Source organism: Ictalurus furcatus, chromosome 12 (genome assembly GCF_023375685.1).
Source record: "Ictalurus furcatus strain D&B chromosome 12, Billie_1.0, whole genome shotgun sequence".
Lineage (NCBI taxonomy): Eukaryota > Metazoa > Chordata > Actinopteri > Siluriformes > Ictaluridae > Ictalurus > Ictalurus furcatus.
This window is the reverse complement of record NC_071266.1, coordinates 3076348-3220526: the sequence shown is the minus strand read 5'-3', so window position 1 is coordinate 3220526 and position 144179 is coordinate 3076348. Positions and strand designations below refer to the sequence as shown.

Genomic DNA, 144179 nt, shown 5'->3' with positions numbered 1-144179 from the left:
GAGGTCCAGTAGTGTGGAATGTGGCGAGGAATACTTGGTATTTGGATATATTTGACCTACTCACGATACATACCTATTGCTTATAGGCAGGGGCGCTATGAACAGTTTTAAACGGGGTATTGAAGACAGAATTGTGGACCCCCTCCTTTCAGATAATTGTGTTTTTTACTGTTGTTTTTTTTAGTAAGAAAATAAAATAATTCATACTTTTTGCGAAATTAGATTCTTTGCTATTATAAAACAGTACGCTACTTTAATGGTTTTCAAAGTGGAGGCCGCCAGGGGGCGCCCGGGGGCCCCAACAATTTGGTGTGAAAAATAAATAAAGTGAGAAATGATTCTCACTCAGACAACCACACACACACACACACACAATCAATTCCTAATGTAGTGTAATGTAAAGATGAAAGATGTAATTATTAAAAAAAAGGGTGATATATTCAGAAGTCTGTATTTTTAATGTGTTTTAAAGACATCTTGCAAAAAGGGGGCCTCGGTCAAATATTAATGCCATTTGGGGGCCCTTGCCCTGGAAAAGTCTGGGAACCCCTGGGCTACTTGATATTGTGATAATGCAAACAGCATACACTAGTCTCACTCAACTGTATAATCCGTTGCCTTTTATTCAAATGTAAACACTTCCACCATTACAAAAATTTCATATTTACCAACAACTTTTCCTATTTTCAAGAAGACAGTACATTTCAGAAGAAATACTGATCAGAAGGTCGTGAGTTCAAACCCTAGCACCACCACTGTTGGGCCCCTGAGCAAGGCCCTTAACCCTCAACTCCTCAGTTTAAATAAATGTAAGTAGCTCTGGATAAGGGCGTCTGCAAATGCCGTAAATGTAAATATACACTAACTAGCTAGACAAACCTCATTCTTTACATGGCCGGGAGGGCAAAAAAAGAACATGGTAATATATTTAGCAGGCATAAAAGATATTGCAGCTTGTCCTAAACTTTTCAGCCATAGAAAAGGTAACTCACGATTAAATTCGGACACATCTTGATTTCATGATTGCCCGTTTGTCTAAAATTTCCTCAAATGAATGGTGTAACTTTGTGCTCTATTGAATGGAATTTTTCATCCTTTTGAATTTTGAAGTGATGTGAGAGTGAGTTTACTTTCACTTATCGCAAGGGTTGTAGTAATGAGTTAACCGGTATACATTTTGTATGTATGAAAAGTGGTATGAAATTTGTATGTATGAAAATTGACAATTATCATGCCATGTACATTTGCTCAATACTACAGTATTGAGGGGGAAAAAAAGCAACTGGATGGAGAATCTCACCTGCGCATCTCCTTTACTCCTTGACTGCCTGTCAGACTTGTCATCTTGCTCCACACACACACACACACACACACACACACACACACACACACACATACATATACAGTGGAAAAAATGTCTGAGAGAAGCGAGGCTGGTATCACCAATCTCTATCCCCTGCTGAAAAAAAAAATTAAAATAAGTGTGGGATGTGTTCAAATGAACAAAACTGTCACTTCCAGGGAAACTAGCACAAAGTATCAATATAAATGGCCGTTGTTGAAAGCAGGGAAGCCACTGTGGCTCTTTTTTCCAATATAATAAATGACGTGCTTCAGAATGCGCAGACTAAACGCTATCACAAACCATGTTATTTTGGAATGGAATCATGTGAGACAGTTCTGGGAGGTAATTATATCAAATCATTTTGATGTCAGACTTTGGCTCAGGCATTTCAGAATGACAAAAACATTTGGGATGCTGTGCAATGAGCCTGGTCTGCTGGTTAGTCCAGTTATGCCGACCCACCGCACCCACAGTTCCCACAGAAAAACGCATTGCCATTGTGCTGTATAAGTTGGCCACATGTGCTGAATATCCAATCACATGATTTGTTGAGGAAAATCACATGACTTTTTTGATGCGCATTGAGGAATTAATTAGGTAAATGTGTTTACGTTGTAGTTTATGTGCACGTCTTCCTTAGGGGTGTATTTATTTTGGAGTTTGGGTGTATTTAACAGTCATGGGGGTATTCATATGTAGGGTTTGTGGCAGTTAGCACTTGGGCTATTTATTGTTGGGGTTTGTGGCCAAAAGCAGTCAGGGGTATTTGAGTTTGGGTCAGTTAGAGGTCACCGGGATTTTTATTTTTGGATTTGGGGCAATTAGCAGTCAGGTGGTATTTTAATTTGTGTTTGGGCAATTAGATATCATGGGGATATTTATATTTGGGGTTTGGGAAAATTGACAGTCAATGCTTGTGAGTGAATAGAGGATTTTCAAACATTAATTTGGATTAATTTTGCGGAGAAATTCCTGTATGTCAAAATGCAGGCCTGTGTACCTGTGCAATGTGTGGAAATTGGCCCTTTGTGACATCACTTTAAAACATTTTTAAACTTGAATAATCTAAAAACTATGAATGTCATCCAAGGCAAAAATATATATATATATATATAGCTTATCTCTTGTGACTGAGAGAAACAGGTTGGACGGAGTCTGTATGTTAAGTGGTTTGGGCTGTATTCATTGAAATTGTTGAAGACGTATGGGGAATAAAAATCTACTTTTCAAGAACTGTAATAATACTCAACAAATTGTTTATCCAATAAAAAGAGGCAATTACCATGTTGGTTGAAACATTACTCAAAAACACCTGGCCTGTCAGTCTTATACTGATGCATGCACACGCTGCTATTAGGTGTTTTCACACTTGAGTCCTCTTTAAAAAAACGGAACTCAGACCCCATGAAGTGGACCATGAGGAGAACCAAGTGAAAAAGGACCCAGCTCTCTTTACATTCACATTGTCCCAGTTCCTTAAAGAGGAATCTGATCCTTTTTTTGGTCCACTTAAGCAGTAATGGGGTCTCAGACCTCTTTGTGTTCATACTGTTGCTTTTTGGCTCCTAGTCCTCTTGCAATGCTGTGCATTGTGGGTACAGCAATATTGTGCAGCTAAATAGGTATAGCAAATTTCCAGTTATTGTACCATTATCATCCTCGCTGATGTCAACACTTCCAACCTCTACAACATCCACTGGGTTCGCACAGAGGCTTGTACCAAGAATCTCAACAGCCTATCCGCTGTTTTGGGGAGGAGTATAATCGATATTTATGGATTTTACAGGCAAATATGCCTGTATGTTGCTTGATTGTGTATATACTTGTATATACAGCATAGCTTATTTAAAAATAGAAGTTTACAGCTTATGTGTTGCACAGCCATGTTGCTTTGATGTCACTTGATGAACTAAGGATTCTTAGTTGAGGGGGTGTTTTCTTTTTACTTTTTTTTTTTTACGGAGCCACTTCATAGTTAAACTCGCATAATCACTTACATTATGTAGTCCAAATATGTCAAAAAACCCCAACAATTTCCATTGGGTGTACTTATTTTTTCACATGACTGTATGGCTGTAAGGTTTAGGTGTCCACATACCTTTCAACATATAGTGTATGTCTTACATATGATCTTATTTATGATGCCCGGCATAGACTGTCAAATAATCCAGGAAAAAAGCTCTATAGTAGAAAGCATCATTGCCAAAAGAACGCAAATAATAGTTTAAAACCCCTTTGCATATGTCTGTAAATGCAAATGTGTTTAACAAACATTTGAATGCTAAGCCCATTAATTGACCGTTTTTTAAAAATGATTTTCCACTTTTAAACATGTTAAACATAGTAAAAATTAACAGTTTAATTTCACTTATAGCTTGTAAGCACATTAATAATTAAGTAAAGCCAGAGAAACATTGAATACAGGGTAAAATAAAAATAAAGGGTAAAAGTGCAGCCAAGTCACTAGCATTTAAGATGAGGCTTTGTTATATTTATTTTCAATAAACTATATATATAAAATATATATATATATATATATATATATATAAAATATGGCTTTTATCTTTGCCTATATCCTCCTTGGTTCTAATGCCTATATGCTCTTGCTCTAATGTTCTTTTTGCTACAATCACGAAAGTCAGTAAAATGTTCAATAAAAGGCTACAACACTTCCAACACAACATTTTTCTGTTCCTTGAGTAGGCTATTGCAGTCACGTTTGGGCTTAACATTTCTAGTTTCTACTACAGAGAGAAAGCGTTCTGCAGTATTTGTACAGTGCCAAAATTGTTATGATGATACGCCCTTCAGGGCTTTAAAAAGCAAAGTTTACTGCAGAGGGCTTTACCCAGGTTTTGTATGTAAATTGTTAATTTCATATTGTAATGTACAATGTTCATTTGCTTATCTGTCCTGTGTGTCATATTCAGTGATGACAGTGTATCTCTAGCATTTAAAATTAGGTTACAATGAGTAATTTACAGTCATGTGAAAAAATAAGTAATGTTGGCTTTTTTGACATTTGGACAAGCAAACCTTGTGTTAATAGGCACTGTTTCAAAGATCAAATGTTTGCTTGTCCAAATATGTAAAAAAAAAAAAAAAAAAAGTATTGAGATACCGTCCTAAAATGTGATAAGTATGTTCATGTATGGTCTCTTTATTGTTCTATGTCTCTATCAATGGTTAAACCAGGCCTGCTTAGATGTGAACCAAATATTGACCTTGAAGCTTTATAAGTAAAAAATTCTCTGTCATTTCAAGAGATTTTGTTGTGTGACCTTTCAAGTTAGTTTCAATCAGTTTCACTGTATTTCACCAAATTAAAAACAAACAAACAAAAAAGCTTTAGACCCTTAAATAATGGTTAAGGTGGCCATGCTTTGATAATTCCCGACTGAGGCTTTAACTCGAGTAGCTTTGTATGTCCATGGTAATGGTGCTCTAGCAGCTCCTTCGCTTACTTCTGTGTGCTTGATGCCTTTTTTTTTTTCATAGACACCCGCGTGGATCTTTTTGGAATTAGTTAGTTATGTGCTTGAAAATTGCATGTCAATTGATCAGTATGTCATTTTCTGGGGAAAAAATAAGTTTCGTTGTTTCTATTTTTTGATGTCGTTTGTTTCTTTAACATATGATTATAACAAAATTTCAAAGGTAGCAAAGATCTTCAGTATTTTTTCCATGATTTAGATGTTTTGGAATTTGCTGAATATTTTGAATCTTTTGATTGAATCTTTTTTACATCACTAATAAACTGCAGGTGTTTTGTGATGGTTTTTTTTTTGCATAGTAAATGATTTGCCTAATCATGATGCTGTTTGTGTGTTTTTGATGCTGATCGATCTCTTTTGCATTGGACTCATTTGCTGTCACTTCTCCACCTGTCCCCACCTGTCTACTTTCTCTTTCTTATCTCATTGGATGGGACTCTATTGCACTCTGTCAATCAAATTAGGAGTATGATGAGGTATCGTTCCATCATTTTGCCTCTCAGTAGGAGTAATTTTGATATTGTTTAAGAAACAGTACAGTAAACTTCAGAACTAAAATTGATTGTTCAGATCACAAACTGACTCCCCTTCCCATGTCTTTTGTTAATAGCTGGTTGATGATCGAATGGCTCTGGTGTCTGGAATTAGTTTGGATCCAGAGGCTGGCATCAGTGTTACAAAAAGGCTATCACCCAAATGGATAGAGGGTGTGGATGAGGTAAAGTAGCTTTTTCTAAACAAACAAAAATGTGAAATGAGAGTATAATATTTTCTCTTTCCCAGAATTCCTTGTACATAGAATTCCATGCAAATTATAATACTCAGTAACATTTGTCCTTATTGTGCAATAATTGAAGTTCTGCCCTTCAGTATTAGCCTTGCTGTATTTTGGTGTGCATGCACAATAATTGTGCACCTGCGTCAGGACATTATTTCAAGTTCCCTGTACACAATTCCCTTTTTCGAGGACTACAGTCCTTAATATGTTGTTTATTATTGTTATGGCATGTCTTACAGAGTAGATTTAATTGAAGTAAAAATAAGAGGTAGTGTAAAATACTGTCTACTCATGTACTCAACCAAAGAATATTTCAGATGAATACAGTGGAAAGCGATTTGAAGACATGTGGTAAAATGGAGTTAATTTATGGCATTTTCTGCCCTCAGATTCAGTATGAGATCATACGTATACGGCAGAAAATGAAAGAGCTAGCAAGTCTGCATGATAGACACATGAACCGGCCGACACTGGATGACAGCACCAAGGAAGAGCATGCCATCGAGATCACTACACAGGAAATCACACAGGTTTAATCCCACTTACACAGAGGTTGCAATGGCTTTGTGTTTCCACAAATGATAGTTTGAGTGATAAGCAAATGCAGTAAATGAATTCAGCATAAATAATTTATTTGGACATTAATCAAGAAGTTCTTATATATCTCATATAGCATGATAAATGGAAGTTGTTTGGATTTGTGCACTCAGGCATTTTGTTTTCTTTATAATGATCAACCAGTTTGCTGTTTCAGATTAATCACAGAGAATGCTCTCATTATTTTGTTCATAATTTAGTTATTAGAGCATGAAGTCTCTGCCAGCTATTCGCTGCTCAGCTATTTCTAATATAACATGCTGATGGAAAACTAATATTAATATTCCATTTTACTTCAGTTTCTCTGGATTAAGAATTATAAACAGCTGATAGTAAACATTTCTTATTCACTTATGTGCGATAATGTGTTTGTGTGTTTGTTTGTGTGTGTGTGTGTAGATGTTCCATCGTTGTCAGCGTGCAATAGTGGGGCTGCAGTCTCGGTCTGGTCACTGTACAGAACAGGAGGGGAAGCTGCTCAGAAATGTCATCTCCTCATTGGCTCAGAGCCTTCAGGAGCTCTCAACCAACTTTAGACACACACAGTCCAGTTACCTGAAACGTAAGTGTGCATGCACACATTAACATAAATCTTCAATACTTAGAGAGAGTTCACCCAAAAATGAAAATCTGTCATCAATTCCTCACCCACATGTCGTTCCAAACCCGTAAGACTTTCGTTCATCTTCGGAACACAAATGAAGACATTTTTAATGAAACCTGGGAGATTTCTGTCCCTCCGCTTATAGTCCAGTAACCAAAACTTTCAAGCTCCAAAAAGTTCATAAAGGCACCATAACAGTAATCCATGTGACTCCAATGGTTTATTCCCAATTTTATGAAGCGATACGAATGGTTCATAAATGCAAACTTGTCAGTTTATGCTCTAAACTGTTTAGCTAGTGTGCAAACATAGGAAAGCTAGTGGCCTAGATGTGTTTTGGTGTGTTTTTCTTCACTTTCTATGTGTCAAGGGCGTAGGTTTGATTTTGATATTGGTGGTGACAAAAAAGCATTCCGGAAGGGGCAACAACATGTGTCTATTCAAAGCTTTCATTTCATTCACACATGGGTGAATCATACAGCACATCAGCCTAACATTTGTCACAATACTGAATCTCACTACTAACACATCACCATGTCATTGTTTGACCTCACCTGTGACCCTGCCTCTCCACCTGCCTGTCTGACATATTACCTGGCAGGACTGCTTCTGTGACCTGACCTGTCCTGACAAAATAACACATTCTGATGCATGCCACATGAACATTGAGGAAAAACATTTATGGCTTAGTTAAGTATTATTATTACAATTATTGTTGACTCTTCACATTAGAAATTGAGAAAATATTTTAAGTGATTTACACTTTGACTTGTTTTAAAGTAGCTCCTAATGTGCGTGCGTGTGTGAGTTTGGCAGTTAGGCTAATTTGGTGATATGCTGAATCAGGATGGTGGCCAAAAAAAGAAAGGTGGGCAATAGGAGCTACTTTACAAGTCAACGTATACACACACACACACACACACACACACACACACACACAAACTAACGTTTAGGCTTGCCACTCATCCCGTTAATACGGGATTGTCACGCATTGAAAAAATACACTGTCCCTGAGTCAATATGAGACGCAATTGATTTGTCCTGTATTTTCGTGCACAGAACAGAACTCTTAGTATAAGGTTGGTGTCTTCGTCACGTACCGGTAGCCTTCATGATGCGCATCTAGTTGATGGAGCTTTGGCACTTCGTACAACCAGATGTAACTACAGCCTCTCATACTGTAGCAAGAAATGGCAAAGCCAATCCTATTAGCGACATGGGTTAGGGATGTGGGACTTGTAGTAGAGAAAGAGATCTGTTAACCGTTTGTGTAACACAAATTGTGCTGTTGCCTGTCTTGGCCAGGACGCTCTTGTAAAAGAGCTTCTTAATCTCAATGAGACTTTTCCTGGTTAAAGGTTAAATAAAAACATTTAATAAAACCACAAGACACCGACGGACAACAGTGGTTATTTATAAATGTATTTTAATTGTTTGAGCAAAATTATTACTGTTCAGTAGTCGCTAGATATTCGTATGGACATGTCCCTAGCATCCCTACTAAATTCGACGCCCCTGCTTTACTTTTATTTTGGGTTAGAGCAATTCAGTCAGTGCTGCTTCAGTTTTCCTTCTACGGAGCCGTCTTTCATTTTAGGCTCTCTTATTTGTATAAGAGTCTTATATTCTCATAACACTTCTGTAAACCTGAGGGGACGACAATATCAGCATAGGCAGGAATACTTGGGGTGCATCCGAAACTACATTTTACCCTACTAAATCATACATTGGTACCCCTGTGCTGTTCCTGTATTTCAGTCACATTTTTAGTAGAAAAATAGAATGTTATTTGGAATCCAGCATTGATTTCTTATTGAAGATATTAGTTACAGACAAATTTTTTACTGAATGATCTGCATATAGCTTGCACTAGTGTTTTTATTAGCAGAGAGGGCAAAATAGCTTGATTAAAACTAAATACACTTAGACAAAATTTTATCTCTTAAAAGGTGACATTTATTTGAAAGCTTTCTTTTGTACTTTATTACAAACAAAATGTTTCTCATGAGAGATTTTAGTATGATCGTAAGTGGTAGGTTCCAAAACAGAATAATACTTTTATACTCTACTTCAAAAATGCTTTGCTATGTGCAGTCTCATAAAACCATTTTGCCATCTACTTCAGGCATGAAGAATCGTGAAGAAAGGTCTAAACACTTCTTTGACTCTGGGCCTTTAATGGAGGAAGATGAAGGCATAGCACTACATGACAGGGTAAGAAGGATAAGCAACGAATGACAATGATAAGCAACAAAAGAGATGTCATGATACCAATACTGATACAGATACTGAAACCTTGAGTATCAGCCGATATTGATACCAATCCTATATTTTTTCTTTAAAAACTACTTTAAAGCTTTAAAATGATTTTTCTTTAACTGAAGGTCATAAAAAATACAGGAAAAAATACATAGCTAAAAACATGTCTTACACAAAACAGCAGCTTTCACACAAAAAGCAAGAGTTTTCTCGCATCCTTTTTTCTCTAGCCAAGTACTAAGGTCAAAGTCATTACCTTATTACTGTGACCTCATGTATGCAGCCTATAAGTTACTCATCCTCTCACTACTTTCGTCAGACTGAGTGATCCAGGTGGCCTACTGATCCTCCACTTAAGCTGCATATGCCAGCTACCTTTCCACTTGCTTATGTTTCAGATTACCAGGTTGGTTTCCTTCTGGAACTTGTAGAGATGTTATATCAAAGTTGTCACAAGGGTTCACAACATTTCCTGAAGTACATTCCCTGGACAGTAAGCGCTTATAATAAGTGCTGCTACATTTTTATGGGGAATGATGACCACTCAGAGAATGAGAGTCACTCAGTCTATTAATACTGTGTAGGGATGTCACAATACCAAAAATCTAGTAGTCGGTACCGATACCACCAAAAGTACATGATACTCGATACCAAAGTCAATACCACGGTGTGGTTTTAAAAAAAATAAAAATAAATTAAATTGAACTATCCTGGAGGACATCCTCCTCTGGCAAAAAGAGAGAGAGAGATTTTAGTTATCAAACATTGTCTGACAATGACTAATAAAACAGTGTAAGCTACAAGTGCGAAGGTGTGCACTCCTAAACACACACACACACCTTATACTCTGAATGCAAGCATTAGTTTAAATTCACTGATATGGCGGCAGGCCAAAAAGATTTATTAAAAGCATGAACGTTTGAATAATTATTAGTGACATTAGGCTACATTTAGCTGACAGGACACGGGCTGAATGGCGATGCATGGTGGAACATTAGGAGGTAGTTTATAACATTGCAATGTGTTAGCGTTGTTAACAAATACCTGTCTATCGCTAACATTACATGGAGCATAACGTTAGCTGGTTTCACGGCAACAATGCAGCTGCCTCAAACAAACATAATATAGGACCGTCTTTCAGGGGCTTCGCCAAATTCCAGGTGTTTCCTCACTTTGTTTGAAATGAATGATAGCATGAGTTGCACACCGACTTCAGAGCATCGATTATATGTTTGAGGTCATCCGCGTCGAATACGAAGTATTTACATATTTGACTCTACCACCGTTCCTCTCTATGAGTCAGGGCGGTGCTAAACTTGTCGCCGTCTTCTGTAGTTTTTCCCGTGTGCTTGTAGGCGTTCTTCTTCTTCACCACTTGTGGACCGACTAAAACACTTACACGTATTTGCTGCCCCCTTCAGTTCCGGAAGAATTGCTACCTCAGTACCATCGTTACCAACGGTATGTATGCTACTGCAGAAAAAACAAGTACAGTCACGTTTTAAGAATGTTGATACCGACTTGGTACCGAAGTATCGGTTCTCGTGACATCCCTAATACTGTTCCCTATTGAGGATAAGAATCAGTCAAGGTTTTGTTACTGGTTTATATAAGTGCTTTTGCTGATCTTGGTTGCAGACGAGACACATGAATATTCCATTCATGTAATCTATTGAGGAATCACCTCACAGTACTGATGCTATTTCCTATGGAGGGTAAGAATTATTCTGTCATATACTGTTCCTGTTTTGAAGACAAGAGTCATATAAACTCACCACAAAAAAATGGTGAAGATGGTCTGTGCACTCCATGTTGCTGCATCACAAAAGTCTGCCAATGATACTGCTCTTAGTGCTGCCCAAGGTGGTCATAGCATGTGCAATGGTATTTAATGATGTTTTTGGACACTAGACCTTCACACCCATATGTGATTTGTGAACATCTCATTCCAGGTTAAGACCTCCCCTTCCAATATCCTTGCATATAATAGATTTCCATGTCTTTGCATACAACTGGTGCAATGACAGAGTGCACAAACTTATAAGCTGATGTCTGACTCCTCGTCAGCATCCTGTGTTTGCTTTCAGGGGTCAGATCCATAATTTCAGGGTGTGGGGTTCGAACAGTTTAAACAAGGAGGGGCATAAACTGTACTGACTGCATGGTCTGCAGGATATGGCACAGTGTCATCCATAACAGTGTTTGTGGCATAAAATCATAGTCTTGCTCTCTGGATACAGGCCGGCTGCAAGACAACACATCCTCAATCTGATAGCAATGGCCTGGTATGTAAGCAGACTTGGGACAGAAGGAGTGCATCCACTCATTTCTGTCTTCCTTTCACTTTCATATTTTTGCATCTAGTCCCTGTCTGGTGTTATTGCTTCCCTTTTCACAGGGAGAAATCATGCACAGGACCAGTGCCTCAGCGAACACACAAATGCTTGTCAAATTGTCACATGCATAATGCTCTGATATGGCTAATGAGCACTGAGCAACATTGATATGGTATTAGATGCAGTATTCCTCATTCCTCAGTTGCTGCTTCTGACATCTCTACCGGATGCAGAAAGTCTGCATATGGGCAATGTGTGGCCACATGTTCCCTGACTGCATTCAGAATCGAGGCTGAAATCAGGAACGCTGTCTTTTCACTTGCTACTGAATCTGTTAGCATAGCAGCAGCAAACATTCTAGATAATGAAGTAAACACAAGCCGTAGTGTTGTGAAGGGCTTTAGTGTGATTTGCACACACTTGAACTAGAAGTGAGGGATCCTTTATTGGCATGTCACTCCACTTATGTGGAAGCAAAGCGATCGTATGTTTCACAGCAGTTGGAATGTGGAAATGTGCATCTTTCAGATCGGTAGCCACAAAGCAGTCATGTTTGTTCACCATGTTTGCATGTGCAGCATAGGGAGAAGATATTAAAGTCTCTCAATTCTCAGAAAATAATCAGAAAATACTGTATCTTGAAAAAACTCTGAGCAGGCATGTGTACTATCTCTGTTGCTTGTTTCTTTTGCATTCTTCACCGCACTTCTGCAATCAATATGGCCAAATGCTTTGGGTCTTGCACCTCTGTGGCACAGATTCCTGTGTTCAGTGGTGGTTGACGGGAGAAACTATACCCTGTGGACAGTGGCTTCCCAGCCACTGATCTTATTTTATTGACCACAATTGCTTTAATTACAGAGGGGTCTCTGCTTGTACTACTGACAAGGACATTTGTCTCTCTACTGGTGGCATTGATTTCAGCCCTATGGTTTCTGCTTCTGCCATTGTAGTCATTTCGTATGCTCTTGTATAAGGTTATATATATAACTTTTATGAATCTGGCCACTTGGTTGGGCTGATATATAACATAAAGGGTCATAAAATTCTCTGCGTTAGGTGGAAGATTAAGCTTTATTTTTGCCATAGTGGGCTTCATGCTTGTGTTTAGTGCATCTGTCGAAGGTCTTGTACTTGCGGTTAACAGCTCTTGCATTTAGCCCATGTGTACTCATCTACTCTGCATTCCAATGCAGTAAGAGCTCTCATTCTCAACTCTCCATGGGGTTTAGCTAGGCATGTGAGATTGTGTGCAACATGCCTTCAAACTATCGGTGATTGACCATAGTATTGCCTGTGGCTCTCAGGTGAGAAAAGATCTACATGTCATGTACACTTTGTCATAACAGCGGAAATAAAATACCAGAAGCTGGTTACAAGTCTGCTGTAGCAGCTAGTTGCTAACATACTGTCATTTAGTCTATTTTTAATTTTGTTAAATTATTATTAATTACCTGTTACCAAAGTCAGGAATGCTGGCAAAACTGAAGTTGAAACTGTAAGTAAACCTAACGGGTTATTAGCTGTAATTAAGCTCATTATAAAATAAAATTATATAAACTATTCATGCATGTGCTCTGTGTTGAACATTAGTGGAGATACTAATTTAATTCTTGTATGGCAAAGTAGGCTTGATAAACAACACATTGTTTCACTTCTTTAATTTAAGCCCCTGCTCATGTTTTGTGAGTGAAAACTTTCACATTGTACTGGGGGAGGAAACCGGAGTCACCTGGCTCTAGTTTCTTAAAATACAGGATATTAAGGTTGACAAAAATTTTAACAATTCAAAGTTAGAATTTATTAACTTAAGGTGTGATATTAATTATTCTGTGTTCACAAATGCCAGGCCATTTCTGAGTAGGTGGAAAATATTGATTAATCAAAACTAAAGTTACCATCACCCATGGGGCATGTCAATGCGCTGTCCTTGATGATGATGACGATGATCTTACCACAGCAATTTAATGAAATCTTTTTTCAAGAATTATTGAGTCACTTGGTCTTGCTCCTAGGCAAGACGAGAAGGAGAAAGAGGATGAGCATGGCATAATATTTTAAATGCTACACACGTATGGTCACGATCACAAGTTGACAATTTTGCCCTTAGTAATCATCTAGGAAATGAGTACATGGGAAAAAGTCGACAGGTTACAGAAGGAAACAACCTTGGTGGTCGGGAATGTAAAAATGTATAACTATTGCTTTTTTCTCTTGTGTCCTTTGTTTTCCATGTCACACACACACCCTTGCTCTCTCTCAGGGTTTTACAGATGACCAGCTTGCTCTGGTGGAGCAAAACACAGTAATGGTGGAAGAGAGGGAGCGAGACATCCAGCAAATTGTACAGTCCATCTCTGATCTTAATGAGATTTTTCGAGACCTTGCTGGTATGGTGGTAGAACAGGTCAGTTATTTATTTATTTTTTTCTTTTGATGGAGAATGTTTTGCCTCTGAGTAAATTTAATAATGTTTTACTTTTACTGTGAAGCACCTCATGAACATGCATGTAACTCACTGTTGAAAGGCAGCTGAGTAAAAACGGACACCGACAACAAGGTTCTGATGCCTGATGGGGTTTTATTTGCTCCAAAGTGCTACACAAAATAAAAATAAAAGTTAAAAAAAAAAAAAACAGGAAAAACTAAGGAGAACAAAAACACTACTAAATTATTGCAACATGTAATCAAACAAACTCAAAATATATCAAAGCAACATGCTCTCAATTATAGCACAAAGTTACTGCTTATTCACAAGAAGATTACCATCAGGTCTTCTCTCTTAACAAGCCAAGCAACAAATGACTCAAGTCCAGCCCCTTAAATAGTGCATGAGCTCCTTGAACCAAACCATTAATTCAATTATTTAATAAATAAACTAAACCAGTCCCTGGTTTGATCTCAACTTTCAATATTATAATAAAAAAAGCTTTTAATGATTAAATGAAAAATTTTAATAACATAAAATACAAATACAAATCAGACCCCCCTTATCAAAAACACCATCTGCTCCTCCATCCCTGACACTATCGACCCACTCCAGTTTGCCTACCACCCCATTAGGTCTACTGAGGATGCCATCTCACCCACACCAACAGAAACAAAGGGAACTATGTGAGGCTGCTGTTTATAGACTATAGATCAGCGTTTAATACCATAGACCCACACAGGTTGCCCTCCAAGCTCAGGGACCTCGGACTTAATGCCCCCTCTGTGACTGGTTCCTGGACTTCCTCACAGGCAGACCCCAGGTAGTGAAAGTGGGCCAGTTTAACTCCAACACCATCACTCTGAGCTCACAAGGTTGAGTCCTGAGCCCCCTGGTCTATTCTCTCTGCACATATGTCTGTTTTTCCTCTCACAACTCCACTTCTATCGTCAAGTTTGCTGATGCCACAGTGGTTATAGGCCTCATCTCCAACAACAATGAGGCAGCCTACCTTGATGAGGTGGAGAAATTAATAGCTTGGTGCCAGGCTAACTGTCTCTCTCTGAATGTCAGCAAAACCAAGTTGCTGGTTGTGGACTTCAGGAAGAGGCAGCAGAGGCAGCAAACACCCCCCTTGAGTTTGGAAGGACTGCCGTGGAGAGAGGGAGCTTGTTCAGGTACCTTGGAGTACACATCTCTGAGGACCTGATCTGGACTAATCACATCCAAGTTCAGGTGAACAAAGCCAGACAACGGTTGTACCATCTAAGACTGTTGAGGAAACTCAGGGTCTATAGAAAGTTTAATGACGCAGTGCATCTCATTGTGGTAAGAAAACCGCTCAACCCAGGACTGCAAAGCCCTACAGAGAGTGGTGCACTTAGCTGAGCGCCATCCCTGGGTCTCCTCTTCCCTCTATGCATGACATCACCAGGCGATGCAGTACCAGAGCTGCTAAAATCATAATGGACTCCACACAGCCTGGTAACTGTCTGATCAGCCTGCTGCGATCAGGCAAGCTCTTCTGTTGTCTGATGGCTAAAACTGAGAGGCTCAGGAGGAGCTTCTTCCCTCAGGTCATCAGACTCCTTAATAAGGATATGTCCACCACTCAAACCCCTTTGGACTCCATAAAGACACTCCAGTCACTCTGCACTCTATTGACATTCCACACACTGCACTTTGCACATTGTATTGTTACTACACATAACATATGTGCGTATTTTGTACATTCCTGTACATATTTCATATTTATCTTATTTCTTATTCATTTCTGATTTTTAATTTAGTCTTTAATTGCACAGTCTAAAGAAGAGTAGACCAAGTTTTAATTTCAGTGGAAGTTATATAATGTATATAACTATGTGAGACCAATAAAAAAATCTTGAACCTTGAAAATCTTGCTCCATCACACTCAGTCAATTATCACTTGCTTAGCTCATGTTCATACATTCAGAGGGACTACCACCCTTCGAAAAAAAATAAGCTTGGCCAGTGCAGCTCTACAATACATGTGAATACGTGACAATATACAGCAAATATAAAAAGTCTACACAGACCTGTTAAAAATGTCATTTTTTTGTGATGTAAATAATTAAACCAAGATGAGTTATGCCAGATCTTTTTTCACCTTTAATGTGATGTAGCAACCAACAGAATTCAAGTGAAAAATAAATAGAAATGCTTTAGGGGGAAAACATAATAAACTTGGAATAACCTGATTTGTTCTGGAGATTCCAAAACATTAGATTTCCTAAACATTAGATTACATAGGAAACATTAGACTTGCAGTGATCAACAAGTGGAGAAAATCGGGCACCTCACTGTTGCCTCTCAAAGTGATGTAACAGAAGAACATTCACTCTGTTGATTGGATCTCGTGATTGTGAATCTCGATGATGTCACAGTCACCTATGGCTAGGAGTCCAAGCAAGCAAAATTGGTTATGCTCTCTTGGTGGGGAGGGTGCCATACTCTTTCTCCCACAATCACAGTGATACTAGTCAATCATGGGCATCTCTGACTTCATGCATGCAGAAGGGGGGCAGATAGTGCCTTCGTCCAAGTGTTTCAACACCCCATGATGCAACACGAGCAGCAGTTTGAAAAGATATGTTTGGCTGGCTTCCATCTGGCTTTTGCAGAAAGCATGTGATAACCATCACATGATTGCACACTTTTGCAACCAGTTCTTTTTTTCTTTTCTTTTTTATTGCCATTAAAATGTTTCTTTTTGGTATTTTTTACTTCAGTTTTGTTGGCTGCTATATCACATCAAAGGTGAAAAAAGGTTTAATTTATCATCTTGGTTTAATTTATTGAATTTTTTTTACATCACAAAAACCTGCAATTTTAATAGCGGTGTGTAGACTTTTTTTATATAGATCATATGCTGTTGAAATTTGTTTTTCACTGACATTATAAATAATGGTGATAGAATTACTTAATATTTCACAGTTGCTATCCTTACACTATGATATTTGATCACTTTCCCATTGCTCCTACAAGTTCATTCAGTGGTGTATGACTGTTATAAATTGGTTTCATGTGGTTAAGACAAAATGCGCAGAATCTTATCATTTGTGTCATCGGACGCATCATATTGAAAAACATTACGACCGAATGAAAGGCAGCTTATCTGTGTATTTGAAACAGGGTACAGTTCTTGACCGAATTGACTTCAATGTGGAGCAATCCTGCATCAAAACTGAGGACGGACTGAAACAGTTACAGAAGGTAATGGCCACCTTTCTCTATTAATTGCTCTTTTTATTCAGCAAAAATGACAGTCACTTAAATATCCACTGTTGCCTTTTTATCAACAGTATCATTGAAAATACATTCAGTGCTTTCAGTGCAAATATTAACAGTAGCTTTTCCTGTCCCTTTAGGCTGAACAGTACCAAAAAAAAAATCGAAAGATGCTGGTGATTTTAATCCTGTTTGTCATAGTCATCATTCTAATACTTGTTCTGTTTATGACAAAGTTTTAATCATACCATGTATGTGTACCCAATTGAAGAAGCAAGGTGTTTTGTGTGAACTTCCTGTGCGCCATCTATTCTCACATAAATGCAATATAAAGAAACAGCACCCACTAATGTTCTTCTTGTGCAGATTTTGGAGTTTAAATAAATCCAGTGACACAAGCAGGGTGCAGTTTCCCCTCCTGTTACACAGGCTTGGAAGCAATCCAGTGCTTGAGCATGAATTGTTGTCCATAATTGTTTTCAAGTGGTGTTGTTCACAGTAAGGACTGGATATGTAAGTAAAATGACAGTGTCTTCTTTAATACTGTTGCTATACAGAAAAGCAACTGTCTGATCCACCCAAAAGCTAGAAGCCTAGTTTTGTCTGTCTTTTTCTTACCCAAAAGTTTATTTTTACTTCCATTCCTTGCCCTCAATTTAATTTGTCATGAACAACAGCAGAAAACAAATGAAGATGCTAAAACAACAATTCTTTAGTTGTCGGCCCTTTTAAAATGAGTCGTAGTTTACGGTTATAACGTGCACTCCAGCATGCTTTCACAGCGTTCTTGAACTTGATTCCAGAAGTTGCTTAATGAGAAGGAAAAACAGGGAGATACCATGAAAAGTGAAACGTTTGTTCTAGTAGTTCAGAAACATGAGGGAAATTATTTCCCAAGTGACCAAATTTTCTCTTGATCATGAGAGAATTATGATCCAAATAAATGTCATTGTGAACAGTTGAGCTTAATGTGCAACTTATTGTACACCATAGCTTTATTTCAATTTGTTTTGGGTGTTGTCATTTTGCCTGTCTCAATTAAATGATGTTTTTGATAACCACACATTTGTGTATATTAAAATTTACCCAGTTCAATCCAATTCACTCCCACCCGCCATTATTTTAGCTTGGCAAGCTATTTGTAAGGGTTGAATATGTGACTGTGACTGTATTTATTGCACCTGTCTGTCTCTGATTAAAGACCCTGCCAGTTTTGTCAAGCTGACCTTTGACCAAACACAACTCAGGTCGATGTATGTGACCGTACTACTGCTGTGTTCTGTAAAATATGAAATTAGCATGCAATTTCAGTTATTTATTTTAAAAACAAATTATTCTAGATGGCCAAAACTATGTGGACACCTGACCATCGTACCCACATATGCTTGTTAACATCCCAGTCCAGATTTATTCTCCTCATTGCTATAACAGCCTCCACTCTTTTTTCAAGGCTTTCCACTAGATTTTGGAATGTGCCTGTCGGAATTTCTCCTCATTCAACCACAAGAGGATTAGGGATGTTGGGCGAGAAGGCTTGATGGCACAGTCAAGCAATTCACCTAAAGGTGTTCAGTGGGGTTGAGGTCAGGGCTCTGTGATGGCCACTGAGGATGTCACGATACCAAAAATCTAGTAGTCGGTACCGATACCACCAAAAGTACATGATACTCGATACCAAAGTTGATAGCACGGTGTGTAAAAAAAACAAAAACAAAAAAAAACCTCTCCTGACTCCTGGTGGACATCCTCCTCTGGCTGATACTGGCAAAGAAAGAAAGAGAGAGAGAGAGAGAGAGAGAGATTTTAATTATCAAACATACTGTCTGACAATGACTAATAAAACAGTGGAGGCTACAGGTGCTAAGGTGCACTCCTAAACACACACACACACACACCCACACCTTATACTCTGAATGCAAGCATTAGTTTAAATTCACTGATATGGTGACAGGCCAAAAACACGTGTTAAAAGCATGAACGTTTGAATAATTATTAGTGACATTAGGCTACATTTAGCTGACAGGATGGCGATGCATGGTGGCCCATTAGCAGGTAGTTTATAACATTGCAATGCGTTAGCCAGTTATTTGTTAACGACGCTAACGCAAACATTACACAGAGCATAACCTTAGCTGGTTTCCTGGCAACAATGCCAGCTGCCTCAAACAAACATAATATAGGGCCTGTGTTTCAGGATAAGGATTAGAAGTTTTACAGTTTGTATATGATGTTAATATGATTTGAAACTCACTCACCTGGAATTCTTTGAAGAGATCGGGGTGCCTGTCTTTCAGGTGCTTTGCCAAATTCGAGGTGTTTCCTCACTTTGAAATGAATGATAGCATCGGTTGCACACCGGCTTCAGAGCATCGATTATATGTTTGCTGTCATCCGCCTCGAAAGCAAAGTATTTCCATATTCGACTCTACCACCTTTCCTCTCAACGAGTCAGGGCGGAGCTTAACTTGTCTCCATCTTCTGTAGTTTTTCCCGTGTGCTTGTAGGCGTTCTTCTTTACCACTTGTGGACCGACTAAAACACTTACACATATTTGCTGCCCCCTTCAGTTCCGGAAGAATTGCAACCTCCGTACCTTCATTACCAATGGTACCTACACTACTGCAGAAAAACAAGTACCGTCACGTCTTAAGAATGTTGGTACCAATGTATCGGTTCTCGTGACATCCCTATTTGCCACGCGTTCTTCCACACCAGCCTTGGCAAACCTTTGTTTATGGAGCTAAATTTGTGCACAGGGGCATTATCATGCTGGAACAGGTTTGGGTTAGACCACTTGGTTCCAGTGAAGGGAAATCTTAAAGCTACTTCGTACAAAGACATTCTAGACAATTGTGTGCCTTTAACTTTGTGGCACAGGGAAGGCCCACATGCAGATGTGCTGGTCAGATGTCCACATACTTTTGGCCATATGGTATTTGTAGAGTGCGAATGTTGAAGATACAGGGTCTGTCTTCAGTGTATGCAGGGAAAAAAAGGCTTTTAAGTTTGCCTGTTCAGATTTTAGATGTTTTTTTGTTTGTTTGTTTCAAGAATTTCGTATTCTTTTATGAAGAGGTCTTCATATGTGCACACAGACTTTATGAAATTCCCACATAGGTTGAAAAGGATGGATATAAACTAGTATAAATACAGCAGATCTTTATTTTAAGAAGAGGTGGACTAATTATTAATCATGTTTGCAGCATCCTGGTAAGCGTTTGTTGATTTTTGAGGTTGTGAAGAACTGCTGCATCAGTATGGAAATATATCTGATATTTTCTAAGAACTGTATATTGGACAGTTTGTAAGGAAATTAAACATATTGAAGTAATTTTGTGTGGTTATTTCTAAGATACTTCTAATTGAGTTCTAATTATTTCGTGTACTACAGTAAAATGATTCAAATATTTTACTCTTTATTTGTTCAGGGTTAGGATAGGTGGGATTATGTGTGTGTGTTATTATAAGAATATATTATTATTTTTAGAACTAGAAGTACAGAAGGGTGATGATAGGGTCAACATAAAATAAGGATAATATGAAAGATTTTGGGGGACACGGTGGTTTAGTGGTTAGCATGTTTTCCTCGCACCCCTGGGGTTGGGGGTTTGATTCCCTCCTCTGCTCTGTGTACACAGAGCCTGCATGTTCACCCCATGCTTTGGGGGTTTCCTCCAGGTACACTGCTTTCCTCCCCCACTCCAAAAACATGCGCTGTAGGCATTTCCAAATTGTCCATAGCGTGTAGATGTGTGTGATTGTCCCCTACCTCAAGCCCCGAGTCCCTCGGGATAGGCATCAGGCTCCCTATGACCCTGTGTAGAATGAGTGGTACAGAAAATAGATAGATGGATGGATTGATGGATTTGTCATTAGGTCTTTACATTTCACGTAAATAACAACACCTATTTAAGGATGGTTTCCACATTTAGTTAATTTGATATTATTTTGCATACTTAATTAGGCAGGTTTATTTCCAATATTTTTGGGCTTCACTCTTATTCATTCTAGATTTTCTCTAGAATATATGAAGATATTTCTTAAAGTGAATTTTAAAATGGCTGTTTAGATTATTAAAATTGTCTTTGCTGGTTTTTGGTGTCACCTATCTTAAAAGATAATCTAGTAAAATGGCACCACATTAAAGCATAATGGAGTCTTTCTTGTTTTGGGTTTTTTTTGTCTTTTTTTTTTTTTTTTAAATATTCAGATAATGTGAAGTATGTAGTGAGATATAAATTCTTCATTGATTATGCACATGTATGACATGTACACAGCATGTTTTTTTTTAAGGTATTAAACACGCTTAAAATTTGGAAACTGCAATGTAAAGTACATGAACTGTGATTTTAAAACAAGACAAAATAGCTTTCTCACACAATTCTATTTCAATGCCACACACTCACTGGTCACTTTATTTTGAACGTCGGCAATCATTCATGAATTTATCCCATCAGCCAATCATGTGACAGCATGATAACTGCCGTATATTTAGTGGCTATCGTTTTGGTTTTTTTTGTTTTTTTTTTTGCAGTATTTTGATAGAAATCAAGAGACTTGTGTTATCTATTTATTTTAACACTCATGGTAGTTTTCCGTAAAAAAAAAAAAACCCCAACACTTCTACAATAATGTGATCACTTCACTGTCTGTGAAGCAAACATGAAACACAGGGGAAAATCTTGCTTGTGTTCATTTATACTAACTGTTCTGTGTTCATAGACATTTTTTTTTATTAAAAACACCAGTTTGAGAAACTAACTAGTGTTTGAATTGAGATTTTTACAGAGCATTTCATCTGTTTCTGTTGCAAGCAGGTTTAAGGTTTTTAACAGACTACACAAAGCAGTTCTGGAGCATGAACTCGTCTATAGAACACAAAGTATTGGAAGTGATGAGGGAAAATTGTTTATACTTTAGATGTTCTGTAAATAGTATTACTCCTGATTTAAACAGAATTAATCTGAATTTGATTAAAAATGGTACAGAAATGTCACATCATCAAACCATTTCCAGGTACACAGACACACTTCCCAGCCAGCCAATCAGCATTTGCCCAATGCATAGCTTGGAAGTTATGTACAACATGTAGTTAACTCATGGGAGGACTGTGTGCTAGCACATCTCTAGCCATTTCTCAATATGCGTTCTCAAGTGAACTTGCATCCTTGTGTACTCGTTCTACATCGTCAACATCCACCGCCGAAGTTCAATTCCAATACTCAAGAACACAAATAGCAGGGATGCATGAAATTACCCGTATGTGTTTTTGATATTGAGGATGCAGCGAATGCAGACCTGAGCACACCGAACCCACCTGAAGTCCAAGAAGTCATTGCGGCAAAACAACAGTTATGGGTCAGGCTTCCATCATCCACTATAGTTTTAACATCTTTTTAACAACAATAATCTAAATCTGCATCTCAAAAGAGTGACTTTGATATATAATTTATATATATATATATATATATATATATATATATATATATATATATAGTATCTCACAAAAGTGAGTACACCCCTGACATTTTTGTAAATATTTGATTATATCTTTAACACTGAAGAAATGACACTTTTCTACAATGTAAAGTAGTGAGTGTACAGCTTGTGTAACAGTGTAAATTTGCTGTCCGCTCAAAATAACTCAACACACAGCCATTAATGTCTAAACCGCTGGCAACAAAAGTGAGTACACCCCTTATTATTATCATATAAGTAGTTGACTATTACAAAGTGGCTGATTTTAGAGAGGGAAAAACAGGAAAGGAAAAATGGTCCGGACATTATAAGTAAGTGGTTAATTATAGGAGAGAAAACTAATTTCAGTTAAAGCAATATGAGTTGGTAATGGTTATATGTTAAAATAATAATTTTATGCATTTCATGCATTACCACATCTTATTACTATTATCATTAACATTTCATAGCATAGGAAGGAATCATTCAGTATATTTTTTTTTTCCTTGTAAAATATGTAATACAGAGTGTTGTGCATTTGTCTTTTTGTTGTTTAAAAAGGTTATGACAAATCTTGCTGCTGATTGGTTTGGCTAATCACTTACAATTTTCTGAAATGTTTATGACTATAAATGACTGTATGATGAATAATTCTGCAACCAAAGTGAAAAACTGAGTGATCACAGTTTTGACTTTGGCTTTGGATGGACTCTTGTTTAAAAAATGTAGCTTTGTTTTAAAAGGATGTAATTCCTAAATGGTTAATGCAATATTTTTGTGAAACAAGGGCAAAATTATGAAGATTGTGTCACTGTCCAAATACTTATGGGCCTGACTATATAGGCATTTCCAATTATCCATCCATCCATCCATCTTCTATACGGCTGATCCTTTTCAGGGTCACGGGGAACCTGGAGCGGTGGCTTAGTGGTTAGCACATTCGCCTCACACCACCAGGGTCGGGGTTCGATTCCCGCGGCTCTGTGTGTGCGGCGTTTGCATGTTCTCCCCGTGCTGCGGGCGTTTCCTCCTCCCCCAGTCCAAAGGGTAGGCTGATTGGCATGTCTAAAGTGTGTGTGAGTGTGCCCTATGTGTGCCCTATGTGCCCTATGTGAGTGTGTCCTGCGATGGACTGGCACCGTGTCCAGGGTGTACCCTGCCTTGTGCCCTATATAGATAGACTCCAGGCTCCCCCGTGACCCTGAAAAGGAGTAAGCGGTTGAAGATGGATGGATGGGTTCAGTCAGAAAATTAAATATGAAAAGAGATGGCCTTGGCAACATCACTATAGTGGTGTATTAGTGTGTTCAGTTGGGTTGAGGTCAGTGCACTTTAAAATAACTACTTAATATTTAGTGGTAAATCTTTGCTTTGAGAAATTGTCAAATCTTGCAATAGAACAATTACTTTTTCTTTTATAAACAAAAAACAACATTGTTGGTAGTAGTCAAGAAGGAATATATAAATATTGCTGCTAACATGCAAGTGCTTCCAAATGGACCCACACTCAAATAGACACACCCACACAATTATATTTTGATTTGAAGACTTATAGAAATAACACCAGATTTCAGCTCATTTGCAGTTAATTACTTCCCCTAGGATTCACAGGGAATTCACAGTCCACCACTTCATATAGCCATAACCGACAAAATTTTTAATGATGTAACCAGATTTTGTTGATTACATTTTGTTCATATTGGTGTTCAAGCTGTGTAATTTATCTACCTAAATACCTTTGTGGTAAAATAATTAAACCAGAATGGTGAAACTTGAAGTAAATTATTCAATTTTTTTAAAGGTGGATCATTTAAGGTGGACACGTTTTTTATGTTTAGATTCCATAGCAATTCTGATTAAGCAGACAATATGATACAGTTAGATATTATTTCAACACGAATAATGTGACATGGAGGAACAAATAAGCTCCATAAGGTATGAAAAGCAATTTCCGCAGAAACACACAGAAATAACCAAGTTGTGCATATCCATGTACAGAAATATATTGGCCATAATATGGATGATACGTGGTGATCAAATTGAAATCAGTGGTTAAATAGTATAATTAAAACAAGTATAATTTAACCCAGTTACAGTTCTTAGGAAAACTAAATTCAGTATGTAAAAAGTAAGTTAGTGAACCTACAAGAACCACTAACCGAATTTCTGATTTTGACCTTTTTTGGGGTGGGGGTAGAAGGGGCGTGCATGCACACAAAAGTGCGTATGTGTATGTAACTGAGACAGTTGCACTTTTTTTACGGCTAGAATTTGATCCTTTGTACAAAATGTACAGTAAGTGTGAGACATGGAAGGAAAAGCAACATGAAACCATGTATTATAGAAAGAGTCAGGCAGGAGGGCATTTTGATACTCAAAATCTCTCTCACTTATTGCTGCAGCAAGTTTGGATAGGAAACAAAAGCAAGGGGGGGGGAGACAAAGTCGGAGTGTAACATCTTGCAGAAGACATGACCGTCTCAGACTGGTCAGTAGTTCTCAAGAGGGTTGTTTTTTTCACTCAAAAAAAAGTTGCTTTGCAAAAACAAAACAAAGTATAAAATGACAAATAAATAAAAAGAATAAATACAACACTGGTGTTACAAGCTGGACCAATAGAGCACCAAGAGGCTGGCCCCTGCAACTCTGTGATGGCTAGTTGGGTTAGTTCATTGTTGTGTTTTCTAAAGCAGCTCTTGTCAGACAGAAGGACATATAACCACATCTGAGTTCTCTGAACAAGGTCAACACTTAAATAGCACTTATTATTTCTCCCTCTTTTTTGTCTTTTTACTATTTTTTAGCAAAGTGATTTGATTTGTCAGAAAAATAAGAAAGATTTTGCATTTGGATTTTTTTTTTTTATCTCCTAAGAGTTAAAGCTATAAAAACAGTTATGCCCAATTCCCGACCTCCAAAATTGTAGTCTATTGGTGACAAAAACACAAAACAATAAACACGCTATATGGCCAAAAGTAGGTGGGCACCTAATTATTGAGTTCAGGTGCTTCAGTCACACCCATTGCTAACAGGTGCATAAAATCAAGCACATCACAGAGAAATAATACTTGTAGAATTGGTTGGACTGAAGAGCTAAGTGGCTTTAAAAGTAGGACAGTTGTAGGATGCCACCTTAATCATAATTTAGTTTGTAAAATTTCTGCCCTGGTCAATTGTAAGTGCTAATATTGTGAAATGGAAGCATCTAGGAGCAACAATCTCATCCACAAAGCAGAAGACCACGCAAACTCACAGAGCCGGACCGCAGAGTGCTGAAGTGCGTAGTGCAAAAAAATGGCCTGTTCTTTGTTGCATTACTCACTACAGAGTACCAAACTGCAAGCAGCTGCACACAAGCCTAAGACCACTATGTGCAATGCCAAGCATCAGTTAAAGTGGGGTGAAGCACGTCATTATTGGACTCTGAAGCAGTGCAAAGATATTCTGTGGATTGATGAATAATGCCTCACTGTCAGGCAGGATGATGGATCAATCTGGGGGATGAGTGGCATCTTAACATCAAAGCTCATATAGGTGTGATGGTCAGGTGTCCACATACTTTTGGCCGTATAGTTTTCTCTTTTTTTTAACACACACACACACACACACACACAGTGTTGCTTGGAAGTTTGGGAACCCTTTAAGCTTTTATATATTTCTGCATAAATATGACCTAAAACAATATCATATTTTCACGCAAGTCCGAAAAGTAGACGAGAACCCAGTTAAACAAACGAGAGACAAATATTATACTTTGTCATTTAGTATCATGGTTTGGGCCTGTTTTGCTGCATCTGGGCCAGGATGGCTTGCCATCATTGATGGAACAACGAATTCTGAATTATACCAGTGATTTCTAAAGGAAAATGTTAGGACATCTGTCCATGCACTGAATCTCAAGAGAAAGTGGGTCATGCAGCAAGACGACGTCCCTAAACATGCAAGTTGTTCTACCAAAAAATGGTTAAAGAAGAATAAAGTTAATGTTTTGGTATGGCCAAGTCAAAGTCCTGATCTTAATCCAATAGAAATGTTCCTAAAATTCCTCCAAGCGAAGTGCAGGACTGATCAACAGTTACTGGAAACGTTTAGTTGCAGTTATTTCTGTACAAGGGGGTCACAGCAGATAGTGAGGTTCACATACTTTTGCCACTCACAGATATGTAATATTTTCCTCAATAATTAAAGGACCAAGTATAATATTTTGTCTCATTTGTTTAACTGGGTTCTCTTTATCTATGTTTAGGACTTGTGTGAAAATCGGATGATGTTTTAGGGCATATTTATGCAGATATTTAGAAAATTCTAAAGGGTTCAAAAACTTTCAAGCACCATATATAGGTCCATAAATATTTGGACACTGACAATTGTATTGTTATTTTTGCTGTCTACCACAAAATACTGGCGTTTAAATTAAATAATGCTCAAAATGCAGACTTTGAGTTTTTATTTTAGGGAATATACATCCAAAATCTGGTGAGCATAGGAACTACAGCATTTTTTACATGTGGTCTATTGTAATTGGACAAACTAATAAAAATAGTCATTTTTAATACTTGGTTGCAAATCCTTTGCAGTTAATGACTGGCTGAAGACTGGAACCCATAGACATCACCAGACAATAGGTTTCTTCTCTGGTGATGCTCTGCCAGGAATTTACTACATGTTTTTTTCAGCTCCTGTTTGTTCTTGGGGCATTTTGCCTTCAGCAAGTGAAATGTATGTTCAATTAGATTCAGCTTAGGTGATTGACTTGGCCATTGCAGAAAATTCTACTCCTAAAAGTCTTGCTTTTGAAATATACTTTGGGTCATTGTCCTGCAGTGTGAGGTGCCATCCAATGAATTTTGAAGTATTTGAATTAATCTGGGCAAATACAACAGCCCTATATACTTCAGAATAAACACTGCTGCTTTTGTCAGCAGTCAACTCATCAATAAATACAAGGGAACCAGTTCCACCATACATGTTCATGCCATAAGATGAGGTGATATGCATCTGATCATGAGTATCTCCTACCCTTGTCCATACGCTTCTCTTCAAATCATTCTAGTACAAGTTGATCTCTTCTGTCTGTAGAATGTTGTTCCATAATTGTATGGGCTTTTTAAAAGATGGTTTTGGTCAACTCTAATCTGGTCTTCCTGTTTTACCAATGGATTACATCTTGTGGTAAATCCTCTGTATTTACTCTGATGAAGTCTTCTCTTGATTTTGACTTTGGCAGAGATATGCCTACCTCTTGGAGGGTGTTCTTGATCTGGCCAACTGTCGTGAAAGAGTTTTTCTTCACCAGTGAAAGATTTCTACCCTAGTTGTCATTCACCACAGTTGTTTTCTGTGGTCTTTCTGAGCTTTTGGTGTTTCTGAGCTCATGATTGTGTTCTTTCTTTTTAAGAACATACCAAGTAGTTGATTTGGCCACATCTAATGTTTTTGCTATCTCTCTCATAGGTTTGTTTTGATTTTTGAGCCTAATGATGGCTTGTTTCATTGACAGTGACAGCTTTTTGGACTTCATATTTAGGGTTAACAGCAACACATTCCAAATGCAAATGCCAAACTAGCCTGGCCACTGAACAGCTGGGTCAGTTGTCCAATTACGGTACTTTAAGAAGGGGACCAATAAAAAGTGCCATCATTCCTTCAGTGTGTAACCAATTTGGGTGTAAATACCCTCTGTGCCCACTGTGAGTTCATGCTCATTATTTAATTTCAACTCTGCCTACTTTAGTAGACAGCTGAAACAACAATAACAAATCCCAAAATTCTCCAAATGATTATTATTATTTTTTAAATAAGGTAATATTCAGGTAATATAAGGTAATTATTTAATACCCAACTTTTATATATATATATATATATATATATATATATATATATATATATATATATATATATATATATAATGAGTACTACATAGCATCATTTGGTTCTTTTTTTGAATCCTAAAATACTGTATATATAAAGGTCTGGGCAAAAACACATAAAAGAGACAAAAGATGACAGGAGATGCATCAAAACAAAAAGTTGACAGTGACAGACAGCAGCTCCCCACACTCCTCTGATGAGGGCCTCCACATGGAATCCTCTGCTTTTGACCTAATACCAGTTTGCCATTTTTTTTTCTATTAATCAATATCCAGTTTGAGAAGAAATTAAAGAAATTTGTAGAAATTTAAAGAAATAAGTTTGGTTTTAGTTCAGTACAAAAATGCCCAATATTAAGCAACAGTGTGAAGAGACTGAAGAGTTTTCAGGTCACATGTGGAACAGTGAGAGAGGAATGAAGGAGGTAGGGTGGAGCTGAACAGCGCAATGTAACATTACCTTACTTATATCTTAGCTCATTTTACACGTACAATCATGATCAAGGCACAGGGAGCTTCTACAATTATTTTTTTCTTCAATAAAGTTGTACAAAATATTACATTTTACAGTCTGTACAAGAATAATGATCCAGCAAAGAAATAAAGATAAAGACAAAAAGCCAAGCCGAAGAGAGTAAGGGGAAGAGAGAGAGAGTAAAAATAGGAGCGACGAGTTGCTTGAATTTTGTGCCCCTTTTCCATATCATGGCATATTTTTTTAACTTAACTAGATTTTTTTACTCGCTCCTTTTTTTTTACTACACATTTCCCCCACATGTCAGTGTACAAGATGACTATAGAGACAGAGAGACAGACTGAGTGAGTGGGAGAGAATGTATAGTTATGGCATCTTGGAAAATGGAAGGTTAAAATTGTGAATAAAGGCATTATTTGCACACACATTGCATAACACTCAACAGATGAAACCATGAAACAGAAGAGCTGACGTGCTGTTACCAGAATACACAGATATATATCTGTGTGCACGCGCATATAAATTTTTTGCACTGTAATTGGCTGTTCTGCATGAATCTATGCATTGTATGTTCTCACTATTTCTCCATGTTGCATTTGGAGAAAAGAATCATGTGATGGTTCTTGTGTTTGAGTCATTCTCCGCTCTGCAAGCACAGCAACCTGGGGCTGAAAATACTCCATAATTCTACCCCCTTTTTAATCCTTTCAAGCAAACCATAAAGGTCTACATTCTTTCACGATGTCTTTGCAACAATCCATCATTTTCTCTTCTTCATGGGTTAGTCCATTTTTGACAGAACAGGAGAGACAACAGGCTCACTCAGGCAAAGAGTGGATTTTCACAATAGTGGTGTGCATGTGTGTGGTAAGTACATCATTAGAAACACATGGCTAATGTTTAACATACATAGGACAGAGGTTGTGGAGCAGAATTGTACACGTGTGTCTTTGTGAATGCCATACAAATATCTTCCTCATCCTGAGCAGAGCCTCAACAAGTGTGCAGGTATCTGGCAGTCCTGGTCAAACTTTTATTTTTTCCTTCTCTCTCAGCATATGTGTATGTATTCACTCTCTTTCTCATTTAACATTGGTGGTCATTGGCTATATTGTCTTTTCTGGATTGCACAGTCACCCTTGTTCATTAACAATACAGTATTCTCCTTGCCCCTCAGCTATCTCAGGATGGAGAAAGCCTATGTTTTTGTGTCTCTTATATGTTGCTGTGTGTCCTGGAAACTCATAAATAGTAAGTTTCATGGTAGCATTTTTTGGGGCATAAGTAGGACAGGAAGCCTGTAGAAAGTTCTAGACTGGGTTCCAGTGATGCTGTGGCAATCACAAGAGCTCATATTGCCGGAGATGCATGCGCTGGATGATGTCACGACAGTCATTGAACACTCGGCGGATGTTTTCTGTGTCCACAGCACAAGTGAAGTGTGGATAGCAGTAGTGGCGACCGTCCCCACTTGCTGTACTGATCCTCTGATGGACAGATCCAGTTTCAGATTAGGTATACACAGAGACAGTTATCCACAATTAATGGCTACATGAAAAAAAGTAATTGTCAAAAACTGTGAAAACATATTTCATTCATGCTCTCATTTATTCATTCAGTCGATAGATAGATAGACAGACAGATAGATAGATAGACAGATAGATAGATAGATAAACAGTCAAACCATGCTGATAGATTTATAGATTTTTGGCAGAATATCATGAGCTTAATTCTATAGAGTCATGAGGAAACAGACAGCATAAAATCTAGCAGGAGTTTCAGCCTCAGGACTTTCCACTCACGAGATATCGATTGTCTGATATCTTTGTACTATTTTTTGGCCACAGTCTTCAAAATGCTGAAGGCTTCAATCTGACTTGCTCTATGAACTTCCATACAGTGATTTTCAGTGCGGGAGAAAATACGCTGTATGGCCAAAGGTTTGTGGACACCTAACCATCACAACCACATGCTTTTTGAACATCCTGTTTCAATTCCCGGAGCGTGGCTGTTGGGGTTTACCCATTCAGCTACAAGAGCATTACTGGGGTCAGACAATTATATCGGGCAAGAAGGCCTGGGGACAGTGAATATTCCAGTTCATCCTAAAGGTACTCAGTGTGGTTAAGGTTATGGCTCTGTGCAGGCCAATCGTGTTCTTCCACTCCACCTGTGGCAAACCATGTCTTCATTGACCCCGCTTTGTGCACAGGGGCATTGTTATGTTGGAACAAGTTTGGGCCTCTTAGTTCCAGTAAAAGGGAATCTTCATGCTACAGCATACAAAAACATTCTATACAATAGTGTACTTCCAACTTTGTTGCAACAGTTTAGGGAAGGCCCACATATGGGTGTGATGGTCAGGTGTCCACAAATTTTTGGTCATATAGTGTCTGTGTCTAGCAACAGGATACAGGAATTGGTCTGTGGTATGCCATCTGCTATGTCAGTCAAAATGCTCTTTCTTTGTCTGTGGGCATTTACTGGCTATGTTTGTTGATGAAGCATATCGGATACTCTAGCAGATGCTAGAGGTCTGCCTTGCAAGACTAAGTAAAAGTCTCCCAGCTGGCTTCTAGGTATAGCTATTAACTATTGTCTACAGCTCATCTATTGATGAGCTGTAGACAAGCTTTAGATGAGCTGTAGATGAGCTTTGTGGATAATGTTTGCAATCTATTAAAACACTGGGCACTGACATTGAAATGTATTTGTTCACTTTCTTCACATCGTCTGATGTGCAACATGCTTATGTTGCACATCAGACGATGTGAAGAAAGTGAACAAGTACATTTCAGATGTTTGTCCAAAGCATGTCTGTACATACTACAAATACTTTAAAGTATTTGTAGTATGTACAGACATGCTTTGGACAAAAATCTCAAAGTTAGGGAGCAAGCTAACACTTCATGCTTGTTTGAAACCTGAAATTGATAATAATTGTATACTAATATTACTTAAGGATGTCGTTATTTCATATCATTTAGTCACGGTCTACAGTTGATGCCCAAAGTTTATATACACCTAAGCTACATATATTCAATCTCATTTTTTCACAACTCCACACATTTCATGCTACCATACATTTCCTTTTCCTTTGGCAGGTCAATTAGAGGTAATTTAAAAATTAATTAATTAGAGACTATATCAGAATTCCCGTGGGTCAGTTTGCAAGTTTGTAAATACTGTCTCTTTAAAAAGTCTGAAAAATTCCACAAATTGATGTAATGATTTTTAGAAGTGTCTGATTGACCAATTATTACATTTAGGAGTTAATGGGAGTAACGTGACTGTAAAATGGCCTGTCTTTAGAGACTGTGCCTTTTTGACCTTGATACCATGGTAAAATCCAAGCAATTCAGCCAGGACCTCAAAAACAATTGTGGACTTTCAAGCAATTTCCAAACAACTGGAGGTAACAAGAGCATCTGTACAAACACCTGTATGTAAATATAATATTCTTGGGACCAAATAGACACTTATGCAGTAAAGAGGCACTAATTAACTCCCAGAGATGAAGGAACTTTGGTCCGATAGGTTCAACTGAACCTCAAGACAACAACAAAAAGAACTGGTGAAGAAGCCAGAGGCATCAGGTATCAAACTATGCACATCATACATTAAGAGAGTCCTACATCGCCATGGCCTGGCTGTCATGCAAGGAAGATGCTCCCATTCTAAGACTAGCATAAAAAAAGCCAGACTGAAGTTTGCAGGTGATCAGCCTTTTGGAGGAGTGTTCTCTGGTCAGAAACAGAAACTGTCTGCCCATAATGATCAGTGTTCTGTGAAGGAGTAAAATGGGTGAGGCTTTTAATCTGCAGAACACCATCCTGGGTGGCAGCATCATGATGTCAGGGTGAAGGGACTGGTGCACTTAAGAAAATAGATAGAATCATGGGGAAGAATGATTATTTAGAAATACTGAAGCAACACCTGAAGACATCAGCCAGAAAGTTAAAACTTGGTTGCAACTGGGTCTTCCATGAGGACAATGATCCTAAGCATACCTCCAAAGTAATAATATGCCTTAAAGACAACAAATGAAAGCATTGGAGTGACCATCACAAATACCTGACCTGAATCCCATAGAAAATGTGTGTATTGAACTGAAAAACCATGTCTGAGCAAGAAGGCCCAAAAACCTAACTGACTCACACTAGTTTGTTCAGGAGAAATGGGCAAAAATTGTGGCAACATATCGTGAGAAGTTTGTGGAAGGCAATCCCAATATGATTCAAGTTCAAGCAATTAGCTGGAGCAAAAAGCTGAAATAAATCTGTCTCATAGCGACGATTTTGAAATGACTTCTTATGGAAATAAAGCAGATACCCAAATCGACTTAACACTGCAAATGTATGGTAACAGGAAATGTGCGGACTTGAAAAATTTAGTTTGAATGTCTTTAGCCTGGGTATATATAAACGTTTGGCCCCAACTTTACTTTATTTGTACAAGGTTATCAGTAGCATGTTAACTGAGGTAAATGAACCCTTATTCCTACTCTCTGATCCCATTTCTGCTCGTCAAATGTCTGTGAAACTTGTTCAGTTGTTGAATGTTTTTATGTTAATACAAATATTTACACATGTTAAGAAATTTGCTGGAAATAAAAGCAGTTGAATGTTAGAGGACGTTTCTTTTTTTGTTGTGTTTATTTGGACAGTGTCAGTTTTTAGTAATTTTGCCTCTGTATACCACCACAATGGATTTGAAATGAAGCAATCAAGATGTTATTGAAGTGTAGACGTTCAACTTTAATTCAAGGGGTTTAACAAAAGTACTGCATTAATGGTTTAGGAATTACAGCCATTTTTTCATACTTCTACCATTTTCACAGGCTCATAAGTAATTGGACAATTGACTGATAAGCAGTTTCATGGCCAGCTGTGGTCTGTTTCCTCGTTAATTCATGAAAAATTAAGGAGATAAAAGGTCTGGAGTTGACTCATTGTTCATGGGAACTTTCAAAATGGAGTCCAAAGAGGTATCGATGCAAGTGAACAGACCTATCAAAGAGATAGCAGAAACTTTAGGAGTGGCCAAATCAACAATTTGGTACATTCTTAAAAAGAAGGAATGCATTGGCAAGCTCAGCAACACCAAAAGGCCTGGAAGACCATGGAAGACAACTAAATCACAGAATTATTTCCTTGTAGAAGAAAACCCCCTTCACAACATCTAGTCAAGTCAAGAACACACTCTGGAGGAGATAGGCACATCTTCAAAGTCTGCAATAAAGAGACACCTCATTGAATGTAAATACACATGCGTGGCTGTGGCTCAGATGGTAGAGCGGGTTGTCCACTAATCGTAGGGTTGGCGGTTCCGATTCCGATGGCGGTGGCGATTCCCAGCCCACATGCCGAATTGCAAGACACTGAACCATAAGTTGCTCCCGATGGCAAGTTAGCGCCTTGCATGGCAGCTCTGCTACCATTGGGGTGTGTGTGTGAATGGGTGAATGAGACGCAGTGTAAATTGCTTTGGAACCGCTAAAAAGCGCTATATAAGTGCAGACCAGACCATTTACATATGGTTAACCTCAAGATGCTTACCACTGGTAACACTGAAGAACAGAAAGGCCAGATTAGACTTTGCTAAAAACCTCTAAAAAAGCCTGCCCAGTTCTGTATGCCTCAGCATACCACATCATCTGTCAAACATGGTGGAGGACATGGCATGGGCATGGGCTGCTAATGGAATTGGGACACTGCTGTTTATTTTCTGCTCAGATCCAGTCAAATACTGCAAAACAGATAGGATGATGCCTTACAGTATACAGTGCCCTCCACTAATATTGGCACCCTTGGTAAAGATGAGCCAAGAAGGCTGTGAAAAATTGTCTTTATTGTTTAACTTTTTGATCTTTTGTTTAAAAAAATTCACAAACATACTCTGCTCTCATGGATATCAAACAATTGGAAATAAACACAGGTTTATCAAAAAAAAAAATCTTTGTTAAATATAGGTGTGCAACAATTATTGGCACCCTTTTAGTCAATACTTTGTGCTACCTCCCTTTGCCAAGATAACAGCTCTGAGTCTTCTCCTATAATACCTGATGAGGTTCAAGAATACATGGCAATGGTTCTGAAATCATACAAACTATCTCCAGATCTTTTAAATTTCCTGAATGATCCTTTAAATTTCCTGAATGAATCCTCCATACAGAATCTCTCCAGACCCTTCAAATTTTGAGATCCATGCTGGTGGACTCTCCTCTTCAGTTCACTCCACAGGTTTTCTATGGGTTTCAGGTCAGGGGACTGGGATGGTCATGGCAGGACCTTGATTTAGTGGTCAGTAAACCATTTTTGCGTTGATTTTGATGTATGTTTTGGATCATTGTCCTGCTGGAAGATCCAACCACGGCCCATTTGAAGCTTTCTGGCATAGGCAGTCAGGTTTTCATTTAATATCTGTTGATATTTGATAGAGTCCATGATTCCATGTATCCTAACAAAATGTCCAGGTCCTCTGGCAGAAAAACAGACCCAAAACATTAAACAGCCACTACCATATTTGGGCATGAGGTACTTTTCCATCTGGCTACCTCTCTGTGTGCGCCAAAACCACCTCTATTGTTTATGGCCAAAAAGCTCTATTTTGGTTTCATCTGACCACAGACCCCGATCCCATTTGAAGGTCCAGTAGTGTCTGGCAAACTGAAGATTCTTGAATTTGTTTTTGGATGAGAGTAGAGACTTTTTTCTTTAAGCCCTTCCAAAAAACTTGTGGTGATGTAGGTGACTTCGGATTGTAGTTTTGGAGACTTTCTGACCCCAAGATGCAACTAACTTCTGCAGTTCTCCAGCTGTGATCCTTGGAGATTTTTTGGCTGCTTGAACCTTCTTCTTCACGGTGTGTTGAGACGATATAGACACATGTCCTCTTCCAGGTTGATTCATGATATTTCCTGTTGACTGGAACTTCTTAATTATTGCCCTGATGGTGGAAATGGGCATTTTCAATGCTCGTGCTATTTTCTTATAGACACTTCCCATTTTGTGAAGCTCAAAAACCTTTTGCTGCACATCACAGCTATATTCCTTGGTCTTATTCATTGTTATGAATGACTAACAGAATTTGGCCTACGTGTTACCTCATATTTATACCCCTGTGAGACAGGAAGTCATGGTTGAACAATTTCCTGTTCCTAGTCAACCAGGTGTACTAAAAAAATGTAAAATATCAATGGGAAAATACTTCAGTTATATTTTTATCATATGAATTAATAGGGGTGCCAATAATTGTTGCACACATATATTTAATAAAGCTCTTTTTTTTAATAAACCTGTGTTGTGTTTGCAATTGTGATATCCATTGGAGCAAAGTTTTTTTGTCAATTTTTTAAACAAAATATCAAAAGGTTAAACAATATAGACAATTTTCACAGCCTTCTTTGCTCATATTTACCAAGGGTGTTAATATTAGTGGAGGACACTGTAGATGGATAATGACCCAAAACACACTGTGATACGTTTAGCAACCCAAGCACGTCTTAAGGCAAATAAAAGGAATGTTCTTTTATGGCCGAGTCAATCACCTTTCCTCAATCCAAATGAGCATGCTTTTCAAGGCAAAAGGCAGACAGACCCACAAACAAGGAGCTACTGAAGCGACAGTAATGGCCTGGCAAATTAACAGGGAGTCACTGACTGCAAAGAATTCTAATATTTATGATTGTTAGGTTGTCCAATTACTTTTGACCTTGTAAAAATCGAAGGACTTTGTAACAGGTAATGCAATTTTTTAAAACCTCTTGAGTTAAAGCTTAAAGTCTACACTTCAATATAGATTGCTTCATTTCAAATCCACAATTGTGTCACTGTCCAAATACTTATGGACCTCTGTATGTGCAGTGCATCCGGAAAGTATTCACAGCGCTTCACTTTTCCCACATTTTGTTATGTTACAGCCTTATTCCAAAATGGATTAAAGTCATTATTTTCCTCAAAATTCTACAAACAATACCCCATAATGACAACGTGAAAGAAGTTTGTTTGAAATCTTTGCAAATTTATTAAAAGTAAAAAACAAAAAAAGCACATGTACATAAGTATTCACAGCCTTTGCTCAATACTTTGTTGCCACTGAAAAACATCCCCACAGCATGATGCTTCCACCACCATGCTTCACTGTAGGGATGGTATTGGCCAGGTGATGACTGGTGCCTGGTTTCCTCCAGACATGACGCTTGCCATTCAGGCCAAAGAGTTCAATCTTTGTTTCATCATGGTCTGAGAGTCCTTCAGGTGCCTTTTGGCAAACTCCAGGTGGACTGTCATGTGCCTTTTACTGAGGAGTGGCTTCTGTCTGGCCATTCTACCATTCAGGCCTGATGTATGAAGTTTTGCAGAGATGGTTGTTCTTCTGGAAGGTTCTCCTCTCTCCACAGAGACACGCTGGAGCTCTGTCAGAGTGACCATCGGGTTTTTGGTCACCTCCCTGTCTAAGGCCCTTCTCCCCCGGTCGCTCAGTTTGGCCGGGCGGCCAGCTCTAGGAAGAGTCCTGCTGGTTCCAGACTTCTTCCATTTACGGATGATGGAGGCCACTGTGCTCACTGGGGCCTTCAATGCTGCAGAAATGTTTCTGTATCCTAACCCAGATCTGTGCCTCGATATAATCCTGTCTCGGAGGTCTCCAGACAATTCCTTGGACTTCATGGCTTGGATTGTGCTCTGACATGCATTGTTAACTGTGGGACCTTATATAGACAGGTGTGTGCCTTTCCAAATCATGCCCAATCACCTGAATTTACCACAGGTGGACTCCAATCAAGTTTTAGAAACATCTCAAGGATGATCAGTGGAAACAGGATGCACCTGAGCTCAATTTGTGTCATGGCAAAGGCTGTGAATACTTATATACAATTGCTTTTTTTGTTTTTTATTTTTAATAAATTTGCAAAGATTTCAAACAAAATTCTTTCATGTTGTCATTATGGGGTATTGTTTGTAGAATTTTGAGGAAAATAATTCATTTAATCCATTTTGGAATAAGGCTGTAACATAACAAAATGTGGGAAAAGTGATGCGCTGTGAATACTTTCCGGATGCACTGTGTGTGTGTGTGTGTGTGTAATATATAATATACACACACACACACACACACACACACACACACACACAGTGGGGGAAATAAGTATCGAATGCGTTAACATTTTGTTCAGTAAATATATTTCCAATGAGGTTATTCACATGAAATTTTGACCAGACTTTGGTATCAACTCAAGAAATCCAAACATTAAAGTCCATAAATGAAGTTGTGTGTAATAAAGTGGATTGACACAGGAAAAAAAGTATTTGACACGCTAACTAAAATGTATTTAATACTTAGTGGAGAAGCCTTTGTTTGTAATGACAGCTTCAAGATGCTTCCTGAAATTAAGAAATTAATCGACCGCAGTATTCAGGTGTGATTTTGGCCCGTTCTTCTAAACATACTGTCTTTAAATCTTGTTCAGTTGGATTCCAGTCAGGTGATTGACTGGGCCATTCTAACACCTTGATTTTTTTTCTCTGAAACCATTTCAGAGTTTCCTTTGCTGTATGCTTTGGATCGTTGTCCTGCTGGAAGGTCCATCCATGTCTCATCTTCATCATCCTGGTGGATGGCAGCAGATTCTTCTCAAGAATCTTCCAGTAAAGGGCTCTATTCATCCACACACCATAATGCTTCACCTCCAAACTTCACTGTTGGTGTAGTGTTTTAAGGGTGATGTGCAGTGACATTTCTTCTCCAAACATGGTGTGTAGTATGACAGCCAAAAAATTTAATTTTGCTCTCGTCTGACCAGACTACACTCTCCCAGTATTTCATAGGCTTGTCCAAATTATTTGTAGTCAACTTTAAACTAGCTTCGACATGCCTTTTCTTTAGTAATGGAGTCTTGTGGGGTGAGCATGAGCAGTGGAGTGCAATGCCTGTTGTTTTCTCTGTGACGATGGCACCTGCTGCCTCCAAGTGTTTCTGGAGCTCTTTCCGAGTGATCCTTGGCTCTTGGGCTACTCTTCTGACTATTCTTCTGACTCCCTGGTCAGAAATCTTGCGAGGAGCTCCTGTGCGGGGCCGGTTGATGACAGAGTGATGTTGCTTCCACTTGCGGATAATGACCCCAATGGTGCTTACTGGAAGATTCAGAAGTTTTGAAATATTTCTGTATCCGATTCCATCAATATGTTTCGCAACAATAAGGCTGTGAAGGTCTTGGGAGAGCTCTTTGCTTTTACCCATCATGAGATGTTTCTTGTGTGACACCATGGTAACAAAAAGCCTTTTTATAGACCATCAATTTACTAACCCAGCTGATATTAATTTGCACAGATAGGGGGTATAATTACTTATGGATTTCAGCTGGTTCCTTGCCTTACCTTGCCTTGGAGAACTGCTTTTTCCTAGCATGTTCAATACTTTTTTCCTGTGTCATTCCACTTTATTACACATAACTTTATTTATGGACTTTAATGTTGTGAATTCTTTATAGTTGCAGATTTCTTGAGTTAATACTGATGTCTGGTGAAAACTTCATGTGAATAGCCTCATTGGAAATATATTTACTGAAAAAAATGCTGATGCGTTCAATACTTATTTCCCCCACTGTATACACTAACACACACACACACACACACACACACACACACACACACAAATACATATATAGGGGAATGTGTTGGGCTGGGAGTGTTTCCAAATGAGTTACTCATAGAATCCTTGAACCTCCACAGAGCAATATTAGTCCACAGAACATTAGTCGATATAACCTATGGAATATAGAATGTATAAAAGCAAGTTCTCTGTGATCAAAAGTATATGACCAACTGAGGAAAAACATAAAATTAAAATCTGTGTGCGTGTGTGTATATGCATAGTGGAGTAGCAGTGTGTTCATGCTGTATTAGAGCAGTTGAATCCACTCACCAGGAACTCATCCCGGATGAAATATTTTGCTCTTGTAACTCGAGGGTCCTCCCCAAGTTCAGGTGTAGCTAGAAACAGAAAATGTTTAGCAGGAAATGCACAATGCATTTTGGGTATTTTATATTTGCATTTGCGGAAGAGAAGAGAAAAAAAAGAGAAGGAACAAGAGACAGTCAAATGTAGTGTGTGGTTTTTACTGACCATCATCTGGTGTAGTGTAGCGTGAAAACTCTGGGAAATACTCCTCTATTTTCGATTTTCCAGCCAGAACCTTCTCGGCTAGCAGGTCTTGCTTATTTAGGAAAAGAATGACAGAAATGGTTCGAAGCCATCTGGAGATGGTAGGGTTGGTGGGGTGAAAATGTAAAAAAAAAAAAATTAGTCAATGCAAAGGAGATAAGATACAACCACATATTATTATCAAACAGATTTTCATAAATGAAGACTAACAAAAACAACAATATGCCCTACCTATTGTTCCATATGTTCTTGAACAGGTTCAATGCCTCCTGTAGACGGTTGGTTTGATTGTCTTCTCGGATGACCATATTGTAGCTACTGCTGGCCACCACAAATATAATGGCAGTCACATCTACAACCACACAGATATTAAATCACACAGCAATCCACAATAATCAGCTCCACACTAAAGGCATGACAGGTCTTGCTGTATTTGGAAAATAGTATACATCTTTAGACAATTAGTCATTTAGAAAATAATGAATGGCATGGAAAAGATTACATTAAAGATTACAAGAAATGTGTGAAATGTGTCATGTGTTTACTTCTAAACACATACTTATTTAGGAGCACTAAATAATAAACTCTATATAATATCCTGATCATATATACTGGCATCATTAAGCGTTTGTGGTCTGTCTGTCATTACAATTACAATGATTACAAATGACTTTCAGTCGCCTTCCTAAGGAAAATGTTAAAACGCTATATGATTAACACAACACAGTGGAACTGGAAAAAACTCGTTCGTCAACCTTGCTTACACATAGTTTGGTGCATAAACTGTGCCTATGAATATTTGTACACATAGAATGTGATTTATCAAGTCCTTCTTGTGTGTCAGGACGTGTGTACTCATGCACTCATTATGAGGAGCTCCCATCTTGCTTATTGTCAATTGTATCGGCATAACTGACAGCGTAATTATTGATTTCATTGCACACAAGAAGGTGCAAACAGGTAACAGGTGATATCCTATAACACGCACATCTGAAGATTGGCTGGAATGATTCATTGCTTGAAGATGTGGCACACTCAGAATTGCAATGAGTTTTTAAGAAGCAGGAACCTCTTTGCTGAGAGTGATGTGTGGCTCATCAGTCGATTTCTATTGCCCAGTGCAATTTTAGTTGATCTCTGTTTTAGGGCTTTTAGCCACATTTCAATGAGAAATTGGAGACAGGTCTGGCATTTCCCAACCTTGAGCTGAATAATGTCGTCATACAAGACGTCATATATGACGTACATTACATTTACAAATACGGCAACAGAAAAGACCACACTAATAATGAGGGATTTACACACCATCAGAGTATTTAGAAATGTAATTGGAGCAATAGAATGTACACATGCAGCCATAAAATCTAAAACAAGCCATTTTGGTTTCATTCTACTTCATGCAACTGTATCTTTATTGGTATTCATCTTCCTAGACCTTTTAACATGCTCCATGTCATCTTCAACAAGCACTGCCACGAGTAGGCTACTGGGCCTTTTAATGGTAAGTTGTTTGGAGGCGTTTCTTTAAGCAAATGCATGTGGCTGTGCATGAGCAGAGCATTTTAGAAGATTATTATTATTTATTATTAAGATGATTATTATTATTAGATTATGTGCGAGATTATTCAACGCCCAATAAATCATAAATGCCAATTCCCTTATGCACTCTGGTAGTTCTTATGTGCACAAATTCAAAGCTTCTTGTTAAATGAGCTGAATTTATTTAGACAGTTGCCTCCAAAAGTATTGGAACAGCAAGGCCAATTCTTTTGTTTTTCCTATACACTGAAGACATTTGCATTTGCAATCAAAAATTGGAACCTTTTGTTTGAACCCACCCAAGTGATCAAAAATATTGGAACATGTGACGACAGCTGTTACTTGTTGCTTAGGTGTGCTCTGTTAAATTGATTGTTTAAACAATTAATAGCTCTGAATGTGTAGGCATCACAATCCCCCATTTGAATAAGACTTCAAGAGCAGTCTTATTTTCTCCCTGGTCATGGTCAATTCCCCCCTTTCACATCAGTCAGCTCTCCCCTTTCACACGACAGCTATCAACCAAGATTTTTATTTGTCATATATACAGTTATATACAGTATATAACTTGCAGTGAAATGAAAACCTGGCCTATTTCTCTTTAGACTGTGCATTAAATACTACAACCCCAATTCCAAAAAAGTTGAGCCAGTATGAAAAATAGTAATAAAACCAAAGACTGATTTGTAAATGTACTTTGACTTGTATTTAATCAAAAAACGTATAAAGACAAGGTATTTGATGTTTTACCTGATCAACTACATAGTTTTTTGAAGGTAAACATTTATTTTGAAATCGATGCATGCAGCACGTTCCAAAAAAGTTGTGACGGGGCAATTTAGGACTAATAGTGATATGACAAGTTGAAATAAGAAGGTGATGTGAAAAAGGTGAGGCAATCGTCTAATCATAGTATATAAGGAACCTCCAAAACAGGCCTAGTTCTTCAAGAGCAAAGATGGGTCGAGGCTCTGTTATAATAATCCAACCCCTTCTACAGTGCACAATATAATTAAAAGATTCAAGGAATCTGGTCAAATCTCTGTGTGTAAAGGGGAAGGCCAAAAACCACTTCTGAATGCACGTGATCTCCGCACCCTCAGACGTCACGGTCTTAAAAAAAAACATTGTGAATCTGTAATGGATATCCTGACACGAGAATACTTTGGTAAACCTTTGTCATGTCAACACCATTCGCCACTGCATCCACAGATGCAAGTTAAAGCTTTACTATGTAAAGCAGAAGCCATACATCAACACTGTCCAGAAGCGCCGCCGACTTCTCTGGGCTCGGTCTCATCTGAGAAGGACAGTAGCACAGTGGAATCATGTTTTATGGTCTGACGACTCGACATTTCAAATAGTTTTTGGAAAAAACAGCTGTCGTGTTCTCCGGGCCAAAGAGTAAAAGGACCATCCAAGCTGTTATCAGCATCAGGTCCAAAAGCCAGTGTCTGTCTTGGTATGAGGGCGTGTCAGTGCCCATGGCATGGGTAACTTGCACATCTAGGAGGACACCATTAATGCAGAAAGAAATGTGTGCATTTTGGAGTAACATATGCTGCCATCCAGATGTCGTCTTTTCCAGGGACGTCCCTGCATTTTCCAGCAGAATAACGGCAAATCACATTCTGCAATAATTACAAGCGAATAGTTTCGTAAGCAGAGTGTGGGTGCTAGCATGGCCTGCCTGCAGTCCTGCAGCCAAAATAAGGCAACGAAAGCCCTGTACAGTTGTGCAGCTGAAGAAAAGCATAACGGATTAACGGGGGAAATTCCACTTGCTAAACTTCACCAACTGGTATCTTCAGTGCCCAAATGCTTAATAAGTGTTATTAAAAGAAAAGTTGATGTTACCCAGTGGTAAACAGTTACAACTTTTTTGGAGTGTGTTGCAGTGTTGCATCAGATTTGAAATGAGAATATATTTTCAAAAATAAATCAAATTCACAAAGTAAAACATCAAATAATGTGTTAATAATGTGTTTTCAATATAGTACAGGGTGAATTTAACTTTCACAGGGTGTAATGACTTTTTGTTTGTTCTTTTGCATTTTCCATACTGTCCCAACTTTTTTATTAAGTTAAAATAAAAAAATTATAAATCAGATATTAACAAGAAATAAGAACTAATAAGAAATAAGAAATATGAAATGTATGTACAGGAATGTGCAAAAAAGTGTACAAAATAAGCAGGGAATATAAATAAATGGATGTATAAAATATGCAGTATGTTACATGTAGTAACAATACAAAGTACAAAGTGTAGTGTGGAATGTCAGTTGAGTGCAGAGTGACTGTAGAGTCCTCTGATCCTAAGGGATCTGTATGGTGGACATGTCTGTGTTGAGGACTCTGATGGCCTGAGGGAAGACGCTCCTCCTGAGCCTGTACTGCATTGCCTTGTGTAAATGTCAGGCAGAAAGCGGAGAGAAGACCTGGAGATGCGCTCAGCTAAGCACACCACTCTCTGCAGGGCTTTGAGGTCCTGAGTTGAGAAGTTTCTGTACCACACTGAAGTGCACTGAGTCAGTAAACTTCCTCTAGCCCCAGTACAGAAAGTTTTCAGGATCGCTGGAGAGACCCTGAATTTCCTCAGCAGTCTCAGATGGTACAACCGTTGTTTGACTTTGTTCACCTGAGCTTGAATGTGATGAGTCCAGGTCAGGTCCTCAGACATGCCCATATGGCAGATGGACTTGGGCCGAATGTGGCCTCAAGATGGCACTGCTTCATGGCATGCATCTTGTCAGCCAAGTGGGTGGGTGGTGTGTGGCCCACTCACATAGCAGAGTCTTGGGCCATGTGTGGCAATGATGGCACTGCAAATGTGACGGCAGACAACGTTTGGGCCGATTGTGGTGTGATTTAGAATCAGATTCCAATTCTGGATATGAATTTACAGTCCTGCTATGTACAAGCCAAGATTCTCTCACGCTCTCTCTCTCTCTTTCACACACACACACTTTTTCATGATTTTAAAATGTGTTTATCTTTGAATTACAAAGTAGCTTTTATTTACTGATTTATAGGGTCAGTGAAAATAAGGTGTGTCCAGATTAAAAAAGGAGAAATAATTTAAACAGAACTAGTTTTATGTGCCAAGTTCTCAGAAATGTAATTCAAGAAATTTCCATAAGGTTTCCCACACAACCTGAACATAACATGCATTTTTCATAACAAGACTGTCATATCACAGCAAACCAATGACTACATTTCCCATACTGCACGACCTACAAACATGGCCGCCATGGATTGCAATTCCCAGAACACTCACATTCATTCTAATCACACACGCCTGCATCCAATCTCACACACACTCACACCACAGTGTATAAGAGACTGTTCAAACACTAGGACTTTGCGAAGTATTACGCGAGTTTTCCGTATACCAAGTGTTTGTTATCGGTTCATGTGTTTTTGTTTTGATCTCGTCCTCATTCTTGATTCTGGTTTTGCCTCGTTTATGCCTGTTTGACAATCGCCTGAACCACTGCCTGTTTTTTTGACCACGCTATTGTCTGATGTTTTGATTTTGTCTGCCTGCCTCTCTTTAAGTAAAAGCTCTTATCTGCACTTGCATCCATCCTAGTGTCCTTTACGTTTATTACATGACAAAGATCAAATGTTGTATTTAAAATTTTTTTTTAATAAAATTAAAGAAAATATCTTTTAATTTTAAAATAACACTTTTAAAATATTCACATCTTATTTCTTTAAAGCAGAGGTTCTCAAACTTTTGTAACTAAAGCCCCCCCCCCCCCAAGCCTCCCCTATCTTGTGGCACAGTTTATAGATTATATGTGTGTGTGTGTGTGTGTGTGTGTATATATATGTGTATATATATATATATATATATATATATATATATATATATATATATATATACAGGTGTGAGCCTGTTCAAAACAGTCATATATATATATATATATGAGGATGAAAAGCACCTCACACTGGAGTGCACTTTGCTGATGCATTCAAACACAGCAACTCCTGGTGAGCAGTTTCAGTCTTCATCTAACTTTATGGAGTTATGTCATCTGAATAATTATGTAACTTATACTTCATATATGCCGTCAGTTTAGGCTTTGTAACTATTTACTGTTTTCATTTGCATTCAGAGCCACAAATGTCAACATCAGGCTCATCATCATCATCAACACCAACAGAAACCCAGGACAGTTTATGGGAACTTTTTGATAATCGTATCCGTGAAACCCAGATGATACACAGCTGTATCACGGTGCTACACGGTGCTGCATGGTGCTACAGCTGATGCCACAGTAGAAGTGAAAAAGTACCTCACAGACGTGTTTTTGCCCAGAAGGAATGATCCCCAAAGTTACTGGAACGAGAGAACAGTAATTTTTCCTCATTTGTATGTCCTTGCTAAAAAATCTGACGGCAACAAGTGAGGGAAGCTGGAGAAATTAATATGTAAAAAATGAAGTAGGCTAAGTCATTTGACTTAATATTTTCGAATAAAAATCTTGATATGTAACAAATGTGAGACATTATGGCTTGATTTATTTTATTAATCTTCATTTTTCATGACCAAAATAACCTATAGTTATTCACAATGAGGAGCCTATAGGTTACAAAACCAAGCTCATGTAGTTGTCAGACAAATGTTAAAAACTCATCACATTAAAAAAAAAACAAACAAACAAAAACACAACAATAAAACAAACACAAATTTTTAAATGGTTCTTACAAAAATGTGGACAGGGACACTTCACCCAGGATTCAAACCCAAGGCTCCCCCACACACTTCCTTAAGTGTGTACATGTAGGTTATAATTCGTCAACGCTTGTCCGAATTGTTGTCAAGATTGTTTCAGATGAACACCTGCAAGTGTGTTTGTCGGATTGTTTCGAAGCCTCGACACAATATGGCACATTTTCTTCAACTGTTTCAGTGTTCCATGAAGCCTCGCTCTGCCCACCACTAGCAGCATGAAGTTAAAATGATGCCAAAAAGATCTGCATGCGTGGGGTAAAATTTGTGAAATTGTACATAAGATTACAAGCGTAAATTAAATTCGCATGCGCAAGTGAAGCTTTGTAAAGGTGTAAATCAAAAAAGAAAGAAAAAAGAAAAAATAAAGATTTGCAGCATTTTATTGTTTGTCGTAAGTGTAATTCATGTGTTATGAAACTGCAGCTTCATGTTAACGCGAAATAAATATGATCTGTATTTTCTCTCCCTCTTGTTCCTGTTAGTGTGAGTGTACGTGATTGTTCCAGCTTCCAGTGCGGTATACTTCCGGCCCTACTTGTGTTTTCTTTCCATTATTGTGAATGTTTTTCCTTCTTCCATTGGCCTGTGCTCATCGTGTGTTTTTATCACCTCGTGTTCCAAGTCCACTCCTCATGCTGCCTGTCTGCTCACTCTCCGATCACGTCCTGATACGCCCAGACCTCCCCCGTGGTGCATTTGCTGAGCGTCCGAACCTCACGCTGTGGACCCTAGTTCAACTCTTGACCTTGACCACGCTATTAAACTTACGTCTCTCATGTTCTTTAATAAAACCCATTTTCACCTTGGATCCCTGTGTCTGTGTTCTGCATTTGGGTCCCCTTGTTTCTGTGTCTTTAACAATATAACTGGCAGCTAGAATAACTATTGTGTCTTTCCCACAAAAAAATTAGCAGTCATATTGTTTTTTTTACTTTCATAGTAAAAAAAAACAGCTTACATTTATGGCATTTGCCCATATCCAGCTAAACTTACATCTATCTCATCTATAACTGAGCAGCAGACAGTCAAGCTTTGCTCAAGGGCCTAGCAGTGGCAGCTTGGCAGTACTGGGATTTGAATTCCTGACCTTCAGATCCATAGGCCAGTGTCTTAATCACTGAGCTACTGCTGCCACTGAAAAGGCAGTTATCTTGTGACTGATGATTTGGGCGAGATTAGGCTGGGCTGTAGCTCAGTTTTGGGGTTTCTGGTTACAGGCTGGTGTTGATATGGTTAAGACTGGGATTCCGGTATTGAAACTTATTCTGGCCCAGTGCAGGGCCATGTATGGGCTTTTCACTGGCTGACATTTATGCCAGTTATGGCCTATGTGTGGCCCTTGTTTGTAAACCAAATCTTGGCCATCCATGGGCCATTCTTTGCAGTATGTGTGCCGAGGGAGAATTGGATGTGTGGTCCAGAGCTGGGCCAGAAAAAATTGCTATGTGGGTGTGTACTCCAAGCTACCTGAAGCTGCTCACTCGCTCCACAGGGGTCCTGCCAGTCTCAAGAGGGGTGTAGTTCCTCTGCTGCCTCTTCCTGATGTCCACAACCAGCTCCTTGGTTTTACTGACATTCAGAGAGAGACAGTTAGCTTGGCACCAAGCTGTTAGTTTCTCCACATCATCAAGGTAGGTGGCCTCGTTGTTGTTGGAGATGAGGCCCATAACCACTGTGGCATCAGCAAACTTGACGACAGAAGTGGAGCTCTGAGAGGACACAGTCAAATGTGCAGAGAGAGTAGAGCAGGGGGCTCAGGACACAACCTTGTGGGGCTCAAGGTGATGGTGTTGGAGGTAAACTGGCCTACTCTCACTACCTGGGGTCTGCCTGTGATTAAGTCCAGGACTTGGCATTAAGTCCAAGGTCCTTGGAGGCCAGCCTGTGTGGGTCTATGGTATTGACGGCTGATCTGTAGTCTATAAACAGCAGCCTCACATAGTTCCCTTTGTTGCTGTCAGTGTGGGTGAGGTTAGTGTGTAGTGCATGAGAGATTACATCCTTACTACACCTATTGGGACAGTAGACAAACTGGAGTGGGTCAGTGGTGTCATGGATGGAGGAGTAGATGGAGTTTTTGGTAAGCCGGCCACTTTCCTGATGTTCACACGCTTCAGAGCCCTCCAAACCTCGTCCTCCGAGATGGAGATCGCATTCTCATCTCTAACAGAGCTGCTTCCTTCTGTAGTGCTAGTTGGTGGGTTAGTGTTAGTGGCCAGAGAAGAGTCAGCTCCCACCACGGCAGTGGATTTGCCTTCGAAGGAGGTGATAGTTCTCAGTCCCTGACGCATACGTCAGGAGTCATGGAGCTGGAAATGAGACTCCACCCGCTCCCATTCCAGAGTTTAGCGGCTTTCACTGCGCATCAGAGAGTGTAGCACAGTGCTTTGTACTCAATCATATTCCCTGACATGAGCCCCGCATTGTAAGTGGTTGTGTGCAAATTCACCACAGCTCGGATAGTTTTATTTACCCATGGTTTGTGGTTTGAGAAAGTCCTTATCGTGACGGTGTGTGTTGTATTCTCAATTAGCATGCTAACAAAGATAATTGCTACATCCATAAACTCGCTGATGTCAGCAGAACTTGACCGGAACATGTCCCAGTCAACATCATAGAGCGCATCCTGTAGCAAAGCTTCTGAACTTCTCAGGAGACTGGGCATTGGTGAGCAGAACATTGGGCAGGGGAGGACCATGTGCTCTGTTCCCCAGCCTGTAACGAACAGCGCTTTTTCCTCTGTTTTTCTTTTTTCATCACCTCGGGGGAGCTCTCACGTGGCCATTGTTCCCCTATGTGCCACGTAGTATCTCAGATGGCCACGTTGGGTCGGTGGATAAAACGTTGCGAAATAGGTGAGTATAATGAGGGACTGATGTAAAAGTAGGTAAAAATACAGTGGCACCATCTTAATCACATCATGCAGTAAGACAATGACCCAAAACACAATGCCAACACAACAAAGGACCCATCAGGGGAAAGAATGGAAGGTTTTAGATTGGTCACATCAATCATCAGACCTTAATATAATTGAGCATGGAATTCTCCTCCTGAAGATGAGACTGAAAGGAGAAACCCCCCAAAACAAACAACTGAAAGAAGCTGTGGTACAAGCCTAGAAATGCATCACAAAAGAATAATGCAACAGGCAACAGTTTGGTGATATCAGTGGACTCCAGCCTGATGCAGTTATTGCAAGAGATATGCAATATTAGATTAGATATTTTTTTTAATGTAATATTCTTTAAAACGATCTGTTCCAATACTTTTGTTCACCTAAAAATTGGGTGGTCTGCCACCAATGGTGCCATGTTCTAAGTTGTTTAACACATCTAGATGTACATAGCAGTAAATGAAAACTGAAATTCTGATCTATCATCTCATATTCATCCTTTGATCTCAAATACAAGTGTCTTCAGTGTATTGCAAAAACAATAGAATTGGCTGTGCCTTTCCAGTACTTTTGGAGGTGACTGTAATTATCCAATAAGACACCTGACGTCCTCTAGAAATTTACAACCAGCTATGAATGATACTCATACAGTAAAAGCATTCAAAACATTTACCATTAAAACACTGGATCCATTTCCTTCGTTCATCTCTTTGACCGCCAACATCAAACATGCTGTAAGGAGAGAATGGGAGTTGGTGACAGGAGAATGCGAGTATCCAAAAAATTTAAATTGCCACCATGTAAACTCCTCCTTCTTATTGCCAAATTAAATACTGCTGATTGCCACATTTGATATATGTACAATATTTGCCATGTATTTTCTATGATGGGTTACTATTAGTTAACAATCAAGCTATCACTCTATGTAAAACTTGGTTTGTACCTGCCAAATAGAATCAGTGATATGAATAAATAAAAAATCTTATTGTTCTATTTGAATTTACACAATCACTGCAGTGCATACTGTCTCATGCATGAGCTAAGCAACTATGGCTACATAGACTATAGGCTTTTTCCCCCCACTCCTCAACTCACTGAAAATTAACTTTGTCCACTTGGAACCTCGTCTCAAAGATCCCTGAGGTCAGCACTCTGCATCTCAACAAGTCCTAATATGGAAGAAGAGAGAAAATCAGAAAAAAATACATTTACATAGGGATTTTTTTTTTTTGCTTATATCATGGAAAACCATTAATACTACTACTGCTACTAACAACAACAACAACAATAATAATAATTTAGACTTGCATTTTACCTGATCAGTAGGTGTATAGTCACTTTGCTTTATAGTGTCAATCTTATCTAGGAAGCTGAATGAAAGGGACAGGAAGAGTTAATTAATAATGCCACATTAAAAGAAGAAATAAAGCATCTCTGCATAATGATTAGAATCTTATTTTCTGTTAATTCATGGTAGAGTTTATTTCTTGAACAATCCAATCTTCTGTAATCAAAAATGATTTGACTATATGGCCAAAAGTATGTGGACCCTTGAGAATTGAACATCCCATTCCAAAACCAGGGGCAATAATATTATATTTGTATATTGTTACACTAAATTTTGGAACTTGGCTGAGAGTATTTGTGCCCATTCAGTCACAAGAGCACAAGGAGTTGGGCACTGATGTCAATGTAAGAAGGCCTGATGTGTCTGTGCACCAAGCTGTCATTCCGACTAATCCAACTAAGTTGTTCAGTGCAGCTGAGTTCAGGGTTCTGTGCAGGACACTCAAGTTCTTCCACTCCAAACTTCGCAAACCATGTAAACTTGGTAAATCTTAATGCTAAGCATATAAAGGTGTTCTAGACAATTGTGTGCTCCCAACTTTATAGTATGAATAGACTGGACTTGTGCCACAACTGTAAACAGTATATGTCTAGAAGGGGTTAATGGTGTTGAGAAGACAGGTTGTTTCAAATAAGGAGGAGTACAACCTGCCTAATTGCTCTAACTGTTGGAAGACAACATCATAACCCATGTCATGATTGTATGGTTCAGACTTTCTGCACAGGTCTCAGTTTTATTTTGACTTAAATAAAGTTTGATTTTTGACAACCATAACTCCTTGCCTCTTTAAATTTATGACTTAGGTTGAAGAGATTTTCTACAACAATGGCAACAGTATGGGGAAGGCCACAGATGGCTGTGAGGGTCAGGTGTCCACATACCTTTGGCCATATAGTGCATCTTGTTTGAATGCTTTGACCAACAAGAAAGATCTGATCTGAACCAGCTGAGCAAACCACAAATCAGACATTAAATAACCAAATAAGTACACAGCATTAAATCAAGCTAGTCCTCCTGGATACAGTTATATATATCAGCCCTGTCTAACTGGCATAGGAGTAGGTGTCACACTCATTTAAAATGATAATCTAGGAGTCACACAAAAACCTAGTCATAAATTCAACACTTTTGAAGTTCTTTCTTTAGACAAAGCATTAACTGTTGGTGACTTTAATATTCATTTTGATAACCCAGAAGACCCACTGAGAACAGTGGTGGTGTCGATTCTAGATTCCTTAGGGGCCAATCAGAATGTAATAGGACCCACTCACAATAGCGGTTACACTCTTGCAGAGGTGGTTAGTAACACGCTACATTTACTTCGTTACATTTACTTGAGTAACTTTTCGAAAAGAATTTACTTTTAAGAGTAGGTTTAACTGGCCTTAATTATATTCTTACTCAAGTTCATTTTTAATCACACAAATGTACTTTTACTTCGCGAAATTCAGTGGCGTTCCTCTGTTACTCTTAAATATTAATTAATATACGTAGTTTTAATCATTCTCTTATATCATGTACAATGATGTCACGAGTCTCACGATACGCTGCAGTGGTCTGAATACGGATGCAACAACCACTCACTTTTTTAGTGGCTCAGACCTAGAAGATACACACACTCTCTCTACACACACTTTCTCTTCTGTTCTGTTCTATAGTCTGTTCTTTTCTTCTCTGTTGTCTTGTTTAAATGCAGATGCTGACAAGTTTGTGTTGTTAACATGTGGAAATAAAGACAGTCTACTTTCGGGAAAATGTTTGTTTTTTCGGTTGTGTGTGGGATTTTGCGTTGAAAATGAGAGGTTCTGTGATATTGTAGCCATCACAGGACCTGCTTCATCTTGAACCCAGGTTTTATATCATATAAACAGAACAGACAGACTTTCAAGGATAGATGTGACATACAGTTCTCCATGTAGTCTGAGCTTCAGCATTTTCCCTTCATTTTAATCAGATCTGAAATAACTAGTAACTTGCTACTTGAGTAGTCTTCTCATTGGATACATTATTATTCTTACTCAAGTAATTATTAACTTTATTACTTTTACTCTAACTTGAATAATAATTTTTATATGTAGCTTTACTTTTTTGGCTACTCTACTCACCTCTACACTCTTGACCTTATACTAACATATGGATTAAATATAGAAAGTATAGTCCACAGTGTGAAGCTATCTCAGATCATTATCTCATCTCATTTAAATTGTGTATTAATCATAATATATGCACCTTGTCAGGTTACCGCACAAATGTACATTCATGTCAGCTACTGCACAGTGGTTTATCAATAACCTCAGAGTTATCAAGTATGATTAGATCACCGTCCGATCCTAAAGAACTTGATCAGGCAACCGAATGCTTAGAGTCAAGGCTCCACTACACGCTAGATAAGGTAACTCCACTTAAAAGAAAAATAATTATAGAGAAAAGCTAGCACCCTGGTATAATGATCAAATGCATACCTTAAAACAGACCACTCGAAAATTTGAAGGTAAATGGCCTAAAATCAAATTGATAGTATTTCAAACAGTATGGAACGAGAGCCTCCTGAACTATAGAAAATCTCTTAGTGCAGCTACTTCAGTCTATCTCGCCACCTTAATTGATGATAACAAAAATAATCCTAAATTCTTATTTAATACTGTAGCAAAATTAACTAGGAATAAGACCACATCAGAAACATGCACACAATCATTATACAGAAACAAAGATATCATGAATTGGAAAAATGTAAAATATTAGACGAAAAATTCAGACTGTTAATTTAAAACCAGACAGTCTTATAACTAACCCTGTAGATAATAATATAACAATATCAGATCATCGATTAGAATGTTTTACTCCCCTTCGAGAGACCAAATTAATTTCTTGATCAAAATCATCAACTTGTATACTAGATCCCTTACCTACATGTTTCTTCAAAGAGATTTGTCCTGGAGTAATTGAACCCCTTCTAAATATATCAATTCTTCCCTTAGCACTGGCTGTGTAGCAAAATCATTTAAACTAGCAGTTATTACACCCCTGATTAAAAATCCTGACCTCAACCCCTGTCAATAATCCAACTATAGGCCAATATCAAATCTGCCCTTTATCTCCAAGATATTAGAACAGGTTGTAGCACAGCAGCTGTGCTTGTACCTACATAGGAATAACATTCATGAAATGTATCAGTCAGGATTTAGACCTCATCATAGCACAGAGACAGCGCTAGTTAAAGTATTAAACAATCCACTACTGGCCTCTGATCAGGGTTGTGTCTCCTTGCTTGTGTTACTTGACCTTAGTGAAGCTTTTGACACTATAGATCATACTATTCTCCTTGATAGACTAGAAAACTTGTCCTTATATGGTTTTATTTGACTGATCGTTATCAGTTCATAGATATGGTGGTTGGTTATTTCTCTATGCATACTGAGGTAAAGTTTGGTGTTCAGCAAGGGTTAGTTTTAGGCCCACTTCTCTTTTCTTTATTTATATTTATATATATATATATATATATATATATATATATATATATATATATATATATATATATATATACACACACACACACACACACATATATATATGTTACCTCTCGGTCAAATTATCTGTAAACATGGTATTAACTTCCACTGTTATGCTGATGGCACACAGTTGTATGTTTCACCAAAGCCAGATGACATACACCAGCTTTATAAAGTTGAGGAATGTGTAAAGGACATTAGACACTGGATGCTTATTAACTTCCTTTTACTTAATTCTGACAAGACAGAAGTACCAAGACCACTAGGACCACATGCAGCTAGAAGTAAGCTTTCTGATTACATAGGAACTCTGGATGGCCTTTCTGTTTCAATATGTACAGCAGTAAAAGACCTTGGTGTGATTATTGACTCCAGTCTTTCATTTGACTCTCATGTAGCTAATATTACTAGGATAGATTTGTTTCATCTCAGAAATATTGCTAAAATAATAAATATAATGTCACTACAAGAAGCAAAAAAATAAGTTCATGCTTTCGTTACCTCAAGGTTGGATTACTGTAATGTCTTACTGTCTGGTTGTTCCAGTAGGTGCATGAACAAGCTCCAGTTAGTCCAGAATACAACTGCAACTGTCCTTACTAGAACCAGAAGTCATAAAATACTACTATTGATCTATAAAGCACTAAATGGTCTCGAGCCACAGTACCTGAGTGAACTTTTGGTCCTTTATGATCTACCATGCCTACTTCGATCAAAAGGTGCAGGCTATTTGTTGGTACCTCAAATACAGCAGGGAGAAGAGCTTTCTCTTACAAGGCCCCACAGTTATGGAACAGCCTTCCAAATAGTATTCGGGACTAAGACACAGTCTCAGTGTTTAAGTCCAGGGTGAAACCACATTTGCTTACTCAAGCCTATTGTGAATAGTTTTTTCTTAGGTAAAGGATCAGCTCTAGAGAGTGTTGAACAGTGGTGAACAGGGATGTTTGGATGCTGTCTCCCCCCCCCACTTTCATGCATTCACCCGGGTTTTTTGATGGTGGAGTGGCTGGTCTCCTTAGGTCCCAGGGCACCCTCATGTCTGTGTTACCTTCTGGCTCGCCCTTTTAGTTATGCTGTCATAGCTAGCCTTGCCGGAATCCCTGCTTGCACTCACACAAAGTACATTGTCCTTAACCATTACGGGGCAATAAGCAGATCTAATAATCTTTCCCTCTCCTGACCTGCCCTATCCATGCTGATGCCCTACTTCTGGTTGGAATTCTCATCAATTGAAAGTTATATGCTGCTACTGAGAATGGCCCCACATGGTGCAGCCTAAAGATCATTGAGACTGCTGAGGATGGACCTCAATTCAATTGAACAGTTATGGTATGATGACTAGGACTACAATTGCTATGATAGTTTTAGGACTGCGATTGCCACAAACAGTTTTGAACTTAGATCTCCATCAGTGAACAGTGGATACGTAAAAAAGAAAAACAGACTTCATATAAAAACTATAATGAATTTCCTAGTTACATAACTGCACTATTTGACCATGTAGTATTAGCACATTTATAGAAGGGATTTTATTTATAATTCCACTATCTGGTGTCACCAAGATGAGGATGGGTTCCCTTTTGAGTCTGGTTCCTTTCAAGGTTTCTTCCTCATTTTGTCTCAGGAATTTTTTCCTTGCCACCATCACCTCTGGCACCATACATTAAATCTATATCCTGAATTTATATATTTCTGTAAAGTTGCTTTGGGACAATGTCCATTGTTTTACAAATAAATAAAACTGAAATAAAAACCCTGGTAGCTGCAGTGCTGGAGACAGACAGCAGGTGGCACATGTTTGTGCTGGAGATGAAGGCAGGCAGTGTTCTGAGTCATAATGATTAGAGTGTGTTCAGTCAGATGCCACTCTAGTCAATGGATCTTCCCTAGTGGGAGGAAACAGTGACATAGAGAGTGAAAGAGCGCAAGAAAGAGGGAGAGGAAGGGAAGGAACTGCAGTTCAGACACTTCGATGCTGAAGAGTATAACTACATGGGGTACAACAAAACAGAGGTGAAGACCAAATGTAATGGTAGTCTATTAATGGCTCTAAAACCAGTAGTAAATATTAAAACCTAAATTCCAGCAGACAGCATACTCAAACTGCATAGCCCTGCAACCCATAACCAAGACCCTGTTGCATAACGGATTTTATTTGAGGGGAACACAGGAAAAATGACTATAACTTATACTATATACTTTATATACTATGACTATATAATGCAACAGCCCAGTACACCAAGAATGTGACAAAGAGGGTTGAAATGTGACATCCGGACTGTAGGTCCCACACATACACATAAATATTGGTCTGAAATAACATCTGTGTCTGTTCACCATGTGTGTGTGTGTGTATCAAACAGATATTACCAGAAGCAATCAAATTTCTATTAAAAATAATAAATTCCTCCCTCAACACTGGCTATATACCTAATAAATCATTTAAACTAGCAGTTATAAACCTGACCTGGGGGTTTGATCTTGTCAACTGTCTATATTTAGTGACCGTCCACTTTATAAGGAACACCTGTACACTTGCTCATTTATGCAGTTTTCTAACCAGCCAATCATGTGGCAGCAGCACAATGCATAAAGTCATGTAGATACAGGTCAAGAGCTTCAGTTAATGTACACATCAAATCTCATCATGGGGAAAAGTGTGATCTCTGTGACTTTAACCATGGCATGGATGTTGGTACAAGATGGGCGGGTTTGAATATTTCAGAAACTTCTGAAACAATTTCAATTTCAGAAACAATAATGTCTGAAAAGAAATGGTGCCAGGCTAGATGTAATTAGCATAAGGTACACTCCCTAAAACCTGGCATGATGTATATTCGGCTCCTTTCAAAGCAGCATAGCCTACAGTGAATAAATGTACATGATAATCCACATTTCATGTCAATACAAAAAGTACGATGGATTCACAGCATTGTGCTATTTTTGAGGATGGCGCAGACACCTCACATCTTGAATACAGACTTTTAGATGAGCACGAAAGAGAAGAAAAGAAAATGAATGAATATCAAGAACAAGAAAAGACGTGACAATGATGAAGCCCACAGTAATACTTGTATATGGACCAGTAGAAATTATGAAAAGACTCACACAGACAGGCAGATAGACAGGCAGGCCAGTGGAACACCCACCTTTGTTGTGCCCACAGCCCTTGTCCAACATCACATCTCAATTCTAGCATTTCTACCCATTATTTGGGGAGCGTCAATATTAGCACAAGCAACTCAGTCACACAAAGTCAGATGCCATAATAAGCCCTGCATTTCTGAGTACAAAAGACCCAACAGCCATGACTGCAGTGCATCAAGCACCATTTAAACTCTTAAAACTGTTTGGGCACCAAATTAAACAGGTCTAGAGAACAGGCATGAAAGGTTTTTTGTTTTGTTTAATTTTGTTTTGTTTTAGATTTAGATGATCAAACAATCAACATCGGATTATTTTATTTTGCAGAAATATTAACTGGACCTTTAGGATCCCTGTAAAAATTTAATTCTTGAGCTGCTCCACTGAGTAGACATGATGCATCACTAAAAAATTACAGAACATTTGGAAACGTTACAATTGTTTTACATTTTGAAGACAGTTACGATCAATGAAAGCACTTCATTGTTTAAAATAAAGTCCAAATATTTCAACAGATACATACAGCAACGAATACACTCCAAGTTCAATAACCTCAAGTGGCATGTGTGCAGGCCCATGCTCTCTCTCTCTCACTCACACACACACACACGCGCACAGCATCACATGAGGCATATGACTTGTACAACAGAGAATCTTTCTGTTCAACATAATGCAAGCAGTTATCCACTCAGTTTACAAGTTAGGCACATCAACAATTTGCAGAAAAACAAAACAGAAAAACAGCTGTTTAATATTAATCCTAGAACAAATAAGACACCAACACACCAACTAAAATACCACAGACTACACAATCAGGCTATTATCAAAAAACAAACAAACAAACAAAAACAACACGAGTGTTAAAACGCACACTGCAACTGAGAAAAATCTGATCGGGCATAGTTACATTTGAACACATACTAATAAAACACATTTTAAGTAAGATAATGTTCAATATGATCCATACTCCTTCACACACATACACCATTGTCACAGAAGAGCAGAAAAGTAGAAGAGCGCTAGAGAGAGGGAGCGGTGAAAAAGAAAGAGAACAGGCTGTGTGTCTGACATAACAGCAGCTCTCCAAAAATAGCTCTCCGGCACCCTGGCCTCCAGTGCGGTTGTCATAGTGACAGAACCAAAGGCACTATAAATAGACTATCAGCTCCAAATCTTGTGTGGCTACAGAGAAGCCAGAGGGAGCAAGGGAGAGAAGAGAGAGAGATAAAGAGGATCAAGGAAAGGCAGAGAGAGAGAGAGAGAGAGAGAGTGAGAGAGAGAGAGAGAGAGAGAGAGTGAGAGGGAGAAAGAGAGAGAGAAAACAGTGGAAAGGAGAGAACGAGAGGGGGTTGGGCTTTTAGGAAAGAAAACAGATTTGAGCCTAGAGAATGGGAGGAGACAAAAAGAGAAAGAATGCAGCAAAGGGAAAGAGGTATAAGTGCAGGATTTACACAGCTGCACCATGCAAAAGTTGAATGTGAAATATGTTTTCAATACAACGCAGACACAGTTAAATAAAAACTACATAATTTAGTAAACAGTTAAATGTTTCCACTTATAAAGTTATATGTTTCCACAATTAATTTATCAGTTGGTCTTCATAAGAAACTTCTTCTCCTGTCATTCACAATGATGATGGGACACGGTATGCTAGTTACTACATAACTGTGGGTCTATGAAACCCAGATGACCTCCAGGGACAGTGTGAAACAGTCGGGCACTTTGTATTCATGCGGACACAGCACTAGATTATCCAAAAAGGTCAAGTAGTGACTAAGGATGGGAGGATCGATCGGTTAGAGATTGGAATTGGCCTGTTTTTGCATTAAACACGTGATCTGTGATTGGCCAATATATATATATATATATATTTTATTTAACATATATGGCAAGCCGATCAATGAAAAAATGTAAGCCAAATCTCACTATGTGCACTGAAGATAGCCACCTGAAAGAGAAGTCATGACCAATGTAAAGACATTTATTGTGCTAGATAACCAGGCATTCTTGGTCACTGAGGATGTGAGATTCTGTCTCTTAATATCGGACCTGGAGCACTCTATAATGCTTCCTAGTCAAAAATAGTTTTCAGATACTGCCCTTCCCAAAATCTCATAAAGTGAAATATTTCAGGCCTTTTTTTTTTTGTTTTAATCTTGATGATTACAGCTTACAGCTCATGGAAATCAAAAATCCAGTATCTCAAAATATTCGAATAAAGAATTTATAATACAGAAATGTCGACCTGAGACCTGATCGTTCTGATCAGATAATTAAGTCAAAACACCTGCAAAGGTTTCGTGAGTCTATAATCTCTCAGTCTGGTTCAGTACACACACACAATCACGGGGAAGATAGAAGTAAATTTTGCATTTCATTTGGAAATCAAGGTCCCAGAGTCTGGAGGAAGAGTGGAGAGGAACAGAATCCAAGCTGCTTGAAGTCCAGTGTGAAGTTTCCACAGTCAGTGATGATTTGAGGTGCCATGTCATCTGCTGGTGTTGGTCCACTGTGTTTTCTCAAGTCGAGAGTCGATGCAGCGTCTACCAGGAGATTTTAGAGCACCTCATGCTTCCATCTGCTGACGAGCTTTATGGAGATGCTGATTTCCTTTTCCAGCAGGACTCTGCACCTGCCCACAGTGCCAAAACTTCTAGTAACTGGTTTACTGACCGTGGTGTTACTGTGCTTGATCGTCCAGCCGACTCGCCTGACCCGAACCCCATAGAGAATCTACGAGAGACACCAGACCCAACAATACAGACAAGCTGAAGGTCGCTATCAAAGCAACCTGGGCTTCCAGAACACCTCAGCAGTGCCACAGGCTGATTGCCTCCTTGCCACGCCGCACTGATGCAGAAATTCATGCAAAAGGATTAAAGCCCCGACCGAGTATCAGTGCATAAATTAACATACTTTTCAGAAGGTCGACATTTCTATATTATAAATTCTTTATTCTAATATTTTGAGAGACTGATTTCCATGTGCTGTAAGCTGTAATCATCAAGATTAAAACAAAAAAGGCATGAAATATTTCACTTTATGTGTAATGAATCTAAAATATATGAAAGTTCCACTTTTTGAATTAAATAACGGAAAAAAATTAACTTGTCCACGATATTCTACATTTTTGAGATGCACCTGTATATGGAGTTCCAATGTCAGCCCATGTCCATGTTAAGCTTAACAGCTCAGTGAATCTCCTGTCACTGCTTAATAAACCCCAAGTCAGCTGCACAGCCATGCAGTTATGGCTCTGTTTTGCCCCGACTGTTCAATTAAAATAGTCCCATTTTAGCTTGATGTATTTTTCAGTTCAGGGCTATTGTATTTTATATGTCACGTGAAATTGCAGTATGCAGTATGCATACCTGTTAGTTGCAACAATTGCTGCTAATATTAAAAATAATATTTACAAATTATTTAAGGCACATAGCCTTATTGGTCATGAAAGCTTAATGCGAGTTAGTTCCAGCAATTGTTTTAATTGTTAATAAACCAATACAGCCCATTCCTAATCGGAATAGGCATCAGTATCGTGCACAATAACAATTGTGAACGCTGATTGGGCCATCACTGGTAGTGAGGTATGATGCAGTATTTGCAATCGTTAGCCGTTTATAAAATCGTTTTATATGCAAGCATATAAAAATCATTCGCCACGCAGGTACAGAAAGAAAATGGTTCTTGGGAAAAAGAAAATACACCCTCTAATTCTGCTTTTATTTATCAAGACCTAAATAACAACTGTATGGGCCTGTACAATTTCTTTAATAAAAAAAATAACCTCTGGTGACAAAAAAAAACAACCCAGATTTTAATATGTATTCATTTTAGCCCAAATAGTAAACCAAAACACCTTTAGCAACAACAACTTAAAGTAAATGTTTTCTGTAGGAGTTTATCAGTCCCTCACATCAATTTGGAGAAATTGTGGCCCATTCTTCTTCACAACACTGCTTCAGTTCATTGATGTTTGAGGGCTTTCTTTTATGCACAGCTCTCTGAAGATCCTGCCATAGCATCTCAGTGGGGTTGTGGTCTGGACTTTGACTTGGCCATTCCAACACTCATCAGTGCAATTGACACTGTTCCAAAACATTTGTGGTTTGTTCAGATGAAATCTTGCAAACTTAAGTCATGCTGTCATATTCTTTTTTTTTTTGAGGAAGGGGGAGGGTGAAAAGCTTTTTCCTAGCCACCCTTCTATGAAAGCCATACTTATTCAGTCTTTTTCTGATTGTGCTGCCATGAATATAAACATTTAATGTGCTTACTCTTACAAAGGCTTGTAGGTCACATGAAGGAGCTCTTGGGATTTTGTTTTTATATCTCTGAGCATGAAATGGTCTGACCTTGGACTGAATTTGCTGGAATACCCACTCCTGGGAAGATTGGCAATTGTCTTGAAAGCTCTCCATTTGTAAACAATCCTTTGGAGATTGGAGATGGGCTTGTAACCCTTCCCAAATTGATGAGCAACAACAATTGTTCTCTGAGGTCATGGCTGACGTCCTTACTTCTTGGCATGATTTAGACACACATCTGAATGCTCCAAAATGCCAAAAAATATCCTTTTGTAGAGGTAGTCAGACTTCTTGATGATTAACTAATCGTGTGTATTTCATTAGTAACACCTGGCTGCTAATTACTCTCTTGATGAGTGTGGAAGGGTGTACATATTTTTCCCCATCTGGATTTGGAATATTGGTTTACTTTTTTTGGGAAAAAATGACTGTGGAGGAGGGGGGCGTGTGCGAGCGCCGGTTTGTGAATAGAGGGCAGAGAAGGAAACACGTAAGGAATGCACACCTGTGGGGTATTCTCTTAATGAGTGTTCTCTGTTGCAGTGAGATGAGGGAAGTATAAGAGAGAGACATGCACCTCAAGAGAGAGAGCTACCAGCATAGAACTGTGTGCGCGCGCATGTTTATGTGAAAAAGAGATTGCTAAAATGAAAAAAAGAGGAGAAAATAAAAAGCGTTTTGAGTTGGTTCAAGCCTGCCTCACCTTCCTCCTTACTGCCCAATTGGGAGAACATTACAATGGTGGGGAGGCGGTGCCAGGGCCTCAGCATCAGCCCATGTCAGGGAGACATCAAGAGCGGGGAGGGGTGGAGCTTTGCTTTGCAAGGGATTTTCCCTTGGAGCAGTCGCACGACAAGACAGACCTGCCTTAAACCAAGCGAGAGTAATCGATGGTCAGCCTCTTCAGCCCAATGTTGCGCTCTTCCACCCCCACTTTTCAATTATTAAAGATAGGTTATATTGAGTAATGCAGGACACTCATATGCATAAAGAAACGGCTCAATTGTTGGTTCAGAGGAGCCGTTGGGCACTGCTATTCCAGGCGGCTCACCATAATCCAATGGCGGGGCACTTAGGGTAGGTTAAGACAATGGACCGTCTCATGGCCCGCTTTTATTGGCCGGGCATTCACTGCGATGTTCGCAGGTAGCATGTGGCATGTCGCGAATGTCAGCTGGTGAATCCGCCGGCCACCCCAAAAGTACCGTTGTGCCCAATCCCATTAATTGAGGTCCCTTTCAAGGAATTAGTATGGGCCTTATCCGGCCATTAGATCGATCTACACAAGCTTTGTGTTAGTGTTAGCGGACTACCCAGAAGCTGTGCCTCTTTTGCGGAGGCACTCTTCCCCATTATCTCCTGAGTCGGGATCCTGAAAGAGATCCTGACTGACCAGGGCACATATTTTATGTCATGAACACTATGTAAGCTTCACAAATTGCTGGAGATTAAATCGATTTGCACCAGCATTTATCATCTGCAGACGGATGGGCTGGTTGAATGATTAAATCAAACGCTTAAAAACATGATTCGTAAATTCATTCACAATGATGCGCGGAATTGGGATAAGTGGTTAGAGCCCCTGTTATCTGCAGTATGAGAGGTCCCGCAAGCCTCCACAGGATTCTCCCCATTGTAATTATTGTACAGATACAGCTGCGCGGTACGTTCAACATAATTCGGGAAAATTGTGAGGAGTGACCTTGAAACAGTAAAAACGAAATGCAGTACGTTCTTCACCTCAGAGCAAAACTCCACCCCTTAAGCCACATAACACAGGAGAATTTGCTACAGATGCAAGAATGTCAGTCGAAGCTATATAAGAGGGGTACTTGGCTACGAGATAAAGTGCTTGTTTTGCTACTCACGTCGAGCGCTAAATTACTCACCAAGTGGCAAGGGCCCTTTGAGGTCACACAGAGAGTTGGGGACGTCACCTGTAAAGTAAGGTGAACAGATAGAAGCGGGGTATGGCAGGTTTACCACCTTAACCTCCTTAAACCATCTAGGGAGGCAGTTTCCATGGCTTTAACGATGGTCATTCCCGAGAGGGAGGAGCTAGGACCGGAGGTGAATCTAAAAACGGCAGTTCAATCCACCCCGGTGCCTTATGGGGACCACCTTGCTCCGTCCCAAATCCCGGACATTACTAAACTGCAGGTGGAATTTTCCAACATGTTCTTGCCTCTCCCCAGTCTCACTAATCTCATAGAGCACCACATTGAGACAACCTCAGGGGTGGTGGTACGCAGCCACCCCTATTGGCTGCCTGAAGACAAAAAAAATGCTAAACATGGGAGTACTCAAGGAGTCCCACAGTAAATGGAGCAGCCCGGTGGTTTTGGTTCCAAAGACCAACGGGGACGGTTGCTATGTTTTTCGTTATGAATAATAATGAACCCACCATTCAAGCAATTCAAGTATTTCGAAAGCAAATATGAAATACGCATGGTTGCACGGCCATTCATAAGCGAGGTGGAAAAGACCCCTCCCCCCAACCCTGTCGGCAGCAGTCCGGATGGCTCCCTGGCCTGTGTCGGGTGGTGGGGGTATGTGGAAGCGTAGAGGTGTGTGAGCGCCGGTTTATGAATGGAGGGCGGAGCTGGAGAAGGTGAGTGGTAAGGAATGCATACCTGTGGGGAATTCTCTTAATGATTGTTCTCTGTTGCAATGAGACATGAGACAAGGTGTGGATGAGGGGGAGAGAGACACATGCCTCGAGATAGAGAGCCACCAGCACAGAGCCGTGTGTGCATGTGTGTGAAAAAGAGAACGCTGAAAAGCAGGGGAAAAAAGGAGAAAATAAAGAGCTTTTTGAGTTGGTTCAGGCCTGCCTCCACCTTCCTCCTTTTTGCCCGAACAGTTTTTTTTCCTTATATTTTTTATTTTATTTTTGCTGTCACCTGAGGTTGTTTGTTGATAGAAATTGGTGAGGATGACACAATTGTTATTTAGGCCCTTATAAATAAAAACACAGAATTGAAGGAGGGTGTACTGTATCTTTTTCCCATAACTGTACAGATATATACAATATACAAAGGCTAGATTAACCCCTCGTAACCACTGATGCTTTGACAAACCTGGATAACATATAGTAACAAAAACATGAGGGGTGACGTTAACCTTGTAGAATCTGGAGAAAGTGAAAAGACATTCAGATAGCAGCAGCACAGACATCCTGGAACAGCATCCCTCTATTGCCCATGAGTAGGAGACACTTCACAGCAGGGACTATGTGTTCAACCTGTCTATAAGCCAAGCTGACTTTGTTGGTATATATTATCCAGATGTTTCACACCACTAGGAGCGTGTCATTTTGGTAGTGGCATTGTTGCCCATTCAGAACACCCCCATCGCCCATTGTGTGGGTCAGACACAGCACCTTAGAGATGTTGAATTCCAAGACAGTGAGCACATAGCAGGTGCCCATCTTCTGTTTCCAACAGATTCAGGCATTAACTGCATGAGCATATGTCTTGTAGCATGTTTGTGGTTTCCTACTTAATATAGCGTGAACTATGGGGGCAATCTGAGCAAAGTGTAGAGAAAATTTGTATGTGGTGTGTGCTAACCTTCAAAACAAGGAGCTGCTAATTAACTGTAGTTAACCTAAATTAGCCGACTCATCAACAGACAGTGCATAGTATGTACATTGTATGCCACAAATAAGCTCTGCTAGCTAGCTAGTTGGATAGGAATCTGGAATATTCAAAAGCAAAAACACCGAGAAGGGAACCAACTCTGTGTTAAGAAAAAAAATAAATTATAAATGCAGCTAAAAGAAAGATGCTTACTATACACAGCCCATAACGATGAATGCTCATATACAAGCACGGTGCATGGCTAACTAAATATAGGACAGTAATGCTAATGATGGAAAATATTACATATCTGTGAGTGGCAAAAGTATGCAAACCTTTGCCTTCAGTATCTGCTGTGAGCCCCTTGTGCAGCAACAACTGCAACTAAACGTTTGCGGTAACTGTTGATCCGTCCTGCACATCGGCTTGGAGGAATTTTAGTCAGTTCCTCAGTACAAAACAGCTTCAACTCTGGGATGTTGGTGGGTTTCCTCACATGAACTTCTTGCTTCAGGTCCTTCCACAACATTTCTATTGGATTAAGATCAGGACTTTGACTTGGCCATTCCAAAACATTAACTTTATTCTTCTTTAACCGTTCTTTGATAGACAACTTTAGTGTATGGACTGATATCCTGATATTTTTCTTTAGAATTCGCTGGTATAATTCAGAATTCATTGTTCCATCAATGATAGCAAGGCATCCTGGCCCAGATGCAGCAAAACAGACCCAAACCATGATACTACCACCACAATGTTTCATTGATGAGATAAGGTTCTTGTGCTGGAATGCAGTGTTTTTCTTTCTACAAACATAACGCTTCTCATTTAAACAAAAAATTCTATTTTGGTCTCATGAATTTTTCCAATAGCCTTTTGGCTTGTCCATGTTAGCAAACTGCAGAAGGGCAGAAATGTTCTTGTTGGAGAGCAGTGGTTTTCTCCTTGCAACCCTGCCATGCACACAATTGTTGTTTAGTGTTCTCCTCATGGTGGACTCATTAACATTAACATTAGCCAATGTGAGAGAGGCCTTTAGTTGCTTAGAGGTTATTCTCAGTTCCTTTGTGATCTCATGGACTATTACATGTCTTGCTCTTGGTTTGTTTTTTTTCTGTAAATGATCTTTGTGGTTCGACCACTCCTGGGGAGGGTAACAATGGTCTTGAATTTCCTCCAAATGTACTACTCAACTACTCTTTTTCAGAGGTCCTCAGAAATCTCCTTTGTTCGTGCCATGATACACTTCCACAAACATGGTTGTGAAGATTCTTCATGAAGATTCTTCGAAGATCAGACTTTGATAGATCCCTGTTCTTTAAATAAAACAAATAAAAAACTCTCACACCTGATTGTCATCTCATTGATTGAAAACACCTGACTCTAATTTCACCTTCAAATTAACTGCTAATCCTAGAGGTTCACATACCTTTGCCATTCACAGATATGTAATATTGGATCATTTTCCTTAATAAATAAATGACCAAGTATAATATTTTTGTCTCATTTGTGCCACAAGTGGCTTCTCTCTTCTCTTTGAAAATCTAATGTTTCAGGTAATATTTATTCAGATATACAGGAAATTCTAAAGGTTTCACAAACATTCAAACATGACTGTAGAAGAAAGCACACTCATCGAGGTAGAAAAGAATTTGTGGAAGTTAATACTGGCCCCATACACGCCTGCCTCACATTCACAACTGTACCTCAACATACTCTTGTGTTTCAAGAGAAAACTTGCAGTGAAAGCCATTTTTAAGAACTGTGAATCTTTCTCCCCCAACTGGGGCAATGATCTGCCTTTCAAAATAATTTTCACTGTAGACCTTGTTTTCCAGGAGATACGCTTGGTTGTGTGTGCAAAAATATGAATAGAACTCCCCCAGTGGCCAATCTCCGTAATCCCTACCCTACCATTCAAATTTCGTGACGATAGCTCAATGCTAATCCTGATTATCAAATCAGGCTTAAATCACAACTGGACAGCAGAAGACTGGAGAAAGTGTTTTTTCCCTAATCTTCAACTGTCTAGTTTCAATGAGCCTGTGCCCATGATAGCTTCTGAATGCTGTTCTTGGCTGACATGAGTGGAACCCAATGTAGTTTTCTGCTGTTGTAGCTTATCCACCTCATGGTTTGATGTTTTGTGCATGCTGAGGTGGTACTGTATCCTTCCTGGCAGCTTGAACCAATCTGGCCATTTTCCTCTGACCTCTTTTAGCAACAAGGCATTTCCACCCACAGAACTGTCACTCACTCAATGTTTTTTGTTTTTCACACCATTCTGTGTAAGCTCTAGAGACTGTTTGTGTGAAATTCCCAGGAGATCAGCAGTTTCTGAAATACTCAAACCAGCCCTTCTGGTACCAACATCCATGCTATGGTCCAAGTCACAGAGATCACACTTTTTCTTCATTGTGATGTTTGATGTAAAAAGTATCTTAAGCTCTTGATCTGTATCTGCATGATTTTTTTTATTGTGCTGCTGCCATATGATCGGCTGACTAGATAACTGCATGAATGTACAGGTGTTGCCAATACAACTACAGTGTAGTATAGTGTTCCTTATTCACTGGGTTACTTGTTAAATGCTAAATATATTAACACAGTTAGACTCAAAATAAATACATAAATATGCCACGACAATATGTAATCACTGCTATCTAGCCTACCTTGTCTAGTGATTTGTAGTTTTGCCTGTGTTGCTTAATGAATTCTGTTTTACCTGGGTTTCAGTTTCAGGTTGTTTAGCACATGTGAGGGGTCTGACAGTGACACTGTTCTGATTGTCGTGGAGTTTGTAATTAATGTATGAAAGAATCCTGTTATGTTAGTAAGTATAATATTTAATCAATTAAGGAACGTAAAAAATGTAAATGTCATTAATTGTGCTTCCATGCCTGCTTTCTTTAACAAGATTTTAAAAAAAAGAAAAAATGATGTGCTTTTTTTAATATACACACTTTTATCTGTAAATGATGATTATATTATGTAATGCATATGTGATACATACAATTGTTTACATTTACTGGAGTTGCAGAAAAGTAATGAATTAGTCCTCCTCTACTTGTTACTTACACTGCAGTCATGCCTTTTGGGGCCATGTTAGAAGACATCATATTGGATAATGGTTATTACTGCAAAATTATTAAAGTTAAAAGTTATTTCATATCAGTGTTAGAAAAAGATTTTAATATTCCAAAATATTAAAAATGTAAAATTTACTTTAAATTTTAGGCATCATTAAACAATTAGCATTCAGTCAAACTGACAACAGAGGAGACACACACACACACACACACACACACACACACACACACACACACACTCCTCCATACAGAATCTCCCCAGACCCTTCAAATTTCGAGGTCCATGCTGGTGGACTCTCCTCTTCAGTTCACCCCACAGGTTTTCTATGGGTTTCAGGTCAGGGGACTGGGATGGTCATGGCAGGACCTTGATTTTGTGGTCAGTAAACCATTTTTGTGTTGATTTTGATGTATGTTTTGGATCACTGTCCTGCTTGAAGGTCCAACCATGGCCCATTTGAAGCTTTCTGGCAGAGGCAGTCAGGTTTTCATTTCATATCTGTTGATATTTGATAGAGTCCATGATGCCATGTATCCTAACAAAATGTCCAGGTCCTCTGGCAGAAAAACAGCACCAAAACATTAAAGATCCACCTCCATATTTAACCGTGGGCATGAGGTACTTTTCCATATGGCTACCTCTCTGTGTGCGCCAAAACCACCTCTGGTGTTTACAGCCAAAAAGCTCTATTTTGGTTTCATCTGACCATAGAACCCGATCCCATTTGAAGTTCCAGTAGTGTCTGGCACACTGAATGTTTGTTTTTGGATGAGAGTAGAGACTTTTCTCTTAAAACCCTTCTAAACAACTTATGGTGAAGTAGGGGATGTCAGATTGCAGTTTTGGAGATTTTCTGTCCCCAAGACGCAACTAACCTCTGCAGTTCTGCATATATTTAATTGTTTGTCTAATGTATATGTATGAGAGCCGAATATTGTTGTGAATTTTTTTGAAAGGTTAAACAATAAAGACAATTTTTCACAGCATTCTTTGCTCATATTTACCAGGGGTATCAATATTAGTGGAGGGCACTGTATACAGTGCATCTGGAAAGTATTCACAGCGCTTCACTTTTCCCACATTTTGTTATGTTACAGCCTTATTCCAAAATGGATTAAATTCATTATTTTCCTCAAAATTCTACAAACAATACCCCATAATGACAACATGAAAGAAGTTTGTTTGAAATCTTTGCAAATTTATTAAAAATAAAACACAAAAAAGCACAGTTTCATAAGTATTCACAGCCTTTGCTCAATACTTTGTTGAAGCACCTTTGGCACCAATTACAGCCTCAAGTCTTTTTGAGTGTGATGCTACAAGCTTGGCGCACCTATTTTTGGGCAGTTTATCCCATTCTTCTTTGCAGGACCTCTCAAGCTCCATCAGGTTGGATGGGGAGCGTCGGTGCACAGCCATTTTCAGATCTCTCCAGAGATGTTCAATCGGGTTCAAGTCTGGGCTCTGGCTGGGCCACTCAATGACATTCACAGAGTTGTCCTGTAGCCACTCCTTCGTTATCTTGGCTGTCTGCTTAGCGTCGTTGTCCTGTTGGAAGATGAACCTTCGCCCCAGTCTGAGGTCCAGAGTGCTCTGGAGCAGGTTTTCATCAAGGATGTCTCTGTACATTGCTGCATTTATCTTTCCCTCGATCCTGACTAGTCTCCCAGTTCCTGCTGCTGAAAAACATCCCCACAGCATGATGCTGCCACCACCATGCTTCACTGTAGGGATGGTATTGGCCAGGTGATGAGTGGTGCCTGGTTTCCTCCAGACATGATGCTTGCCATTCAGGCCAAAGAGTTCAATCTTTGTCTTGGTCTTGGCCTGAGAGTCCTTCAGGTGCCTTTTGACAAACTCCAGGCAGGCTGTCATGTGCCTTTTACTGAGGAGTGGCTTCCGTCTGGCCACTCTACCATTCAGTCCTGATTGGTGGAGTGCTGCAGAGATGGTTGTTCTTCCGGAAGGTTCTCCTCTCTCCACAGAGACACGCTGGAGCTCTGTCAGAGTGACCATCGGGTTTTTGTTCACCTCCCTGAATAAGGCCCTTCTCCCCCGATCGCTCAGTTTGACCGGGCGGCCAGCTCTAGGAAGAGTCCTGGTGGTTCCAAACTTCTTCCATTTAAGGATGATGGAGGCCACTGTGCTCATTGGGACCTTCAATGCTGCAGAAATGTTTCTGTACACTTCCCCAGATCTGAGCCTCGATACTGTCTTGGAATCCTGTCTTGGAGGTCTACAGACAATTCCTTGGACTTCATGGCTTGGTTTGTGCTCTGACATGCATTGTTAACTGTGGGACCTTATATAGACAGGTGTGTGCCTTTCCAAATCATGTCCAATCAACTGAATTTACCACAGGTGGACTCCAATCAAGTTGTAGAAACATCTCATTGTACATTTATGTACATGTAGATGAAAGATCAGAATTTTTTTGTGTTATTATTTTAGACACATTATATTTGTCAATACCCTTGACTTAGATGAAGATCAAATCACATTTTATGACAAATTTATGCAGAAAACCATAAAATTCCAAAAGGCTCACATACTTTTTCTTGCCACTGTATGTGTGATTATTTGCATAATATGTATGAGGCTGCGAGGGCGTGATCAAGCGTCAGCTGTGGACAAAGAAGAGGCGGGTCAAACTGGCAGGTAATGCGTGATGATTCTCACTTATATCTGATTACCGCCAGTCTATTTATTTGTGGTTATTTGTGCTTTCACTGACTCTCTTAACTGGCAAGACAGAGAGTGATATAGCTGTTGGAGCTTGAGAGACACGCACACACACACACACACGCACACACACACACACACACACACACAAAAAGCACAGACTGAATAAACACGAGCCCGTAGCTCAGCTGAAATTCTGCCTGCCTCTCCAGTCTTCCTCCACACCTTCACACACCAGGTTCTACAATGCAAATACTACTTTTTTTTTTTAACTAGTCCTAGGATTTTTGATCTTCACAAAATTTGTCAAACTACTCATGAGACTGTGAATCTCAATAACTATGAAAAATTTGTTGGCATTTGTAAACAATACTTCAATCAATTCTAAGGAGGTTAAGCTTGTTTTAATCAAACAGATGTAATTCAATATTGCTGATATGGATTTAAACCAAACTTGAAAGACATGTTCAGGGCAAGGTTCTGAGGACCTCTGCAAAGGTTGGGGCATGGCCATTGAAAAGAGACCAAGAAAAAAATAAAAGATAAAAGTCCTAATAGCTTTTTCTCAGGAACCAAAGGTCCAACTGAGCTGAAATAAGGTGTGCTGCATCAGTCTGCTAATCTGTAACTGGATTTTTAATAAACCAATGAATTACTTAAAAAACATGGCCATCTTCAGCCAATCAGCTTTCAGTAGGTATTTCACACAACTAGCATTGAGCTATGACAAAACTTGATTGGTATGTTCATCTATACTCTCTTTCTTGTTCTATGTATCTTGGAAAGAACTGGCCACTGGGGGCGCCATTTGCGAGGAGTGCTTGGACCCTACAGATCGCTGCTTGCTGCTATATTTATTGTTTTCCTTTGATAAAATGAATTATGCAGGCTAAACTGTAAAACATATCGACATGAAACTTGATAAGTAGATGCAGTTTCACAAGGTACTCAGAAAAATGAAATGACCAGATTGCACCTCTTGGTGGTGCTTTAGCGCAAGTGTTTATGTTTTGGTCTACATACTTTTTCTTTTTCTGTTCAATCACCTTTTCTACTTATTCCTTGGGTTCTTCCCAAAATCCAGCCTCAACTACAGTTATTTCTACCAACGTCCTTTTTTTTTTTTTTTTTGCTAATTTGTATAATACGCTAAACCTACATTTGTGAACTAATCCTAGGATTTTTTATTCAAATTTGGTTTCAAATTACTCAGTATAGGTTGTAGCTAAATAATTATCAAAACATGTTGAGATGTTAACAATATGGCCACCACAGTTCAATAAATGAAAATGAGGCAAAGTAAAGATATAAAGAAACCTATATAAATGAAATTTAGATTTAAAATTATGCCAGGCGAACACATGAACCTGATAGTCTTCTTTATTTTGCAAGTCTTTGCACTATTTAGTGCTATTTCAATAGTAAGTGAGACCTAAGAAATATCATTGCAGATATACAGTGGATAAAAAAGTCTAAACACCTCTTTTAAAATGGCAGGTTTTTATGATGTAAAAAAAAGAACAATTAAACTAAGTTAAACCATGTCAGAACCTTTTTTTTTTTTTTTTTTTACCTTTATTGCAACATATAAAAAAAAGTGACAAACAAACAGAAATGTTTTGGGTGGGGAGGAAAAACAAAAAACTTCCAATACCCAGCATAATTGTGCACACAACTTTATAATTGGAAATGTGGCAGTGTTCAGAATCAACCAATCACATTCAAACTCATGTTAAATACTAATTATTATACACCTGCAATCAATTAAAATAAGTGACTAACCCCAAATAAAGTACAGCTGTTCCTATTTGATTTTCCTGACATCTTGGTAATATACAACTGGAAAAGCCATAGGCCACAAAGAGCTTATAAAGAGCTTACGAGATCTCAATGTTGAAAAATATCAATCAGGAGAGGGTTACAAAAAATTTCCAAGGTACTGGATATACAATGGAACACTGTAAAGACAATAATCAACAAGTAGAGAAAATATGGCATGACAGTGGCACTACTAAGAACAGGACGTCCCTCTAAAATTGATGAGAAGACCAGGAGAAAACAGGTCAGGGAGGCTGCCAAGAGGCCTACTGTACAGGACCATTAAAAGAATTTCTAGCAAGTACTAGCTGCTCCCTACGTGTAACAACAATCTCCTGAATTCTTCATATGTCTGGGCTATGGGGTTGAGTGGCAAGAATGAAGCCTTCTTTTAACAAAAATAAACAAAACTAAAATCGAAGCCTGGCTAAAGTAAAAAAAAACACAAACAAACAAACAAACAACAACAACAAAAATAACATATCCAAGCTCCCAAAACCATGTGGAATAATGTGTTATGGTTTGATGAGACCAAAGTTTTCACCAAAAGAACACCAATCCTCAAAGTGAAGCATGGTGGTGGCAGCATCATGCTTTGGGGCTGCTTTTCTTCAGCTGGACTTAGGCTTTAATCAGGGTGGAGGCAATAATTAATAGCTCCAAATACCAGTCAATTTTGGCACAAAACCTTAAGGCTTCTGCTAAAACACTTAATTTCACCTTTCAGCATGACAACGACCTGAAGCACACCTCCAAATCAACAAAGAAATGGCTTCAGCAAAACAAGGTCAAGGTTTTAGAATGATAGTTCACAGACCAGAGTCCAGATCTAAATCCAATCGAAAATCTTTGGGGTGACCTAAAGAGTGCTGTGCACAGGAGATGCCCAGCCAATTGACAGAGTTAGCGGTGTGCACACTTTCTGAAAATGATTTCTATTATTTTTCACTTTCATTTATAGGTTGCAATTTCATAATAAAGGTAGAAAATGTTCTGACATGATTTATCTTGGTTTCATATTTTTACAACCCCAAATCCAAAAAGTTGGAATGCAGTGTAAAATGTAAATAGAAACAGAATGCAACGATTAGCAAATCTCATAAACGCATATGTTATTCACAATTAGGGTTGCAACTAACAATTATTTTGATAATCGATTAATCTGTCGATTATTTCTTTGATTAATCGATTAGTTTGGATTAAAAGGCCAATTTTTCTTTTCTGTATTTCAAAAATAAACACGTTACTTCACATTCTGCCCATTGTTGTCCTTCAAATATTGTACAAATTGAAGGCTATGAAAAATGTATTAAATGTATATATGTATGCTATGCTATACATTGTGTAAAGGATGTTTTTTTTATTATTATTTTTTATTTTGAAAACAAAAAAACAACTTATTGTCCACAAGCTTTAAAGCAGAAGTTAAATCATTATATTAAAAATGCTAAAAAAGTAAAACAAAAAGCACAAACTAAGTGTTAACTGGTAAGAGGTTGAATGTTCTGCAGTAACACATACATTCACTCATCTGAACACAGTAACGTTGCTTTATTCTGTAAATGTATGATACTTCTTACATTTCTATACAATTACATGTTATAAACCCATTACAGTTACTGCTCTCATAAACACAATTATTTTTGTTTGTAAATATAGCTAAATATAGCATCAAACAATATATTAGATCAAAATTATTATTTTAGACAGAGTTATTGTGCTTCCTTTCTATTGCGTGCAGGTTGATTGATGCGCATGCTCGGACTCGCGCTTATTCAGTGAAGTTTAATGGGGACTTCTTGTCAGGACGAGCCTTTATATAAAATGGAAATACTGGCATGAATTTCTAACATTTACAGGAAAGAAGGAAATGTACCATTTTAAGGAAAACATACGGTAATTTTGAATTTGATGGCTGCAACACGTCTCAAAAAAGTTGGGACGGGGCAACAAAAGGCTGGAAAAGTAAGTGTAACTAAAAAGAAACAGTTGGAGGAACTAATTTTGCAACTGATTAGGTTAATTGGCAACAGGTCAGTAACATGATTGGATATAAAAAGAGTATCTTAGAGAGGTAGAGTCTCTCAGAAGTAAAGATAGGATGGAGTCTGGATGGAAGCAGATGTTGCTCTAAAACCTGTATATACCTTTCAGCATTGATTGTAACTTTCCAGATGTGCAAGCTGTCCATTTCATAGGTACTAATGCAAAGCAATACCATCAGAGATGCAGGCTTTTGAACTGAGCACTGATAAAAAGCTGGATGGTCCCTCTCCTCTTTAGTCCTCTTTAGTTTAGAGGGTGCGGCATCCATGGTTTCCAAAAAGAATTAAAAATTTCGATACGTCTGACCACAGAACAGTTTTCCACTTTGCCTCAGTCCATTTTAAATGTGCTTTGGCCCAGAGAAGACGGTGGCGTTTCTGGATCAGGTTCATATATTCTTTGCATGATAGAGCTTTAACCAGCATCTGTGGATAGCACGGTGAACTGTGTTCACAGACAGTGAGTTCTGGAGGTGTTTCTGAGCCCATGCAGTGATTTCCAGTACAGAATCGTGCCTGTTTTTAATACAGTGCCGCCTGAGGGCCTGAAGGTCATGGGCATGCAGTATTGATTTTCACCCTTGTCTCTTGCGCACTGAGATTTCTCCAGATTCTCAGAATCTTTTGATGATATTAAGTACTGTAGATGAGGAGATATTCATAGTCTTGGCAATTTTACGTTTTGGAACATTATTCTGAAATCGTTCCACAAATTGTATACACAGTTTTTCGCAGATTGGTGAACCTCTGCCCATCTTTACTTCTGAAAGACTCTGCCTCTCTAAGATACTCTTTTTATACCTATGTTTATGTTACTGACCTGTTGTCAATTAACCTCCAGCTGTTTCTTTTTAGTAACACTTCTTTTCCAGCCTTTTGTTGCCCCGTCCCAATTTTTTTGAGACGTGTTACTGCCATCAAACTCAAAATGACCTTATTTTTTCCTTGAAATGGTACATTTACTCAGTTTAAAACATTTTATATGTTTTCTATGTTCTATTGTGAATAATATATACAATTTACTATAAAAACAGGGACACATTATATAAAACAGTTATGAAAATATTTATCCAATTTCCATTACATGGAGCATACTAATATTATTAAAATAAATGTTATTCAAGTTGTTCAAATGCATATACTATTTTTCAGTTAATAGCAATTTGTTATAAATGCTTTGTGGGAAGCTTTAGCACCAGTACAACATAGTAAAAGTTAGCCAGCTAGTAAGCAAAAACTCTTTACAAATATTTAACAGCTGTGTAAATAGGCCAGCTGATCTGCCTGGGTTTATTTCCAGTTAATTTAAGTCCAGATATTACATCAAGTTTAAGGTCCTTAATGGTCATCTAGGTCCATGATTCTTAAAGTGGGATCTGGGGACTCCCTGGAGTCTGCAAAGCATAGTCAGGAGGTTTGCTTTTTTCATTTTTTTATATATTTTGTCTTTTGTTAATAGTGGAAATCACAACCTACCATTATAAAAGTTAATAGAAATATGATAGAGTACTTAGATATTATGCTGTTTGATTGGTTAATTGAATTTAATGAGTTTAATCCAAACATCAATAACTCATATAGGCCTATAAAAACATGTAGGTCTATAAATAATGTCAACTTAATTATAATGAAAGGTTTTAATAAAAATGAAGTGAAAAGTTCAGAAATAAAAAACTCCATGTCTCCAATAAATGGCCAATATAGTATTGTACACATGCAAATAATGCCTAATATTTAAATGACTGATTATTAATGTATATATATATATATATATATATATATATATAAAACATAAATCTGTAATGAGGGGTCCATTGAGGGGGGTTCATCCTTTTTTGCAAATAGCAACCCAATCTAGATCACAGTGTTATGTAATGAGAATTATTTAAACCAATACTGCATTGACAGCTCAGCTGCATCTGTCTTGGATGTAATTTCATGAAATAACAACACTGACCTGTACTTCAAACAATACAACAATACAAGGAAGAGAGAACAATGGATGAAGTTAAAAATGATCTAATTTCCTTACCAATGTGGATTTTAAACTTTATTAAATAATGATTAGTCAGGTTAACCAATGCCCACCATTTAGCAACAGAGAAAGAAACAGAGAGAGAAAGAGAGAGAGAGTGAAAGAGAGAGTGTCAAAAGTCTATACTCACTACTGAGCACAGTCAATCAGCTGATACTCATTGGATCTGTCGAAGCAGGCTCTTACTCCCTCGTCGTGCCACAGGGTCTTTGTGTGTTCATAAAATTCCTGCCAAAATGATTGGAACAAAATTGAGCATGAGAAAAGGCGGAAACAAGAATAAACTAGGATTTCGCAAATAATTTAGTATTTGTCATGCTGTGTAATATCACAAAATGGACTTCATGAAGTAGTCTGGTCTTTTGAGGTAAAAGGTTTAAGGTGCCAGTCAACTGGATGCTTGAAAATGTGTGACTTACAGACAAGTGAAATTCCGAAACCAGCTGTAGGTCATAATTTCAGTATCAGCTTATTGACAGATAGCGTTTTTTATTTCTTTTTTAATATATTTTTTAGGCAATCAGCAAAGCAGCATTTATGAGACATGAAAGTCAGTTGACAACTGAATGAATGAAAGAAATGTAATAGCTGCCCCCCCAAGAAATATGCCTTGCCTGAATGCTGTCTGTAATGAGATTTTATTCAAATTAGCTATCAATATTGAGATTAATGCTGCACTTGCCTACTTTCACTTTTCTTTATGTGATCTGTGTGATAAACATGCTGTTTAGAGGAATTTGCAAACATACACAAACTGTGCTTTAAATGCATAGCTGGATTTCTTTTTCTATTTGTTATTCAAATGTTACTATCAAACCAATATTTAGAATCCGTGTCCCTAGACTATGGAGGTTAAGTGGGCTTTTACCTATTTATAAAATATTTCATATTTTAATGGTGCCATCTGACAAATTTTGTTTGCAATTCCAATTCCAATTATATTTGAGTGACTCAAGTAAAATATACATTCCCTGTCCACTTTATTAGGAACACCTGTACACCTGTGCACATTCATGCATCTAATCACCCAATCTTGTACCAGCAGGACAATGCAACAAATCATGCAGATACAGTGGTGCTTGAAAGTCTGTAAATGTTCTATATTTCTGCATAAATATGACCTAAAACCATCAGATTTTCACAAGTCCTAAAAATAATCAAAGAGATCCCAATTAAACAAATTAGGCAAAATTCTTGGTCACCTATTTATTGAGAAAAATTATGCAATATTTCATATCTGTGAGTGGGAAAAGTATGTGAACCTCTAGGATTAGCAATTAATTGAAGGTGAAATTAAAGTCAGGTGTTTTCAATCAGTGGGATGAGAATCAGGTGTGAGTGAGGGCCCTGTTTTATTTAAGGAACTGGGATCTATCAAAGTCTGATCTTCACAACACATGTTTATGGAAGTGTATTATGGCACGAGCAAAGGAGATTTCTGAGGACCTCAGAAAGAGAGTTGTTGATGCTCATCAGGCTGGAAATGGTTACAAAACCATGTATAAAGAGTTTGGACTCCACTAATCAATAGTCAGATAGACTGTGTACAAATGGAGGAAATTCAAGACCATTGTTACCCTTCCCAGGAGTGGAGACCAACAAAGATCACTCCAAGTACAAGACATGTAAAAGTCTGCGAGGTCACAAAGGAACCCGGGGTAACTTATAAGCAACTAAAGGCCTCTCTCACATTGGCTAATGTTAATGTTCATGATTCCACCATCAGGAGATCAATGAACAACAATGTTGTGCATGGTAACGTTACAAGGAGAAAACCACTGCTCTCCAAAACGAACACTGTTGCCCATCTGCAGTTTGCAGATCATGTGGACAAGTCAGAAGGCCATTGGAAAAATGTTTTGTGGATGGATGAGAACAAAATAGAACTTTTGGTTTAAATGAGAAGTGTTACTGTATGTTTGGAGAAAGTAAAATGCTGCATTTCCAGCATTTTTTTTGCTGCATTTGGGCCAGGCTGACTTGCCATCATTGGCAGAACAATGAATTTTGAATTATACCAGCGAATTCTAAAGAAAAATATCAGGACATCTGTTAATGAACTGAATCTCAAGAGAAAGTGAGTCATGCAGCAAGACAATGACCGTAAGCACACAAGTCACTCTACCAAAGAATGGTTAAAGAAGAATAAAGTTAATGTTTTGGAATGGCCAAGTCCAAGTCCTGACCTTAATCCAATAGAAATGTTGTGGAAGGTCCTGAAGCAAGCAGTTCATGTGAGAAAACCGACCAACATCCCAGAACTGAGGCTGTACTCTACTGAGGAATGGGCTAAAATTCCTCCAAGCTAATGTGCAGGACTGATCAACAGTTACCAGAAACTTTTAGTTGCAGTTATTGCTGTACAAGGGGGTCACACCAGATACTGAAAGCAAAGGTTCACGTACTTTTGCCACTCACAGATATATATATATATATATATATATATATATATATATATATATATATATATATATGAAAATCTGTTTTTGATAGATAGATAGATAGATGGATTTTTTGCTTTTGTTTTTTTTTGTACTTTTTTAATTACTTTTCATAACTTTTATGACTTTTATAAACTATATAACGGACAGGTGTGGAACATGAATGATCAAAGATGTTTCTGAACACTATAACTACTTTGAACAAGAGAACTAGGCTGTAATAACGTGGACTATTTTACATGTAAAACATCTTGCATTCCATTCGTCTTGCATTCTAAAAACATTCGCATACGAATGATGTAAATTGGGAAGAAGGGCGCGTCTCGTTATCCATGACAGTGTTAAATCAATCAGTGGGACACCTGTGCTTGCTTCTTTTTACATTCACCTCTATGTCAACTGCCGTGGGTTCACCGGGACGTGCTGCTCCGGCTCTCAGACCCTCACCGAACGCAGAGAGAGGTGAGAGTGCAGCGGGAATGCAAGACCTCGCGCTTGCAGGACAGTACTGGTGATATTTAGAAAGTTGCTAAGGTTTGTCCAAAAAGTTGCTAGATTTGTCACTTTTTTTTTTGGCTAAACAAGGTCGCTAAAGGGGTCTGAAAAGTGGCTAAGTTGGTAACACTGGTCTGAACTGACAGCTAGATAAAATGCAGCTAAACTCCGCCTCTCCCCAGCAAAAAGAAAATACAGAGGGAGAGGGAACACAGAGTTTTTACATTTATGCACATCCTATTTGAAAAGCAATAAAATACACCAAGTACCCAAATGATGTGTGTTTTTTTCCTTGAAAACAATTTGCACCCCCTTCCGATCTTTCCGCGCCCCGCAAAAAAAAAAGTTATCCAACCCCTATCACCCAAGTGAAAAACTAATTTCCCCCTTAAACTTAAAATCTGGGGATCTCACCTTTAGCAGCAATAACTGCAACCAAACGCTTCTGATAACTGGAGATCAGTCTTTCACAGCACTGTGGTGGAATTTTGGCCCACTCTTCATTGCAGAACTGCTTTAGTTCAGCCACACTGGAGGGTTTTCGAGCATGAACTGCCCGTTTAAGGTCGTGCCACAGCATCTCAATTGGTTCATGTCAGGACGTTGACTAGACCACTCCAAATTTTAATTTTGCTTTGTTTGAGTCATTCATTGAGGTGGACTTACTGCAATGCTTTGAATCATTTTCTTGCTGCATAATCTAATTGCACTTAATCTAATTGCGCTAATTGCGCTTCAGTATGGACTGAAGACCGAATATTCTCCTTTAGGATTTTCTGAACAGAATTCATGTTTTGCTTATTTACTGCAGGTTGCCCAGGCCCTGAAGCAGAAAAGCATCCCTACACCATCACACTACCACCACCATACTTGACCGTGGATGTGATGTTCTATTTGTGGAATTTGGTGTTTGGTTTACGCCAGATGTAACGGGACCCCTGTCTTCCAAACACTTACACTTTCGACTCATCAGTCCCAAGCTCATTCTCCCAAAAGGTTTCAGGATCATCAAGGTGTGTTTTGGCAAAATTCAGACGAGCCTTAATGTTCTTCTGGGTTAGCAGTGGTTTTCATCTCACCACTCTTCCATGGATTCCATTTTTGCCCAGAGTCTTTCTGATCTTGGAGTCATGAACAGTGACCTTTATTGATGTAAGAGAGGCCTGTAGGTCCTTTGATGTTGTCCTTGGCTCTTTTGCAGGATTCGTACACATGCATCATAATAAAATTCCAGGACTTTCAAGGACTTTTCAAGCATATCCAATTTTTTTTAAGGACTACACAAGAGATTCCATTCAAACATGTTGTTTATTTGTTCTTTTAAAATTCTAAAAATTAATTAATAATAATAATAAAACAACCAATTTTATATGGCACCTTTTCCTATATGACAACATATATGAACAATAAAGAGACCTTATAAGAAATATAAGAATATACACCAATTAGCCATAACATTAAAACCACTGACAGGTGACTTGACATTAAAGTAACATTGATTATTTCATTACAATAGCACCTGTCAGAGGGTGGGATATATTAGGCAGCAAGTGAACAATCAGTTCTTGAAGTTGATGTGTTGGAAGCCGGAAAAATGGGCAAGCGTAAGGATCTGAGCGACTTTGACAAGGGCCAAATTTGTGATGGCTAGACAACTGGGTCGGAGCATGTCCAAAATGGCAGGTCTTGCGGGGTGTTCCCGATATGCAGTGATTAGTACCTACCAAAAGTGGTTCAAAGAAGGACAACTGGTGAACTGGCGACAGGGTCATAGGCACCCAAGGCTCACTGATGCGTGTGGGGAGCCAAGGCTAGCCCTTCTGGTCCGATCCCACAGAAGAGCTACTGTAGCACAAATTGCAGAAAATGTTTATGCTGAGTATGATAGAAAGGTGTCAGAACACACAGTGCATCACAGTTTGCTGCACATGTGTAGCTGTGTAGCTGTAGACCGGTCATGCTGACCCTGTCCACCACTGAAATCACTTACAACAGGCACACGAGCATCAGAACTGGACCATGGAGCAATACAAAAGGTGGCCTGGTCTGATTAATAATGTTTTTGTTTACATCATGTTGATGTAAACAAACACTGTGTATTTGTCGCTTAACTGGGGTAGATATGGTATCAATCTGATCGAGCATCTGTGGGATGTGCTGGACAAAAAAGCCTGATCTATGGAGGCCCCACCTCACAACTTACAGGATTTAAAGTATCTCCTGCTAATGTCTTTGTGCCAGATACCACAGCACACCTTCAGAGGTCTTGTGGAGTCCATGTCTTGACAGGTCAGAGCTGTTTTAGCAGTACAAGGGAGACCTACACAATATTAGGCAGGTTGTTTTAATGTTAAGGCTGATTGGTGCATTTATCAAGTTTTGTGATGATAGTTTAATTCAAGTTGAGTAAAATGCCTGCTGAAATCTGATTGGCTGAAGGCGGCCATGTTTTTACAGTAATTCGGTGATGATTAAAAATCCAGTTTCAGATTAGCCAGATGATGCAGCACACCAAATTTCAGCTCAAACTTTTGGTTCCCGATAAACAGCTATTTGAACCTAACTACACCCCCTTTCAATGTCCATGCCCCAAACTTTGCAGACATGCTCAGAACTAGGCCTGCAACAACTAATCAATTAAAATCAATAATAAACGATAATTAAAATAATCCACACAAATTTCATTATGGATTAGTTTGGTCTGTGACATCACTGTGGATAATCCTCATCAGTGAGGTCACTTCACAACGGTGAAAAATGCATTTCTATGAATAAAACGCATCTGAAAAACAGAGTGAGCTGCTGCGGGAAAAACTGCATGATCCGGGTCATCCAAAACATGAGAATGTTTTATATTAAGTGCTTCAGACAAACTCGTGAGTGTATTAAAGTGGCTTATCGAGTCAGACGCTGCGACAGATGCGTGTGCTGTTTAATGTGTTCCAGACGTGTTTTCTTCAGCGCAGTAATGACATTTTTATCTTTATATCCTTATCTGTAAATGTTAAAAATTCATGCTAGGATTTCCATTTTACATAGACGCTCGTCCTGATAGCGAGCGAGTCTGCATTAAACTTCACTGGATGAGCGCGAGTCCGAGCATGCGCGTCAATCAAACAGCGCGCGAGAGAAAGGAAGCGCAATACCTGTGTGTTACTGCGGAACATTCAACCTCTTACCAGTTAACACTTTTTTAAGCATTTGTAATATAGTGATTTAGCTTCTGCTTTAAAGATTGTAGACAATCAGTTGTTTGTTGTTTTCAAAATATAATGTTAATGTATATTTTTAAAATCCTTTGCCCAATGTATAGCATCACCTACATAGATACAGTTAATAAATTTTTCATAGCCTTCAATTTGCACAATGTTTGAAGGACAACAATGGGCAGAATGTGAAGTGTTTTTTAGAAAAAAATACAGAAAATAATAATTGTCCTTTTAAGCCAACTAATTGATTAATCGAATAATTAATCGACAGATTAATCAATTATCAAAATAATCATTAGTTACAGCCCTATTCAGAACCTTGTACTGAGTTGGGTTCATGAATTACAACTGTTTGAGTAAACCAGCTCCACCTCCTTAAAACTGATTGATGTATGGCGTCCATACTGTTAACGATTAACAACATGTTTTTGTTCATTATTAAGATTCACACTCTGCTGAGTACCACCAGCAATTGTGAAGACAGACCGTGTGTGTGTGTGTGTGTGTGTGTGTGTGTGCGCGTGCGTGCGCGTTTAGGAGTGCTGCACCTCCACTGTAGCCTCCACTCATTGTCAGACAGTGTTTGATAACTAAAATCTCTCTCTCTGTCTCTCTCGCTCTCTCTCTCTTTGCCAGTATCAGCCAGAAGAGGATGTCCTCCAGGAGAGTTTTTAATTGAATTTTTTAAAAATTTTATTTTATTTTTATACCACACCGTGGTATCGACTTTGGTATTGAGTATCGTGTACTTTTGGTGGTATCGGTACAGACTACTAGATTTTTGGTATCGTGACATCCCTAGTGCATGCACAAACAGGCACCCTCACAGGCTAAATTGAGTAAGATCTCATTAGATAGTAGTGAGTCCCTACCCAAACCTACCACGTTTTGTGATGATAGTTCAATGTTAGCCCTTTCAAATGCATGTTGAAAGCTGATGGGATGATGGCAGCTATGTTTTTTAAGTAATTAGCTCCTAATCAAAGATCCACTTACAGCACATTTCAGCACATAAAAAGCCTCAGTGTAATCCTGTTAGTTTAGTGCATGGTAGCTATGTGATTAGTCTTAGCTAAAGACTGCTGTGAAGTATGGCAATACAATATAATGGTTTGCTAGGCTCCAATTTCTGTCCATCACAGTCAGAAAAAATCAACACTTTCATGCAACAAACATGCACATTGCTTTACTCCGCGGTTCACTTAGCTAAATTAAGTATCTGTTAGCAGTCAACACCCTCCTCACTTCCATGGATGGTATGAGTATGTCTCACATAATTGCAGCTCTTTATATTTGGCAAAGTTCTAGTTATACTATCTGTACATGAGTAACTGTAATAGGTCTAGTGATTCATATATAGTATGTCACTGTACTATGAAATAAATAAACCACCCAGTTTCCATCATGATATAGTTAACAACAAAGAGATTAATCTTCAAATGTGTCAAAAAGTACATTCAATACATATACGTATGAGCAGAGCACTGTAAAACAGTCCTTAATATTTATTATACAACTAGATTTTAACCATGCACATAAAGTCATAATAAAGCTGCTTCCCATTGCTCCAAAATGTAATTTATGTTGACTACCTAAATCAAAATTATTTGCTTATAACAACACAGTAGTAAGACAAAATTTTAAATTAGATTAGAACCAATAAGGCAGATTAGGGTCGCTGCCCTCTGTCTTCTCAGGAAAAGAGTACCTGCATAGGTAGGCAAAGTGCAAGAAGGCGTTGAATAACACTCTGAAATTCCCTGGGAAGTGTTTAGAGGTTATTATCAGTGCTAATAACTGCAGTGGCATGACACCTCAACAGTATACAGTACACTGTTCCCTCAGGTTGGAAGATTTGTTTAATTCACTCATGTGACATCCCAAAGGATGGAATAGGAAAGGATGGAGAACACAACAACGTCAAGGCATTCTGTCTCTCTCTCTCTCTCTGTCCAACCCTCACCCCTAAAATAAATGATCATGATACGTACCGGAGTGAATTCAACGTCTTTTTGATTGGTTAAATTGAGGATGTACTCGATTCGAAACTGGTTTGCTGGACAGGCTAACTGAACTGGAGGTACCAAGCTATTCATTGCTGTCACGATAGTCTGTAGAAAGAACAGGGTTTTCACATGACTAAAGCACATCTTTAAAAATAGCATTTCTTATAGCACTTGTAAGCTCATTAATGTTCTGTGAGGATCAACACTTACCTCTATAGCTTCTTTTATATTATTCTTAATATCCTGAATTTTCTGTTTTTTCTCTCTGTGAAACAAACAGACTGTCAGTCACGAACAGTGTATTCAAGACACCCATTTTATGTTGTTATCCAATTAATATACACATGCAAAATGGGATTTGCTATTTGCTGTTCATGAGATTCTAGGGTTTAATGTGTACATGACTTCTGGATTTTTAAAAAAGCACTGTTCAGGTTCAAGCAAACAGTGACCATCTGTGAAAAGCATGATATAATTGTTCAACAAAGTAGTCTAAAGGTTAAAATAAATAAAACAAGCATAAATCTTTAAACAACTTGTATCTCTTTTGTGCCAAATGCATAATAGCCTGTTCTAACTCTTGTCACTAACAGTCAATTCAATGTATATGAACATCTTAACACCAGCTGAAACCAAAAATAACTTAATACCACCTTTAGTGCTATACAGGTGTGATGGTATATTATCCTACGATAATGCGAGTTATACCAATATAATTCATTGTATTTAATTTTATCAATTAAAATGTACTTATATAGCACTTTTAACAGTAGACACAAGCACAAAGCAGTTTTTTAGAAATAGATTTAGATCCAATTTAGATGAGATATAGATTTAGATCCTTAATCAACAAGCCAAAATAAGGGAAAAGCCTTGAGAGGAACCAGACAAAAGGGAACCCATCCTCTTCTGGGTGACTCCAGATACTGGGATATAAATCATTACTCTTCCACAAATGTACTGTAAAGTAAACAGTAAAGAGTATGTTGAGAGGATGCTCAGTATGAGCATCAGGGTCTTTATAATTACAACAGAATTCGACAGTACCCAAGTGAAACTGGAGTATAGGTGATTTCCAACTGTGGCACTAAAAATGCACGGTTAAAAAACCTCACAAAAATAAGTGTAATCAATAGTTCTACATTCTGTTAATATATCATGTTTAAAAATATTCCATCAGGTTCCCTAAACAAATATTATGTATTACTTGACAGCAGGCCACTCAAATGGGTACCACCACATCCAGAGCACATTTGAAGTCTAGCACACCAAACAAAAACAAAAAAGCAAGTGTGCATTAAGTGTAGCAGGCACAAATTGTTCAGGGCTGTAGGCTGTTGAGTACACCAAGCAAAATTCACTTCTTCACACCTGTTTTCAGTCTATGTTTTCTGAAGCACAGTACAGGCAAAAAAAAAAGTGTCAAAGGAGTGAGTGATATAGCAGCCTAGGGTCTATGAAGAACATCAGATCTGTATTACTGATGAATCTAAAACATGTTGCATCAGACAGTTACATGGTGTTAAATGATCTGTTTAAATAAAGTGCATCCTTAATATACTGGAAGTGTTCAGTCTTTAAGTTATGGTCGATAGGTTAAACCGCAACGCTGACTCCATTTCCCAGCATACATAGCGGCTTACAAACATGGCCGCCCGGACTCCATTTCCCACAACACACATACACTTCCACACTCACAGTCGCCAGTCTTTTAATGATACACACCTGTTTGCAATCACTCGTTCATCACTGTGCACTATATAAACCTCATTTTGTTACAGCCTCACTCCAAAGTAATTGCTCAGTTTCCCTTGTGTTCTGTCATTACCAAGCTATTGTTATTGTTCTTTGCTTCCTGGTTTTGATCTTTGCCTTTGCCCACATTTCTCTGATTGTTTGACCCTGGACTGTTTATCATTCTGTTTTTTGCCTTAAGTTCTGGATTTGTCTGCCTTCATAATAAACTGTCCTTTTACCTGCACTTGCACCAGCTCAGAGTCTGTGTTCTAACAGTCGAGCATTAAGTGAACACAATTGATCAACCTATATGCTGTACTACTGTCTCAGTTCCCCCATCTAAACAGATCCTTTTGTCAACCTCAGAAATTACAGCAGAATTTCATATCGTTGCTTGTGGTTTTTTTTTTGTTTTTTGTTTTTTTTACATAGATTAGAAAACTGAATTGTCCAATGGGAAAACTAAGATTAAGACTTATTTTGAAAAACAAAATATTACCATAATCAACATCCCACACCAGTATTAACAAGTCATCTACGTGTAAATATTACATCTCAATCTATGTAGCTAAAATTACAGAAAACAAACAAAGCTATCTAGTTTTTGTTATAAAATATCCTAAAACAAACAAGCTATCTATGTTAAATTGTAATTCTTGGATTGTATCCATCTGAATAATTAGCTATTAAAAGACACGTGCCAAATTACATCTTTAGACACAAATTAGGTATCTAAGTATTTTCTAATCTAGTAAGGCCTAAGATGACCAGTACTCAAAACAAAACAAACCTTTCGGTAGGTTTGAAAGCTATGAGAAAATTCAAACAACCTCAGGATTTGCTTTGAAGCCATCTTGCGTAAGCACAGTTAAAAGCAAGTATACTTCAGCCTCTACAGGGAAGGGTCACTCAGTGTCATGTCCAGACCAGGTAAGTTGTATTATGATTATATATAGTTGTATTATAATTGACAAGATAAATTACCAGTAAATTAATTACATACATCCTAGTGTTTGTTTAGCTCCAATAGTGCGAAGTGGTTATTAAATATGTTGGTTACAAAACAATTGTATCAATGTAAATCCCTGTCAATTACCATAAATGACAAGATGGCTGACAATGAAATTCAGGTGATTCACTTCCTGGTTGACGGCTTTGCTGTCAGATTCATTGGCACATTATTTTTAGCAAACCGTTTGGAATATTAACATTCTTTTGATAATTTTTGCCCAGGTTGGTCTGAAGATGACGTATGCCAAATTTAGTGTTCACTGGACATAATCTATAGGAGGAGTAGTGAAAAGTGATTTTGACAAAATCCAAGATGGTCGACAGGACGTACACTTTCAGCACACTCCAGGGAATTATAGGAAAAAAGAATTGTGAATTTAGCACAAATTTTTCAAATGATATAATTTTTTTTTTAAAGTTGTTACAGTTCTTGACCACAAGGTGGCACAATCACGAAACCTCTTGGGTACATTCAGGGCATGGTCCTGAAGACACTTATCAAGTTTTGTGATGATATGTAGATGAATTGCTGAGATACACTCTGACTCCTGTTTTTTTTGGCATTTGCCAGCACGTTACAGAAGAACAGTTTTGAAAATCAAAATTCCATCTTTTGTACAGACATGTCTCAAGATGATGTGAGCCAAATTTGGTGAATACTGGACAAAATTTGGAGGAGGAGTAGCAAAAATGGCAGTTAGATGTGAGCATTTTTAGCATGTTGTAACATTTGACCAGTATGTGGCGCACAAAATTTATTGCAAAGCCTCAGACCATGGTCCTGAAGCCTACCTAGTTTTGGTGTCAGTGCGCAAAGTCGTTACTGAGATACATCCCCACGTTTTGTTTAGTGGCTTGACCATCAGATTTGCTGGCCCATTGCAGACAAACTATTAGGAGTATTCAAAATTCTTTTGGATGACTTTCGTGAGAGCTTGCTCAAGAGATTTCATGTGCCAAATTTGTTGATGATTGGACAAACTTTGTAGGAGAAGTAGCGAAAAAAATGTTTTTGATGAAATCCAAGATGGTAGAAAATCTAATTAGGAATTTGGTGTCATAGGGTGGAACTCGTCTCGACACAGGAAATCCAGGGATGCCAGGCTTTTAAATTTTGGACACATGGTTCAAAAGTTATGACCATGAATGTACCTCCAAATTAGGCCCAAATTTGACCCCAATAGTGGGTCTAGAGCGTTGGCAGCACTTGGCCCAAATTTAGTCAGAATGTTCCTTAGAGCATCCACTAATCATTGTGCCTAATTTCACCAATTTTGGTGCTTGGCCCCCTTATTAACTCAGTCCATCCTATTTTAACATTATATTACAAATATTTTCCTGTGAATCAAAATGAAACCACCAAGTTTGTCACAGTTCGCAGTAACGATTTCTTCTCTACTTGATCACTGAATAGACCTATAATATTAACAATATAATGAATAAACTAATAATATGACCTTAAACAGGAAGGTTTGTTACTTGCAAATCAGATTTGGCTACAGAGTGAGAGAGTGAGCTAAAGCACTAGAATTTTGTGATTTCGAAAGCCACTGACTTATGGATAAATTTGGATGCATGCTTAACATGTCTGAAGATTGGTGAATTTGACTGACAAACTCTTTTTTGAATTATTTTTCCATAGAAGATAAAAGATTTACTGCACTCTTTTTAGAATGGCCTGTTTTATTCAGCCTCCAATTGACCATGGCTCTAATAGAGTTTTGTTGTAATAGTTATTTGAACTCAAAGCTCAGCACTTAGTGTCTGCTTAAGACGAGCTGGGGAAAAGTTATATTCAATAACCCCTGACACATGTGGCAAGGCATACAAGCTGCCACAGACTACAAAGTCATGATGACCAGCCTATAAACAATAGCCTCTCCACAGCGGAGGAACTCAGTTTGTTCTTTGCCTGCTTTGACAGAGAGAACAATAACAGGAATACAGTTAGGCCTACATTGCCACCTGACCAACACCTACTGCCGACACTGAACACTAATGGGGTCAGAAGGGTTCTGCACAGCATCAATGTGAGGAAAGCAGCTGGTCCTGATGGTATCCTAGGGAGTATACTTCATGCATGCGCCAACCAGGTGAAAGAGGTCTTCACCAGCATTTTCAACCTCTCCTTGACCAGCGCCATTCTCCCTAAATTCCTCAAAACTACATGAACTGTGCCCATCCCCAAACAGCAATATGTGAGTTGTGTGAATGACTATAGTCCAATTGCATTCATGCTTTTGATATCCAAGTGCTTTGAGAAGCTGATTCTGGCACATATTAAAAGTATCATCCCTGCCACTCTGAACCAGTATCAGTTTGCTTATCAGGCAAACAGATCAACAGAGGATGCATTCAACCTTGCCCTCCACACTGCCTTGGAACACCTCGAAGGGCCAAACGCATATGTCAGAATGCTCTTTGTTCACTTCAGTTTGGCCTTCAACACGGTCATTCTCCATGTGCTGGTGTCCAAACTCCACAGCCTAGGCTTAAGCACAGCAGTCTGCAGCTGGATTCTAGACTTCCTGACCACATCAGCACGTCAGGTTAAGAAAGCACACATTCTCCACTCAGACCCTGAATACTGGTGTTCTGCAGGGATGTGTGTTAAACCCTCTGCTATATGCCCTCTTCACCCATGACTGTCTACCTGCCCATCCAACAAATACCATTGTGAAGTTTGTGGATGACCCGACAGTCATTGGGCTGATTACAAACAACGATGAGACTTCATACAGGGATAAGGTATGGAACCTGACAACCTCATCCTTAACACCAGGTTTACAAAGGAGATTGTGTTGAACTTCAGGAAGAAAAGGAGAACTGACCTTTAACCTCTGTTCATAAATGGCAAGACTGTGGAGAAAGTCCCCAGTACAAATTCTTGGGGGTGCTTCTGCTGTCGTTGGAAAGGCACAACAACGCCTCTACTTCCTGAGAAGACTGAGGAAAGTGAGAAAACTACTGATGTACAGCGGAGAGTGTACTGACGTATTGCTTTACAGCATGGTACACCAGCTGCACAAGAGAAAACCAGAAGGCTCTGCAACAGGTCATCAGGACTGCTCAGAAAATCATTGGCACACTGCTACTGGCAATTGAGGACATTTATCTGTCCAGATGTCAGAGCAGGACCTCCAAAATCATCAGAGATAGCACCCACCCACCCTGTACACAACCTTTTCAAACTGCTCCCCTCTGGCATGCAATACAGGACAATTCACACCACAAGGATGAAAAACAGCTTTCTCCCCAGAGCTGAACACTGCCTGATTCCCTCCCCCCCAACAACCACCAAAGACACACACACACACACACACACACACACACACACACACACACACACATGCAATTGCACATGCACCTTTGCACATCCTGTCTTACTGTCTGTCCTACTATCTACTGTCTTACTGTAGCACACTGTTGAACTTTCAATTGTTTACATACATGCAATTGCATATAAGTAAACGATTGAGCATCTTGTCTAACTGTCTGTCCTACTATCTTACTGTCTTACTGTAGCACTTTGTTTAATTTATCTTTCTTTAATTTACTATTTTATACTTATTAGTCTGTTTTTTATATTGTTGCTTTATGTTGTTGTCTGAAGAACCCCTTGAATACCACTATAATCTCATTGTTTTGCACAGCAGGACAATGACAATAAAGTCTTCTTATCTTATCTTAAAGGGATGGTTCACCCAGAAATGAAAATTCTGTCATCAATTACTCACCGTCATGTTGTTTCAAACCCATAAGATTTTCATTCATCTTTGGAACACAAATGAAGACATTTTTAATGAAACCTGGGAGATTCTTGTCCTGCAATTTACAGTCCAAGTAACCAAAACTTTCAAGCTCCAAAAAGTTCATAAAGTAATCCAAGTGCCTCCAGTTGTTTAATCCCAATTTTATGAAGCGATACAAATGCTTTGTGTGTAAAAAAAAAAAAAAAAGAAGAAGTTTTTTTCCACAAAATATCTCCACTTCTGCATAGATCTCTGACGATGCATATGTGTTGTGTTGAAGCGAGAGCGGACAAAAAATGTAAATACTCCTCTATGTTGAAAACACTCCTCTGCAGACATCTTTGTTACAAATTGTCTATGTAACATAAACTTATGGATTAAGTTTGTGTACAGTGTCCCTCTTCCTCTGCTGTAAACAGTGCAGCGTTTTCGGTTTCGGTTGTGTCACGAGATACAATGGGATACTTATTTGCCATAACACATTCCATGTAAATGTCATATAAGCTCCCATCAGTGGAGGTGACAAAATGTGCATCAATTCTAAGGCTAACACCATAATAAATGTATCAACTGCCAATGTTAGTGTGCGTGTGTATTTGCATCTTCATTTGCATTTTGTTTACACGAACGTACAATGTCTGCCAAATTTCAAATGGGAACGCAAAGTCCATTTGCAATTGCATTTCCCATGTCTTACAAGTTATGGCCCTGTCATATATAAATAGCAATAACAATTACCCCATTTGCTATTTCGTTTCCTCGGCGCTGCGTACGGAGCTTGCCAAAATTCAGATGGAATCGCAATCCCTTTTGCATTTGCATTTCCGATGACTTGCACAGAAACCTGTTGATCAGTGTTGGGGTGGGAGTATACTATGGAGCGTGTTTGTATTTGGAAGTGATGTCAGACACAGTCGACGTCCAAGAAGTAGTGATGGTAGTTCCAGCTCTTTTTATTAGGCCGGATCATTTTGGCTCAGCTCAGCAATAAGAGCCGGCTCTTTCAGCTCCCAAATGGCTCTTCATTTAGTATCACTTCTGTTTTTTATAATTCAGCCAAATTTAGCAATATTTTGACCTATGTGTGCACATATATCACTTCAATTATTCAGTGAAATTATACTAAACCTTAGAATTTCCAAAATACCATAATTTTACATTATGTTTGTTATAAAAACCTTAAACAATGTAAAAACAAACACTTGTGTATTGAATGTTTTATTTATATATTTAATTATCCAAAACACACACCATTAAAAAAATTACACTCAAAATGGAACACAGTGTGTCATATAACAAATAAAAATTAATAACAATGTGGAAATTTAGATGTACAATTTTAATATACCTGTGAATGTTGTTAGTGGACCCTGCTCAATATGATATTTTTACCTTACAAATTCTACATACTGCCTTTATGTTGTCTATGTCAGAGGTTCTCAACCCCATATTGGAGGAGACCAGGTTATAATGATTATCTATTCTATATAAAATCTATCTATCTATCTATATATAGTGTATATATATCCATATATATTGTATGTATATATAATCTGTTTTTGATAGATAGATAGATAGATAGATAGATTTTTTTTTTGCTTTTGTGTTTTATTACTTTTTAAATTACTTTTCATAACATGATTTTTAATTTTTTTTTTAACTTTTACAAAACTATATAACGGACAGGTATTAAATATGAATAATATAAAATGTTTGTGAACACTATAACTACTTTGAACAAGAGAACTAGGCTGTAATAACATGTACTATTTAACATTGCACTACATTCATCTTGCGTTCTAAAAAACATTGGCATGTGAATGATGTAAATTGGGAGGAAGGGCGCGTCCCGTTATCCATGACATTGTTAAATCTCCGGCTCTCGGACTCTCACTGTACAGAGCAGACGCAGAGAGAGGTGAGAGTGCAGAGGGAAAGCAAGACCTCGCGCTTGCAGGACAGTACTGGTGACATTTGGAAAGTCGCTAAAAAAGTTTGTCCAAAAAGTCACTAGATTTATCGCTAGGCGTTTTTTTTTTTTTTTTTGGCAAAAAAAAGTCGCTAAAGGGGTCTGAAAAGTGTCTAAGTTGGTAACACTGGTCTGCACTGACAGCTAGATAAAAGGCAGGCTAAACTCCGCCTCTACCCAAATGATGCCCTGTCTGTTTTTTTCTTGAAAAAATTCGTGCCCTCCTTCCGATCTCTCCACGCCCCCCGAGGGGGGCACGCACCCCTTTTTGAGAACCACTGGTCTACGTTATTAAAATGCACCCAAATGCTACTTCATTTTCGACCATCACTCATCTAATTTTCTGACTCAAAATTAAGGATAATCTGTCTGCCACACTGCTCAGCCATGCGCACTCCATGCAGGAGTGAAGCATCAGCACAATCAGTTGTGTATTGAAGTTCAGCACATTTTCCTTCTTGCCTGTTGACTATGACTGACGTCACTTCCAAATACAAACACGCCCCATAGAATACTCCCACCCCAACACTAATTGACAGGTTCCAGTGCAAAACATCATAAATGCAAATGCAAAGGGAATTGTGATGCCATTTTAATTTTGGAAGGCTCCATAAGTGAGGCTGAAAAAGTGAAATAGCAAACGGGTTAGGGTCAGCTAATTGCTATCGCTATTTCTATACGACAACTGCAAATGAGCTTCCCGTTTCCACTTAAAATTGGTCAGACATTGCATCTTCGTGTACACAAAAATGCAAACAGTAATACACAATTTGCATTTTCATTTGAATTATGTCCCAATTTGTGCAGCCACAAACAGAAAACACAACTGCAAATACAATTTGCAATTAGTTTTGAAAATTGTCTGTAGAATACTTCCATAGCTGGCAATTAAGCAGATTTCGTTTAGTTCAGCTTTACTTCCACAAACTTCACTACTTCCATAAGCAGTAACAGGTGTTCTGATAGAAAAACAAAAAAGACATTTAGATTGGACCTTTAGAAATTTACTTCAAGTTGAAGTGAGAGACACATACAGTGGTGCTTGAAAGTTTGTGAACCCTTTGGAATTTTCTGCGTAAATATGACCTAAAACAACATCAGATTTTCACACAGTAGATACAGAAAGCCCAATTAAACAAATAAGACAAAAATATTATACTTGGTCATTTACTTATTGAGGAAAATGAGCCAGTATTTAGATATACATTTCTGTGAGTGGCAAAAGTAGGTGCAACTATGGTGCAACATTTCCGGTAAATGTTGATCAGTCCTGCACATCGGCTTGGAGGAATTTTAGCCCATTTCTTTTACAGAACAGATGAAACTCTGGGATATTGGTCGGTTTCCTCACATGAACTGCTTGCTTCAGGTCCTTCCACAACATTTCTATTGGATTAAGGTCAGTACTTTGACTGGGCCATTCCAAAACATTAACTTTATTCTTCTTATGACCCAATTGTTCCAAGGTTGCCCTGGCCCAGATGCAGCAAAACAGGCACAAACCATGATACAACTACCACCATGTTTCACAGATGGGATAAGGTTCTTATGCTGGAATGCAGTGGGTTTTTTTCGCCAAACATAACGCTTCTCATTTAAACCAAATAGTTCTATTTTGGTCTCATCCATCCACAAAACATTTTTACAACAACCTTCTGGCTTGCCCGTGTGATCTTTAGTAAACTGCAGATGGGCAGCAATGATCTTTTTGGAGAGCAGTGGTTTTCTCCTTGCTACCCTGCGACACACACCATTGTTGTTCAGTCTTTGCCTGACTCATGAACATTAACATTAGCCAATGTGAGAGAGACCTTTAGTTGCTTAGATGTTACCCTGGGTTCCTTTGTGACCTCGCAGACAATTACTCATCTTGCTCTTAGAGTGATCTTTGTTGGTCCCCACTCCTGGGGAGAGTAACAATGGTCTTGAATTTCCTCCATTTGCACACAACCAGTCTGATTTGGATTGGTGTAGTCCAAACTCTTTAGACATAGTTTAAATTCAGATGGAATCGCAATCCCTTTTGCATTTGCATTTCCGATGACTTGCACAGAAACCTGTTGATTAGTGTTGGGGTGGGAGTATACTATGGAGCGTGTTTGTATTTGGAAGTGATGTCAGACACAGTCGACGTCCAAGAAGTAGTGATGGTAGTTCCAGCTCTTTTTATTAGGCCGGATCATTTTGGCTCAGCTCAGCAATAAGAGCCGGCTCTTTCAGCTCCCAAATGGCTCTTCATTTAGTATCACTTCTGTTTTTTATAATTCAGCCAAATTTAGCAATATTTTGACCTATGTGTGCACATATATCACTTCAATTATTCAGTGAAATTATACTAAACCTTAGAATTTCCAAAATACCATAATTTTACATTATGTTTGTTATAAAAACCTTAAACAATGTAAAAACATCAAACACTTGTGTATTGAATGTTTTATTTATATATTTAATTATCCAAAACACACACCATTAAAAAAATTACACTCAAAATGGAACACAGTGTGTCATATAACAAATAAAAATAAATAACAATGTGGAAATTTAGATGTACAATTTTAATATACCTGTGAATGTTGTTAGTGGACCCTGCTCAATATGATATTTTTACCTTACAAATTCTACATACTGCCTTTATGTTGTCTATGTCAGAGGTTCTCAACCCCATATTGGAGGAGACCAGGTTATAATGATTATCTATTCTATATAAAATCTATCTATCTATCTATATATAGTGTATATATATCCATATATATTGTATGTATATGTAATCTGTTTTTGATAGATAGATAGATAGATAGATAGATTTTTTTTTTGCTTTTGTGTTTTATTACTTTTTTAATTACTTTTCATAACATGATTTTTAATTTTTTTTTTAACTTTTACAAAACTATATAACGGACAGGTATTAAATATGAATAATATAAAATGTTTGTGAACACTATAACTACTTTGAACAAGAGAACTAGGCTGTAATAACATGTACTATTTAACATTGCACTACATTCATCTTGCGTTCTAAAAAACATTGGCATGTGAATGATGTAAATTGGGAGGAAGGGCGCGTCTCGTTATCCATGACATTGTTAAATCTCCGGCTCTCGGACTCTCACTGTACAGAGCAGACGCAGAGAGAGGTGAGAGTGCAGCGGGAAAGCAAGACCTCGCGCTTGCAGGACAGTACTGGTGATATTTGGAAAGTCGCTAAAAAAGTTTGTCCAAAAAGTCGCTAGATTTATCGCTAGGCGTTTCCACTCCTGGGGAGAGTAACAATGGTCTTGAATTTCCTCCATTTGGACACAACCAGTCTGATTTGGATTGGTGTAGTCCAAACTCTTTAGACATAGTTTTGCAACCCTTTCCAGCCCGATGAGCTTCACCAACACTTTTTCCTCAAAAAATCTCCTTTGTTCAAGCCATGATACACTTCCACAAACGTGTTGTAAAGATCAGACTTTGATAGATCTCTGTTCTTTAAATAACAGAGGGTGCTCACTCACACCGGGTGCTCACTCACACCGAATGTCATCTCATTTATTGAAAACACCTTCAAACTAACTGCTAAGTTTCACATACTTTTTCTACTCACAGATGTAATGTAATATTGGATCATTTGCAGGTAATAATGGATCATTTTCCTCAATAAATATATAACCAAGTATAATAATTTTATCTCATTTGTTTAAGTGGGTTCTCTTTGTCTACTTTTAGGACTCGTGTGAAAATCTGATGATGTTTGAGGTCATATTTATGCAGAAATATAGAAAATTATATAGGTACTCCGGTTTCCTCCCCCAGTCCAAAGACATGTATAGTAGGCTGATTGGCATGTCCAAAGTGTCCGTAGTGTATGAATGGGTGTGTGAGTGTGTATGTGATTGGCACCCTGTCCAGGGTGTACCCCGCCTTGTGCCCGATGCTCCCTGGGATAGGCTCCAGGTTCCCCGCGACCCTGAAGGATAAGCGGTATAGAAAATGGATGGATGGATAAAGGTTTCACAAATTTTCAAGCACCACTGTATGAATGCCATAATAACAAAATTACTATTTTGCTTAAATAATAATAATAAATAATAAATTATGAATTATAAATTATAATAATAAATTTAAATAATAAATCAACAGTGTCTCTAATAGTGTTTATGTCCTAAAGAAAAACAAACTGCCATTAAAAGCCCTGAAAATACATAATAAAAATACATAATTAATTAGGGTCATTTTTGATTCACTGATGATTCTTTACACAAACAAAACTAAAAACATTGTACAAGATCACCAGTTGTCAAACTCAAAGCCCACTGTCTCATTCCATTTAGCCTGCCCAAACTTGCAAAAAATAATGGAAAATTGTAGTGTAGTACATTACACACCATTTTCACACTGGAGCAGTACTGAAATCTTACCGGAGGAGTTGCATGAGCATATACAACCATCTAATCAACATCGCACTTGTTCTGTCTGCACCACCGACGCAACTGTGTGATCAATTTTTTATATTTAATATTATAATTTCAATATATGTTTGTGAAGTCCAAAAACATAACCATGCCCATGGGTACAGTCAACAACTGATACTGATCCAAAATGGACATCCTTACTATGATCAGCCTGCTCTCTGCAAGCTTCTGTTAAGCTACTTAAAACATCACAGGTACAATGGCAACATGTTTTAAGACAATTTGTGTCCTATGTTCAGGTGCAAGACATTTACTGTGTAAAATATGTATATGTCGCTGGATCAGATCAGAAAGTATGTCCTATCCAACCCTATACTGCACCAGCATTTGAGTCCAATATCAGCACAATAACAATATTCAGGGTCGGATCTGTACAACCCTACCCTAAAAAATCTAGACAAAAAAGAAGAAAGTAATAACTGTATGGAGCTTGGTGTGTGAACTGCTATGATGTTAACAGGAAATGTTGGCATTGAAAGTTATAATACAATGACAGTTTCTTATTGTTTGCCACATGTTTGTCATAGATCATGCATAAAGTAGACATGGAAATGGCACTTACTCAGCATTGAAGCCATTGACATGTAAAATGCGCATCTGTTTGACTATAGTGCTTTTGCCCGATTCTCCAGCTCCTAAAGAAAAAAAAAAGGAGATTCAAAGCATGGGTGAAGAAAAGGGGAGATCATGTCATTGAATAAATTAACAGTACAATTTACAGTTCATTCAATCCCCAGTCTAAAAGTACACTTAATGCCATAGGTAGCATATTACAAAACATTTGTGTGGTACCAAACATGTGTACTATATTAAGGATCAATCAAAATTTCAATGAAAAAAAAAATCAAGATATCCTAAAACACTTTTATTCACTGATCATACTGATCTGAGAACAGTCTGGGGTATGCTACACCAGTCAAGCAGAACCATACACAATGGTGCAAGCTGTGAGAATTTGGATTGTTTAACCCATCCTGTGTGAAAGATATAAGACAAATTAAAGAAAAGACTAGTCTTTGTTATGGCGAGGCAGGCATTTTGCTGCCATGGTTTTCCTCTACTTGGACTGATGTGTTAAACAGCATTTTCCACCAACATCATCAAAACACCAATTGAGAGAATATCATTTGAAATTATGGCAGTCAGTAGAATCTATGCCAAGGCATACTGAAGCTCTACTGGTGATGGCTCATGGTGGTTCAACAAGTAACTTGAGTAACTAAGACATCCATCCATCCATCCATCCATCCATTTTCTAGACCGCTTATCCTACAGGGCCGCAGGGAAACTGGAGCCTATCCCAGGGAGCATAGGCACAAGGCGGGGTACACCCTGGACAGGGTTCCAATCTATCACAGGTGACAATCACATACACATTCACACACTGCAGACACTTTGGACATGCCAATCAGCCTACCATGCGTGTCTTTGGACAAGGAAGGAAACCGGAGTAACTGGAGGAAACCCCCGCAGCACAGTGAGAACATGCAAACCTCGCACACACAAGGCAGAGACGGGAATCAAACCTCCGACCCTGGCAGTGTGAGGTGAACGTGCTAACCAATAAGCCACCATGCATCCTCACACTAAGACATTTTTTTTATTTAATTTGCCATCTACGTGGCTGGACACAAATTTACATTTGTCAGGTTAGCGCTCATCCAGTTATTTAAATAAAAGCCAAGGAAGGGACGAGCAACATCAGCCTAGAGAATAAGGCATACACAAGTTTATCTAAAGATTAGGACAGGGCATTTTGTATATAAATGGGTAGAACTTCTGCCAAAATACATGTAAACCTTGAAAAAGTCACCAAATATTCCTATTTTATACATTCGCATTTTGTGCTTATATGGCAAACATAAACCTTACTCGCCAATCACATATTTAGACTCGCTTGTGGGATCGCCTCTAAATATGCTAAATATAGTATATCTAATTAGTGATAACTCAAAGGGAATATAAAATGTTTTATGTCTTCCTAAAGACAAAGAAGCAGTATTGCCAACTCTTTTCAGCAGAAAGTAGCTAATACAACTCAAAAAGTCAATAGAACTTGGCACATGCATATTTGTTGAATTTTTATGATCATTTGCATACCAAGTTGTGTTCTGAAGACACTTCAAAAATAGAATAAACGTGACTAGACTAAATTGAACTAGAATATAATAGAGTTTTATCAAAATAGATAATAATAGATTATTTTATTAGAATTATTTCTTATAGAATGAAGTCATCTTTGGTCATGACACCACAAATCATTATGGTCTTCAACTATTTATTTCTTTATAAAAAAATTATTTATTTCAAGAGTGCAGACAAATTGTGGTAGTGAGTAGTAGGGAAATAGACAGAAATGAAATCGCTTTAATTACTATACGTAGAAAAGTTTGCCACCTAAGTAATGCCCTGGTGCCGCTTAGAGGTTGCTAGGACATTGACAGTCAGTTGCTATGGTATAACAGGTGGTTCCTAGGTGTTGTTTAGGTGGTTGCTAGAGAGCATCAGCACAATCTGACTTATGGTGTCTGAAAAACATGTACGTAAATTTAACCCCACACCCTATGGATGACCATGGCCCCTTCCTTAGCAATCGGCCACAGAATCTAGTCTTTAATACACCTTGTTACATTTTGTGCTAATACATCTACTCTATCATGTATTATTGCTGTTTGGGTAAATTAGGCTCCACTTGTAATGACTGGTACATAGCAGCCATCTTGTTTGGAAATGTCAACATGTTTATAATTATTGTAGGTCAGACAATAATAAGCTACACACCACATTTTGGAGATTCAGCAAAATCCTTGAACTAATTAGCAAAACTAGGTTTTGCTTATTATGCACACTGTCATAAATTTGAGTGGGCAGGACTAAATACAACAAAAGGCAAATTTTTATGATATAAACCAAAGAATCAGGAAAAAGAAGTTTCATCTTACACCTTATTTTACAAGAGAGATACTTGTTTATAAGTGGGAAAAAACATGAATTTTGCTGCCAGTGGCTAATTTGAGTGAAACTGTATCAGTTACTAGCAGGTCCTTAGAGAGACCTAAGATTGGTAACCCTATCAAATGATTTGATAGAGTTGATTATTAGGTGGAGCCATAATGTTTATAAAACTCAACATATTTTTGACAAGTATCGAGTATCAAACAGTCACGATTCAGTTGACACCACATTGACTACGTTTACATGGACAGCAGTAATCTAATTATTGACCTTATTCTGAGTAAGATAATAATGTGATTAAGGTGTTTACATGAGTCGTTTTTAGAGTACTCCTTTCATGTACCCGTTTTACATGTTATAGAACATAGTTCGATTAACAGCACACATCATTACGTCACCACCATCCGCCGTCCCTCCAGAATTTCACGTATCAACATACAGTTCGTCTTCGTTATGGTACCGTATACAGTTTTGGGTGTTTTTATTAAATTTTTTTACGAACGCTTAAAGCGCGGATAATTATTTGTCATGCTGTACATGCAAATAGATAACTGCTTGAAGCCGTGGGCTGCGTCTCAAACCACGTACTTACCGTCTATATAGTAGCCGAGATAAATGTATTTCTCCTACTACAGGCCTATAGTAGGTAAGTACGCGGTTTGGGACGCAGCCGTGCACTCTTGTTTGCCGTAAAACGGTTGAGCACTGTCGTGTGTGAACGTGTAATGTCGCAAAATGCGGTGAAAACTCTCACACGACGTTAATAATGTGATTAAGGTGTTTACATGTCTGTAATACACATCGATAATGCGACTAAAACAGGAGTACTCCACATGTCTTAATTCGATTTGTGTTTACTTCGAGTATGACTTTAATCGGATTAAGGTAATTACAAATTGATGTTTACGTGGTAGTTTCTTAATCAGAGTATTGTCTTAATCGGGTTAATAGTGGATTATTGTTGTCCATGTAACGCACTGATTGTGAAGTTGCTACAAAAATCCTAGAACTAAAGTAGCTTTCGCAAATTATGCAAATCGGCTCAAAATCTAAGATTTTAATATTCTTGCTTTTTTTAAAATAGGAGATTGATGTACTAAGTAAGCATTGTTAAAGTTAACAATGCTGCAACAACAGCCATTTAATTATTCACTGTTGTGAATAACCACCTTTCAGGCCATAGCAGTATAGACACACCCATTTCTGCTGAAGTAATAATACATTTTTTCATACTAGACTAATTGTTGTTTGTTTTTTTGTTTGTTTGTATTTTTAAATGAAGCACAATACAGGGCAGCCAATCAGAACAGAGGCAATTTAACATAAATCATTATTAAAGGCATAGTAAAAATGCCTGTTTACAATGGTAATGTAAAAATTAATTCTGACTGTTTCAGGCAGAGAAAACCACACATTATAGGATTATAAATGGACATTAGCGGGAAATTTGGAATAATGTCAAAAATATGTAGTTCAGCTACCTACAAGCCAACTGATTCAAACAGCTTCGCTACTTGTTGCCCAAACACTCATTAATGCACATGCTTCATGAAATGAGTTGTCATACAAATTACTGATTTTAATCCAAAATACACACTATGGCCAAAAGTTTGTGAAGACTTTACCATCACTCCCATATGTGCTTTTTGAACATCTCATTCCAGCATAAGTCCCCACTTTGCTGTTATAATAACCTCCACTCTTATTTCCACTAGATTTTGGACCTCACATTGTGCACAGAGGAACTGTCATGCTAGAACATGTTTGGGCTAGGCCACTTAGTTTCACTGAAGGAAAATTGTAACGCTATAGCAAACAAAGTCATCCTATACAAACATGTATGAACCTTGTGGCAATAATTTGAGGAAGGCCCACATATGGGTGTGATGGTCAGGTGTCCACAAACTTTTGCTAATATAGTGTAGCACAAGATAATGTTTTCTGACAGGACAGATCAATACGACTATAAAGGTGCCATAAAACTAAAAAATTGGATATGGTTCATTGGGTAATATGCCTGATTTAAGCAGTACAAAATGCTTCCACTGTTTCTCATACTGGCCACAAACAAATGATTAGAAATATTACTCACAGGAAAACACAAGTGTGTTATGTCATGTCACTAAAGATGTGGCCTTCAAGAATGTGCGTTTTTTTCACGCAGTTTCACACAAATCGTCACGTGTTATCACGCGGTACCCTGCAGGCACGGTTCTAAGAATTAAATTAATTTGTTGTGCTACACACAATAACCACCAGGTGACACATGGAACAACATACTGTAGCTCAGCGGTTCCCAAACCTTTTACAGTGGTGTACCCCCACAGGCATTTAATATCCTTTTGCGTACCCCGTCTCTCATGGCATCCTCTGTATTTTTTTTTTTTTTTGGCCTTTTCCCCAAGCATTAAACCAGCTATATCAGCTGGAGCAGGAAGAATTAAGTCCTCCACAATAGTATGGGGTTTGCCCGTCTTAGCCACTCTGCAACTCCCCATGTAGGATGCTTCCAGACCCTTCCTATTTAGGATTTCCTATGCTGTTATAAGGGTCTTACTACTCCTGAGTTGTCTTAAATGTCTTTCAAAAAGCTCTCAAGGTTTATTTAGCAAAAAGTAAATTGCATGCTTTGTTTCTAAGTATCTGCGCAGAAATGCTGGTTTCATGCAGTTATGAAAGAGTTCGTTTGCACATATACACACTGTGGCTGGGGGTTTTCTTCACTGCCAGCGTATGTAAAGCCCAAAGAAATAAATTTCTCATCATATTTGCACCTCTTTGATGGTTTTTCTGCGGATTGTTGGTGAAGAAGAGGTGGCGTTTCAACTTCGGATACACTGCTGTCTGTATCAGCGTGAACTGGGCTAGTAGCAATGAGTACACTTACGCTTGCTACGGACCTGGAATCTTTGTACTTCTCCATTTTAAGGTTACGAGCTATTACTTAACTTCATCATATAGCCATGTGCTGACGATAAATGACATGCGGTAAGATGCGCACTGATGCATGATCGTGAGTGGATGCAGTTTTGACCGCGAAAGACAGGATAATTTGATTGGATGTCATGTATTTGACCTTTAGAACACTGCAATTTTGATGTTTGTACACTGGAGGGGGCACAAGTTTATTTTTTGCTCGTGAGAAAAACATGGATTAGAATTTTAATGTTATTTAGTGAGGCAGAATTAAATGAATAGTAAATCTCAGCCTTTTGCTCCCGTACCCCCTCCGTCACCTCGCGTACCGGGAGCCACTGCTGTAGCTGAACACATTGCAATAAAAATTTAATGTGTGGTTGAAGGGTTGATATAAAAATATTAGGTTTCTCATCAAAACTTATGATGAACCTAATTTAATTAAGTTTCCAATTATGAGATTTATGCATATAAAGTGAGCGTGATTGAGTCTCGAAGTGTCTCGAAGTACAGATACAATAGCTATGGTAACATAGCTACAGCATGTGTACTAGAGTAGTGCAGCGGTAACATGCAGATTTTATACACTAGTGACTGGGACTCGAGCCTCAGCTCAATTTAATGTTTTATAAATGAGCAAGGTTTTTTTTCACTGTAGAAAGTTCCTTGAAATAACCCTGAATGAATTCCATCTTCTCTTTTCTTGCCAATGGAACCCTAACCCTAACCCAATTCTACGGAAGCCCTAAGCGGCCATGCATTTTTATTTTTTTCATTGCCTTTATCATTCCCATAACGAGTGTCAAACCACCCTGCATGATATGTTCAGAGACCGTGGCGCTAATAAAAAGTGCCAACGTGAAGCGCCACTACGAGACAAAGCACAGATCTTTTGAGCAAACATATCCACAGCAGACTGAGGTGAGGGCACGCAAAATAAACAAACTCAAAGCCCAGTATGACTGGTCTACCGGAGTCCTCTCCCATGCATTCACTGCCCAACAAGCACTTTTTATTTTATTTTATGTGAAGATGCAGTCTTGTTTTGCTTGAAATGCGAACATTTGTGATAGGCTTATGTTTATTAATGATTAGGCTGCATATTTAATTTACCTCATTTTTAATGTGTCTGCATTGAAAATGTGCAATAAATATTGCTGAAATGTTATTGAAATGTAGTACTTTGTTTATTAGCTATATATATACAAGAACGACATATGCGCCTAAATCATAGCACACGTTAAACACTTTAATGGTTTGGACCTTTGGGGGAAGAAAATATTAGTCACTGGACCTCTTTGAATTCTGAGTGTGCACCCCTGGTATAGAGAGAGATGGTCTCTCTGAGCTGTACCAGTTCCCGTTTCAGCACTGTGAATCTTTCTATCATGTCAATGCAGTAATAGTATGGAGGGAGGTCTTTGGTTTGTTCAGTGCTGGGGGGGATCTCTATACTCATCTGAGCGGGAGGTGGAAGCAAGTAGTCGGTAACAGGAGTTGGTCATTGGTAATAGGCTCTTGCTGTGCTCTATCCTTGAGCTTGAGGACGTTTTGTTCAAAGAGCCCATGGATGAAATGTAACATTTTACATGAAAAAATAAGGTAATTTTGAATTTACCTTTGAATTTACCTTCGCAACATGTCTCAAAAAAGTTGGGGCGGGGTAACAAAAGGCTGGAAAAGTAAGTGTTATGAAAAAGAAATAGCTGGAGGAATCATTTTGCAACTAATTAGGTTAATTGGTAATAGGTCAGTAACATGACTGGGTATGAAAGGAGTATCTGGGACATGTTGCGGCCATCAAATTCTAAATTACCTTATTTTCCCCTTAAAATAGTAAATTTCCTCAGTTTAAACATTTGATATATTTTCTAAATTCTATTGTGAATAACATATGGGTTTATGAGATTTGCAAATCACTGCATTCTGTTTTATTTACATTTTACACAGCGTCCCAACTGTTTTGGAACTGGGGTTGTATATGATAGTTGTTGTATATAAGTTGTGTCTTCCTCATTTTTTATTTTTAGCTGGAAACACCCACAGATGCCTTTCAGCAGAGGGAAAGTTTGAAATTATGGCCCCGTGCCATGCATGGGGTTTATTCATGTAAAAAATCATGTTGCTGGTGCTGCCAACTTTTTGGAGGTCTGCAAATAGAGTCTCTGGATTTTCTGTCAGTCTCTTTTTTTTGTAAACTTTTCATGCAGTTTCATTTGAAATATCTTTTAGGTAGTTCAGTGGAATGGCCTCCGTACATTGGGTTTGTGTGGGCCTAGGGTTATGGGTCATTTGCACCTGTACTTGGGGTTGGGTGCGGATAATTCCTGCTATTGTTTTGGCCCAGATGTTTTCACACCTTCTTTTTCACACCTCCAACATGTAGGTTAGCTAGTCAGGTACAGCACGTAGAGCAACTGTTTAGTGGGGATAAAGTTGTAGTGGTTGAAAGTAAAAGTAATAATATGAATAATTACTTGACTAAAAGTAATAAAGTATACGATGAGAAGACTACTCAAGTTACTAGTTACTTCAGCTCTGATTAAAATCAAGGGAAAATCCTGAATTTCAGACTAAATGGACAACTGTGTGTGTCTGTCCTGACACGCTTGCTTCTTCCCCCTCTCCAGGACGCTAAAAACGTGAATGGTTGTTGTGTCAGACCACTGCAGCGTATCGCAAGGCTTGCGACGTCATCATACTTCACTTAAACTAATTATTAAAACTACATATATTCATTAACATTTAACAGTAATGGAGGAACGGCACCGAATGAAGCAAAGTAAAAGTACATTTCTGTGCTTAAAAATGAACTTGAGTAAAAGTATAAGTATGGCCAGTTAACTATTAAAAGTTTTTATTTTTTTCAAAAAGTTACTGAAGTAAATGTAACAAAGTAAATGTAGCGCGTTATTACCCACCTCTGAGTATCTGTGATAATCAGGATGTCTAAATCACGTTGTGAATATGCTCTTTATGTAACAACACATGATAAATGTTGCCACATGTTTAAATAATTACATAATTTTTTTTAATATTAATATTTTAATATTTAATGGTTTCATTTTGATGAGGAAGCTGTTCCGCTGCCCTGTCCTGCTGAGGAAGCTGTCCCGCTACCCTGTTCTGCTGAGGAAGCTGTTCCGCTGCCCTGTCCTGCTGAGGAAGCTGTCCCGCTACCCTGTTCTGCTGAGGAAGCTGTTCCGCTGCCCTGTTCTGCTGAGGAAGCTGTCCCGCTGCCCTGTCCTGCTGAGGAAGCTGTCCCGCTGCCCTGTCCTGCTGAGGAAGCTGTTCCACTGCCCTGTTCTGCTGAGGAAGCTGTCCCGCTGCTCTGTTCTGCTGAGGAAGCTGTAGCGCTGCTCTGTTCTGCTGAGGAGGCTGTCCCGCTGCCCTGTCCTGCTGAGGAGGCTGTCCCGCTGCTCTGTTCTGCTGAGGAAGCTGTAGCGCTGCTCTGTTCTGCTGAGGAGGCTGTCCCGCTGCCCTGTCCTGCTGAGGAGGCTGTCCCGCTGCCCTGTCCTGCTAGGAGGCTGTCCCGCTGCCCTGTCCTGCTGAGGAAGCTGTCCCGCTGCCCTGTCCAGCCGAGGAAGCTGTCCCATTGTCCTGCCCAGCCGAGGAAGCTGTCCCTCTGTCCTGCCCAGCCGAGGAAGCTGTCCCGCCCCGCTGGGGACGTCGCCCAGCGTTCCAGCCCCGCCGGGGACGTCGCCCCAAGTTTCAATCCCACTAGGGATGGTGCTCCGCCTGTCTACAGCCCGGTGAAGGCCATTTTGTTTTCAGATGCATCGCGAGACAGCTCACACAGGGGTCCCGGACCGCCGTTGGAGGGGGGTGCTCGTTGGTGCTCCGGGAGGAGTGCCTTTGGAGGGGGGTTCTGTTACGCTCCCGCCGGCAGATGGCACTGCGGCATCGACATGCACGAGCGGCTTTAGAGAGCGCGTGTGGACGAGACTGTTGTATATGGACACGCACCTTTATTTGTTTTGGTTCTCCCCCTGAATAAGCACTGTTTGATGTTCGAGGGTGTGTCTTGATTTACTCCAGGTGTCGATGCTTTAGTTTGATTGTGGTTGTTATTTAAACCCCTTGTGTTGCTGTGCACTTGGGGCAGTATTGTTTGAATGTAATGGTGAATGCGTTACGCATGCTAAGCGGTCTTCTTTTCGTGTCCTGTTCTGTTCCCTGCCTCGCATCCAGTTTCTTGTTTTAACCTCGTTAATCTTGCTCAGTATAGACCGCGTTTCCTGTGTTTCGTCTGCTGTGTAAAAATAAAGACGTTGATCTGCACCTACTCCTGCTTCCACCTCCCTGTTTCGTAACAGTGTGGTAGAATAACGCAGTGGTTATGTGCTGTTGCAGACAAGCAACTGGGGTTCAATCCTCAGCTCAGGTGAAGTTTAATTTTATTCAGGGCACTGAAAATATATGCGACCCTGTCTGTGAAATCCCTGCTAAAGTCACATAATCTTATTATGAGATTAAGAGTGTCAAAAGTACTCATAGTCATAAAAATGATGAAAATAGTTAATGTGTGTTTACTGCTGTAAATGATAGACTGTACCAAGGGATTTGTGATACAATACTCAAATTTTCATTTATAACATGTTAAATACTGAAATTAACGATTTTATTGACACTACATTTTATAATTGTGCGCAAAACAAAAACTGGACATGGGCTTCCTAAACATTGATTTCAATCATCTCTGAGTTTATTTCGATGCAAAAACACCTGCTGATTCTTCTATCATTCAGTTCAGGAACTTCTTTTCTACCACTAGAAAGTGTAAATAGACCTTAATATTAATCCAGACAAGCGCCAATCAGGTCAACACCAGTTAAGGCAAAAAAAATGCATGGTGTCTCCAAGCTGCTGGAGTCTGGGAACAGTGGGAACAGTGATTATAAGATCAAGTGATTATGAGATCAAATGATTTTGAGGGTTTTTTTTTTCCCATTTCCTTTCCATTAGTTATCAATTAGTAATTCACAGATTGAATGCATGGACATTCTTGAAGTGACAACTGTGGTTGAATAATAAAAGTTAGTACATTACTGAAAGCTATTCAAAGTACTATACAGTAACATTATTTACATTATACTACTCTCTACAGTTACTAAAATAGTAAAGTCATCGATCAGCTATTGAAAAAATGACCTGCAATCTTGTGATATCTTCCATCTCTACCATTAAGCACTAACATGAGGCATTCATCTATTTTTGAATGGATTTGAATTTTTACAGGAAACATGGTACATTGACAAATTGAGTAAACACTGCACATACTTTTTCAGGTTCATTACAGCTTTGAATTTGCTCAACAGCTGCATTATCCCCATGACCCCATGCAGCCAGGACATCATCTTCAAGACATCTCACAAGTGTTCTGTGTTCGGCATTGTAACAGAAGGGCTACCATAGATGGTGAACTTTCTTGAAGGCGAGGCAACCATCACTGGCAAAGGGGCCAACTGTGTGATCAGTCTCATGGACTACTTTTTTGATAAATATGGTGTGAAGGAGACCCGCTTGGACTTACATGCAGACAATTTCACAGGACAAATAAAAACAATGCACTGGTTCAATCCATTTTTTGGGGGGTTACAACAGGCAATCATCCTCTATTACTCTTTCATTCATGGTAGCTGGTCACACAAAGTGACTATGTTTGGCCTGTTCAAGTGTAAGTACAGGAATTCAAAGGTGGACTGCTTGGCTGATATTGAGAATGTTGTGCGCCAGGCTTCTCCAAGTGGTATGCTGATTCACAGTCAGAGCCAGTCACATACAAGCTGCTGAAGTGTGACCCAGATGACATGCCTTGTGAGAAACCTGCCACTCTGGTACAAGAAGGACTAAGCAACGAGAGGAAATGTACCTCTTCAATGAGATTTGTGAATTTGTGGCAGAAAGATAAAGAGATCTGGTATGCCCTAATCCAACAATGCAGAACAAGGTTCCGATTGATGAAAATAACAATGTTGTCCATGCAGAGGTGCTGACCCCTGCTCCACCCCACACCCATGGTGCTAGAAGACCAAAAAAGTCCTCATGTGGTCTTACCAAAAGAATGAATCTGGCTTAGAACATTGACTGTGTAGTCTCTTGGTTGCTTATATCCATATTCCTATGATAGTCACTTAGCTGTGAGCAAGTATTTCTAATTTGAATGCTAATTTTATACTTTTTAATACCAAGATTGACATTGTGAATAGAATCCCTGAAATTATCAAATATTTAGCATCTAGACAATTTTAGAATGTGTGATTCTGTGTGTACAAAGTTTGAGACTGACCTGTTAAAGGGATAATTCACCCAAAAATCATTTTGAAAAAATACAATTTCAGTAGAAAATCTCATTCTCTTCCTGGGCCACTGTGTAACATTTGGAGTAAATCTGGAGTAAAAAAAAACAAAAAAACAAAAACAAAATAAAGAAAAATGTTGGTAACCAGACAATTGATGGTAACCATTGATTTCCATAGTATTTTTTCCTACTATGGTAGTCAATGACTACCTTCGACTGTTTGATTACCAACATTCTTCAAAATATCTTCTTTTGTGTTCAACAGAAGAAAAAAACTCATACAGATTTGGAAAAACTTGAGGGTGAGTAAATGATGACAACATTTTCATTTTTGGGTTAACTATCCCTTGACCTTCTTTTTTTTTTTTTTACTCCAGGATTACTCCAAATGTTACACCGTAGCCCAGTAAGAGAATGAGATTTTCTACCGAACTTTTATATATTAATTAATTTATATATTAATGACATTTTCTACTGATATTTCATTTTACTAATAAAGTTATACAAATCATTCCACTGAATTGACTTGGTAATTGTTGCTACGATCAAACTCTTGTGGTACCCCTATTTCTTTTAAATGTTTTTATACTTTTTGGACATGTGCATCATAATAAATAGGCCTGTTTTACAAAACTTTAAGAATTTTCTTATATATGTGTCATATGTCATTGGAGAAAATGGGAGAATCTCAGCTTTAAGTTGGTATATGGCACATAGTCAGGGTAATTATGGTTCAAATGTGTTGCAGTTTTAAAAACAAGCTTGTTTTTAGAAATCAGAATTTCTCAAAAACATGATTTTCTGAGCCTGAAATTCAGCAAATTTTTGACACAGCCTTACTCAGTCAATATTTAAGATATCAAGGTTATATTTTCACTGAATGTTCTTTACATTATGTTGGATGATTTTATGTAGAAAACAGTGAATAACAAAAAAAGACTTTAGCTGGGTTTTTCCCTCATATGATCAAATCATGTTTTATGTATGAAAACAAATGATGTTAATGTAACTCAGTTCAATCACGTGGAACCGATATACGAATTTGAATTAAGTAAATTCAATGAGCTTTTTTTTCCAGTGTGTGGACTTCTGTCTTCACTTTAAACCAGTTTTTAAATAGTAAAACATTTAATCTAAGAAAAGAACATGTTTCCATTGGCAAGAAAGAAGAAGATGGAATTCATTCAACGTTACATTGAGGAACTTTCTACAGTGAAAAAAATCTGCTCACTAAACTGAGCTCAGGTTTGATCCCCAGTCGCCGACATACTAAAACCTGCATATTACCATAGCACTATTCTAGTATACATACTAGGCAGTGGTGGCTTGACGGTTAAGGCTCTGGGTTACTGATTGGAAGGTCAGGGGTTCAAGCCGCATCACTGCCAGGCTGCCACTATTGGGTCTTTGAGCAAGGCCTTTAACCCCCTGTATCATGTCTGACCTCAGCTTCCTGACATGCGGGAGTATGTGAAGAAAAGCATTTCACTATGTATATGTGATCAATAAAGATATTAATATAGATAAAGATATCAACAAAAAGATCATTATATGGTTTCCACATTAATTTAAACACTATAGTTATATAGTCTATATGACTCGACTATATATATGACTATAAATACTATGTAACTCGACCACACTCATTCTTGTAATTAGAACCTTGTTTAAATTAGGTTTACCGTAAGTGTTGAAGAGAAACATAATATTTTTATGTAAACCATACATAATATTTTTTCTTAAATCTAACCGACCCCACATTCCATTTTTTTCAGGCTCGACAACATTTAATGTGCTCTGCTACTTGTTGCAAAATAGCTCTGAGAGAGGTTCACAGATCCACGTGCCAAGCACAAGCAGATCGTGGGATTCAGTACAAGAAACAGCACCGTTCAGTTGGTAAAAGAATACATGTGTATACAGTATATGTCCTGGCAGAACTACTGTATCTGCTAGCAAGCCGTATTTATTCAAATGAAACATAACTGCCCCCTACTGGTCTTGTATTTCCTTCGCCCACAGCATGCCTGTGATTCTGCGTTATACCACATGGAATCGTAGGATCCCGTTTCCTTTGACGCACACTTGTAATGGCCACATCTGTAGATGTTATGTTATGTCACTAGACCAACAGTCTAGTGTAATGTAAAGTTTTACCACACTTCTGAGGAAGTAATTTCCATCAATTGCATTTTAAGTCTAAATGAAGTGATCAAAACTAACAGAAAAATTTTTGGTAAAATTCCCAAATTACCCCTCCAGCAGGTCAACTAGTCCATTGCATCATGTTTTTGCCTGTTGGTAAGATTTTGTCAATTGATTAAATTGCTTTTGTATTTATATATTTACTAAGTTGTTTATTTTAACAATAAAAATGCTACATATTTCTGCAAATACAAGTTTGGACCATTTAAGTAGAGTTTCGTTCTAAATATTGTATTTTATTGAATGTATTGTCCACATCCATTAGTTATGCAGAGAACTGGATACTGAAGAGTAAGGAAGATGCAATAGGGAAAAATATTGACAAAATCTCTTTGTCAATAGGTTTCAGCAAACTTGTAAAGATGATTCCAAGAAGGTAGAACCCAATCTCTGTACACAGCTTATATTTACCATAAAATTACTTCAAATACCACTATCTTTCAATTTCAGAGTTTTTGCCACCCTTTGTGAAAATGAGCAAAAAGGCACATATAAAATGAATAATAAACAAGCTGAGATATTATGAACTTAAACCTACACTCATTGAACACTATACTAATACTAGGTAGGGCCTTCCTTTGCTCTCACAACAGCCTCAATTCTTCATGGCATGGATTCTACAAGATATTGGAAACATTCCTTTAAGATTCTGGTCCATGTTGACATGATTGCATCATGTAATTCCTGCAGATTTTTCAGGTGCACTTTCATACTGCGAATCTCCCATTCTACCACATCCCAAAGGTGTTCTTTTGGATTCAGATCCGGTGACTGGGAAGGCCATCGAAGAACACTGAACTCACGATCATGTTCAGGAAACCATTTGAGACAACTTATGATGGGTAAATAATGGCCATGAACAGATGCATATGGTCAGCAACAATACTCAAATAAGCTCTGGCATTAATGCGATGATCGGTATTAACAGGCCCAAAGTGTGCCAAGAAAACATTCCCCACACCATTACACCACCTCCACCAGCCAGGACTACTGACACAAGGCAAGCTGGGTCCATGGATTCATACTGTTGGCGCCAAATTCTGACCCTACCATCTGTGTGCCTCAGCAGATATCGAGATTCATCAGACGTTTATTTCAGTCTTCAACTGTCCAGTTTTAGTGAGCCTGTGCCCACTGCAGCCTCAGGTTTCTGTTGTTGGCTGGCCGAAGTGGAACTTGATATGGTCTTCTGCTGTTCTAGCCTATCCGCTTTTTGTCCATTAAGAGATGCTTTTCTGCTCACCACAATCGAGTGGTTATCTGAGTTACTGTAGCCTTTTTGTCAGCTCAAATCAGTCTGGCCATTCTCCATTGACCTCTTGAGCTCTGTGATCGATGCTTGGGTTCTGAGAGCACATTATGTCATATGTTCTGGACATGCCCAAAGGTATCTAGTTTCTTTTGTTGGTACCCTATGCTGTATGGCATGGAGATTGCTACTAATATTGAATTTGTCCTTCTTGGCTGCTCAACTTCTAAACTGTCTTTCTCCCATGCTGAAACAACTATTTTTAATGTTTGACATAGTTACAGCCAAGAGGATAATTCTGAAGGAATGGAAGTCTACAGCTTCTCCTAGTTTTCATGACTGGCTTAACAAGATGTTCCTTTCTCTTTATCCGGAAATTATGTCTTACCAAGGATGGTGCTTATCAGAAAATTTTAACATTTGAGGCCCTTTCCTTAGACATTTAGAAAGTAGTTGAATTTTGTAGTGTTTCCACTTGTGTGCAATTTTCATTTTCACTTCATCATACTTTTTCATACTTCATTTTCTTTTTACCCTAATCTAGTCCATAGGTTAACATTAGTTATTATAGTTATAATTACCATGTTGTCTGGCATTCTGTTTTTTGTTGGGGGGTTTTTGGAAAATTGTACTGGAAAATTGTATGTAAATATAGATTTAAAATATGAAACACAAATTGTGCCAAATTGTGATGGCCAGACTACTGGGTCAGAATATCTCCAAAACAGCAGGTCTTGTGGGGGTGTTCCCAATATGCAGTGGTTAGTTCCTACAAAAAGAGATCCAAGGAAGGATGACCAGTAAACTGGCAACATGGTCATGCGCACCCAAGGCTCATTGATGCATGTCGGGAGTGAAGGCTAGCCTGTCTGGGCCGATCCCACAGAACAGCTACTGTAGCACAAATTGCTGAAAAATTCATGGTAACTATGGTAGAAAGTTGTAAGAACACAGTGCATCACAGCTTTCTCAGACCAGTCAGAGTGCCCATGCTGACATCCTAACATTCATGTGGATGTTACTTTGACATGTACCACCTACCTAAACATTGTTGCAGACCAAGAACACCCTTTCATGGCAATGGTATTCCCTAATGGCAGTGACCTCTTTCAGCTGGATGATGCGCCCTGCCACACTGCAAAAATTATTCAGGAATGGGTTGAGGAACATGACAAAGAGTTCAAGGTGTTGACTTGGCCTCCATATTCCCCAGATCTCAATCCATTCGAGCAACTATGGGATGTGCTGGACAAATAAGTCCAATCCAAGGAGGTCCCACCTAGCAATTTACAGGGCTTAAAGGATCAGCTGCTAATGTCTTGGTGCCACATACCAGAGCACACCTTCAGAGGTCTTGTGGAGGCCACGCCTTGATGGGTCAGAGCGGTTTTCACCCAAAAAATTTTTTCTTTGAATGGGATTTTGGGTAAAAGCCTGAAATAAGGTCTGTGGTGAACACAAGCTCAAAATATTTTCACGTTTCATTCTATGTCATAAAATACGGCAGTAAAACCCCACTCATGATTTTTTAAAAGCTTTTACATGTATTGAAAAAGGCGGTTCCTAACTGTCACGTAATGAAGGTTTACAACAGATGCAAATGCAGATCAGAGCTTTATTGAAGAGAGGCAGACAAATCCAGAAAATGAGACAATAGCATGGTCAAAAACAAGCAAAACATCAGGCATTCAGCAAACGGCCACAAACAAGACGAAACAAGAATCAAACAACAAGGTCGAGAACAAGATCAAAACCGTGAGACCTGAAACTATGAACAAATGCTCGGTACACGGAAAACTCACATGATACTTCGCATCGAACAATGGTTTAAATGACAAACATAATTAAGGGTGAACACAAAACAGCTGAGACTAATGATGACACATAAGGGAACAACCAGTGACAATACAGGGGCAGAGACAGGACAGAAATCATAACAAACGCACATGTAGAAAGTAAACAAAGTCAATGTCACTGAAAGAGCACGCTGTGAGCTCCAGCGCTTGTGCGAGGGGAAATTAAACGTTTAACATTTAATGTCGGGAAAATTAAACGTCATCACGCCGAACAGGAAAAAACCTTGCGGATAAACTGGTTCAGGTCTGCTCTGCACAATTCCCCAAAAAAACGTGGATGAAGATTCATCCACAGAGTAAATCTGTATTATGGAAAATGATTTAAATCAAGTTTGGAAAAGTAGTTGGAAGCTTGGTGATGGTGACGTTGAAGGGGAGCGACCATGGTGTAGTTTGTTCATAGCATACACTTAGCTGTTGATTTCTGGAGGTTGTATGTAGTTTTCAAACTTCATAAAAGTTGTGTTCATTTGTGAAAATTGTCTTGATGGACAAAACGTGTTAGTATTGTAAACTTTTGTTCATCACAGAGTTTATTTTTTGCAATAATCCAAAAGCCTATGTGAAAATCCTATTGGGTTTTTGTCGAGGGAACCGGTGTGATGATAAATTCCGGGTTCAGGTACAAAATGACGTCGTCCCTGCGTCACCGCTCTATTGGGTGATTTGTCTGTGTCTCTCCTCCTGTAAACACTGTTATTGCCTTTTCTGCATTCGCCTGAATTGTTTTCATTTGGTTGATGGCATTTTTCATTTTATTTATCCTATATTTTGGTACAATTTTATTAATATTTTGCTTCTATGAGATGATGCACTTTAAGGATCAGTCTAATTTGATGCAAAGATTTGTACATTAACAGGAATGTAGCACAGGTGAAAGTAAAAAGTCTGTTTATTTAAATGTGAAAGTGCAATAAAAATGTTGTCCCTAAAATCAATGAATAATCATGATAAATAATCGAGATCTCAATATGGATCAAAATAATCATAATTATCATTTTGGCCATAATCGTGCAGCCCTAGCGCACACCATGCATGTTAGAACACTTAAAGAGGAAGCGTGCCAGGATGGAAGCAATGAAAGTGTGTGTGCTCCAGCTGGAGCAAACTAGTTAATATTAAAACTTTTCATGTTAGCATAGTTAAACGCTTGACCTAGCTCTGGTCTAGTCTTGTGTTTATCGTAATGCTAAGGAATTCCAAGAGTGAAGCTTGTAAAAATGAATAAATAAATGAACATTAATGCAATAGTTTAGACAAAAATAAAAGCTCTGTCATCATTTACTCACCTTTTTGTTGTTCCAAACCCATATGACTTGCTTTTTTCTATGGAACACAAAAGGAGATGTGAGGCAGAATGACAGCATCAGTCAGTCAGTTACTTTGTCATAGAATTGAAGAGAATGGTAAAAGAGACTGTCATTTTGCCCGTCATCTCAGTTTGTGTGCCATGGAAGAAAATCATACAGATGTGAATGCTTTAATTAACTGTTCATATAAATGTTGCTTAAATGTCGAAATTTATGTATTATAAATTCTTTATTTTAATATTTTGAGATACTGGATTTTATATTTCTATGAGCTGTAAGCCATAATCATCAAGATTAAAACAAAAAACCATACAGAAACCATTCAAGACGCAAGAAGCTGCTTTGCATTGGTGGCAAACATTTGGACTAGCCTTGCTACAGAAGCGTACCTTGGCGTCACATGTTACTTTACCAGTGAAGACTGGCAAATGAAGACTCTAATCCTTGCAACAATGCCTTTTGAAGAAAGTCATACTGATGCCAACATTTCAACATAGCTAGAAGAGTTTACTGAAAAATTCAATATTTCACCAACAAACATAAAAGCAGTCATCCATGACAATGGATCCAATGTTGTGGCAGCAATGAAATTTCTAGAGGACAAACACAACTGGGTCTCTGTCTGTGGCACTGGACACACACTTCAGCTAATTGTAAACAATTCTCTTAAAGAGCCCAGCATCTGTAAAGTTTTAGGAGCTGCTAGGAGCTTGGTTGAACATTTCAGGAGAATTACCCCGACCAATACTAATCTACAGGAAAAACAGCAGAAGATGAACACACCACAGCATAAGCTGATAAAAGATGTCAGTACCCGGTGAAACAGCTCCTATTATAGGTTTGAGAGACTCCTGGAGCAGCACTCGGCAATTACTAGGCCTGTCACAATAACAAATTTGATTGGACGATATATATTGTCCCAGAAATAATCGCGATAAATGATATTGCTGTCATTTTAAGACCACTTAATGCCACCAATATAACTATAATATAATAGTGCAGTTTTTATCTTCTGACAAAAATATTCTTTAAATTTAGTCAATATTTCATCATTTCATATTTATTAATTTTAGTCAGTTTTACTCTGACTAAAATGGCATCAAATTTTAGTCAATGGCATTTTAGTTGACAATAAAATGCAAAAATGACACCAAATATTAACACATTTTATACATTAAAGCTGCAGTATCGAGCTTTTTTTGGTTAAAAATGAACAAAAATCCATTATTGAGCAAATACGTAAAAAAAAAAAAATCAGTGCGCAAAACTGTAAACTGTAAGCTTATAATAATAAGCTGATTTTTAATTTGAGCTGTTGGGCCGGATTGCGCAGGAAACCTGTTTGACGTCATTTCGTAGCCTTTGATGTCACCACACATTTGCATAAACAGAAAGAAGAAGACCTGTCCACTATATAGTGTATGTGGGTGCTGAGGATGGTGGAGTGTTTGTAGCTTGTCCTTACAACAGTTTTAGAATTTAAAATATGTCATATATGTCATATAAGCTGCTTTTAATATTGATAGTTCTAAAAGGCAATCATCGTTGACATCTGGGGAATCACTGTTGTCAAAACCAAAAAACCTCAAACTGCTGAGAGCCTGCAGTCAAAAATGGAAAGCGTCAGAGCCCGTGCTAAAAGAATAAATAGTGATGTCTTTTGAGAGGTGGCAAAAAAGGGATTGAAGACTGATGCAGAGATGGCTTTTTTCTGCTGAACAAGTAAGACATTTCAGTGGCTCAATAGATAGCTAGCTAACATTAGCACACTTGTTCACTTGATTCAGCTAGGTATTGAGTTTCCTATGTTGTTCGTTTGGGTTTTTTTGGCTATGGTCAATGTGGTAAATTGATGGCAATAGAGAGCCAAAAGTTCAGCACTGCAGCTTTAAATTAAGCATGTATCAACAAAAACATGTGAAAACTGCCCTTGTTGTGAAAACCTGATCTCCTGAAATAATAACATTACAATGCGTACACTATTGAAAAACAATATTGTGAATTCTTCATGCTTTATTTATTCGTTGTCCGTGGCTGCATCCGAATATCCCTACTGCACAGTAGGCGAAAAGCAGTACACCATAGGAGTAGTATGTCCAAATTCTCAGTATGCATAAAACAGTAGGCGAGAAATATCCGGATGACCTACTGCATCCACCGAAATTCTGCAGCATGGAACCACTACACACTGTGGATACTGTGCTATCCCATAATGCAACTGGACTGGCATGGAAGAGCTGTCAGAATCATGCATGTTATTCATGCTTACCACTTATACTGTTCAGTACGTACTGTATCAATGGCCAAGCAGTAGGTAATGAATCGAATGCAGTAGGTACTGTCATAGTATACGATTTCGGACACAGCCTGTCTTTTAGTGCAATGTTACGTCAAAAGCGTATTCACCACATGACTTACCATTCTACCTAGCACCTTATTTAAGTTCAAGTTCAGTTGTGCATTTGTGTCATTTTGTGCAGAAACAAGTTGTAATATTACATTTATGTTCTGTATGTGTCTGAATAATCTTATATGTGTATAGGATGAGTTTGGGTGAGTTAATTAACTTGCTAGTAAAGTGCTTCAGTTTACCGGTGTTTGTTCACTCTTCTGTTTCACCTTAAACAGCTTCTACGGCTTAATCCCCGACATTATTTACTATGACTAGATTATTTGAACTACTAGAACTATTCTTTCTAGATTTTTCTTCTTCAAAAAACATTGTTAGTGCATTGATAATATCTTGCGTCATTTTTTTTTTTCAACTGTATGATTTAATTAAAATCAGAGCTAGTGCTTGCTACATAGGTTTTGCATTTGAATGTGTATTTTTATCTTAAATTCGAAGTTCTGATGTTAATTTAACAGCCCTAGAGAAGATGAAAGGACAGAATCAGCACACATTTAATTTGTATTTCCTCATTTGTAAGTCACTTTGGATAAAAGCGTTTGCTAAATTAATAAATGTAAATGTAAATGAATGGCTACAATGACTACTTTTACATGGACTGCAGTAATCTAATTATTGACCTTACTCTGAGTAAGATAATAATGTGATTAAGGTCTTTACATGAGTCGCTTTTAGAGTACTCCTTTCATGTACCCGTTTAACATGTTATAGAACATAATTAAATTAACAGCACACGTCATTACGTCGCCGCGCCACGCCGTCCGACGTCCCTCCAGAATTTCACGTATCAACATACAGTTGGTCTTCGATATGGTACCGTATACAATTTTGGGTGTTTTTATTTTTAATTTTTACGAACGCTTTAAGTGTGCTTAATGTTTTAATAAACATTAAATTATTTGTAAATTATAATAAAATAATTATTTGTCGTGCTGTACGTACAAATAGACAACTGCTTGAAGCCGTGGGCTGTGTCCCATACCGCGTACCTACTGTATAGTAGCCGAGATACATGTATTTCTCCTACTACAGGCCTATAGTAGGCAAGTACGCAATTTGGGACGCAAACGTGCTCTCTTGTTTGCCGTAAAACGGTTGAGCACTGCCGTGTGTGTATGTGTCCTGTCGCAAAATGCAGTGAAAACTCTCACACGGCGTTAATAGTGTGATTAAGTTGTTTACATGTCTGTAATACACGTCGATAATGCAACTAAAACAGGAGTACTCCACCTGTCTTAATTCGATTCGTGTTTACTTCGAGTATGACCTTAATCAGATTAAGGTAATTAAAAATTGCTGTTTACATGCTAGTTTCTTAATCAGAGTATTGTCTTAATCGGGTTAATAGTGGATTATTGTTGTCCATGTAAACTCACTGAGTGTTTGTGTTAGGAATCTCCCCCTAGCACCAGGCAGTGTGTGCAGAAGCCTTTCAGCGCACAGCTTGTTTTTGTTTTGATTCATGTTTTGTCTCCACCCGTGTCCTGTCACTGGTTGTCTACCTCGTGTGTCACACCTGTTTTTTCAGTTTACCTTTAATTAGTTTGTATATTTAAACCCTTGTGTCTCTGTTTTCAGTGCTTAGTAGTATTCAGTATTTGGTGTCTTTTTTCATGTTGCTATTCACCAAGACATTGATCTAACTTTATCATTTGTGTATTTTGGATTATCCCTACTTTTGCTGTTCTCTGATCGCCTGACCTGTGCCTATGTTCTGTTTAATGATTTTGATTCACAATTTGGATTTGTCTGCATGCCTCCAACTAAAACGCTTAAAGGGCATTTGCATCAGTCTCTACTTGCCAAACATGACATGGTGACATTCATTCTTGTGTAAACAAACGTGCATGTAAACACAATGGGAACTACTGAGGTCAGCAAAAATTATTGAGGTCACATCCATATATCGTATGATAAGTCGATAAAGTAGTTATCATGAGAGGCCTAGCAATTACTGCCACACTTTCTGATCCTGAGGTGACACGAATGGGCAAACATTTATTTGACTTGAAGCCTGATCAGTTGTCACTGCTTGAAGAACTGACACAGGGCCTGCAACCTTTTCAGTGTGCCACTGTTTTCCTTAGTGGTCAAGTGTATGCAAGGTTGTCATGCCTTCCACAACTTGTTAAAGGGCTACAGGGGTCTGTGCAACAAACCCTTAGTTTGAAACAACACCCAGCTAAGATTTTTTAGCCAAAGCTAACAAAGAGATAACAGAGAGGTGGAGAAATGTCAACACTTTGTTTAAGGACAAAGACAACGCAGGTATTCTGTCAGCAGCCCTAGACCCAAGGTTTAGCAAGCTTAAGTTTATGACAGCTGAACAGGGAATAAGGGTATAAAGCACTGTCAATGTCCTTGCTATTAAAGCAGCAAAAGAGACCTGGAAATGTACACCACCGGAGCAGAGTGTCATTGTTCCTTGGAGAGAGGAAAAATCCGCACTACATAACCTCCTCCAGTCTGACACAGACAGCCTCAGTGAAGAAGAGGAGTCCCAGGATGACCAAAAATGAAGAATAAATGTCCTTTTCAGAATCATAAATATCAAAAAAAAAAAAAAAAAAAAAAAAGAGGACCCCCTTAGTTGGTGAAAGGAAAATGAGGGACTTTACCCTACACTATCAAAGATCGCAAGATCCTTTCTTTGCATTCCTGCCACATCTCCATCTGAATGGATTTGCTCACAAAAACATCGGTCACATGAGTATGTTGATATGCTGACCTTTCTTTATTTTAATTCTGTGTGTATTTGACAATCCAAAAATAATTTTACAAATGCCAATCCAATAATGACATTGCTACTTACTGTTTTTCATTAACAGAATCCTTTTTTCTTTTCAAATGAAGCACTTGGTAGCTTGGTAGCTTGGTAGCTTTTATTTAAGATACATTTTTTAATATTCAAACCTGTAGGTTTTGCTATTGTCTGTAATGCAGTGGATATTTATTCATTTGAATTTTTTATATATATATTTTACTTAATGGAACAAAAAGGTTTAAACAATGGTAAGAGTATGTATTTGTGATTTTTAGTTGGATAAAATTGGTTGAACAATTGCAGAAGTTGAATAATCAATTAAAATCAATTAGTCAATTAATCGTTCTAATAATCGTTAAATTAGTCAATAATCAAAATAAGAATATAAGACAACAGATCAGAATTTCAGATTGTGTTTTCTGATATTTAATGTTATAAACAACTTAGAATATGGCACCTTTGGTGGCAGACCACTCAATTATTAGGGGAGTAAAATTACAGGAACAGATATTAAAGAAAATAAGAAACACGAAGAAGATAGCCCTTTATAACTCTATATTTGGTTATATATCCTTTGGTTGCAATTCAAAACTGTATCAGCCAGTGACCCACTGACATCACTAAACTTTTGCATTCTTCTTTTGAGATTCTTTTCTAGGCTTGTGCCGCAGCTTCTTTCAGTTGTTGTTTGTTTTGGGGGTTTCTTCCTTCAGTCTCTTCTTCAGGAGGTCAAATGCTGCTCATTTAGGTTAAGGTCAGGTGATTGACTTGACCAGTCTAAAACCTTCCACTTTTTTCCACTGATGAAGTCCTTTGTTGAGTTGGCAGTGTGTTTGTGGTCACTGTCTTGCTGCATAATGAAGTTCCTCCCAATTAGACTGGATGCATTTCTCTGTAAATTGGCAGACATAATATTCCTGTAGACTTCTGAATTCATTCTGCTATTACCATCATGAGTTACCTCACCAGTAAGGATTAGACAACAATGCAAGCCCAAGCCATGACCTGAACCGTGCTTGACCAATGAGCTTGTATATTTTGGATCATGAGCAGATCCTTTCTTTCTCCACATTTTGGCCTTTCCATTACTTTGGTAAAGGTTAATATTGGTTAATCTCTGTATAATTTTGCAAATTCCAATCTGGTCTTCTGATTATTGGTGGATTATTGGTGAACCTTCACCCATACCCTTTGAGGGTTGTTGGAGTTGTCAGTGACTGCTGGGGTATTTTTTGTTGTTGTTTTTTTTTTGTTTGTTTGTTTTTTTAAGAGTTTTCCTCTCAACTTTAACAGTGTTTCTGTCATGAACAGCTGTCGTCTTCCTTGGCTGACCTGTTTGATGTCCTGTTAGTACACCAGGTTTCTTTCTTTTTCAAGACATACCAAATTGTTTTAATGGCTATGCTTCTGCAATAGTCCGATCTTCCTTCTTTCTCAGCTTCAAAATGCTTAGACAGCTCTCTAGTCTTCATGATGGTTTATCATTTTTAACAACAAATACAGTCTTCACAGAGACTTTAGAGCTACTCAGACATTCAGAGCTATTAATTGTTTAAACAAGCAATCTAACTGTCAGTCACATGTTCCAATATTTTTGACCACCCAAAAATGGGCAGGTTCAAACAAAAAAGTGTCATGTTCTAAGTTGTTTAGCACATCTAAAGGGCCTTTCATACTGAGCAGGATTAAGCGACGCGAATGTATGACGCAATAACGCTCTTGAATCGAAACAATAGATCCCTATGGAGCTATTCACACCGGGCACGATTTTTTTTAACCAGTGTATAGATTTTTCCCTGTTGCTTTGTGATGAAACAGGCCAACCAGTATAAACACAGAAGAAAAGTATTCCAGAAGAAAGAAGAGATTGGATGTTCTTGTTATCATTGGTGTCTGAGAACAGAGAACTTTTTAATAAAAGTCACAACGACTACAAAAACATTGACAAAAAAAGGTTTTTTTTAGATAGTGTATAATTGTAATCCCTTTTATTCTTATAATTCTTATTCTTATTGTTCTTTCATCTATATATACATATATCTTATACATTTATATTTTTTGCACAAATAAATTGGTTTTGTCCTACTACTGTGTTATGGCATTATATTTCACATTACTTCATTCATACTAAAACAGCTTGATGGTGCGGTTCAAAAAAAACAAAAAAATTCTGCCACCCTTTCTGGGTAGAAACACATAAAATAGAAAAGTTAGATTCTGTGCTTCTTAAAAGTTTGTGTTGTGGTGCTATGCACCAACATTTAAGTGATTCTTCTTCTCAGTGGTCAAAGACAATCAGCCGATCAGCTGAATAGAGGGTATGCACATGACATTACAGAACTCGCCGCGGTCACACCCACTGAGTGGCAAAAAGATTGAGCGGCCACATTAATGTACAGCGTGAATTCCACGAAAACACAGAAAAAAACGCATCTAAAATGGGAAAAAGCTGTTGTGAGATGGACTTCAGAGCAATCTTTTTACAGAGTGCCAGAAAACCATTCAGTCCTTTTTTACTAAGTGGAGCAGTGTGAGTGTAAGCTCTTTTGGCATGTGATGTTCATGTACAATGATGAATAAATTACTACAGATTTCTTTTTAAACGCTGCCTATTTCCATTGATGAATAACGGGGGCTCATACATTCTCTGACTGTGTGTTACCTTCACAAATATATCACCTTAGTAAGTGGAAGCAGTGTTCGCTACAAACTAACTAGGACTAGCTAGCTTACGGTTTAGCAGATAAAATGATATCATAAAATAAAAATATTTGTACATACCTGTCCACATACAACTAGAATGTTTATTGATGTTCTTGTAACTTTAATTTCTCCAACAAATCCCGCCTTGAAGTAGGACCAAGCATCAAGGCTTTTGTATTCCTTCGGGCTTCAGGTACATATAAATGTCGGGAAAACCGATTTCTGGCCGCATGCCAATATCCGTGGACCTCAGGTTCTTGGGCAAGTTGTAAGGGTCACTATCGAGTCCAACTGCCTTTAATTTAACCTGATAATCTTTATTTATGCTAGCGTTTTCGCAGCTTGCCCTATTAAAACCAGCCATTTAGCTGGAATTTTGGCACTCAGACCAGCCGAGGGGAAAGTGACGTCAATGCATACCCTCTATAGTAGGCTGCTCCACCTAGTGTGCAGGTGTAAAATGCATTCTCGGTCAGCACCACCTATCGTGCAGGTGTGAATTAGCTGAAGGGGATTAATTGTTTTGCATTAAGTGTGAAAGCGTCTGGCTTACGCATTTAACCTTGTTCCCTGAGAATGGAACGAGACGTTGCATTTAGCATAACAGTATGGGTGCTCCCACACTGTTATGCTAAACGCAACGTAGAGTTCCCTTTGAAAGGGAATGTCTGGGTTACACATGAAACCCTGTTCACTGAGAAGGGAACGAGTTCCCTTTGAAAGGGAACACCGTTCGTCTGCGATTCGCGTTGCTTTATAGCGTCGCGCTCAGTGTTAATTGGCCTTAAATGTAAACATCAGGAAATGAAAGCTGAAAATCTGATCTATTGTCTCCTTCAGCTATTGATCTCACACACAAGTGTATACATACATATACTCAGCAAAAAAAGAAACGTCCCATTTTCAGGAGACTGTATTTTAAAGATAATTTTTTAAAAACCAAATACGCTTTAGAGATCTTTATTGGAAAGGGTTTAAACGATGTTTTTCAATGAACCATAAATAATTATTGCACATGCACCTGTAGAACAGTCCTTACGACACGAACAGTTTACAGGCGGTAGGCAATTAAGATCACAGTTACAATAACTGAGGACACTAAAGAGACATTTCCACTGACTCTGAAAATGTTCCGAATGCACACACCTCTTCACTAGAAGAAGTGCTAGTTATCTACGCAGATAATAATCACAGTGAACACAATGATTCTGGTATACAGCTCTGTCTCCTGTGTTCTCTCTCTCTCTCTCTCTCTCACACACACACACACACACACACACACACACACACACCTGAGTCACCTCAGATAAATTAGGTAATCAGAAAGCCATCAGCATTTGATCAGAGAAAAAAAACATCATTACATATATGTTTGCAGCAATAAGCAGGACTATTGTATTTGAACAAACCTACCCAACAGTAGTAGCCGATGGGTCGCTCTGTATATCTGTTTGTCTTTCTGTAACTGTTTCTCTATCTTTTTATTTGCTTCCCTCTGGGCCTTCTCCTCATTACGCTGGTCTTCTGTTTTACTGTTGCCCAAACAACCCATCTTCCAAACGTCCCAATAAAAAAAGATTTTTTTTGTGGATAGGGGATGAATGTAAAGTATAATCAAATTGCAAAAATTCCTTGATTGGCACGTGTTCAAATCCCAAAGAATGGGAATTCTGACATTTCTCTGTGCATATGCACACTCTGGAAGAACAGCACACGGGGATGGATGGGGCAATCGTTTAAAGGGATGAAGGGAGCAATGTGAAAGCGATGCCTTTGGGTGAGTGCTCAGTAGGAGCTTCAGGAAAGAAACGGAGGGCTTGTGATGATGGTGGTGAAAACACCAAGGCCTGCCTACACACAAGGCCGAGTCCTCCTAAGCTTTTTGGTGCAGTAATATCCGAGCGGGATTTGTTTTACACTTCGCGTTGGATATGTGTGTGTGTGTGTGTGTGTGTGTGTGCGCGCGCGCCTCTACGGCGTTACATGAAGGTCTTTGTCTTGCTGTTCCAGAAATCTGAGGGCGATTTAACGCATTTCTCTTCGACAATCCATAGTCGCTTTCCCAAAATGACAGTCGCGGCCGGCGCTCCTCGCAAAATCATCGATAACTCTACGAAACAGGTTTTATTTTCTTTCCTGTCACATCCGTTCACCGACACAGGGAAAAGGGATATAAGAACGTGTTTTCTTTAGGAAAAAAATCCCAGAAGAGATAAATATCTTTCCCAAATTGACGGCCTGCGGTTCATTCCGCCTCCAGCCGTGGCCGACATCAACCTTTTTGAAACTCCGTTATGAAATGATGTGTCAGATAAAAGGCTTTCTTTTTTTAATGAAATCCCAAAGATAAATGTTTATTTTCCTCCTGTTCTGTAATAATAACCGATGGCTTTGTGGCTATTCAAATCAAAAGAGGCGCTTTTTGTCTTCTCCGTTAGCGGCTGTAATTTGAATTTCTCCTCACATCCGTAGGCTCGCTTCACGAGAACAACAATCCGTACGGCTCCGCTAACGGCGCACGCGGCGACACGCAGCTGTTCCGAACAACGCGATTCTTCGATATATTTCACTGCATTTCGTAGGCAGAGTCCGCTGTCAGGCTACGCATTGTATTACCCATTTTGAATCCGCCTTGCAGAAAGACAGGGTTATACATGTGCATTGACAACCGCGAAGAGAACCCGTTTTTAAAAAAAAAAAAAAAAAAAAAGACAAATACCGCAGTGACAGCAAGCTCTTGGCGGACGGAACGTGTCACTTCTCGGATGGACGCGATCGGATCCGCTCGCCGAGAGTATTTTTTGGCGATTTTTCCCCTTTCTCACTGAATAGTACATTGAGCTAGATAGCGCTGAAGAGATGGGTGGGGCAAACAGCTCTCATTGAACCCTGTATACGGACCGCGGATAATCACATGACATTCAAAAAAACGTCAGCAACTGGGTTTTCTGAGGACCGAAGGCGCCCTCTTTAAACACACAGTACAGTGGAGTTGAATATACATACAGACTTCAGTAATATATCGTGTTATTTGAGCTAGTTTGAAGCGACAAATACAGAAAGCCTAAAGACGTTAAGACTTCTGGAAGAATCATGAATTTAAAGACAACCATACAGTAAATTATATCGGGTTTAACGTGTTTTTTTTTTACACAAGAAATGCTCGTTTCGGTGGATAATCTTAACAGAAATTACTAAGAAGAATTGAACAGTATTTAATAATGTATACGTTCGTAAAAATGTGAGAATATGTCTTTTGTGGTCTTACGCTATCACGATAGCCCAGTGGTTTTCAAAGTGGGGGCCGCCAGGGGGCGCCCGAGGGGCCTCAACAATTTGGTGTGAAAAATAAATTCTCACTCAGACAACCACACACACACACACACACACACACACACACAGTCGATTCCTAATGTAATGTAATGTAAAGATGTAAGATGTAATTATTAATTTAAAAAAGGGGGATATATTCAGAAGTCTGTATTTTTAATGTGTTTTAAAGACATCTTGCAAAAGGGGGGCCTCAGTCAAATGTTAATGCCATTTGGGGGGCTTTGCCCTGCAAAAGTTTGGGAACCCCTGCTATAGCCGTAATACCTTCACCTCTCTCTCTCTCTCTCTCTCTCTTTCTCTGTCTCTCTCTCTCTCTCTCTCTCTCTCTCTCGCAGCCTATCAATTTACTGAGACTATGGACAGAGTAAACCCATCTGTCCTAAAGAATTTCCCATACTTGAAAACTCTTTTATTATTCTTTTACTATTACAAAACGATAACAACCGATAAATGTTCAATAAATATCTCCTAAAAAGGTCACCGCATCAACGATTATACGTTTTACTTAGTCTTAGATTATGTGAAGCGTCCGCCATAGACGTGCCTGTGAAAGAGCTGAACAACGTATTAGAGCGAGCGCATTGATATACACCCATCGTTCATGTTACAGCCGGAATTATTGTTCGAGCCATGCTGTCGCTTAAAGCGTCATGAAACACTAAACTACATTTTCTGAGATTTTAACAGAGGTGTTCGTATCGCACGCCATAAAAGACAATCTTAGCATCTGTTCATTTTAATTGTAGGAGAAAGCTGGTTAATGTTGAGCTTTTGTCCTCTATTTTCGTGTTCCTGGTTTAAAATCTAGGTCACAGGCAGTGACGTGGCAATGTACTATAGTACTTCAATGACTTGTAGGGTTCTCATAATTATTCATGAACTTGCGTGTTCTTATCCTATGAGAAGATGCTGTCTCTTAATTATTCATGACAGCACGTGGTGCTTTCCTACAGATGTAGTAGATGAGAGAGGCATTCAAATGGGTTGGAGGTGTTTGTTTCAGTGGTGTAAGAGTTCGAATGTGTTTATTCTGGAGAGCTACGAGAATTGGAGAAAGGTGGACTTCGGACTTGCTCATGATAGCAGTTTGCGTCTACATAATGATGCGGTACTCAGTCCCGAGGACTTTTCTATCCCTTCAAATGAGGTATGTGTCTAATTTTAACCATGACAGTTTTACTTGCACTTTGAGCTAATTAAACCACTTTAAATCTCGAGTCTATTAGCTAACTAGCATTCCAACATTTCTCTCATCCGCACTACCGCCGGTTTTGTTGTTTTCCTCCATAGACACACCAGGGGCTAATGATTCAAATAGACAGGGTGTAGGACCTGCAATGCTATCTATTGTGTCTCCATTTAGCCCTGGGGATTCAGGAGGACAGAAGTCTTCTGCCTCATCTGCAAACTTTGTCACTATCCATCTTTTTTTTTGAGTGTTCTGAAGGCTCGCCCCCTGTTCCTCGTCTGCCTTTCCCTGTCACGCCGACTCCCCCTTCCTTCTTCGCACAGCCATCCATGCCCATTTAAGCTGCATTTTTCAAAAACATTGAGAGGTAGACTTGAGCTGAAAGAGGGAAGTTTCATGACCCTCGAGAATGTTGCTCGAGCAGGAGTGCGGTTGTTATGATTATACTGGCACAGATGTGATTCGGCTGTGGGTAATATTCAGTATAACAGCATGATTGCGATTGTGATATTGCTTCTATACAACAGTTTTATAAATAACAAAGTAATATATAGTAACTGACATGTCCGCTGATGATGTCTCTAGCGTAGTAATGGTTTTAGTGGGACTGTTGCTAGAATTTGAATTTTACGTGGCGAACACAAACAGTGATACAAGCAGTGGAGCATCCCGGTGTGGTTATACTAAATATAAGCACTGCTTATCTGGATGATGCTGGTCATCCAATCAAATGAGTGAACTGGAATGAACTGTTGTATAAACCAAAATAATGCACCTTCTGACCTATCAGTATAGAGAATTCAACTGGGCTGTAGTATAATTCAACAACTTGTTTTCTATATAGAACATTAATACTAAAACCAACAGTAAATTCTGTCATTCACTTAGCATTAATTTATATTGAACATACTCTGGATTACACACCTACATTGGATTCCAACATATCATTATATCCTGAAGAATTATCATGTGAATCAATCTTTGCTGATATACAAAATTAAATAAATTACACAGCAATCACTATATGTTATGCAGCAAACCCTTTATAAATAGCCTATTACTTAAATTATCACTTAAAGTGTGCTCTTCTCATGGTAACTTAATATGACTAAAATGTCAAGAATTGTACATATAACCTAAATCAATCTGCCATAGCATTAAAACCATATGCCTAATGTATTGTGCAGGTCCCCCTTGTGCCGCCAAGGATTCCACAAGACCTCTGAAGGTGTGCTGTGGTATCTGGCACCAAGACATTAGCAGCAGATCCTTTAAGTCCTGTAAGCTGTGAAGTGGGGCCTCCATAGATCAGACTTGTTTGTCCAGCACATCCCACAGATGCTTGATTGGATTGAGATCTGGAGAATTTGGAGGCCAAATCAACACCTTGAACTCTTTGTCATGTTCCTTAACCCATTCCTGAACAATTTTTCAATTTGGCAAGGCACATTATCCTGCTGAAAGAGGCCACTGCCATTAGGCAATACTGTTGTCATGAAGGGGTGTACTTGGTCTGCAGCAATGTTTAGGTGGTATGTGTCAAATTAACATCCACATGAATGCCAGGACCCAAGGTTTTCCAGCAGATCATTGGCCAGTGCATCACTCTGCCTGTGCCAGCTTGTCTTCTTCCCACAGTGCATCCTGGTGCCATATCTCTTCCCCAAATAAGCAATGCACAAACACCCGGCCGTCCATGTGATGTAAAAGAAAACATGATTCATCCAACCAGGCACCTTCTTCCATTGCTCCAAGGTCCAGTTTTGATACTCACATACCTGTTGTAGGTGCATTTGTCGGTGGACAGGGGTTAGCATGAACAGTGAAGTCAAGACTGATACTGAAGTCAACTTTAAAAATAATAAACTCGACTTTAAAAATAATGAAGTCAACTTTAAATAACAGAAGTCAACTTTGAAAATAATGAAGTAAACATTAAATAAAAAAGAGTCAGCTTTAAAAAAAAAATAATAATTACGTCAACATTAAATAAAATGAGTCACCTTTAACGAAAGCGTTAACTTTAAATAAAGCTGTCAACAACAAAAAAATAATAATAAGAGAGTGCTCACTTTCTGGTAAAATTGCACGCTAAATGCATAGCATGGAATCTACAGTGAATTATAACGTGATTACGTTATAATTTTCTCTAAATACGCAACTGGATATTAGGTAAATATTATTTAAATATGGTCAAAGGACAATATGTGAATCAGGTGTTAATGTTCCATACTCAACATTTAAATTCTAATTTTGTAGCAATGCTAACACTATTAGAGTATATGTGGAAAATGCAGAGTGCCAACAAAAAAAGCAATAGCGATCTCATTTAGTCCATTAGGCAGTCTGATGTAAACGCATAGCCCTATGGTATCTTTGTTATTTGTGTTCAAATACATATTTATAAGCAAACTAGTATGGAAGCTATGCTAAGTGCTATCTAGCTACAACAGATTAGCTAGCTGACCTATGCAGACATATGCAGCAGTATAAAATAGTTTATTTAGTTGTATTTAATTTATTGTGGCTCATTAATGTTACTATAGTGCCAGTGGTATTATCATAACTAGTTGCCTACATACAGAATAGTTAGCGGTCATATATCAAGGAGGTAACTCTGGACTTTATTTCCCAGCAGCCACTGCACCATACTACATCATTGTCACATGACCACCTGCACCTGTATCACGTTTCTGTTTAACGAGCGCTCCTATATATAGCCACTGTTTGTATTGCTTCCTCGTCTTACGTATTGACTATCTTGACCTGTGTCCCTGTACCATGTTTTGTTTCATAGTTTATGTTTAGCCTTAGCCACAGTATTTTGCCGAGTTGTCTTAGTGTCTTTGTTTTGTTGTTTGTTTGTTTATTAAACTGTTTGAAGATCTGCGCTTGCTTCCGTATCCAACTTTGTAACGTGACAGTTAGCTATATGTTTACACACTGTATTTAAGAGTACATAATAGGGGATTAATTTGGATTATATCTGTTGCATTATAAGGTCATTATAAATGTGCTCATAGAGCTCACTTGTTTGTGTGTTTTCCTCCTCACAGTGAGCTGTACATAAATGTTCAACTCCCTGTGTATCACCTGATTTCTATGACTGGTTTACATTCTGATTGGAGGTTGAGTGATAACTTCAGGAATCACATCTCTTTTCTACAGAAGCCCTAAGAGGCAATGTATTTTTTTCTTCTTTGTTTTCTCGCGATCACAACTTAATTTTCTCGGGATCTTGACATAAGTTGTTTTCTCGTGATCCTCATTTAATTTTCTTGTGATTTCCACATTAAAAAAATTCTCATGATCAAAACTCAACATAGCAATGTTGTTTTTATTGTTCTAGAGGCAGCAAAGCTTAGTGTAATCCCACAGCATCATGGGTGAACAAATTTGTTTTTACTTTGATCAGGGACTCACTCAAACTGCAAAAAATGCAAAAAAAAAAAAAAAGTCAATTCAGTTCACATTGAAAACACATTATTAACACATGATTTGATGTTTTTCTTTGTGAATTTAATTTATTTTTGAAAATATATACTCATTTAAAATTTGATGACCGTAACACACTCCAAAAAAGTTGGGACAGTCGACTGTTTACCACTGTGTAACATCAACTTTTCTTTTAATAACATTTATTAAGTGTTTGGGCACTGAAGGCACCAGCTGGTTAAGTTTGCAAGTGGAATTTTTCCCCCATTCATCCATTATGCATTTCTTCAACTGTGCAACTGTATGGGGTCTTCATTGCCTTATGTTGCACTTCATAATGCACCACACTTTCTCAAGTGGAGACAGGTCAGGATTGCAGGCAGGCCATGCTAGCACTTGCACTCTCTGGTTACTCAACAATGTGCTTGTAATCCAGACAGAATGTGGTTCCGTGTTGCCCTGCTCTGGATTGCAGCATATGTTGCTCCAAAATGTGTACATATCTTTATGTATTAATGATGCCCTCACAGATGAGCAAGTTACCCATGGGCACCCATGGGCACTGTCACCACAGCTTGGATTGTCCTTTTGATGGTCCTTTTCCTTTTTGGCTCGGAGAACACAACGGCTGTTTTGTCAAAAAACTATTTGAAATGTTGACTCATCAGACCACAAAACATGATTCCAATGTGCTACTGTCCATCTCAGATGTGACTGAGCCCAGAGAACTCAGTGGCGCTTCAGGACATTGTTGATGTATTGATTCTGCTTTACATAGTAAAGCCTTAACTTGCATCTATGGATGCAACAGCAAATAGTGTTTACTGACAAAGGTTTACCAAAGTATTCCCGAGCCCATGTCAGGATATCCATTACAAACTCATGACGGTTTTTAAGACAGTGACGACTAATGGATCCGAGATCACGTGCATTCAAAAGTGGTTTTCGGCCTTGCCCTTTACGCACTGCGATTTGGAAGGATTCCTTGAATCTTTTAATTATATTGTGCACTGTAGAAGGTGAAATTCCCAAAATCCTACCAATTTGTCTTTGGGGAATGTTGTTCTGAAAATGTTGGATTATTCTCTGACATATCTGTTGGCAGAACCCATCCTTGCTCTTGAAGGACTAGGCCTTTTTTGGAGGCTCCTTGTAAACTATGATTAGAAGACTGCCTCACCTGTTTCACATCACCTTCAACTTATCACTTCTCTATTACTCTTAAATTGCCCTGTGCCAACTTTTTTGGAACATGTTGCATGCATCAATTTCAAAATAAACGTTTATCTTCAAAAAACTATGCAGTTGTTTAGGTCAAACATCTGGGTTACACATGTAACCCTGTTCCCTGAGAAAGGAACGAGCTGTTGCATGAGCTCCATGCTGTGGGGAGCTCCCTCAAGCGTGACCGGTATTGGAAGCTTGTGTAACATCATGCCTATTTATAGGCCTGCCGTAATCGGATGACGTGGCGATTAAGCATGTCGTGTGATAAAAACGGCACCTGTGAACCACGCCGTCAGCCTCTATTATCTGAAGCGAAGACATAATTCACAGGCATGCCCCAGTATGACAAAGCTACGCAACATCTCGTTCCCCTCTCAGGGAACAGGGTTAACCCAGACGTTCTCAGTGTTGCATGAGCTACACGCTGTGGGAATGGCAATACCCACTCTGTCATACTGAGGGTATGGCCTGTACAAAAAGATCCGAGCCCGAGGGTCACTGCAAAACACTTGAGCCCGGGATGGAATGTATGTCCAGGCTGTAATATTGAATGAATGTGTGTGGTGTAGACCACCCCGCTGCAGCCCACACATCCTGTAAGAGTACCCCTTTGGACAAAGCCTTTGAGGAGGCGATACCCCTAGTGGAATGAGCCCTTATGCCCAGAGGAATAGCAAGACTGCGCGCCTCATAAGTGATAGATATTGCTTCCACTATTCAATTAGAGATGCGCTGCTTCGACACAGCATCACCTCTATTGTCACCGCCAAAGGAGACCAGCTGCTGCTCAGACTTACGCCACTGGCCAGAGCAGTGGACATAAGTACAGGACACAGCAGGTGCAATTTCTCTTGTTCTGGTATGAGGAACAGAGGAGGGCAGAAAGCCTGCAACATTACTGGCTGGGCAGCAGACGTAGGCACTTTAGGAATATAATCCAGCCTAGGATAAAGGAAGGCCTTGGCTAATCCAGGGGCAAAGTCAAGGCAGGAAGAGGCAACAGAGAGAGCTTGTAGATCTCCTACTCACTTGAAAGATGCCAGGGCCAGTGAGTCAGACGCTTCTCTGATGCTGACTCTACGGGGCTCAAATGGGGCACCAGACAGACCTTCCAGGACTGCCATTAGGTCTCAGCCGCCTGACACTACGCATAAACCTCGAAGTTAGAGGATGTTGCCCCACAGAGGCTCCATGAATAGGGGACCTTAGAAGTCCACATAGACCTTGATTGTAAAAGGAGCCAACCCTGCTGAGAAACGTTCCTGTAAGAACTCCAGGACTGTAGCTATTGTGCAGTTCACTGGGTCTAGCTGACGTTCCTCACACCATGAGACAAAAAGTCACCACTTGAATGCATACAATTTCCTTGTGGATGGTGCTCTAGCATTCAACATGGTCTCTATTACCTCAGTTGTGAGACCAGAATCTATGACCTGGTGCCCCTCAGGGGCCAGAACCACAGTTTCCAGAGTTCCGGCCGATGGTGATAAATCAGCCCTCTGGCTTGAGACAGTAGGTCCCTACGGATGGGAATCTCCCAAGGAGTGCCGTCCAGCGGGGATATTATCTCTGAGAACCATATTCAAGCTGGCCAATAAGGTGCTACTAGCAGCAGACGTAGACAGTCTTGGCAAACTCTCGCTAGAACTTGTGGGAGCAGAGTGATCACAGGAAAAATGTACAGATGTGACCTCGGCCACATGTGCACCATGGCATCCAGCCCCAATGGTGTGGGAGGAGTGAGGGTGAACTTCAGAGGCGAACACATCCAATTCCGCTTGGCCAAACCTCCTCAATATGGACTCCACCACATGTGGATGGAGCCTCAAATCCCTAGGCCTCAGTCCCTGCCTCAATAGGATGTCTGCCCCCACATTCCAGTTGCCCTCAGTGACAAAAACTTTCCTTCTGTCCAGAGAAGAAATAGTTGCACCTGCCTGAACAGGGGGCACAAACATAATCCTACCTGGTGGTTGATATATGAGACCACTGCTGTGTTGTCTGTCACAATTAATACATGGTGACTTCTCACTTGAGGAAGAAAGAATTTCAGTGCTAGAAATATGGCCCGCATTTCTAGGCAATTTAAATGCCACTCCAGATGAAGGCCACTCCAGAGACCTTGAGCTGGACAGCCATCTAAGAACGCGCCCCAGCCCATGAGGGATGTGTCTGTCATTACAGTCTTGCGATAAGGAGACGCCCCTAGAGTGTGACCCAAGGCTAGAAACCGGAGACCCTTCCAAATCTCAGAGCATGTAGGCATCGCTGCATGACCCTGATTACTCTCAGAGGTTTTGTCCTCTGACTAAACCCCCCAACTTTTCAGCCACCACTGAAACGTTCTCCTGTGCAATGGGCCCAATGGTATTACATTGGCTGCTGCTGACATAAGCCCCAACAGTCTCTCTTAGAGACTGGAGGGGATACCCAGATCCAGCTTTATCTTGCTCAATGTTGGATTGACCCTATGCATGTTGGGGATACAAAACGCCCTCGTCATAGTAGAATCCTTATAACCTCTAGAAAAGTTATCCTCTGCACTGGAGAACATATACTTTTCTTCAGCTTCAACCTGAGCCCCAAGCTCTTCGTGTGGGCAAGAACCCTGTTTCATCATGTACAGCAGTAAAAGACCTTGGTGTGATTATTGACTCCAGTCTTTCATTCGACGTTCATGTAGATAATATTACTAGGATAGCCTTCTTTCATCTCTGAAATGTTGCTAAGATAAGAAATATAATGTCACAACATGATGCAGAGATATTAGTTCATGCTTTCATCACCTCTAGGGTAGATTATTGTAATGCCTTATTGTCTGGATGTTCCAGTAGGTGCATAAACAAACTCCAGTTAGTCCAGAATGCAGCTGCAAGAGTCCTTACTAGAATCAGAAGATACGACCACATCACCCCGATCTTATCCACACTGCATTGGCTCCCAGTAAAATTTCGCATTGATTATAAAATACAACCACTGACCTATAAAGCACTAAACGGTCTTGCGCCACAGTACCTAAGCGAACTTTTGGTCTTCTATGAGCCGCCACGCCTACTTATATCAAAAGGTGCAGGCTATTTGAAGGCTACAGCAGGGGGAAGAGCTTTCTTGTACAAAGCCCCACAGTTATTGGACAGCCTTCCAATTAATGTTCGGGACTCAGACCCAGTCTTGTGTCTAAGTCTAGGCTGAAAACATATTTGTTTACTCAAGTTTACCATGAATAGACTTCTTTTATGCAAAGTACACAGTCATATCCATCACAGGATAGTAAGCATAGATAATAATCTCTCCCTCTCTCGAGCCACACATGATTTTATGGAGATGCCAGTGATCCTGACCCTTTCTGCTCTCCGGACCCATCTGATCCATCCTGATGCCCTACCTTTGGATGGAGCTCTCATCAAATGGAGGCTACCGCCTGGAGACTGCTTAGGATGGTACTACTTGGACTGCAATTACCACATGCAGTTTTGCACTCAGGTCTCCTTTGGTGAACGGTGGACTAGTTCTACAAACAGACTTCACGTTAAAACCATAATGAACTTTCTTTTACTTTCAAATTATCCGCTGTTACCCAGATGAGGATGGGTTCCCTTCTGAGTCTGGTTCCTCTCAAGGTTTCTTCCTCATTTCATCGTAGGGAGTTTTTCCTTCCCACCGTCACCACCGGCTTGCTCATTAGGGATAAATTCACACACTTAAAATCTGTATCTTGTGTTTATATGTTTCTGTCAAGCTGCTTTGAAACAATCTCCATTGTTAAAAGCAGTATACAAATAAAATTGAATTGAAATTGAGTTGAAGGGTCCATCAGTTTAGTGTAGTGCAACGTTTTTGGCTGCAACAATCACAAAAAAACTCCTTCGCAAAATCCAGTACAGACTGACTATAAATGTAGTCAACATAGTTATCACTACACATTGTGGGTTAATATTTACCAAAAATTCCTGCAAATATAGTCGCTGCTGCTGTTAAACAGGTTGACAGCACGGATTTGTTGCTGCATGAACCACGTGACTTCGTGGCGCCAAGAGCATAGAGTGTCGCAACTCTCTTTTTCAACGGCGCTGTTTTTAATGTTGATTCTTTTTATAAGTTGACTTCTTTTATTTAAAGTTGATTTTTATTTTTTAAATGGTTGACTTCTTTTATTTAACGTTGACTTCATTATTTTTTAAAGTTTACTTTTTATTTAACATTGACCCCTTTATTTAAAGTTGACCACTTCATTTAAAGTTGACTCCTTTATTTAACGTTGACCCCTTTATTTAAAGTTGACTCTTTTTTTAGGTACCTTGTGTCAAGTAAGGCACGTAATGGAGGTTAGGACGGATGCAAATGCAGATAAGAGCTTTATTAAAGAGAGGCAGGCAGACCAATCCAAATCGTGAATCAAAAGCATGGTCCAAAACAGGCAAAAGGTCAGGCGATTGGCAAACAGGCATAAACGAGGCAAAACTGAATCGAAGAACGAGGGCGAGAACAAGATGAACACTATGACACAAAACACGATGAACACAGGCTTAGTACACGGAAAACTTGCGCAATACTTCACGAAGTACAAAGAGACACGAGGGGTTTAAATGACAAACGTAATCAAGGGTGAACACAAAACAGCTGAAACTAATGATGACACACATGGGAAACAACCAATGACAATACAGAGGCGGAGACAGGACATAAATCATAACAAATGCACATGTAGAAAGTAAATTAAGTCAATGTCACTGAAAACCCAGAAGCGTGTGCTTTCTCTTCGGAGCACGTTGCATTACTCCAGCGTTTAGCGTGAGGGGAAATCGTGACAACTTGCCCTTCTGGGCCACCGTAATATAAAGCTCTTAAGGAGAATATATTCCATCCATCTTCTATACCGCTTATCCTTCCTTTAGTGTCACGGGGAAACCTGGAGCCTATCCCAGGGAGCATCGGGCACAAGGCAGGGTACACCCTGGACAGGGCGCCAATCCATCGCAGGGCACACAATCACACACATTCACACACCCATTCATACACTACAGACACTTTGGACATGCCAATCAGCCTACCATGCATGTCATGCATGTCTTTGGACTGGGGGAGGAAACCGGAGTACCCGGAGGAAACCCCTGCAGCACGGGGAGAACATGCAAACTCCGCACACACAGGGCCATGGTGGGAATCAAACCCCCGACCCTGGAGGTGTGAGGTGAACATGCTAACCACTAAGCCACCGTGCAAGAAGAATATATTCTGAGAATTAATGAATTGTTGTAAAATCTGTGAAATAAAGGTAAACGTACATGAAGACAACAAATATATCAGCTGCTGTACTACAGAACAACTCTATTTTAGGGTTGTCACAATACCATAAACATATTTAACGATTCTATAGGCTAGTAGCTGAAGTATCACGATACCGAATAGTGTCACGATACTATGCAATATTGTGTTAATTGACCCTTCACAAAGACCCACCCCCCCTTAGTTACTGCTGCTACACCCGATAAGCTTTCGTTACCAGCTATGGCGCTCCCACTGTCAATTCGTGCACTCCCAGGGGAAATAATGAATAATTTCTGGAAAAATTACATGTTGATTTTAGACAGTTGCAGATAGAAAGGTCGGCAATATGCATTTGAAGGATATATTCAGGTGAACGTGACTCGAAATTAAGTAAACAAAAGATTGAAGCTATAGCCTACAGGTCACATTATAAAACTGAACTACCGCATCACCTGGCAATTCAGACTGAGGATAACAATATTAAGGAGCAACACCGTTCCTGTAAAGCTGGGTATATAACTCTCTATTCACTATTACAATCATTAAAATGCAAAAGCAGTATGCATTCATAACATCATATTCAGTAAGTCATCCTAACTAGCGTTAGCTAACTACCGTAAAATTAGTAGTCTATAATATGCTGTAATGACATAACGTCTGGTTAGCTCCACAGGTTTCTGCACCCATGTTGTTGGTCTTATCTATACTCTGGACCTCTGTAAAGCCCAAAATATAAGTAATATGTCAACCCAGTCCTCCACAAGTCTGCCACAACAGTGGCATAAGCCAAGAGGCAGAAAAATAACACAGCTGCCTGTAACAGCTGCTGTGGTGGCGAAGGCGAAGACAAACTGAAAACAGAAACCCATCTTCTGTCACTGCAGCAATGACAGGTGAGTTGTTTTTCATGCTTTTTAAATAAGGATAGAAATACCAACTATGATAAACCATGTAACTTACTGTGATGTTGGAGTACCATTAATCTGGACTTTTATGACACAAGTAGATATGAATTTTGTATTTTGCAGATCCTTGTCTGAAGTGACAGATGAGGATTTGGAGTTATTGAAAGGACTGACAGGGACACCTATGAGCTACATAGCAAACAGGCCACTAATAGATGTAGCAGTAGGTCAGGTATTGGAAGTGGTTTGAGCAACCAGATAAAGTAGTGATACAGATTAAAACTTGATATAGATTAAGATTCATTTTTATCATTTGCAGGCAGCCACAGCTTATTACAAAAGAAAAACATTCAAAATATAACACAAGAATTTGAAAGGTTAAAAATGGGATACAAAATGTAAATTCATTATTATAACTTGTGTGACAGACAGAAAGAAATCATGGCCACATGTGTTAACTGCAGCGCTTTGCTGTCCCTATGTGGTTTCTTCAGCAGCCTATGTCTTAATTATGTGTCGCTGAAAATTAGACAACATCCACACCACAAACCATATCTGATTTATATTTCCTAAACATGGATTTAAGGATCCTACCAGATACTATCTTACATTTTTTGATTTTGGTTATTGCTCTTTCTACATGCACCTGGTGTTTGGCTATTTTCTTTCTTATCTCAACATCTGGGACTGGCATTTGAAGATTTGACTTTGCAAACGGAGGAATGCTTAGTTTGAGGCCAAGCTACTTCACATCTTTCTCAATGAGAAACCCCTTATCCACCATGAGCCTATCAACTCCCTTAAGGTAGCCACACTGAAGCAGACCTTTCAGTAAATCTTTGATTTTGCATTGTCTAAATATCTCTTGGTCAGAAATTGATCGTGTGTAAAGTGTAGATCCAAACACAATGGAGCCACGAGGATCACAGACTATCAGAGACTTAAGTGTGTTAGTAGACTTATAGTTAGAATACATCTGACTTTGTACTAACAGTGAGCTGGGTTTCTCTATCTTTATCTCTGTGCAATCAAGAATTGCAAAAGTTGTTGGAAACTCTGCTTTCTAGTTGTCAGGCATGTTTTCTGCAATAATGTCCCTGTGTGGCCAAACAGACACATTACCTAGCCTGCCATACATGAAGCCAATCCATGAACTGAATAAAGTGCACTGTGCATATCAATTTGAAATTTGAAAGCGAGCTGTTTCAGGTCGAAGTTTGTCTTAGTCTCATAAGTACAGTAGAAATTGTTAACGTAAAGGCATATCGCGGATGTGCCTGTTAAATTTCTCATATGTCAAGGGGATGTATGTTTGTGGGACTGTTTCATTATCTGGTAGTCTGAAAAATCTGCAGTTTGTTAAATTGATCATAAGTGAACCCAGTGCAGTATCTGAAGTAGTTAGAGACACTGCTGTTATTTGTAGTCTCTGGTGTTAGTGGGAAAGGAGCCTGACAAGTTTGTATTTTCTCCCTTAGAAGTCAATTTCTTACTCTTTTTGAGCAAGTAGAGTCTTCAGTTTTTCCACTTCCTCCTGTGTTTCTTTCATCTGGGGTTGGTCATCTGTGCACTCTGCAAACAAGAATAAAATGATTAAAACTAGTGTTTTATTAACATAAACACAATGTAAATAAGTTACAAACATTGCAATATTTTTTTTTCTTTTCTTAGTGTGTCTGTGTGTGTGTGTGTGTGTGTGTGTGTATTATTGGACACACACATTATTGGACAACACTTGGCCAAGATCCTCCCTATCAAACCCCACTGATGATTTTCCAGCATTACCTTTGCCACCATAGCCAAGCACTTTCTTTACAGTCCTAACAAAAGATCAGATGGAATGCTACAATTCCATGATGGTGTCAAAGTCTGAATCAGAGGCAGTGGAGAAAGAAACCAGAAAACAGAGCATCAATAACATCTGGCGTTGTGTCTGCTCTACTTGTCTTATTTCATCCCCTTTCAAGAGAGTATACTTCAAGAAATCAGACTACGAGCAGCTTGCCACGAGCATGCTGAAAAAGAAGAAGACACTGCAAACCAAAGCAATGAAGAGAGGCCTGGATCTTGAGCCAGTTGCTGCAGCCCAATACACAGAAATTACTGGAAACCAATCTACATGTGTGGCTTTGTCATCAATCCCAACACCAGCCATTTAGGTACAGCCCCTGACAGAAAAGTCCTTCAGGGCAGCTACGACAAAAGCTATGGACTTTTAGAAATAAAGTGCCCAGACCAATACCTCCAGAAGCACAATGGTGACACCTACAGTCTCGAACGTAATCATGAGTACTATTACCAAGTTATAGGACAGATGAGGATAAGTGGGATACTACGGTGTGACTTTTTTGTGAAGTGTGACAATGAAGGAGCTTCCCACGTTATATGACTTGATCTACAGCACACAACATGATGGCGTGAGTGAGTGTGCGCTCATTTGAATGTTTAATATGATTGTAAGAGGAGCCTGTGTGTGTGGAGGAATCGGAGCATAGGCTTCAGCAGCGACCACATCACTACCTCTCTGTAATACAGGCCATCTCTGTGCATCTACCACACCACTTTCTGAACTGCCATGGTTTACATACGCCTTATGGAATCTGCAAAATGTTCATCTTTTCTTTCTTTTTTTTTTTTTTTGAAATCATAGAGATCATTGAGAACATCTGGAGAACATCTCTAGAGAACATCTGGAGCACATTCACTTTGATGCAGAAATGTGGGAAAAAAATTTAACTAAACTAGACTGGTTCTTTTTTGAGTATTTCCTACTAGCCCTGTGCAGTTAGAGAGATCACTATAATGAAAAACTCATAAAAAAAGACTCATACCCATTTTCTGTGACCAGTTTACTGCTCTCCTCCTAGTGGTAGGTTAAGGGTTTCACCATTGCCTGGCATGCTGATGTTTTCAGCAGTGTCTGGCATGCTGTCAACTCGTAGTCTTTTCCTTGGTGGCACTGACACTGTTTGCAACTTTGGCGGACGTCTTGCAGGTGTAACGTTACCACGGTCATATGTCAAGGCTGGCAGAGGATCAGGGTAAGCGGGTGTCAGCTGGCCGTCAAGGAAGTGCTGTAGTTTAATTACAGTGGAATGGACTTAGTCATCCTAAATTATGTCTTAAGTATCTTAAAGGGAAATTCATACAGTACAGGACAGAGGGCAGAAATGTCAGGCAAAACTGCTTTAGGCTTGCTAATGTTTGGCTAACTGTTACCTATCCTAGTAACATTAGGCTTTTAACAATACATTTCTCCGGTTATGACAACTTGTAAAACATGTACAAAATAAAACAAGAATTGTGCTACACAGTTAAAAAGGTGCAGTATATATAATTGTGTTATCTTTGAACACACATAGATGTGTTTGGCTGTGGAATGATTTCTCAGCTTGTCCAAACTCAGGTGCTTGTGAGGCCGTCCACAAAAACAAAAAGGTTTAGGGACTGGGTGAAGCTGTATATTGCCCAGCCTGTCTGGGTACCTGCTGTCTGCGTTGCATGTCCCATATGAGCACCCTTTCACCATTTTTCAAGTTCACCGATGTTAGTCTACTATGCCTGGTTTGTTTGTTGGACTGGTTTGTGTGTCGGACAAAATGGTGGATAGCAACGGGGGCACATAATATTGCCGTTATGATTGGTCAGATCGCCTGTCAGTCAAACTGCAAGCAAAGGGTGAATCCATAATTAAAATCTACAAAATTAACCAAATTTACAGAAATACATATAAATGAAAACAGACAAACCAGATTTTCATCTCAATACTTTATTAATGAGAATGAATAACTGGCTCTTGGAAAAACTCAAGAACAATAACATAGTTGGCAAGCAACTAATTCACTGTGTCACATATTTAATCTATTGTTCCCTAGAGCCAGGGGCACAACTGCACATTTGCTGAGGGGTGCGCAAGATCAGTGTGGCGCCCCCAAATCCCTCCCCCCACCCAACACCTCCAGGAACATTGAAGGTGAAGTAAATACGAGAGACATATGCTACATGTAAAAAGAAGTATATAATCCTATAATTTTAGCATACTCTGATTTTTCCACACAATTGTATTAGTGCCTGTAAATTAAAAGTACTAAATATATATTTAAGCAATATTACCAGACCATAACACACGCATACACACGTTGGTATTTGTAGTTTATGAGGACTCTCCATAATATATTCTGTATTCTACAAACTATACAGTGGCAAGAAAAGTATGTGAACCATTTGGAATTAGTTGGTTTCCTGCATTAATTTGTCATAAAATGACATCTGATCTTCATCAGTCA

General features: G+C 38.8%; 2 protein-coding genes across 5 annotated transcripts in view; one reads left to right on the top strand and one right to left on the bottom strand.

Annotated features, from left to right (window-relative positions):
* Positions 1 to 20177, top strand: part of stx16 (syntaxin 16) — a 20889-nt gene extending 712 nt beyond the window's left edge. For 2 of the 3 annotated variants that reach the window (XM_053638212.1, XM_053638213.1), the window contains exons 2-8: positions 5450 to 5557; positions 6007 to 6147; positions 6614 to 6776; positions 8944 to 9032; positions 13677 to 13820; positions 16998 to 17078; positions 17234 to 20177. In XM_053638212.1, the coding sequence (XP_053494187.1) occupies positions 5450 to 5557; positions 6007 to 6147; positions 6614 to 6776; positions 8944 to 9032; positions 13677 to 13820; positions 16998 to 17078; positions 17234 to 17335 (828 nt within the window). In that variant the 3' untranslated portion in view covers positions 17336 to 20177. Of the gene's footprint in view, positions 1 to 5303; positions 5316 to 5449; positions 5558 to 6006; positions 6148 to 6613; positions 6777 to 8943; positions 9033 to 13676; positions 13821 to 16997; positions 17079 to 17233 lie in introns of all 3 variants that reach the window. The other variant, XM_053638211.1, reaches the window with a different exon arrangement.
* An 8898-nt stretch (positions 20178 to 29075) lies between these two features.
* gnas (GNAS complex locus) lies at positions 29076 to 127829 on the bottom strand. 2 transcript variants are annotated; one of them, XM_053638210.1, is made up of 13 exons: positions 125950 to 126004; positions 116639 to 116675; positions 98430 to 98502; positions 85155 to 85209; positions 84930 to 85049; positions 76924 to 77021; positions 50547 to 50601; positions 50327 to 50400; positions 49905 to 49963; positions 40290 to 40410; positions 40020 to 40150; positions 39819 to 39886; positions 29076 to 30382 (listed from the first exon to the last, which is right to left on the bottom strand). In XM_053638210.1, the coding sequence occupies exons 2-13, from the start codon at positions 116658 to 116660 to the stop codon at positions 30236 to 30238; spliced, it is 1023 nt and encodes a 340-aa protein (XP_053494185.1). In that variant the 5' UTR covers positions 116661 to 116675; positions 125950 to 126004; the 3' UTR covers positions 29076 to 30235. The 2 variants fall into 2 exon arrangements, with proteins under 2 accessions (XP_053494185.1, XP_053494184.1); XM_053638209.1 differs by lacking the exon at positions 116639 to 116675 and having other exon boundaries at positions 125950 to 127829.
* Between the last annotated feature and the right edge of the window lie 16350 nt (positions 127830 to 144179).

Bases quoted from the DNA above. Each gene is read 5' to 3' on its own strand.
- gnas (XM_053638209.1), bottom strand. From the start codon at position 126,088: ATGGGTTGTTTGGGCAACAGTAAAACAGAAGACCAGCGTAATGAGGAG. The intron at 85,050-85,154 runs GTAAGTGTTGAT...TTCTTTCTACAG, and splicing joins ATATAAAAGAAGCTATAGAG to ACTATCGTGACAGCAATGAA. The intron at 30,383-39,818 runs GTGAGTGGATTC...TCTGTCCATCAG, and splicing joins TCATCCGGGATGAGTTCCTG to AGGATCAGTACAGCAAGTGG.